At 37.3% G+C, this 114,748-nt stretch overlaps 2 protein-coding genes and 1 pseudogene across 3 annotated transcripts in view; 2 read left to right on the top strand and 1 right to left on the bottom strand.

The window, feature by feature from the left end:
• Window positions 1-4,132: 4,132 nt before the first annotated feature.
• On the bottom strand, window positions 4,133-78,478 carry ALS2 (amyotrophic lateral sclerosis 2 (juvenile)). Its single transcript, XM_008586286.1, has 34 exons — window positions 78,181-78,478; window positions 67,446-67,525; window positions 65,682-65,839; window positions 60,614-61,551; window positions 54,745-55,102; window positions 52,388-52,556; window positions 51,372-51,468; window positions 48,295-48,372; window positions 45,223-45,405; window positions 43,261-43,432; window positions 40,945-41,125; window positions 38,405-38,470; window positions 33,630-33,792; window positions 29,873-30,004; window positions 29,332-29,460; window positions 28,825-28,895; window positions 28,323-28,389; window positions 27,781-27,983; window positions 27,601-27,666; window positions 26,196-26,294; window positions 25,189-25,353; window positions 23,960-24,071; window positions 23,673-23,750; window positions 19,602-19,735; window positions 18,313-18,480; window positions 12,904-13,021; window positions 11,779-11,936; window positions 9,840-9,962; window positions 9,175-9,351; window positions 8,370-8,415; window positions 8,093-8,154; window positions 7,363-7,512; window positions 7,021-7,117; window positions 4,133-5,763 (listed from the first exon to the last, which is right to left on the bottom strand). The coding sequence occupies exons 2-34, from the start codon at window positions 67,463-67,465 to the stop codon at window positions 5,725-5,727; spliced, it is 4,977 nt and encodes a 1,658-aa protein (XP_008584508.1). The 5' UTR covers window positions 67,466-67,525; window positions 78,181-78,478; the 3' UTR covers window positions 4,133-5,724.
• Window positions 56,380-57,018, top strand: LOC103601880 (annotated as a pseudogene).
• A 22,859-nt stretch (window positions 78,479-101,337) lies between the features above and the next one.
• Window positions 101,338-114,748, top strand: part of CDK15 (cyclin-dependent kinase 15) — a 31,417-nt gene continuing 18,006 nt past the window's right edge. The window contains exons 1-4 of one of the 2 annotated variants that reach the window (XM_008586285.1): window positions 101,338-101,456; window positions 102,418-102,567; window positions 102,776-102,870; window positions 108,548-108,627. In XM_008586285.1, coding sequence (XP_008584507.1) covers window positions 102,448-102,567; window positions 102,776-102,870; window positions 108,548-108,627 — 295 coding nt within the window. In that variant the 5' untranslated portion in view covers window positions 101,338-101,456; window positions 102,418-102,447. Of the gene's footprint in view, window positions 101,457-101,572; window positions 101,696-102,417; window positions 102,568-102,775; window positions 102,871-108,547; window positions 108,628-114,748 lie in introns of those variants that run through there. The other variant, XM_008586284.1, reaches the window with a different exon arrangement.

The raw sequence follows: 114,748 nt of genomic DNA, 5'->3' as shown, positions 1-114,748 counted from the left end.
AAAAAAAAAAAAAAAAAAAAAAGCTAATAAATCTACAGCCAACTTGAGGGCTACCTGGATAACTAATTCATATATTCTAAAAGGCTCATTTTGACCAAGTTTCTCAGTCATAGAGGCATAATTTTCATCCCTACAACTTAGGCATACAAGGGCACTTCAAAAATTTGTGAAAAAATAGAATTAAAAGATAATACAAATCTGTGAACTTTTTGAAGTACCCTCATATTCTAAAAACTGTGCCTTCTTGGTCATCTTTGGATTTCTGTGACAAATTCATTATGGACTTAATTTTCGCTCCTCCCAAATGCATATATTGAAGCCCCCAATGTGAAGGTATTTGGAGGTAGGGCTTTTGGAGATAATTAGGTTTAGATGAGGTAATGAGGGTGCAGTCCTCATAATGGCTTAGCACACATATGAGACATCAGAGAGCTTGTGCTCTCTCTCTGCCATGTGAGGACACAGCGAGAAAGTGGCCATCTGCAAGCCAGGAAGAGAAACCTCACAAGAACCCAGCTATGCTAGCAAGAACTATGAGAAAATACATTTCTGTTGTTTAAGCCACCCAGTCTATGGAATTTTGTTATGGCAGCCCAAGCTAAGACAAAATTCATGGAAAGAAACTCCAGAAAATTTTTCCTTCCAGGTAGCTAAGAAAACAGTTGCAATTTATTCTCCTTATAGCACTTTCCATTCTTCCCAATTCTCTTACCCATTAACTCGCTCAGTGTCCATCTCCCATATGTGTAACGTCTGTAAAGGGTCTGGGGAGCAGAGATCTTGCTTGTCTTGTTCATGCTGTAGTCTCACCCACAACCATGCTTGGGCCATAGCAAGCATTCGGTATTTTCAGTTGTTGTTGGGAAGGGGTAGAAAAATGGGACACCAAGATATAGAAGTAAAAGGCTGATACTTCCTCCAAGGAGCTGGAGAGCAGCTGGGACCTCAATCCTGCGTTGGGAGGCAGCTGAACTTGAGGCTGGCGCTCTTCCTCTCCTCCCCGGCCTCTTACAGTGCCTTTAACCTCCCTCTCAAGGCAAACTTTAAAATCAGGGGCTGAAGGGGATCTTAGAGATAATCAAATGCAAAACCTTCATTTTACAGATAAGGAACCTCACAATTAAAGAGGTATTCAGGAAACAAGTAGTAAAATCAAATGTTTTCCTCGTTTCCTTAGTCCTGAAAGATGCTAGTGCCCGGCCAGACTGTGACATCTCTTGCTTGCCTTCCTTTTCATGACTTCTCTAGTAAGTTTGTCAGTTGAGACTTACCTATTTCTGCTGTCTTGAGAGTGAGAATTCTTGATTGAGACTGCAAGTAAATATTACAGGCAGTTCTGGAATGATTAAGTAACACAGGAAGCCAGTTCTTGTCATTGAGAAGCTGCATTAGTGTTACTGAGTCCTAAGGAATCTGTCCTAAACATTACTTTACAAATCAGTACTTCCATTAGCTTTTTACAGTGTACTGACTATTATTAAATGCCACAACCTCCTATCCCTATTATGCTTGTTTTTCAACATAATGCTTTTTACTAGACAAACCCTGAAAAAGCACTTGAAAACTTAATGAGGAGAAAAATGGCTGGCTTCCTCTCTGCCATGCTATTGATTAGGAATAGGACAAATGCTCAATTTTATTCAATCTCCATGAAAACTTAATATTCCATACTTAAGAAATGGCTACTCCAAGAAAAATCTGCTCTTTTGAAATCATAAAATTCTCCGTGTAATTTGAGTTACTATGAAACTAAGCCATTTGAATTAGATTACCCAGAATTATATCTTTAGTTATTAAAAACTGACAGAAGGGCTAGACAGTTATAGGTAACGAGGATTATCTGGCAGCGTCTCTTACCTGTAAGACTGTAAACATGCAATGTTGCTCCTATCCAGACAAAAGCTTTAGTAGAAAATACTAGTGGGCTATTAGCTGCCAAAGTCACCTCGCTGTTCTAGATAAAATCGCTGCACATCCTCTTTGATTTAATCCCCAGACGCCTAACCCAGCCTAACCACTAAATCACTCACAAGCCTCCTGTCACAAATCTTCCTAAGTATTCCTTGTGCTGAAAAGTCTAATTTGTATCATTTTCAACCTTCATTCTAGCATGTTTTCCCCCAAATTGCCAGCATAGTTAACACCAAAAAAAATAATATTTTTGTTGACTATTTTGGAGTAACAGATACCCCACAATAGAAAATAGCATTTTTATTTTAATGAAAGGAAAAACTGTGAAGGTACCTGGAGTAAACCAACCTATTAACCTTATCCTCTTTTGTTACGGTGAGAAAACGATGGAAGACTGTTCAACCAGTAATAATGAGACCCACCAAGAACAGTTCCTTCTGGTTGGTCCCCTACCACGCTACTGTTCTAAACTTAACAAATAGCCCATTCTCTGCCCTAGATTGGAACTATGAGGGTACTCCAAAATGTTCATGGAGGGCCGAACCCATGGCTCACTCAGGAGAGTGCGGTGCTGGGAGCGCAGCGGTGCTCCCGTCACGGGTTCAGATCCTATATAGGACTGGTCAGTGCGCTCACTGGCTGTGTTCGGTGTGGGCGACACCAAGCCAAGGGTTGCGATCCCCTTACCGGTCACAAAAACGACAAAAAAAAAAAAAAAAAAATGTTCATGGAAAGATTTGTATTATCCTTTATTTCTATTTTTCCATGAACCTTTTGAAGTAGTCTTGTACTTCTTTAATTAAAATTTTTTTATTGCTGGGAATGGTCAGTGTGAACAGCATTTGGAAGTAGATCTCACAGAAAGAATAGGAGAAAGGGTGCTGCTGACAGCAAGGAGAAAAGTAAAGACCAAATGGCAATTATTAAAGGTTTATCAGCTTTTATCCCAAATTAAACACATGGCCTTCCTTATCTCTCCACTGTAGATGAAAACACAAGCTGAGAATGTAATAAACTTGTGAGTGTTTTGAGCATAGCATATTTTAACAAAAGCACTTGATTTTATTTTATTTTATTTTATTTTTTTTGGTCTTTTGTCTTTTTTCCGTGTCCGGCAACGGATCGCAACCCTCAGTGTTGCCCCCATACCGGACCGGGGACCGGCAACGGGATCGCAAGCCTCGGTGTTGCTCCCGCGCCTCGCTCAACCAGTGAGCGGGAGCCGGTCTGTATGTGGGATCCGAACCCTCGGACGGGAGCGCCGCCGCGCTTCCCAAGCGGCGCACTATCCAGTGCGCCACCGGGCCGGCCCAAAAAGCACTTGATTTTAATAAAATTTTCATTTTTAACTTTTTTACTTTAAGGACTTTCAATGCATAATCCAGCTGTGAAAGGACATCCCTGGCAGTCGTAGCAGGAAAGAGCACTGGAATTAGAGTAGCAAAGTTCTAGGTTGGAGTCCCAACTCTGGTAGTGAGCAAATCACAGCCACTGCTGCAAAACAGGGAGAAATGGGGTTAACACCTGCCTCCCAGGGCTACTGTGAGCATTCATCATGAATGTAAAATCTCTTTATAAATTGCTGCATGACTGCTAGGTATTTCTACTTACAGATATTGGCCTGAAGATTTAGGGTTTTTCCCCAAGAGACTTAAAAATTTATAATTTTAATATGCTATCTGAAAAGTATAAATGCAGTATGAAGAATCTAAAGTAACTGGACAGTTTTATTCATGGCTCCAGTAAAAGGATGAAGTGTGGTATATTTTTCTTAGAACTGAGATGGCCTGCCATCATTTGTGAATTTCTCAGTGGATCCTTTTGTCTCAAAGGGACAAAGCTTTTGTTTGCCCATTTCCATATTATTATCCCTGTTTCTCTCTCTTAAGGAGTTATATATTCGATAAATTTGTTTTTACCAGCCAAATGTGGTATTTGTGTATGTGTTCAGAAAGTCAAAACAACCCCAATGGAAATGTGAACTTAAACTCATCTTTAAGTGTTGGTCCCTTTCCAGCAATGGCAGGCACACTCTGGTAGGAGGCAGCAGCAAGATGGAAAGGCCTCCTGAGAAAACATTACCACTGGGAGGTGATTAACCAATGCCTGATACTTTGAACCAAAATTTTAAATCCTTACTCTTCCCTTCCCTGAATCTGTTTGGGAGAGAGAGAAAAACAAAAAACAAACAAAAACAAAACAACAACAAAAAAAACCTAGAAACTATCAAAATATGCCTTTTATTAAAAAAAATAATAGATTTAAGAACTTTATCCTTGGGTTATTAGGATCAGAAAGTTAATTTCTTTACCAACATCAGTTTCTGTTTACTTTAAAGAGAGAGATCTCTAAAACCCCAGAGGGATCTCTGAGGCCAATACAAAGATGCATAGATTACAATGTGGTCAGAAGAAATACTGGGCCTACGTTTCCTTTAAATTTTAAGGCTACCCTATGAGATTTGTTCTGCAATCATCAAATAACCTCATAAAGATGAAATGTTTTTTATTATGAAAATTGCTGTTACATTACAGCCAACATTCCAAAACAGTATTTTAATAAACACTTGTCTTGATTATAAAGTAGAGCAGAAACCATGATCCTTTTTCAAAACTAATTAACATCTGCTGAATCACTTAAAATAAATCAGGACACTCTGTATGCTCACCACAGTGTGTAAGAGATGAGATGAGGAACAGCACCTATGTTATTCAAAATAGCTACTAGTGTTACTTGTACATTGTAAACCAACAACTTACAATAGGACATTTTTTAAAATGCAAAAATCAAAATACTAAAATGTTGAGGTGCCACAATACTTTTGAGATGGAAAAAGCCAAAGCTTGTTTCCTTTTTCTTCCCATCTGTGAATTCAGTGCAAGGTACAGGGAAGAACAAAAACACTAGGTTGGGGATGGATGCAGTTCTTTGCTTCCATGTTTCCCAGTCTTTAGTCCTGCTCCAAAACACAGCCTGCATGCAAAAGCTCTTCATGGCTCTCATTTGCAGGCCTCAGAATACAGCATATGCATGCACATGGACGAATGAGGTTCCATAGCAGCTCAGAGTCAGTGTTTGAATTCCAGTGTATCCACTCTTTGTAGCATAGTGAGGAAACCAAAAACAAAATTCCTATGTTCTTTTTCATCAGGAAACAGAAGACTCCTATTTGGATGTGTTTCCATTTGGGGATCAAGATGTGGTAGGTAGTCACTGCATAGAACTTCTCTCATTGTGAATACCCTGGGACAAAAGCTTAAAAAAATTTAAAACTGCAGTTTAAAATTTCCTCTTTCCTCTCCCTCAGCAAAGTATGATATGCACATGATTGGAAGGGATTTAGGAAGGCATAGTGTGGCTACTATAGTTTCAGGTACCATCTGGTCCTTGCGAAGGGATCTGGGGTAACTGCAGATGGATTCAGGCAAACCAGAAACTCAAAAATATTTACCAACTTCTTTAATATAAGAAGTTCTTCTGGGAACTTTTCTTACAACTTCATGTAGTTGACAGACATTTACTGTAGAAAGGGATATCCTCTTTTTCCAAACAGTAGGTATATGCTATTTTTGGAACTTAACATAGACTAACGACTGGTATAATCTGATTTGTACCTCCTTTTCAATCCTCCCTTTAAACTGCACATCTTTTTTTCCCGGGCTCAGGGCTCTAATTATTAGAAAGAAATAACAACCAAAATACACAAAGTCCTTTCCAATTTCAATACCATTCCTTTTTGCCACTGCAGGAAGTCTCCAGATGGTGCTATTACACTCGGTAGTAGATAACCCAGTTTTCAAGCTGTTACACAGCCTAGTTAAGCTTCTCACGCTGGATCTGGTAATAACAAGCCTGAAAAAAAATTCAAAACAATTTCAAATTTACTTTTAAAGAAGTTACATCACCTGAGCAATACACATGGAACTAAAGAAAGAAAATCCTTTATTAATACCGATGGCTCAACAAATAGTTGCTTTCCCCATTCCCTTCTAGTCCTATCCAATGGCTATCTTTTGTATATTTATAATTAGTATAGATAAAATTTAGTTTATTTTCCCTCTAATTCTAAAACAAGAAAAGTTTTTTACAGCTGTATGACAGTTCCCCCCCTTTTCAGTTTATTAAATAGAAATGTTAATGATATTTTAGTTGAAAAATTTTAAAAGTTAACCCAGACCAGAAACTTAACATTAAATTCTAGTTTTTTCTCATTTTAATTAACCTGTCTTTCCTTCTCCCTCCCTTTCTCTATATTTAAACCCTCAGCATCTGTAATTTGCTATTTCACCATCCCTTCAAAACTGCTAATACGCTATCCAATATTTTGTTTTACGATTTACTAAATAATTCCTCTCTTCCTCTCTTCAAACACATTTTTGTTTGATGTTTCCATTTATCACGCAAAATATTTTATTATAATAGTGTCTATATGGGAACTATCTCTTTCATTTAGTATTTATCTATTCCTGTGATGATAATGTATTATTTTTATCTTAATTGGTGTAATTTTATAATATTTTATTAACTGTCAGAGTGCGTCTATTCTCCCTCTTTTTTCAAAAGCATTTTTGCCATTTTCTATCTCTTGTTCTTCCAATAAACTTTAGAGTGACTCTATCAAATTCCAAGAAAAATCAAGGTGGGAAACTGAATGACTTCTAACAATCCATAGAGGGCACAACCTCATTTGTAACCTATTAGTTGCAGTAAATACAAGGAAAGAAAGAAGATGGAATTCAAATTCATTTACATACTACCTTCTGTGTTTTACCTTAGTTCCATTAAATAACTAATATTTTTTCGGGACACTAAATATCCTTTTTTTTTGAGTTACAATTATTCATATAAATGTAAGCATTTGTTACAATTTGAATGATCTATTTATAGGGAAGGCTGGATAGTGAATTATTTGCTTTAGTATAGTGAAGAATGACTTATCCTGTATCTCTTTAATGTATTATGTTTTAAAATATCAATGTGTGCTCTAAAGGCATTTAACATTTGCATTGAACTTTTATATAAAGAAGGTGGTTAATGATAGATTTATAATATGGTAAACGAAGGACAGATTTTAAGATTAAAAAATTATTAAATAATACCCACACTAACCTTCAAGGTGGTGAACATTATACCCTGCTCCCCATGCTGAAGATAGGGGTCCATTAGATCCTCAATTAGGTGTACTTCAGAGCCTAAATTCCTAATCCTGCCCCAAAGAGAAAAAGATGCTGAGTTATTTCCATTTGCATGTCCATCCTAGTTCTGAGTCTATTTGATAGGAAGAGAAAAAACAACTCTCAATAAAAAGGTAATACCATAGTGGAATGGGTTAATAGAAGTGGATTCTTTTCTAGTGGGAGAGCATATTCCTGTCATCGGTTCAGAAAACGCAAAGAGCAGACTTGTTAAAATAATGACTCACTGATAATAATGTCAGAAAAGATTGGTTACCTGGCCCGTAGCACCACATATAAGAAAACAGGAAACAAGTCATCCATGGACCACAAGAAGTCTTCCTGGAGTGATGCCAGGACACTCTGAGAGATCTCTTCAAAAGTCTGCTGGATGACCTTAAGTTTGTCTGATGGGGTAAATGTTGTGCTATTGTTTAAATAAAAAAATAAAAATAAAAAAAATAAATAAAAAAAAAGGATATCCTGTAATTTTCTTAATAGAACCATTTGATATCAATTTTTTATCAATATTCCTTCTTGGGCTCTCATGCCTTAAATTGGACACATCAAGTACAATGAGTCGCTGGAAGGGATGACATTTGTAATCCTATGGTGTTTAGAGAAAAGAAACCTCAACTGTCTATGGTTCACATGGAAGAATTCATAAATCACATATGTTTCCTTTCACCAATGTAGAATCTTATTCTCCTAATATATGCTTTTTTCTGAATGAGAAGTTTAGTTAATTTCCCTTTGGCTAAAAATGTGACAATATAGACAAATTTCTGGATAGACTCTCTACCACTTTTCTGACTTTATGCAAAGGCAACTTAGAGTAACAGATAACCCAAATGTCTCAAAAGAGACTTTCCGATCTCCAGTTTGAGTTTGACACTACTTGAGAGTGGAGGGGGTTGCTCAGAGCTTAGGTAAAGATAAGATCTTAATATCTTAATAGGCTAACCACTACTTTGATTTGTGTGATTTTTCAACAAATCAGAGATTACCTGATCTGCTGCAGACATTCTACTGCTGAAGCAAAACAAGCATCTTTTGTGGTTGGCAAAACCTGTAAAAAGAGAATTAGTAAAGGTCAAAGAGGAAAGCTATCTTTTGTAACAATAATAAAAATAAATTATATTGATGGCAAGGTACAGGTTTTTTGGTGAATAACTGATACTAACACAAGCTTAGGTATACTGTTCTTCCAAAGTAAAATGGAATTCTTTTGCTATCTCAAATTCTTTACACCAAAGAAAAGCATATTTGCTGAGGAAACGTTACCTTTTTACTCTCTCCAAGGATTGACAAGGCTGCTGGCCAAAATTTCCTACAATGGAATCCATAAATTGTTAATATAAGTTCTTATGGTAGATAAATCCCTATAAAAACAGCTGACAGCTATATTTGGCTTCCTTGTCCCCATTAAAAATAACTGTTTCACAGATAAAGTTTTAATAAACATTCCAGAAGTGATTTAAGCGTTTCTATCAGAAACTAAGAGATTTGTCATTCTATACTCCAATAACCTTACCCATTACAGATATTACCAAATATTGGCCAAAATTTTTCCATTTACTTTCTAATTAAAGATTATTCACTTTTTTTGATAGCATAAATACATAATTATTGGGGGTGGGGAGAGTCAGCTTTATCATTCATTGCACTAGAAAGAAAGCATAATCATTTAATATTCCCCTCAAACAACAATAAATAATGCTTTACAACAAAAAGACCACTTCTAAAATTTTAAATTAAAAATTGCAGATGGGGAGGGGAGGGAGATAAGAGAAAAAGGGAAGGAAAAAATGCCAGAAAGTGAATACAATTAATTTTTTCTGAGGAACGTGAGTATAAAATGTATGTTTTGCTTTAAGGAACTATAAAATATCAGGCAAGATAATTCATATTTAATTTATATATATATATATATAATATGTATATATGAAAACATAAGAATAAACAACATTCCAAAGAATAAGCAGATTTCATACTCCTCCAAATATTATCAGAAATACCAAATTCCTGATACTGCTGTTTCCATTTTAAATGAAAACCATTTTGTTCTGCTCATAACTGCTGTACTTACCTCTGCACCCCGAGAAAGCCCAGGAGTGCAATATCTGGCTGCTTGTTTAGTCGCAGGACACATTCCCAGTAAATGTCTTCCTCACGATCATTATCCAAAGCATAAAGCATAAACAGTGGTGGATAAAGTCGAGGTAGCAGCACAGGAAGCAGCAATCCAGAACTTGTTACTACGTAACTACAAAATATTGGAGTGGAGGGAGAGGAGCATTAGTATTAAAACTGAATGCAGAATCAGTTTCTAAAAGTCAAAAGTAGAGGTGGGAAATCTTAAAGAAGTTATAATGTTACTCTACCCTTTACACAAAGAGTTGACATAAGGAGCTTACCTATGGCCCCAGATTTTTTGTCTTGGACCAATTGTGAATTCTCTTTATTAACTTGAAATCTAACTGAAAACTTTGTTTCCACTGGGAGGCTGATTGCTCTGTGGTTTTTCTGGGTCAGCATGATGTTACTTTGCTCAGCAGCCTTTGTGCCCAGATCACTTGTGGTTGCTCTTTCCTGGGGTACAGCTAATAGAATCTGAGACCTAAAAGGAACCTCAGAGATCACCTAAGCCAACCACATAATTTTAAAAATGACGAAACTGATATCCCCGGACTCTGGATCTATAAGATCCTCTAGTCCCCACCACCTTTACTACCTCTACCTAAGTCCATTTACCCTGGCTCTGGTGATTCGGATCTGGAATCTGATTTCCCAGTGCAAAAGGATTTCCTTTCAGTCCGCAGAGGAGCAGAGAGAGGAATTGTGCTGCCCTCTTCAGGAAGCTCAGGAAATAAGAACCTAACGAATAATAAAAATATAATTATACAATTACACTTCTAGAGTGGCTGAAAACGGTAAAAACATACTTCATTAGTTGATCCATTTAACGGCCTATGAAATCAAACTTTATTATCAACTAAGTATTTCAGTTTCCTGAGATTCTTAACTGATGCTTCTTACAAGATAAAATTAAGAGTACAATTAATGAATAATACCACTAAAAAAATCTTCATGTGCTGTGATTTTTTTTCTGTCTAGTTACCAAGGAATGGAGAATTCTGATCTAGATGAGAAATGTGTTTCCTACTGGCAAATCTCATCTAAGGTCAATCTGTACTAACTGTGAGCAGAGACCATTATTCTCAGAATATAAGCAAATACCAATGGAAACGATTTAAATGTCCAACACTGAGGGAAAAACAGAAGACTCAATCAATGTAAAATTAAAAAAAATTTTTTTTAAGAAAGTCAAGTTGTTGAAAATTAATTTTTCAAACAATCAATGGCTAAATTGTTGAGGATTTTTTTCTAGGCTTAGAATTTTGCCGTAGATTTTATCTCTGATTTCCTGTATGCTGGTGGGCTCTACCATCTACCATAAATAAGTTTATTGTCCTCTTTATTTTTACAGATTTAAATCTTGACCCTTTAAAGGCAGTTTGTGGTCGTCTCAATTTTTATAGCTTTATACCTTGCCCCTCCCTCTGCCCTAGTTTTATAGTTGGGAAAATCAAAACAGGTCAGGAAACTTATCTTTATCATACACAACTAGCCAATGTCCAGAGCTGAAACACTCCCACCCCAGTGATCTTTTTAGTAGATCACACTTCTCCCTCAGAACCTGAAACACTTCCAAATGCATTCATCAATTCTGAGGTAATGCCAATAATATAAGGAAGTTCCTGGGACAAATTCATAAACTTTTATATAATTATATCCATATTGTATTTATTTGTTGGCTTAAACCCAATGAAAGATCTTGCACCTCACAAGTTTAAACTTGCTTGTTGCCTGGGACTCTCTTGTCAGAGATGCTTACTGGCTTGTATAATCACCTTCTTCAAAGTCTCTGCTCAAACACCACCTTCTTAGTCAGGTTTCCCTGACCTTCTATTTAAACTAGTAGCCTCTTACCTCTAGCCCCATCCTTATTCCCTTGATTTTTCTCTATAGCACTTATCACCATCTGACCCACTACATATTTTGTTTACTCTTTCCCACCACTAGAAAGTAAGCTCCATTACAGCATAGCTTTTTTTTTTTTTACTTTGTTTGCTGATAAATCCTGCCAGAACCGAGAATGGTGGCTAACACATAGAAGAACTCAATAAATATTTGTTGAATAAATGAATGTATATGACACTGTTGTCAAGGGACAGGACAAAAATACTCAGGGACAAAACTTTATATTGAACTTTATCTACTCTGTGGTTGGGTTTTAGAGACACGATTTTGCCTAGCAATTAAATCCAAATAGGAAGACTACTATATTTCATACCAAAATTAGAATAAAAACCAAAGTTTTATTTTAGCCTTCTGTTATACTGAATGAGTAAGAAAGACATAAAATGAAATAAGTAACAATGGCCAACGTCCATCCTTTTTTATGTTTGTAGTATAAACATAAATTTAAAACATGTTTTCATTACTTAATTACTATTTAAGGACTTGTGGCATAAAACCATTTTCTTGATGAACGATTTCTGTGATGATACAGGGGAACACTTATAATTCTTCACAAATTTGTAATCTGCAGATTCAGGACAAATACACCCAAGCATTAATATAAACTAGTATTCCACAGCTTGCAGGCTTCAATGAAAAGATCTCTTACCTCACCAGCTGGAAAATTCGCTTAAGATAGGACTTAATTTCCTTTACAGCTTCCTGCAATAGCCGGCGGTTGGCTCCAACACCCACGTATGTCATTCTATACACCGCAACCAATGTCTCCATGAGTCTGCCCAGGGGGTGCAGAGGAGTGTCACAGGCCTGAGCAGGAAGACAGTAAATTAAGTCACTTAATGTGCATTAATAGAAACAATTAATCGATAAATAATAAACAAGTTCATAAATGATAAACAGGAAAATTCAAATACTTTAACTTTTCTGAAAGTATTGAGTCTCCCCAAGTTGTATGAAGCTGAAGTTCCTAGTCTTACTAATCAAAGAATCCTTTTAAGGGCTGGCTGGTGGCTCACTTGGGAATGTGTTGCTGATAACACCAAGGCCATGGGTTTGGATCTCTACATAGGGATGGCCGGTTAGCTCATTTCGGAGAGAGTGGTGCTGACAACACCAAGTCAAGGGTTTAAGATCCCCTTACCGGTTATCTTTTTAAAAAAACAAACAAACAAAAAACCCCACAAAGAATCCTTTTAACATCTTCAGAAAATAGATTCAGAAGTACTGATATGGAATACTATTAAAAGAAAGATTCTAATCTACTTTAAACTTCACAAAAATTATATGAGATGTTACCTTGGAGAAAACTAAATATTGACTATTCATTATACTCTGAAACAGTCACTCTTTAGTTCCCCTTATTTCTCACAATACTCCTTCCTGCATCCCCCATCAGTGCATGTCATACTTTAAAACTGTAGCTGATCTCACAGGGTTGAGAAGGAAGCACAGAGAGCGTATCTGGGGGCAAGGGCAGCATTTATTATTTATACGATCTCTAGTTTGCTAATATTATTAACAAAAAGCCATTTTAAACTCTGATCTTAGTTCTCAAGAACCCCCTTGAATACCTTACAAAACTTAAAATGTTCTATCATAATAATGGGACAATCCTCATGTAGAAACGTGATATTAGTAGTGAGAGAATTAGTAAAAGAAATACATAGAAAGCAAAAATAGAATTAAGAGTAACATTAAGCTGTGAGTAGATCTGAATATAATGGTAGCAGCAACATTAATTCACAAGACTAATGTAATTTTGACTCTAGTTTACCTTTATTAAATATTTCTTGATGTCATCATATTTCTCCACAGAGAAGGCACCAACATGCTGTGGAATGAATTCCAAACTCTCTAGTGTCTGAGTCTGTGAACGACTTAATATTTCTGGACTATAAATAGGGAAGGAAAGCCTATTATGTATTTTACATCAAGAAAGCAAGATAATTGTCAATATGCACATGAAACATGAAACATAATCACCAAGATGAAGCAGAGCACTCAGCACAGTGTTGGGCTCAAATGAGCTCATAAATGGTAACTGACTTGCTACCCAGTTCACATAACATTCAAACAGCATTTAATGTTACTTTGTACCAACTACAATAAATTAATGAAGATTTTGCTCCAATCTAAACAATAGTGTTGGAAAATACTATACTAGCTTGAAGAGAAAACTGGTGATAGACTTAGTGAGAAGAGAAAAATGGAATAAAAGGGGGAAGGGAAGCTAAAGAAAAAGGAAAGTAAGTTAAAGGGCAAAGGAAGAAATAAAAATGGATGCAAGAAGCAGGGAGATAACAAGGACACTTCAACAGTTGGCAAGAGAAGCACACAATGGGTAAAGAGAAACTGGCTGAAGAGGCTGAAACAAAACGCATACTATAATAACCGGAAATTTGGGGTAATGGAACTATATCATTAGATTACAACCAATTACGGCAGAGACCACATGCCCTGTAGTGCCGGCCCGTGACCCAGCAGGTGGGCTTCACATCCACCACCCAACTCCACCCCTGGCCCAGCTGAGTGCGTGCAGAGCAGGGAAACGTCCAGCAGGGGAGGCAGAAGCTCCACAGAAACGACATGCCCTGTGGTGCTGGCCGGCGACCCAGCAGGTAGGCCTCACATCTGCCACCCAACTCCACCCCTGGCCCAGCCGAATGCATGTGGAACAGAGAGATGTCCAGCAGGGGAGGCGGAAGCTCCGCAGAGACCACAGGCCCTGCGGTGCCAGCGCGCAACCCAGCAGCTCGGCCGAGTGCATGCTGACCAGAGAGGCGGCTCCCCGGAGAGGTCCAAGACCCAAGGCAACCACACACACAAGGCACTAGTGGCCAACCGAGCAGACACTGAGGTAGCCATACCAAATTGGCAATCCCAGCAACATCCAAGCCAGACAATCGTGTCAAACGAGTAGACTGTGACACCCCCTGCCACAATGACTAAACATCAAAGGAAAGATACCAGAAATATGAAAAATCAAGAAAGTACACCACCAAAGGGTAATAACTCTCAAGCTCTAGATCCTATAGAACAAGAAGCCCTTGAAATGTCTGACAAGGAATTTCAAGTGAAAATTCCAAGGAAACTGAATGAGATACAAGAAAACTCAGCAAGACAAGATGACGGAACGAGGAAAGAAGACATAACAATAATAAATATATATGCACCCAATGTTGGAGCAGCCAGATTTATAAAGCAAACACTATTAGATCTAAAGAATGAGACAGATACTAACGCCATAATAGCGGGGGACCTGAACACCCCACTCTCAACATTGGACAGATAATCTAGGCAAAAAAATCAATAGAGAAACACAAGATCTAAACAACACTTTAGACCAATTGTACTTGGCAGATATCTACAGAACATTCCATCCAACAACCTCAAAATATTCATTCTTCTCATCAGCTCATGGAACATTCTCCAGGAAAGACCACATTTTAGGTCACAAATCAAGTCTCAACAAATTTAAAAAGAACTGGAATTATCCCATATATTTTTTCAGACCACTATGGATTAATATTAGAAATCAATAACAAACGAAATTCTGGAAAATATACAAACACATAGAAATTAAACAGCATTTACTTAATGACATATGGGTCCAAGAAGAAATCAAACAGGAAATCAAAAAATTTATTGAAACTAATGAAAGTAATGACACATCATACCAAAACCTGTGGGATACTGCAAAAGCAGTACTAAGGGGGAAATTTATCACATTAAATGCTTACTTCAGAAGAATGGAAAGATGGAAAGTGAACAACCTAATGCTTCCCCTTAAAGAACTAGAAAAACAAGAACAATCCAAACCCAAAGTTAGCAGATGGAAAGAAATCATTAAGATCAAAGCAGAACTTAATGAAATTGAAACCCAAAAAACAATATAAAAGATCAATGAATCAAAAAGTTGTTTTTTTGAAAAGATAAATAAAATTGACAAACCATTAGCATGGCTACCTAATAAAAGAAGAGAGAAGATCCAAATAACAAAAATTAGAAATGAAAAAGGTGATATTACAACTGATACATCTGAAATACAAAGAATCATTCGTGACTACTATAAACAACTATATGCCAACAAATTTGAAAATATGGAGGAAATGGATAAATTTCTGGACACACACAAGCTACCAAAACTGAGCTAAGAAGATGTAGAAAATCTGGACTGAACAAAACAATAAAGAAGATTGAAGCTGTTGTAAGAAAGCTCCCAACAAAGAAATGCCCAGGACCAGATGGATTCACAGCAGAATTATACCAAATATTCAAAGAGGAATTGACACCAATTCTTTACAAACTATTCCAAAAGATTGAAACAGATGCAAATCTCCCAAACTCATTCTATGAAGCAAACATCACCCTTATACCAAAACCAGGTAAAGATACAACTAAAAAAGAAAACTACAGGCTGATATCCTTGATGAATATAGATGCAAAAACCTCAATAAAATACTAGCTAACAGAATACAGCAACACATACGTAAAATTATATACCACAATCAAGTGGGATTCATCCCAGGGATGCAAGGTTGGTTCAACATATGCAAATCAATAAATGTGATACACCATATCAATAAAATCAAACACAAGGACCATATGATCATCTCTATAGATGCTGAAAAAGCATTTGATAAAATTCAACATTCATTCATGACAAAGACCCTCTATAAGTTAGGCATAGACAGAAAGTATCTCAACATAATTAAAGCCATATATGATAAACCTACTGCCAATATTATCCTGAAAGGGGAAAAGCTAAAAGCTTTTCCTTTAAGAACAGGAACTAGACAAGGATGCCCACTGCCACCACTCCTATTCAACATAGTGTTAGAAGTACTAGCCAGAGCAATCAGAGAAGAGAAGGAAATAAAGGGCATCCAGACTGGAAAACATGAAGTCAAATTTTCCCAGTTTGCAGATGACATGATCCTATATATCCAACAGCCTAAAGCCTCTACAAAAAACTCTTGGAGTTGAAAATTGATTTCAGCAAAGTAGCAGGATACAAAATCAACACACAAAAATCAGTACCATTTCTATTCTCCAATAGTGAACATGCAGAAAGAGAAATCAAGAAAGCTTGCCCATTTACAATAGCCACCAAAAAAAATAAAATACTTAGGAACTGAGTTAACCAAGGATGTGAAAAATCTCTATAATGAGAACTACAAACCACTGCTGAGAGAAATTAGAGAGGATACAAGAAGATGGAAGGATATCCCATGCTCTTGGATTGGGAGAATCAACATTGTGAAAATGTCCATACTACCCAAGGTGATATACTAATTCAATGCAATCCCTATCAAAATTCCAATGACATTTTTCTCAGGAATGGAAAAAACAATCCAGACATTTATATGGAATAACAAAAGACCATGCATAGCCAAAGCAATGCTGAACAAAAAAAGTAAAGCTGGAGGCATAACACTACCTGACTTTAAACTATACTACAAAGCTATAATAACCCAAACAGCATGGTACTGGCATAAAAGCAGACACAATGATCAATGGAATAGAATAGAGAATCCAGAAATCAACCCACACACCTACAGCCATCTGATCTTTGACAAAGGCACCAAGCCTATACACTAGGTGAGAGACTGCCTCTTCAGCAAATGATGCTGGGTAACTGGATATCGATATGCAGGAGAATGAAACTAGACCCATACCTCTCACCATATACTAAAATCAACTCAAAATGGATTAAAGAGGGCCGAGCCCATGGCGCACTCGGTAGAACGCAGCAGCGCTCCCGCCGCGGTTTCGGATCCTATATAGGGATGGCCAGTGCGCTCACTGGCTGAGCATGGTGCAGCCGGTCACAAAAAGGACAAAAAAAAAAGGATTAAAGAATTAAATATACATCCTGAAACAATAAAATTTCTAAAAGAAAACATAGGAGAAACACTTCAGGAAGTAGGACTGGGTACAGACTTCATGAATACGACCCCAAAAACATGGGCAACCAAAGGAAAAATAAACAAATGGGATTATATCAAACTAAAAAGATTCTGCACAGCAAAAGAAATAATTAACAGAGTTAAAAGACAACCAAGAGACTGGGAGAAAATATTTGCAAAATATACATCTGACAAAGGATTTATATCCAGAAATACAAGAAACTGAAACAACTTTACAGGAAGAAAACAAACAACCCAATTAAAAAATGGGCAAAAGAGCTAAATAGGCATTTCTCAAAGGAAGATATACGAATGGCCAACAGACATATGAAAAAATGCTCAACATCACTCAGCATTCGGGAAATGCAAATCGAAATCACACTGAGATACCATCTCACGCCAGTTAGGATTGCTAAAACCCAAAAGACTCCGAATGATAAATGCTAGCGAGGTTGCGGAGGAAAAGGAACTCTCATACATTTTCGGTGGGACTGCAAAATGGTGCAGCCTCTATGGAAAATGGTATGGAGGTTCCTCAAACAATTGCAGATAGATCTACCATATGACCCAGCTATCCCACTGCTGGGAATGTATCCAGAGGAATGGAAATCATCAAGTCAAAGGTATACCTGTTCCCCAATGTTCATCACAGCACTATTTACAATAGCCAAGAGTTGGAACCAGCCCAAATGTCCATCATCAGGTGAGTGGATACGGAAAATGTGGTATATTTACACAATGGAATTCTACTCTGCTATAAAAAAGAATGAAATACTGCCATTTCCATCGACATGGATGGACCTAGAGAGAATTATATTAAGTGAAACAAGTCAGGCGCAGAAAGAGAAATATCACATGTTCTCAATTATTTGTGGGAGCTAAAAATAAATAAATAAATACACAAAAAAACGGGGGTGGGTGAGAAGACATAACATTTACAATTCCTTGAAGTTGATATGACAAGCAAACAGAAAGGACATTGTTGGAGGGAGAAGGAAGAGGGAGGGAGGTTTTGGTAATTGGCCACAATAATCAATCACATTGTATATTGACAAAATAAAAAATAAAAAAATAAAAAATAAAAAAAGATTACAACCAATTAGAAATTAGCAACAGTACCCAATCATTACTATTATAAGTTCATTCATTCTCATTTCTAGGAAACACCCACCAGCAGTTAACCAAGGTTAACTGGAGAACTACGGTCTCAAGGTCTACGCTGACAGGCTGTATCCATGAAGACTGACCCTGTGCATGGGCAGGCATTTACTTACCTGTCTCTGTGTTGGCGCCGATTGGTGGTCAAGGCCACAGCAATGTTGTCCCATGCTTTCCAAACTTCCCCTTGGCCTGGGCTCTCACAGCCCAGCTGGCGCCAACATTCATCAAACACTGCTTTCCACTTCTCATCAGCCGGCACTGCTAGGTTTCCTAGCTTCCTGCTAATAAAGTCATGTCAACATTTTATTAATCACTTCTTCAGTGCAAAATCATTTTCCAAAGAATAAAAACTTTCTAACATACAACTGGGAATACTTCTGTGACCAAAACTGCCTAAACCGATGGTGATTCTATTTTTAAAGCACTGAATGAAAATTTTGGGCCGGCCCGTGGCTCACTCGGTAGAGTGCGGTGCTGATAACACCAAGGCCGTGGGTTCGGATCCTATATAGGGATGGCCGGTTTGCTCACTGGCTGAGCGTGGTGCTGACAACACCAAGCCAAGGGTTGAGATCCCCTTACCGGTCATCTTTAAAAATAAATAAATAAATAAAGCACTGAATGAAAATTTTAAAGGAATGTTTTTTAGCTAACTAATGTTATTGAATACTAAAATGTATGAATTGTTAAATACAGAGTACATCAGTATTGACTCCTTTTTCTCCTACATTTCCACAGAATTGATTTTGTAAAATTGATTCCTGTTAAAAAAAAAAGACTTTCTGTACTTTGTATATCTCATAATGAGAATTGTGAAATGCATTACATACTGGGTTCTAAAAATATTCTAAGAATAAACATGGTATAGAAAATACATCAAACTCTCAAGAAAATATATCAGGACAAAGAATCTGAGATGCTACCAAAATATAAAAACAAAGCTAAAGCTTCAGTGAATAAAGAAAAATAGACATATGCCAAAAATATGTAAAACATAATACACTTAGCTTTTGCCTTTTTTTCCCCTTCTTATATGCAGACTGTACTATTCCGCTTGTTATAAAGGTTTGATCTTAACTTTTCAAAATCAGTTTGTATATGGGTTCCATTGAAGAATGCTCTTTCAGTCAATTTAGACACCTACATCATTAACAGTAGGATTACTCTCACACATGGCACTTTCACTTTAAATATCTATGCTCTAAGGCTTGTAATCTAAACCAAGACTATAGGTTTAGCTATCTATAGCAGCGTTAGTTGACAATTCAAGGAAGTTATACCTTGTTATAAAAAGAGGACCTTAAAAACCTGATCTTGCTTTTAAAATATTAACCAGCTTTGATAAAAGGAAGACAATTCAAAACAATGAATAATTAATCCAGAATTAACACCAATTACTCACAAAATCTTCGGTCTGTCTTTATCGCTCTCATACAGACTAGGTTTAAAGTAGGTTCCAGTGATTTTTATCCCAGATCCCCATTCTCCACTAAAATAACCTTCAATGTAATCTCCATTTGGCATAGTCAGTGTTCCCTAAGTAAAGTAAGAGGAAAAAATGTGAAGTTAGAGAAAGTATTTTCAATTAAAAAAAAAAAAAAATCAAAAGAAAATCATGAAATGGTTAACATTTTCCTTTTTAACTTGTTCTTTACCAGTCCTCAACTCTTTAAAAAACAAAGTGTGTATATTCATGTCCAAAGAGTGTATAAAAATAATCCATGGGTAAAGGGGGAAAAAAAAAAAACCCACAGCAAAAATTGGAAAATATTTTGAGCTATAATAAACAAACATGGAATATATCAAAATTTATGACTTGATTCTTTTTTTTTTTTTGAGACCAGCCGCACCGTGCTCAGCCAGTGAGCGCTGTGAGCGCACCGGTCATCCCTATATGGGATCCAAACCCACGGCGGGAGCACTACTGCGCTCCCAGTGCTGCACTCTCCCGAGTGCGCCACGGGCTCGGCCCTATGACTTGATTCTAAAGCAGTGCTTAGAGAGAAATTTATAGCTGTTAACACCTGTCTGAAAAATAAAAAAGATCTCAAACCAATAACCTAAAATTATACCTTGAGAAACTAGAAAGAGGAACAAACCAAAGCAAAAAGGAGGAAGGAATTAATAAAGATTAGAAGAGAAATCAATGAGATAAACAAAAATATGGAAAAATAATCAATGAAACCAAAAATTGCTTCTTTGAAAATGTATACAAAATTGAGAAACATTTAAGTAGACCGATGAAGAAAAAAAAAAGAAAACAAATTTACAAAATCAAGAATAAAAACAGAGGATATTACTATCAACCTTATAGAAATTTAAAAAGGTTAGAAGGTGCTATGGTTTGAATGTGTGTCCCCTCTAAAATTCATGTTGAAACTTAATCCCCATTGAGGTGATATTAAGAAGAAAGGCCTCTTTGGGACATGATTAACTCATGAGGGCTCTGCCCTCATTAATATATTAGTGCCTTATGAAAGACACTAATACATTAGTGAGATGGAACTAGCTTAGGCCCTTTTGCCTTTCTACCATGTGAGGATGCAGCAAGAAGGCTCTCACCAGACACCAAATACTGGTGCCTTGATCTTGGACTTCCCAGCCTCCAGAATTGTGAGGAAATAGATTTCCCAGTCTGTGATATCGCGTTATAGCAGCACAGACTAAGACAGAAGGGAAGATTAAGAGAACAGCATTATGCCAACAAACTGGATAACTTAGATGAAATACAAAAATTCCAAGGAAGACACAGATTACCAAAACTGATTCAAGAAGAAATGGAAAATCTGAGTAGACTCATAACACATAAAGAAATTGAATTAGAAATTTAAAATCTTCAAACAAAGTAATGGTCAGGCTCAGATGACTTCACTGGTGAGTTCTCCCAAACATTAAAAGAAGAAATAACACCAAGGCTTCACAAACTTTTTCAGAAAACAGAGGAGGAGGGAACACTTCCCAACTAGTTCTATAAGGCCAGTATTATCCTGATCATGAGAAAAGAAAACTACTGACCATTATTTCTCATAAAAATAGATGCAAAAATCCTCAACAAAATATTAGCATTAGGGCCAGCCCGTGGCTCACTCGGGAGAGTGTGGCACTGGTAACGTGGAGGCCGCGGGTTTGGATCCTACATAGGGATGGCTGGTGCGCTCACTGGCTGAGCATGGTGCAGACAATACCAAGCCAGGGGTTACAATCCCCTTACCGGTCAAAAAAAAAATATATATATATATTAGCATTAAATCCATCAATGTTTAAAAAGGATTATAAACCATGACCAAGTGCAATTTACCCCAGGAAAGCAATATTTGTTTAAAAACAGAAAAGCAACCAATATTACACACCATATTGGTAGAATAAAGAACAAAAACCACATGAACATCTCAATAGACACAGAAAAAGCACTTTAACAAAAATGCTTTTCGTCTAAAATAGGGAACAATGTATAAAGATGTCCACTCTTACCACGTCTGTTCAGCATTCCACTGGAGATTCTAGCCAGTGCAATCAAAAAAAAAAAAAAAAAAAAAAAAAAAAAGGCTTCCATATAGCAAAGGAAGAAGCAAAACTGTTTTTATTTGCAGATGACATGATTCTCTATGAAAGAAATCCTAAGATTCCACAAAAAAGCTACTAGAACTAATAAATGAACTCAGCAAGGCTTTAGGATACAAGAACAAAATATAAAATTAGTAACAGCAATGAACAATTCAAAAATAAAATTAAAAAAATTCTCTTTACAGTAGCATCAATAAAATACTTAGGAATAAATTTAATCAAAGAAATTTAAGATGTGTGCACTGAAAACTACAAATGTTGCTGAGAAAAACTAAAGATCCAAATAAATTGTGAGACATTCTATGTTCATGGATTGTAAGATTTTATATTATTAAGATAGCAATTCTCCCCAAACTGATCTACAGATTCAATGTAATCTCTATCAAAATCTCAGCAAGCTTTATTTCAGAATTTGACAAGCAAGTCCAAAAAATTTACATGGAAAGGCAAAGGATCCAGAATAGCCAGAAAATTTTGAAAAAAAAAAAAAAAAACGTTAGAGAACATATACTTCCTGACTTCACAACTACAGCAATCATATGGTATAAAGCATAAGGAGACACGTTGATCAATGGAATATAATTGAGAAGTAAACATATTTGATGGTTAATGAATTTCAGCAAAGGTGCCAAGAAGATTCAATGGGAAAAGGTGCTGAGGCAATTGTATTCCCACAAGCAAAAAGATCAATTTAGACTCAACTCAAACCATAAACAAAAGTTACCTGAAAATGAACCATAGACCTAACTATAAGAGGTAAAACAGTAAAACCTTTGAAACAAAACACAAGCAAAGATTTCTTAGACATGACATCAAAAGCATGATTCATAAATTTTTTTTGATAACTTAGGTTTCATTAAAATTAAAACCTTTTGAGCTTCAAAAGACACCATTGAGAAAATAAGAGATAAGCTACAATTGTGAGGAGAATATTTGCAAATCACATGTCTGACAAAGGACTTGTATCCAGAATATATAAAGAACACTCACAATTCAACAATAAGACTACAAATGACCAAATTTTAGAAATGGGCAAAAGATTTGAATAGACATTTCATCAAAGAAGACATATGGATGACCCACTAATAAGATCGAGAAATTCACATCATTAGTCATTAGGAAAATACAAATTAAAACCAGGAGATACCATTTCAAACCCACTGAAATGGCTGTAAGAAAAAAGACCACAAATAAGAAATACTGGCAAAGATGTTAGGAAATTAGAATCCTCATACACTGCTGATGGGAAGGTAAAATGGTACAGCTGCTTTGGAAAACAGTTTGGCAGTTTCTTAATATGTTAAACGTCAATTTACCATACAATCAAGCAATTGCACTGCTAGCTATCTGCCTACCCAAAAGAAATGAAAACATATATCTGTACAAGCATTTGTATTCAAATGTTTATAGCAGCATTATTCACAATAGTCTAAAGTTGGAAAAAACTCAATGTCCATCAATTGGTGAAGGAATAAATAAAATGTGGTTTTGGAAGACTGTTCAGAAATAAAAAGGAATGAAATACTGTACATGCCACTATATTAAAAACCTCAAAAACATTATGCTAAATGTGAAGAAGCTACACAGAAGAGACCACATGTATTCCATTTATACTAAAGGTGCAGAAAAGGCAAAATCTACAGAGTGATAAAGTCCATTACTGGTTGCCTGGGACTGGAGCTGAAAATGCGAGTGATGTGAATAAACAGAAGGGATCTTTACAGGTGATGAAAACATTCTAAAATTGGATTGTGGTAATGGTTATACAACCCTCTATATTTACTATAAATCACTGAAACAAACACTTAAAGGGGGAAAATTTTATGGTATATAAATTAGCTTTTATAAAGTCAAGAAAAATTTGTAAAAGACTGTATTATAGAGAAATAGAAGAAAGTTAGTTTCCAACCTTTCCATTAAGAGTCCAGTCATCTGAAAATTCTCCATCATAGATAGTATCATCTTCAGAAAGTAAAACCCCATTTCCCTACGTGAAGAAACAAAACAAAATCACAACATATAAAATGCAGAGTAATTGGAGTACATGCAGCCATGTCCTCAAAGCCTTGCATAATCTTAAAAGACAAGGAAAACAGTAGGAAGAAGGTAGAAAATTAACAAAAAGATGATCTAAAAAGTTAACAACAGAGCAGTTTTAAAAAGTCAATAGTAACTATATGAAAATATTCCACTCACCATCATTTTATTAAGGTGAAAGTTGCCTTCATAGTATAATCCAAACTGGGTAACTACTACACCATTCCCTTGACATACATCATCTTGCCACATTCCCATATACTTCTCCCCCCTGCATAGAAATAAAAAGAAAAAACCAGTGATAGCAAGGATAGAGTGGGAAAAAAACAATTATCATCATATGGAAGATCTCAAACACCACCCCTAGGTTGGTACTGGTTCCATTCTTCTAGTTAAAGTGGTTACTTCTGTCTCCTCAAACACAGGACAATGTGATAACAAAAGACATCTCACTCAGAGTAATGTTCTCTCAGGAATCTAATATTGTAGTCTACCTGACATAGATCTGTATATACTCCATGCACTTCCTTGATAACTTTAAAATATATAATTAAAAAGAATGCCAAGAATTTAACTCTAAATAATTTCATTCAAAATGTAACAACAGAATCAAAGCTATGCACAATTTTTTTCATACCCCAAAGTTTGCTAACTTAAAGAAAAAAAGAAATGGGGTTTGTCATAAAAGGCCCATTTTTCACCTACTCAAACTTAGAGAAATCTTACTAATCTCCATTAATACAAAATAAAAACTGCATGTTAAATAATCATAGAGTTTAGTGATAATAGCAAATTTTTTAAATCCTACATTATGAAATATATGGTACTTAATAACACTAGAGAGGAAAGAGTATATATTAAATCTGCAGCAAACCAGGACAAACCAAATATGGAAGCAAAATAACTATATTCATCCCCAAGGTTTAGCTAACAGAATTTAACTAGGCTTGATTCCTGGGTTGCTGGCATGGTAACAAGCCTCTGATCTGAAAGTTGTTTAGATACCATTCTATAACCCCAAAGGAAATTTCCATTGGTGTCCCCCTACCTTTTATTCCTATTTTCTATTGACTGCAATAAAAGCTTTTCTTCATATAAAGATTTGGTAGCTTCTTTGAGACATTAAAAGCTTTGTATGTGTGAAGCTCTAAGGAAAATGGTACCAATGTTAACTTTGAATGATCCTGACCTCAGAAAAAGTAACCTACTGTCTGGTCCATAGAAAAACGATAAAATGATGCCTGACAACTCTATTTCCTTATTAAAAATGTTCTTAATACTGTCAAATTAAGATGGTCAGTGTTCATAAAATTAGCACAATTTTTAGAGGAGTATAAGAACCTTATCTTCTCACACTAAACTCTGAGATTAGAAGCAGAATACTGTACCTAGTGATATCATCGAACACACCATATCCTGCTTTCTTATCCATTACCCATTGGCCAATGAACATACTGGGAGAAGAGGAAGTCAATTTTCCACTTCGTAGGAGACCATGACCATGACGCATGTTATCGTGAAAACAGCCTTCAAACACTTCACCAGAAGCATAACTGTGGTTGGAAAGAAAGGATAAAGATCACATGTATATTGAATTCTGATGCTCACTTTTACAAAGTTTAGGAAATCTAAAACCATACTGTCTCACTGGTAGCTATAATTGTTTATTTGTTTATATGATTATTTTTCACTAATCAAAAAAATCTCATTTTTGAATGATTGAGACTAAGAAGTTAAAGATAGCATGGGTGGTATCTTATATTAACATGTGAAAAAATGTGTCTTTAGTCCCTTATGGTAAAATGAAGTAATGAGTTACCTATGAGAGGGAAGAATAAAAAGTTTTGTTCATATTAGAGTTGAATAATAAAAATAAGACAAATTTATAGACAAGACATGTAGGAGACTATGAGAAAGTTATTGTTTATAAGGTATATATAATTTAGATAAAAACTAAATTTAATAACCTAATATTTTCATCTTATGATCAATGAAGGGTTGATCTTTTTTTTTTTTTTCCTTTTTGTCTTTTTTCGTGACCGGCAACAGATCGCAACCCTCAGTGTTGCGCCCATACCGGACCGGGACCGGCAATGGGATCGCAACCCTCAGTGTTGCTCCCGCACCTTGCTCAGCCAGTGAGCGGCCGGTCTGTATGTGGGATCCGAACCCTCGGCGGGAGCGCCACCGCGCTCCCAAGCGGCGCACTGTAGCAGTGCGCCACCGGGTCGGCCCCCAAAGGGTTGATCTTTAAAAGAAAACGTTACACAGAGTTTCAGTTATTAGAAAAGTAAGTAATATTTACTTCTTGGAAATTCTGGCTACACAAACATTTAGGTTTACAAGGTTCTTTAAGAAAGAAACACCAGTTCAACAACTTTTCTGATGTTATTACCTATAGACTCCTTGACCACACATTTTTCCTTCTTTCCAGTGGCCTATGTAATGGTCTTCTTTGTTCAGTGCCTTGCTGGGGATTCTGTATTCTCCATAACTGCCAAGGAAAAAAAACATCAGATGTATTTATGACATAGTCACCTTTTGTATATATATACTGGTAAACATTTTAACAAGAATGACAAAGAAGATTTACCAATAGGAGGAAAGGGATAAGCGGTGTCTTGGTTTAAGCTGTATCTATTGACTAAGCTGTTTGGCAAGTCTTAGAGGATTAGGATATCAAACCCACTACACTGAGAGATTAGGTGTTTTATTCCAAGTCCAATGAAAAACAAAAGACCTGTGTCCTGGGCCTATCTCTGTCACAGATTAAAAGCACAACCTTGGGTAAGTGCAGGTATCCAGCCCCCCCATCTGTATAATAAGGGGCAGGGGGTAAATCAGATTAGCTAGTCTCTTCTCATTCTAAAAATCTATTAACAAAAGATTAAAAGACATCACAAAAATTTACATTATCGCACACAAAATCACCTATACAATTGTATATCTCTTTATACAGTAAAATAAATTTTACTTTAACATGATACAAAATATTTCACTACCAGAAATTTATCATGTAAAAATATTTACAGTGTTAGAAAACATGACAAGTTTATACAAAGGTAACGTGTCATTAGGATAATACAAAGAGTACTTCAAAAGGTTCGTGGCAAAATAGAATTAAAAGATAATACGAATCTTTACATGAGCGTTTTTTTTTTTGTCTTTTTTCGTGTCCGGCAACGGATCGCAACCCTCAGTGTTGCACCCGCACCTCGCTCAGCCAGTGAGCGGGAACCGGTCTGTATGTGGGATCCGAACCCTCGGCGGGAGTGCCGCCGCACTCCCAAGTGGCGCACTGTAGCAGTGCGCCACCGGGCCGGCCCCTACATGAGCTTTTTGAAGTACCCTTGTATATCATTTGGAAGATTTCTCCTTTAACATATCACAGAAATTAAAGATGATTTAAATAAAACTACTGAAAGGACTCTATGTCCTTTGTGTAAAGGGGGCACTGTTGTCTCAACAGTCTCACCATCAACATTACCCAAGGTTCTCAGTCTCTGCAACTGAGAAATAGAAGGTAGTCCCAACTAGTTCCATTTTAGCAGATGGAAGGTGTGTAACTTGAGGTCATTTGGCTACCAAGGTAAATGATTCACTCTAGGTAAATCAAAGGCTGCGCCCCAGATCCTAACTCTCTTCATAATTCACACACCTGCATAAGCCCTAAAACACTGTATGCATTTCTAAAAAACAAAACAAAAATCTGCTACTTGTTTGAAAAGCAACTCTGAACACAACATAACAATTTGTGACTGAATGTGAATTCACCCTCATGTCTTACACAATTTTCTTACCCATCTTCCAAGCCATTCCTGAACATGCCAGAATACATCTTTCCATCGGGCCACTTCAAAACCCCTCTGGAATGTATAAGCAAAGAATAATGCATGTCAACTAACGTTTCAGATCATCAATACTTTTTCTGTAATGTGACTATCATCCTCATTCCGGGCATAAATCTTAAACATTTTCACCTGCCATGAGGCTTCCCTGAAAGCCAGCGTCCATCATAGACTGCATCCTTTAGGCGAGGATCCTTGTAGAAAGTATATTTGGCACTGCGTGAAATGGGTGGTTCTTGCCTCTGAACGCTAATGCCACTTCCAAAAGGTGGAAGATCAGATGTCCCCCTCAGAGCCTGATCCACAGCTTGGCTTATAGCCCGTAGCCACTTAGTCTAGGAGCAAAAAGTAAATGTCAGTAAGCTTAAGGTAACCACTCATCAAGCATTACTTTAAATCCTGCTAGCTTTCCTTGGTGTGAATAATTTCTCTGTCTCCTAATTCTTTTCTTATTAATTGAGTGATATTGATTAGCTTTTGGAATTCACTGCTATATGTTTAAAATTAAGTCATATTAAAAAAACAAAAACCTATAGTTTTGGCTTAAAATAAAGATTTGTCAGACATAGCTGTGGATCATTAGTCAAGCAAGAATTACTATCTCTTCTTTACTACCACAAGAGGCAGAAACAGCCAGGCCAAAGATAGGAGAAAAATTACCATAATGGACTAACCTTTTCCTGGGGTGTTGATGAAATGAGAGTGAACTGCTCCTCAGGTGTAGTGATCTTTAAGCCATTCCTAAAATGTTCACAAGGATAAATACAAGGATAAATACCAGTAGATACGACAACTGGTCATTACAATATCAATCCTCAAATATGAACAGCAACTATTTATTTCAAGAGGAGAAGTTACTTAAATGTAAATACTCACACTCTTAATTTGGATCCCACAGTGAGGGAAAGAACACAGAGTTACTCTGCTCTGTGTTGACCAATGAGGACGGAGATGCCCTTCTACAACCTATCAGGATTTGTCATATCTTCACAACAGGCCATTTTATTTCACAATAGTCCATTTTACTATCTAATGTGTTACAAGGTGAGCCTCACTGTGCAAAATGGGAATATAGCCTCCTAAGACCTCCTGAGTTTTTCTTCACATTTAGGGAAACAACCTGGTAACAGAAGGAGAGAACTGGAGGGGTATGATGGGGACAGGGAGCACACTTACACACCACCAGCTTCTTCAGAAAGTGGCTCTGCCCACAGCGTGGCCAAAGGGAAAACATGGTGTGTGGAGAACTGAAACAGAGAACATGGAGGCATGTGTGTGAAATCTGATGTAGACCTCGGGGTCTCTGTCCACACCCTCTTCCGGTCATTAACCCATGTGAGCCCTGCAGTATCTGCTGCATAAACCCCTTGAAATGGTGAAGTCTATGTGGGTGCCACCATTTCTGCCACTTAGTCCTCATAACACAGTTAACCCCAATGGGCCTCACCATCTCTGCCACAGGGATCCCTTCACATGGCTGACAATCACTCGTAAGCAGGAAACTAAAAAAGATCTCTGAAATCCAGCCCATACCACAAATGCAAGCTGTAGCTAAACATTCTCTTTTACACAATAGTTTCAGTGAAATCACAACAGATTTAACACAAACTGATGGTATAATTAATTAATAAGTATAGTACTCCACCTTGTATGGCCTCTTTTAAAGTTAGGAATGTGGCTTACCTGGGCATGGACCAGGGCATCATTAAAGAGAATGAACCAATTCACAGAAAACCGCCCAGCATGCTGCAGAGATAGGGCTCGGTTACTGCTCTCACACAGCAGTCGACGCTCTGGCTTCCTCAAGGAATCCTAGAATTTAAAATAAACACTAAGTTGAACAATCTAAATTATTTTTACATGCAAAGAGAAAATGAAACAGACACAAATCACATTTAAGGGAATTCATTAGTCATAGCTTAACTTGGTGCTCAACCTAAATTTAGATGGGATCCAAACACTTCATAAAATTAGAGCTCAAAGGAGAGTAAAAAGAAGATGAACAAACTAAAGAAGATGAGGTTAAATCTTCAGAGGGGATTCCTAGAAATGAGGGAAGCTGGTGAAACTTAGAGCATCCATTGCTATGGTCCTTAGTTATTTTAGGAAACGAATCTTTAAAACATTATTATCATAAACAATAAAGAACAGAGAAACTGATGGCAATTGTTATGGAAATGTCGGCTGTTTGGTGGAGCAACAAATGACACTTGGCATGGTTTACCGTCATTTTTCCAGGAAAGGTCTTCCAGAAGCCCAGTGTGTATTCTGCTTCCTTCCTTTTCCTGCCGAGATGGAGAGCAAGAGACTCATAACAAGAACTGGAATCCTGCAGTTTCTGATATTCTGGAGATGTCTAGGGATGAATAATTAAGGGGGGAAAAAAGATGAAACAACGGTCTAGAATCTGTAGCCTCAGTGTGATTTAGTTATATTAAATTTAGTAGGGAGAAAATTCAGCACAAGAACAGAAGTGGTACACTTAAGAGAGCTGGAAAAATAAGAATGGTTTCAAAAGAATTCTACTACATACAAGAACATATAAAATAGGGAAATAAGGGGGAAACAAGCACTGGCATTATCAATGAGAAAAGCAGCAGACTCAGGATAGAGCAGGAGTTCTCAAATGTTTTGGTCTCAGGATCCCTTTATTTTGCATATGTGGGTTATATCTATTGATATTTACCATATGAAAAAAAAATTAAGAAATGTTTAAAAATCTTTATTAATTCATTTCAAAATAAAATAACATTTTAAACTAACGAGTAACTGTTTTCCAAAACAAAAAAAATTTAGTGAGAAAAGTGGCATGGTCTACATTTTCTAAATCTCTTTATTATCTGGTATAAGACAGCTGGATTTTTATATCTGCTTCTGCATTTATTGTTATAATACGTTGTTTGGTTGAAATACGTGAAGAAAATCTGGTCTCATAAAGATATTTATAGTTGGAAAAGGGGGAAGTATTTTAATAGCCACTTCAAATAATTGTGGATATTCTCCTTTGATACTATATTAAAACTTATTAAGTGGTAGTTTCTTAAAGGGTAGCTACAATGTGGAATCTGAAACCACAGCAATAAACTTTTTGTACAACAATAAACTTTTTGCACTCTTACATTAAAATCCATGGGTTTACTTTGCACTTTGAAGAGATCTTTTACCATACATGATTTTGTAACATTGTGGATTGAATATTTGGAAGGTACTGGTTGACTAAGTTATATAGATCTTCCAAAAGTTGATAGGTTTTTTTATACAAGATCATAAATCATATGCTAATATTACCACCTATCTCATCAGAAAAATCCCTAAGTATTGGGAAACTATCAGGCTGAATGGTAAATATATGCCTCTAACATTCTAGTTTTTGCTTAAAAGTTCAGATTTTATCATCGGCAATAAATACTATCAGCTTGTTCTCCTTGCAATAAAAGGTTCACTTATTCATTTTTATGAGAAAATATCTGCCAATACCCAAATGTGAATAACCATGGTTTATCTGTCAATTGTTCTTTCAAGATTAAAAAAACAAAAAATGCAGCTCTCCACTCAGTTACAATTGTGCTTTTTCTTGAGAAACCACTACACTTCAGTATACAGCATAACTGCTCTATACGTGCTTGTCATTTCATCACACAGAATATTAAAAAATGTATACTCAATAGTTGAGGTTAAATAAAATTAATAATTTTTTCTGCTTCATCAAGAACATTCTTCGGTGAAACTGGCGTTTTTTGTTTTGTTTTCAACTGCAAGTGCATGGTTGTGAAGAACACAATGACTGCTAGTACAGTTTGGCTAGTACACAGCCAGTGCTTTGATTCCTGCTAAGGAGCCAGCAATTTTTACCCACCTGCATTTTTGCACCGTCAATGCAAATGACAACATGGTGAAAAAGGCAAATGTCTCAGTATCTTCATGAAAATAGTTTTGACCTTGTGAACCCCCTGAAAGGGTCTTCGAAACCCCTTGGGGTCTGCAAACCAAACTTTGAGAACCAACTACTGGGATAAGGTATAATTGCTGTGCCATGAAGCAAGTGAGCAGAAGGTAAGATGAAAGGATTATCCTTCACACTCATGACTAATTACTTTATATTCCACAATTCCTAGAGTCACTCACACTCATTTTTTCCCATTCATTTAAGAAATATTTAATGAGGATTACTACATACAGAACATTCTACTAAGTATTATGAATAAAAAAACAAGTAAGACATAATCTTTGTCTGCTGGAAGCTTATAATTACACAGAGAAGATAGAAAAACATACACCACACCAGAATAATGTAGTGGTTTTGTTAATAGGTTATATATTAGAAGAAACAGTATAGTAAAGTGATTAAGAGAGCAGACTCTGGAACCAGAGTGCCTGAATATGCATCCTAGCTCTGCCGATTCTCAGCTGTGCCTCAGTTCTCTCATCTGTAAAATACCTATTTCACATGGATTAAATAAATACATATAACATGGCACATGGAATGCATTCAATAAATATTCTTTTTTTATGTGGAGAAGTTTAAAACTACATATATATACACTTACATATATGATGTCTAGGCTGTACCTTAGACTTACAAAATTACAATCTATGTGACAAAACATAATATGTGCATTTCGAAAACACTTCCACAGATAATTTTGGTCTCCTCTGATAAGGATAAGGACCGCTGATATGGTAAGTGAACACAGTGCTAGTAAAGCCCAAAGGAGGGAATAACTGATTCTTACGAGATGGGAAATGGAGGGAAAGGCAGTATTTTCATAAGAAAATTACTTTTGACTTGGGCCTTGAAGCTTTCCCATCATGGATGGGAGTAAGGATGTTTCAGAAAGGAAATATAAAGCACGTGTGAGCTATATCTAGGGAATATGAACTAACGTATAGGACATAGGCTAGAAACAAAAGAGGGTATCAGTTTATGAAGGGCCTTGAATGTCAAGCTAAAGAGTCTGGATTATTCCACAGAATCAAGGCCCTTCAGACTAGAAATAGTACAATTTCAGACTCTGAACAATTCTAAGCTGATGTAGTAGGGATGATTTTGATTGATTGAGGCCATATTGAGGTGAAATCTGTATCTAATTAAGTTATTTGGTAGCTCAAACCTTCACAGCTAAAACTACATCAGTTTGGGTTAAAACTGAAACCAGATTAAAGAAAATACCTATAAGATCACAGTAGGATCAAATGTAGAAAGCCCACATCAATTCCTGGGTCACTCTGGGGACTGAAATCTGTCTAGATCAGGAGATAGGTTCCAAGATTAAAAAGATTCTAAATCTATAAGGGACATAGGAGTCATTATGGTTTCTCTAGAGCCCTTCAGAGTGGAAACAAAATAAAATCACATAATTCAGTACAATTTCAAAGGACAATGTCACAGGACCAGCTTTAACATACACCCATATCTAAGAGTGGTACTAATTTCTTAGGACCCCCCCCCTAACTAATTTTTTACAGAAAGTGAACTAGTTAACATTTGAGAAAATCCTATAACAATGAGTTCTCATAGCATTTGCTAGGGTGTCCCAAATATCTAGCATGAGTCTATCATAAATCCAGACCTGGTGGTAACACCCTTGCCTTACAGGTGTGTGTCATTATACAGAAAGCCAAGGCTTTCAAGAGCTCTGTGAAACTCATACTCCGTATGCATTCAATAAACTTTGACAACTACTGAATGAGTAGCACTCATAATAGGATTTCAACTTTAGACACAGTTTCATAAAATGAATACAATTAATCTTGATAAGATCCTGAAAGGAAACTGAATCCACAGCAAAGAAAACTAGATTTAACTACAGTCATACTTTCTTTCCTGTTTCATTTCCCTTAAGAAAAAAAAATTTAATTAGACACATGTAAATATTAAATTAGCAGAGTTCCAGAGCTTGTGGTGGCACAATCCAAACAATCAAACTACTATTGATCCTTGGCTTCCCAAGTGTCCAGAGGAGATAAATGGGCGAACTTACCACTTCAAAACAAGTAGCAAGCTTTAGCAAAACTTTTGCATAATTATGAAGTCTTCTGATTGGCAAAAAAAACAAAGTATTCAGTATTTCCATGAGCTGAGTGCTTTCATCATTCACTTCCGATAAATCTTGCAACAGCTCTTGATTTTTATTTAGGAAATCACTGTTGATAGAAGAAAAAGATTCAGTTAATCATTTTACTATTGATAATATGCATGATATCGAATTCAAAACTTCACTAAATTGTACCTTTTTCAGAATGCACATTTTTAGGTGCTATAAAAGTGGTAGAAGATAAATACAATGAAATAAACCAGAGATAATTAAAAGAATTTCCATATCTATAAAATAGATTTTTATTTTTTAGTATAAAAAGTATTAATGATAACAATAGTAACTCTAATAGACATGGTTAATCATAGACTTGTGCCTTATATTCTAGGAAGTGAATCATGCATCCCATAGTTTCAGAGAATAATCAGAGACCAGTTGACACCATTACCTATTAATTTCAAAGCCAAAAGTCACAGCAATAAATGGCAAGACTAATTGCTGCAATCACTTGTGCTACACACAAATACTGGAGGAAAAGCAAAGCTCCTTGCTCCAACAGAATTAGCCTGGGTATTAAAATACTTCTAATTTCTTCTTTTTTCCTTCAACTATTGATCACCTAATAAGAGTTTATTACAGAAGAAGAATAAAAAGCTTCAAGAACCAGTACTACAATCAACAGAAAACACTAAAGCAAATTATATGTGAAGATTTCAATGCTGAGATCTTCCAAGAAATTTCAAACTGAAGCCAAAATTTAGTTTTTATATTCAGTTTTCTATAAAGTCATTAAAATTTTATTGCAAATTTTAATGCTGATTATTAACTCATTGAGACTATGTTCACCAGACCAAAATACTTAAAAGGTTTGTAACAAAGTAAGAGTTGGTGGGACAGAATAATTATCTGTCACTTAATGAGCAACAATTATGTGCCAAGAACTACCATGAGTGCTTTACAAACACTACACTACAATCCTTAGCTACAAGGCCTCAAATAAGACACAATGTCTGTAAGTCTATAAGACTGTAAGATAAGAATGAGTCATTATATAATCCCTTAGAGAACTATGAAATAAAGAGATATTTAACCCAGAAATTGTGAAGTATCATCTTGGAAAGATGGAATAAAAATATGTAATAATTTCCAGGAACACAAAAGTCCAATGGCACAAATCTGACTGTTTCATAATACAGTTAAGAGATCTTGGAGAGAGCACTGAGGAGCATGGCCCAAACTTTTTATTTCTATCTGGCTTGTGCTGATGTTCCTACTTCCTCCCCCATATTCTGCTGCACAGATAAGCTAAGAACACTCATTTAACCCTACAGAAGTTTTCTGCTTTGATCTGCTCTGAGAGATGGAAATAGGACATGGTAAGCACATACTCCCTCGAACCATATTCCTCTGGGTGTCCAATATCTAGTCCATACTCGACCAGAAATATTCCAAACTCACTGTGAACCCTATTACTTTCCAGGAATCACTCATGTTCTTGCCTACAGCCTTCCCCAAAAGGAGCCCTGGTATGCCCCCAGGAAATCCAAACCAGAGACTCTGCTCAGCTTATCTTCTCTGGGGAGTTTTCAATCTAATACTGACAACATTGCTCTTTCCTTACATGGCTGTTTGTACTTTTACCCACATTTTAAAAAATAAAAATAAATATATTAAAGGTAGAAACAATCCATGTGTTTCTCAGCATATGAACTGAAAAACAAAATGTGCTATATACATACAATGGAATATTATTCAGCCATAAAATGGGATGAAATTTTGTTATATGCTACAACATGAATGGACCTGGAAAAACATCATGTATAAGGAAATAAGCCAGACACAGAAGGACAAATGTATGATTCCACTTATACAAGGTACTAAGAATAGGGAAATTCATGGAGAAAGGAAGTAGAATAGAGGTTACCAGAGGCTGGGGGGACAGAGGATTGGGTAATTATTGTTTAATGGGTTTTTGCTGTAGTGATGAAAAAGTTTGGGGTTTAGATAGTGGTGATGGTTACACAACATTGTGAATGTATTTGATGCCATTGAATTGTACACTTAGGAATGATTAAAATTATAAATATTATGCTATGTATATTTTACTACAGTTAAGAGAAAAAAACCTGCATAATAACCAAACCACCAGGTTGGCCTGATGTAAGTAGCTAAGTGATTAATTGAGTGATGAGAGCTTGAATATCATTATCCAAGATCCACTAACTGCCATGTGAGCTCACTAGTTGTGCTCTAGAGTTTGCAAACTCTTCTCTTTTAAAATGAAATCTTTAAAATAATTTAAGTATTGACTTTGTAAGTAGAAACTGAAAACAGATGACATTACTGCCTTTTACTATGTAGAACTTTGGGATTTGTGAATCATCATTTGGGAAATGCTGCCCAAATCCAGACTTTACATCTCCTGCCAAAGCTCAGAGTCACCCAGTGTTCGTTAATGGCTGTCCACGTGCCCAGGCTCTGGGCTTGGTGCTACACAAGAGGCTTTCAACTTCTGTCATTTCATTTAACTGCTCTAGCAAGGACTCAGGTTAATTCTTAAATTCTGTGAACCTAACTCTGAAATACTAGAGGAAGGTCAACAATGAAGCAGAATAAGCACAGGGTCAGCAACTGCCATAGTCCTTCAAGAAGCCCAGAAGTCTCCTATTTAAAATGCCACAAGTCTCCACCTATTTTTACATCCTCCTGTAAATAAACTTGGTTTTCTTCAAGCATTCTACTTGAAAAAAAAAAACTTCAATTTTCTTTCTGATTCATTTAATTATTGGTTTGGCTACAACTATTTTCTCCTATTTTCTTTGTCCATGATTCAGCATTTCACCAACATTAAAGGTTAAATAAGCTATTTTAGTTATTATAACAAATGCATTATAAATCATTAATGTAAAATCAGGAATTACAACAAATGTAAACATGTCAAAGAAGCTCTCAGATTGAAAAAACAACAAAACAATAAGTCCATCTATTTGACGCTTATAAGAAATATACAAAAACATCACAATACAATACAGAAAGGCTGAAAGCAAAAGAATGGAAAATGGTATCATATTAATACTAAAAAAAAGACAAACAGCAAGATCAAGTATTTTGACTGTAAAAACATAATGTATCAAAACTTGTAAAACACAGCTACAGCTACAATTAGAGGGAAATTTAGAGCCTTAAATGACTACATTAGAAAAATTAAAATATTAAAAATTAACAAAGTGCTAAACTCATGAAGTTGGAAGAGATTAACAGGTGAACACAAAGGAGAAGGAAATAAAGAACAGATATTAAGGGCCGGCCCGGTGGCGCACTGGATAAGTGCGCCACTTGGGAAGCGCGGCGGCGCTCCCGCCCGAGGGTTCGGATCCCACATACGGACCGGTTCCCGCTCACTGGCTGAGCGAGGCGCGGGAGCAGCACTGAGGGTTACAATCCCGTTGCCGGTCCCCGGTCCGGTGCGGGGGCAGCACTGAGGGTTGCGATCCGTTGCCGGATACGGAAAAAGACAAAAGACAAAAAAAAAAAAAAAAGAACAGAAATTAAATAAAAAACAAAGGAAAGAAAGGAACAACTAATCTTTGAAAAGATAACAAAAAGGGTTAAACTGCTGACAAGACTGGCCAAGATAAAAAAAGGCCCAAACAAATAATAACTATGAAAAATAGGGAACACAATTACAGTTATTATAAAGGTAAAAATATTTTAAGACAGTGCTAGGAACATAACGTCAATAAATTTGAAAACAAAGATAAAATGAATGATTTTCTAGAAAAATATATATAACTCAAGCTATAGGAAGAAATAAAGACCTGAACAGACTTATTCATTAAAGAAACTAAATCAGTAGTTTAAAAACTCCCTACATGAAATGCCTCCATGAAGGCCATATATTTTTATAGATGAATTCTATCAAATCTTCAAAGTGTAAATAATCCCTATCTCATACAAACTATTCCAGAAAATAGAAAAGGGGAGAAAGCTCATCAACTCATTTTATAATTGCTAGTACAATCCTTTTACCAAAATTGGGCAAGTTGAGAAGAGAATGAAAATCTTATCTTCGCATAGATGGAAAAGAATTAAGTACTAGCAAATTGAATCTAGCAATGTATTAAAAAACTAATACATAATGACCACTGAGTTTATCTTGGGAACTCAGAGATATTTTACATTATTAAAAAGAAATAAATTCCTCTCCAACTTTTAGGAATAGGAGCTTTTTAACTCTATACATTATATCTACTAAAAACCTAAGGTCATCATCTTTATTTATTTATTTATTTATTTTAAATTAATTTTTTTGTGAAATAAGCAAAGCACAGAGGGATAAATACCATATGTACTCTCTCATAAGTGGGAGCTAAGAGAGAAAGAAGGAAGGAAAGAAAGACCACAGTGGTGTGTGGGACTTGCAGAGGGAGAGAACATACCTAGGGATACAAAGTGGAGTGGGGAAAGAGGGAAGGGGAGGGTGGTCGAGGATAATTGAGGGGATAATTGGATGGGGGACACGGGGTATAATCACAATTAATACCATAATGATAATCAGTGGCTAACAGTACCTGTCCTTTACATGAGTTAGTGAAAGTCTACATTTTGATTTGTTTGGCAAAATGATCAAGTCAAAGCTTTCCCTGGGCACTCAAAAACACAGAACACTATAAAACATGATCTTTATTAGAATGATAACTGGAAGGTATGTATTTGCTTACATGGCAGGCTTAGCAAGAAGCTGAAATCCTCCCATAACCAGGAAATTTGTAATAGATGTGCAATACCTTGAGCAAAAAAGAAAACACATGTACATTAGTGTTAAAATATAAATTAGCTCTTCAAAGTTTTCAAACAAGTGCCTGGAACAGATACTTCTTGGTATCTCACCAAGTTTCAGAACTTTAGTGATGTCAACATTCTGAACTGTAAAGGACTGAGGGGGAGCAGGTAGTATGATAATCACAATAACCAAGAGAGGAAAATGCAGTTTAATATATATTAATATGAAAAGAAACACCTAAAGCTATGAAGAAGATGCTAGAATTTACTTTGTAGATATTACCTGGTAACTTAATTAACAAACTTGAGAAAATATGATTTAAATTGTTGAATTTTTAAAGAAAATTTTCTCTAATTTTCACTTCTGGTTTCACAATTAAGTCTTCAGAAATGAATAATAATGAAGGTAAGAAAACATGTTAAAAGAGCTTGAGTGAGACAGTGTTAGAAAATATTGATTAAGTATTGGTATACTGCTAGAGCACAAGTCTAAATATACTGCTTTGAGTCGTGTACATCTCATACTCCTAGGCTGGCAAATGGAATCAAATGACTTTGAGAGAGAAGGGAAATTCCTACTAAAAATAGCCCAAGGTGCTATACACTTAAAAATGGTTACAATGGTAAATTTTATGTGATGCGTGTTTTACCACAACTCAAAATAATTTTAAAAATTCATATGTAAATCTAGATTTTTTTACTTGCCCCATCTATAGGAATAAAATATTAGGTTAAAAAAAAATAGCCCAAGGGGCCGGCCCGGTGGCGCACTGGATAAGTGCGCCGCTTGGGAAGTGCGGTGGCGCTCCCGCCCGAGGGTTCGGATCCCACATACGGACCAGTTCCCGCTCACTGGCTGAGCGAGGCGCGGGAGCAACACCGAAGGTTGCGATCCCGTTGCCGGTCCCCGGTCCGGTACGGGGGCAACACTGAGGGTTGCAATCCGTTGCCGGACACGGAGAAAGACAGAAGACAAAAAAAAAAAAAAAAAAAAAAAAAAATAGCCCAAGATATCAAAACAAAAGCACTTTCTAGCATAAGGCCTAAAGTATCAGAGAAGAAAAAGAAGTGAAATAGATGTATTATAAGATGAACACAAGTCAAAAAGGAAAAACACTAGTAAAAAGCTAAAACCTTCACACAAACAATAAAAATCTCATTTTAAAAAAGTAACTTAGGGGCCGGCCCGGTGGCGCACTGGAGAGTGCGCCGCTTGGGAGCGTGGCGGCGCTCCCGCCGAGGGTTCGGATCCCATGTGGAGACCGGTTCCCGCTCACTGGCTGAGCGCGGTGCGGGTGCAACACCGAGGGTTGCGATCCCGTTGCCGGTCAGTAAAAAAGACAAAAAGGAAAAAAAAAGTAACTTAGTATCAAGTTATGTTATTTTTATTTTTCAGATCTCAAAGATGATGAAAAAGACTCAGACCAAAGTATTTCCCCCTAGACAGCAGCTTTAAATATATTCAGTTTTGCTTAGAATTAAAATTGTCTACATCTATCTCACACATATACATAAGTCTGAAAGGAAATACACTAAGACTGACAGTGGTTATTTCTGGTGGTAGGATTATGGGCAACTTTAAATATCCTTTTGATTATCTTACTGTACAATTGTCAATAATAAGCATACATTACTTATGTTATAAATAACCGAAAATGAAACACTGGCAGAACATGAACTCCCTCAAGGCAGGTGATTTTCATTGGCTCCAGGCCGTGGCTGCTGTGGACATGGAGGTCCCTGCAGTGCCTCGTACTGAGTGGGCACTCAGTCAATATTTGTTGGATGACTGAGGTATAAATGAATAAAGAATAAAACCTATACATACTTCAGATCAACAGCATAACCTACTATACATTAAAATAACACTTAAATTATGCCACTCATCATTATATCAAAATACAAATTAAGAAAAAATGAGAAATATTTTAAGTTAAATTTTCAAATACACTTGGGATATTTTACTTGAAGAACATGAAAAGAACCCTGGATAACTATTCTAGGTTTTATTAAGAAAATATCTTCACATTAAAAGTACTTAGGTCTTTTAAACTCTCATTTATATGACAGTAAAAGCAGATACAGAACAGCTCCATATTTACAATCAGCAGTTGGTTTTAACATAATTTTTTTAGTTATTTATTTCCTCAAATTTTAGTACAATTTAAGTAAACAAAACTGTTCTCTAAAAAACCAGACTATAGTACATTTTACATAAATTAAGTATACTATCAATCATTCTGCTATCATATAGAAGGAAATATGAGAGTTCATAATTTTTAAAACCTTTTTTTTTCACTTAGAGAAAACTAAATTTTAGCAATGCAGAACTATAGTTGGTTTAAGATTAAAATACTGCTTTGCAATTTCTATTACCTTATATCACTCTCCCTAATCTAGTCTCTTCTGATTAAGGAGCTGTTCCCCTTGGCAGAATAACCCTGCAGAGATTGAACATGACACGGGACTCGATACTTGCTCTGTATAACTATCCAAGAAGAGACTTGCATGCTTCAGAATGACCAGACTCCTGGCTTCCTTTATCCCATGAAGGAAGCTGCTCAGGGAGGCTCCATGCTGACCAATTAGGTAACACAGCTTACTGAATCGGCTTGCCACCTCCTGCAACAGCTGGACTGTAGTCACAGTGCCCAAATTTTCTGTAACAAAATCATGATAATGATAACAATAACATAACCTAAAGACTGCATACTTTCTTATGATCATATCATCAAGATCATGAATGCTCCTTTTCTAAGAATACTTAACATGTTGAGATATACTCTCACCTGTGGAACCCAAATAATTACAGTGTTAAAGAAACTTCAGAGATCACAGAGTCCAGTCATTTGAGTAACTTGTTAAAAACAAATTCACAAAAACTTTACAGATTCTGAACAATAGGTCTGGTATTAAGATACGAAGATGAAAATTTTTTTAAAAGGCTTTCCGAGTTATTATGTAGATCAGCCAAATTTTGAGAACCACTAAACTAATCCAACTCTCCCTTCGTTCTGAAGATAAATAATCTGAATCCAAGACAAGGGAAGTAAATTATTTAATTTCACACAACTGATTAGTGACAGCAAGGAATTAAACTCACTGTTGTAGTTATATCTTGGTTAACACTTTCAACCTTTTTTGTACTGACTTGTGCTCTATCTGACCCTTGGACAAGTCCAACCCTTCGGTGCAGAGAGAACAATCCAAAAATCTGACTGCTTAGGTCACTCTGAATTTTACAGAGTGCATCAGGAGATTATTTGCTTTTTCCTAGTACAAATTTCCTCATTTCTAGGACTTCTTTCTAAGCAATGAGTTTGAAGAGCAGACCAGGTAAGACCAATATGGAAATCTGGAACTAGGACAGGGAAAAGGCAGATCTCACTTTTCTTTCAGAGCAATCCTGGAAGCTTCCTTTCCCTTGCCAAAGTGCTAAAGTGCTGGGCCCACCCAGAGGAGGGGAATTTACAAAACAAGGACTCTATAACACTTTATAAAGCAAAACATACTAACAACAAAAACAACAAAAGTGCCCTTATAAAGGAATTGTATTCACAAAGACTGTAAGTTAGTTGTTTGAAAAGTAGATGTTTTTCCACTAGAAACAATGAGCTGACCCATACAAGCCAATGTCACCTAAATGTGGCAAAATAAGGTACTAAAATATTAGCCTGAATTCTGGGTCCTCACTAGAGGCTAAGGAATGCAGGAGAGAAAAGGAGAAAGAAAACTTCCTCTTCGTGCCCCGAGTGCTGGGCCAAACCTAGAAAAACTTTGAAATAGGGAAAGTTTCAATAATCAACCTCATTGTATATTGACAAAATAAAATTAGAAGAAAGACAAAAAAAAAAAAAAAAAGAAAAAAAGGAAGCTACCAGTCAACTACTAGAAAAAAAAAAAGAAATAGGGAAAATTTATCTTTAACAGACCCCCAACCTCCGTTCTGCATTCCTTTCTAACCTCCTAAAAACTCCAGGTATCTAGTGTATCTGGACAGCGGCAAAAAAAAAAAAAAAAAAAAAAAAAAAAAAAAAAAAAAAAAAAAAAAAAAAAAGAAAAAAAGGAAGCTACCAGTCAACTACTAGAAAAAAAAAAAGAAATAGGGAAAATTTATCTTTAACAGACCCCCAACCTCCGTTCTGCATTCCTTTCTAACCTCCTAAAAACTCCAGGTATCTAGTGTATCTGGACAGCGGCATTCCATCTAGTACTACTGTAATCCATTTCCTCTAAATTACCTTCTCACTTCCAATATCTCTTTGTAGCTGAGTAAAGCTAAGAAAAAGAATCAGCTCATGCTAATGTGCAATAAGACTCTTAATACTCATAGTTATCCACAATTTTAAGAGACTACTTGTAAATTTAAATGAATCTCTACCTGATATAATTCTATGAACTGTAAGAAAGAAAATGAAAAACTCAGACAGTGTTAATGGAAAACATTTTAGGACTAGCAGAGCTAGAAGAGTTGTTCAGAAGTCTAGCTTCGAGGGTCAACTTTCCCAAAGCTGTTCCCGCTTCTCTGTCATGAATATTCTAAAAGTTCCATTTTCTACTTCTGCAAGTAGAAAAAGCTCTGAGAGTGGTAGGACAGGAAAGGTGCAGGTGGGCTATTGACAGACTGAAAACAGTTTATAAGTTTTTGACTGCCTGCGTACAAAAAAGAGAAAATGGAAAGAAAGGAGTAAACTATAACTCAAAAGGTTTTCTTTATTTGTGATACAGGGAGAACAGATAAAACAAGAGCCCTGATGATTTAGGGGTAGAAGCGTAGGGGGATATTTCAACTTACCTAAACTGAGAAGAGGCCTGAGAATCTGAGATTTGATATCACTTAGTTTTGAATAGAACCGTCTTTCTGTAGTGGCCAACTCGTGGAGACTGGCAATATACCCCATAATGTTTTTATCCACCAAGGCTAAATAGCTATCTTTTCCTGCTGTCACTGTGCTTATATAGCCAAGCTGAAACAGAGGAAATAAGAAGATTAAAGAAAAAATATAACTTATTAGTAGCAATTTGGTGTGCTGAAGCTGACCTGTATCTGCTGGCAAGAACCAACTGTTAAATATTCAGAAATTATGCAAATGAATTATTAAAATATTGGTAGCTTGAAATTGGCCACAGTGAAAAATGCTAACACTACAGACCTTGGCTTGCTTATTTATTTATTTATCTGCCTTTTTTTAAGAGCTGGCCAATATATCACTGTTATGTACCAGGCTACTTCAAAAAGTTCGTGGAAAATTTGAATTGAAAGATAATACAAATCTTTCCATGAACTTTGTGAAGTACCCTCATATATATATATGTGGATCTATATATAACTATATACATTTACTTCCATTTATCTCCAAGATACCTTTTATTTCACACTGCAAGTATTGGGAACCACAGACAACCTGGATATATAAAAATCCAAATGATAGGGATACATGTCTCCGGAACCCCTTTTGCATGAAATAAGATTAATGAGAGCAGAGAGGATATCTCTGCTGTGTATAAACATATCAGTGGTCTAAGAGTTAGCTTGCCTCCTAAAAGTAAAACATAAAGGGATTTTCTTTAGAAGGGACTTGCTGACATTTACCCATGATACCACTGAATAAAACATTCAACATCTTTACTCACAAATCTTTATTAAACTAGGCAGGCAAGCTCCAGACCCAGTTGACTATTAACATCTCATAGTAACTAAACACACACTAGAGTCTCGTCCCTTTCATCAGCCTATTTCATCCCTTATCTAGATCATGGAATCTTTCATGGAGAATGTGGCCAACAACTACACAAAGTCAATTAGCACACCTAAAATAACAGGCTATATATAGGTCAAGAGCCAAATCTTGGCCAATGTTGGCTTTAACAACACTGTATTGTCCCAATACATTCACAACTTACTCACCAGAAAAACAAACACAAAGACTAAAGAACAGTCCATAGGATATGTTATACAATAAGAATAAGAAATCCAGAATGTACTAGCTTTGAGGGCTAATTTCCCTGCAGCATGTCACTTTGAGGATGCAAGTTCCCGTAGTCAGGAAAAAAAACAGAAACAGGCTAACGGTTTAAGTTTATGAGAAAGAGAAAGAAAGTAGGAAAGCAGAGAAAAGTTCAGATCTACAAATGAAAAACAAGGGGATAAACAGTAGGCAATAAAATGAAACACTAAAAGAGGGGCAGCAGTGGGAAAGAGCACTGTTGGTGGTCCGTCATGTTTTTCATGGTCTGCCATGAGCCCCTCTCAGGCCCCTGCAATCTTCCTTCCTTCTTACAGTTAGAATTCATCCACTCTATTTCTATTCTGATTCACCTCTGAAAGCTCCATGAATACCATCAGGAAACTTCCCTGTGAAATGTACTTTCCAATATTCCTACATGAGGGTGTTAATTCAACAAAATTTATAAAGTACATAGTATGAGAATACAGCAATCAATAAAGGAGCCTAAAATCCCTTCTCTCATGAATCTTACATTATAATGTGGGACTGAAAATAGACAAAATAAGTAAATTATGTGGCGTATTGGATGGTGATATGCACTATGGAGAGAATGAGGCAAGAAATAAGATAATAAGACAAGAAAAAAGAATAAGAGATAAGGAGTGAAGGGGAGTGGGAAGAGGTTTGCAATTTTAAATAAGTTAGTCAAAGGTATTTAAAGTAGTCAGTCATGCATACAAATAAAAGTAAAAACAAAAGACTTGTTGTGTGTTATAGAATGTGGGCCTTAGGATCCAATTCCTGTTCACCTTACTACAGGAGAGAAGTACTGGAGTCTTAGTACCACTGTGATTCTCTGGAAGGTTGTTGCCTTCTGTAGGGTCTTGTCGGCCACTGTAATATAACCCAGGCTGGAAGTCTTCTGTATCCACCAAAAACAGGGAATAGTCCTGGCCTGCAGCTACACTCCAGACTCCATTTTCACTGCTTACCTGCAATGACAGAAAGATATACTGTCTGTCCAAGATGAAAGCAATCAGAGAGAACTTCAGATCCTCAGGAACTGAAATGTTACATAAACAGGCATGGTGCAAAGTCAGTCATATCTCAGAGGGCAAAATTCACCCAGCAATGTGCCTAATCAAATGCAGAACAGATGTAGGAGTAAGAAATCTCTTATTCAGCTTTTAAATTTAGAACTGGAAACTGGACTGTTTTTAAAAAATCTGAAAAATTGAGATTTAAAAAGGAAAAACCACAGATCTAATTTTTTGTTATTTTTGGAAGTCCCCACAAAACTTAGCTCATATTACAATTAAAAGGCCCAGAAACTTCTAGGGCTTTACTCTAGAAGTAACAACCAGGATATACATTTGTCCATCCACATTCAGTTGTTTGAGCTGAGCCTGTGGCGCACTCGGGAGAGTGCGGCGCTGGGAGCGCAGCAATGCTCCCGCCATGGGTTCGGATCCTATATAGGGATGACCAGTGTGCTCACAGCGCTCACTGGCTGAGCGCGGTGCGGCCGGTCTCAAAAAAAAAAAAAAAGGGTACATTCAGTCGTTTGCACAAAAATCAAAGTAAAAAGAAAACAATCTAATATGGCTAAATTCCATTCTGGCCAACTAAACCCTTGGGTGCTAAAACTCCATTTTCCCACTTGGGACTCACTGCCTCCCTAATGTGACTTCATTGTGCCAATTCCCAGGATGCTGAAACAGGCAGGACCCCTCAGAAGCCCATCTATATGGATCCCCTAGACCAGTGGTTCTCAAAGAGTGGTCTCTGCAGCAGAAGCAACAGCAGCAGTCACCTGGGAACATGTTAGAAATACAAACTCTCAGGCCCCAGAGCTACCAGCGGTGGGATCAAGAACTCTGGTTTAACAAGCCTTCCAGGTAATTCTGATGTATGCAAATGTTTGAGAGGCACTGCCTTAAATCAGTGATTTTCAAACCTTAGGATTCCACATAGTGATTCAGCAGCAACCATGGAAAGGAAAGTGCAGGGCTCTGCTCGCTATACCCCTATACCCCTACCATCCTTCAAATAAAGTACTTCCACATTAATCTCTTTTATGTATGGGATTCCTCACAAGACTTCATTTGAAGAAAGTGTGCTACTATGAATACTATCACCCCCAACCTCCAGGCCCAGCTTCAGCCTTGACACCTAATAAAGAAAAAACCCCTAATGTATTTGACCTTTTGTGTCTAGATAGGCTCCAAATCCTATGTGTGTGTGTGAGTGTGTGAGTGTGAGAGAGAGAGAGAGAGAGTGTGTGTGTGTGTGTATCTCCACTACTTTATAGCTATCTTCTTCTGGCATGATATTATCTTCTCAAATTCAGGCTATCCAAATAACTGACTTCCCATTTGTTACACAAAAAAATGAATTAAATTTTTCACAGGAAGAAAGAGTCTTTTTCTTAGTCTCTAATCAAACTAATTCAAATTTCACTCTGTCTCAACTTTTTCATTCTCACAGACTAATTAAGAATGAGTTCAAAATGTTTTTCTCATCTTTCCTCAAATAAAAAAACCATAATCCTGGTGCTGTAATTTTCATATGTACAGTTAAAGAGTTATGAAACTAAAACTCTATTCTCTCTTGTCTGACTTGAAAAGGTTAAAAAGAAGTTTGATTTCCAGGCTCTCCATGTTCCCTCCCTTAGTATAGTTAAGTGCATTTTCTACTTTATTCTAATAAACAAAAAACAAGGAACAATGATTTGCTATATCTTTGTTTGTGATAAAATATCAGAAAACTGAATAGTTTACAACTGAAATATTTTATACTGAAAATATTTAAGATTGGAGCTAGAAGTAATAACTGTTCCCTAATGTTTTGTTAAGTTTTTTCTTCCCAATAAAATTAAGTTCACTAGTAGGAAAGGCAGTATGTAAAAGTCTTAGTGATGGATACACAGTGCACATTGAATATATGAATTATTGGAATATTTATTAACTGTAGTTTATATTTGAATCATATTCCTGAAATTGAGGGAAATATCCTTTTTTGGTCTCTATTACTCTAGAGGGAGCATGTCTTGGGGTGGGGGAGATAGCAGAATCAAATTACAAAGGGGCTGGCCAGTTATCTCAGTTGATTAGAGTGTGGTGTTATAACAAGGATCCCCAAACTGGCCAGCCACCACCACCAACAAAAAACATAAATTACGTATGCACGAGCTTCATATTCCATTCTGTTATGCTCACTATGCACATTCTCCCCCAACCCCCAGCAAAAACCCCGAAACCCTTGTATAGGAAACTAATAATACTGATGAGAATTTGGCATTTCCTAAAGGTGTTGGGAAAGAAAGGAAAGCTGAGAAACACTGCTCTAGAATTGCACCAACTGGACTAGAGGCTACCAATCTCTCAATAGCGTTACATAAAATAAGACCAAGTCACATGATATTTTTAGCTTCACTACAGAAAATGAAAAGGCTTCCAAAAAGTTTTTACTGCTGTATATGTCATAGGGGGGAAAAAAAACCACACACAATAACATAATACCAGCAAATAACTTTATATAAAAGTCAAGCTGAAGTGGGAAGTCAAAGAGTAGACACTATTTGGCAAAGCTCAGAAAACATTTGCCTTTAAAAAAGCACTTTTTCATTTTTTACTTAAAAAAACACAAAATAACTACGAATATTCAATGAACAAGAGACTAAAGAAAAGAAATATTTTAAAAAGAACATTTAGCTTGAAAACTGGTGGCTGCATGTTTTTAAAAATTTTTTTAAAGAACATAAAAACAAGTCTAGGTTATAAACACAATTCCCCTAATTTTTTTAAAACAAGAAATAGAGAGATATATAGTGTTATAGCTTAGAATTCTGGAATAAGTTGTTATAAAGTTCACAAAAGTACCTTTACAAGACGAGGAACTGTTGTGGGAAAATCAGAATGCCCAAGTTGACCAAAAGTATTGCTACCCCATGAGTAAACCTATTAGAAAACCACAGGAAAGTAGGTAAGAGCTGTGAAACTGATCTTCATGTTAATTCTGAACCTTTATAATAACATACACATATAATATATATATACCAATAATTACACATAAATTACTTACGTTAGTCTTTCACTCTTTAAAATAACAGATATTAAGAAAATTCATTTTAAACAAGACCAGAGATAATAGGCCGATAGAGCACATTAGAAGACAAGAGTCCAAGGGTTAACAATAAAAGTAGCTAACATTTTTCAGGGGCTTACTAACTGCCAGGCACTGTTCTCAATACTTTCCATGTATTAATCAATATTTAATTCTCATAACAATCCTTTTTAAAAAAAAAAAACAGATAAGGAAACTGGCACAGGCATGTTAATTAATTTCCCCAAGGTCACAAATTTATAAGTAGCAGAGCCAGGATTTAATCCCAGGAATTATCTTAGACTGCCTCTTACAAAGAAAGTGATGAAAAAATAAAAGTAAGTGCTATAAAGAAAAAGTAATCATGATTCCTTACTCCGTAGATAGGAGTACTATGGCATGACTAGAAAGCCTTTCATACATGAAGAGTCATTGTAGGAGAAATACAAGTACCTATGTTCTACTATAGACAAAAGAAGACTAGATTACAATGACTGTTTAATGAAAATGTTTTTGTTTATTCTGATTATAAAAGTAATTCATGACCATTGTACAAGACTGTGACTGAACAAAAAAAAAGAAAGAAAGAAAGTGAAAACCATTGATAAATCAACCACTTAAGAGACAACTATTTCTTTTGGGGAACATATATCCTTCCAAAAATATTAATGTATATTAGATATCACATATATAGAAAAAGTGCAAAATGGGACCATACTATAAATGCCATTTTGTGACCTAATTTTTTTTTTACTTAATGCTATGAATTGACATTTTTGTCATCAATAAGTATAGATTTACAACATCATTTTTAATAACTATATAGAACTCTACTGTGGGTATATTGCAGACAATAACCCACTAAATTATTAAATTATTTTCAATTCTTTAATATTAGAAAAAATATATTAAAAATCCTTTAATATACATATTTGTGTATCTATCTATTTCCTTAGGACAAATTACTAGGCAGAGAACTGAGTCAATGAATATACACATTCTGATTTTTGATACGCATCCACAGACTGTCTTCTAGCAATGTTCAATTTACATTCTCACCAGCATTACATGTACCTTTTTCCCACACCCTAACCAAGACTCAGTATTAAATTCAATCCTCGCTAATCTGATAGGTGAGAAAAATATTTTACTGTTGATTTAACTTAAATTTGTTTACTAAATGATCATCTTTTCACTTGTTGCTGGTAATTTCTACTTCTTTTTGGAATACAAATACCCTTTGACAGTTTTCCTTATATACATGAGTGGCAACACAATCACATATGTTGCAAATATTTTTTTTCCCAGTATGTATCTATTGTTTGTGAGGTTTTCTTTTTTCTTTTTGTTTTTCTGTTCAAGACTACTAAATTATTATGTAGACAAATATATCTTTACTTTCCAATTTTCAGTTTTGCTGCTATGTCTTTTTCTACTCCTAAGGTTATTGGAAAAATCACCTAAATTTGTTCTTATACATGTAAGGTTCTATTTTTTAACTACATCTTTAATGCATACAGAATTCGAAAAAATAAAGTCATCTTAGTTTTCTTCACAAATAAGAAACCAGTGGTTCTGACAGCATCAGCTGAATACCAGACTTATTTCCCCAACTGATTTGAAATACTCATTTTTATCATATCCTAAATTCTCACATATACTAAGGTCTAACTCTAGTCTATAGGCATACTTCTGTTCCACTGATCTGTTTGTAGTTTTATAATTCATTTTATAAGAGGAAATGTCACCCTTCCTTTCTGTTATTTTTCAAAATCTACGTGGCTCACCTATGTTTATTCTTTTAGAATTTTAGGATCATTTTTCAAATTGTAAATATTATATTGTAATATTTTGAGGATTAAACTGAATTTACATTGTACTGATTTAATGATTTAGAGAGAAATGACATTTTTGCAACATTGACAGTTCTCATCCAAAAATAAAAATCTCCCTTTATTCTTGTTTTCTTTTATGATATTTTAGAACAGTTCTAGAGTCTGTGTCATATGGGTTCTATGCACTTCCTATAAAGATTATTTCTATATCCTTAATACTTTTGCTATAGTTGTAAACAGCCTTTTCCCCAAGTATGTTTTCTATTTTGCTGTATGTATACAATAAAGCCAGTAATTTTTGTTTATTCTGTAACTGACAACCTTCATAATTTCTCATTTTTAAGTCTTTTGGATGGTTCATCATTTTAATAACAATAAATTCTCCTTTTCTTTCCTAATATTAATACTTATATAGGTTATCTTAGTTTTTTTGATTAGGTTAGGATGTGAAATTTAAAATAAAATATTTAAAGGGTTTAGAATCCTTTACTGGCTTCTTAAAAAGATAAAGGGTTTGGTGAAGAATCATTATCTGAATATATTTAACAATAAATTAAAATAATTTCTTTTCTTAGGAGGGTTTATGTATATATAGGCATGGTTTTAAGTAATGCTAGAGGTCACTTTCAGGTCCCATAATTTAAAAAAAAAGTCTTGTTTTCTTTTCTTGGTGTCTTACTATGGATTTCTTCATTAAAGAACAGATAAATAATCACAAATAACCTGGCAAATCAGGGGTTCTAATTTTAGATTAGTTTCTTTAGAAAGCTTCTTAATCAGGCCGACCAATGTTTAAATCCAAGCTCCACTATCACATGTGACTTTAGACAAGTCACATAATTTCTCTTAACCTACTTTCCTCATCTGTAAAATGGAAAGAACACCACATAAAACACTGCAAAGACCAAATAAGGTATTGTTGCCTGACACATAGCAGATACTCAATAAACAAAAGTCCAATCTTCTCATTTTGGCCTTCCAATGAAAATAAGATCAGCATTTAATAGTTTGACTCCTACCTGGGATTTCGCAGTAAGTGCAAGAGAATGGTAACCACCTGCCTCCAGATGGATTACTTCTTTACCATCCAGACATTTTACACACAATGGTTGAAGTCTTAAAAGAAAAACATACAAGCACAAACACAAGGTCAAAGTATTCTCAGCAAGAATCATGGCCTTTCTCAAATTATACAGTAAGTGCTTTCAAGTAAAAATAAATATTTTAAAAAAGCACATTAAAATTAAAATAATGGATATGTGTTCAAGTTACTCCTAAATATTATAAATAAGTTTTGGAATGTTTTCTTTTAATCTTTGTCTATCAACACAAATTATCAACACAAATTAACAACACAAATTCTGTTAAAAGAATCGTAAAACTATAAATGATTCATTATAGCAAAGAATATACTCAGGACGCAATGAAATATGACCGTAGAGGGAAGTAAGGTAATTTTTTTTTTAAATTCCATAGTTGCCATCACTCTGCTAAGAATAGAGACATTTATATTAACTCACTGCTTTAGATAATCATTCCATTTACACACATACAAACTTCACAAATATCTAATTTGTTAAGGTCATAGGAGTTCCTATTAAACAAAATGACAGTTTTTCTCTGATGTACATGAACAGACATAGTTTAATGTTTCGATTATAGTTATTTTGGTAGTGGCAGAGAAACATCCTTTGGATAAAAAAACCAGTTGGCTCTTTTTATAAGTTAAAAATTTGAACCATTCCAATGTTCCAACGAAATACCATCTTATCCCCAACATCCTTTTCTGTATTCCAAGATGAATATGCATCAAAGAAGATAGGGAAATGTGCACCATAGATACTTAAGTCCTTCATTGTTAAGAACAAACTTAAGACTAAGGTGACAGCTTTTATATCAGAGTTAATGGTGCTTAATAATCTGGAGCTAGAAAGGTCCAGATTTCTTCTATGAGGAAATTGAGATTTAGAGACCTTCCCAGGAGAGAAGCTATAGTTTAAGCCAATTCCTGGCAGTAAATGCTGGGAGCACTCACCTGGGCAGAACATCGCCATGCCCCAGCTGCCCTTCCTTCCCTTTGCCCCAGCTCCACACCTCTGTTCTCAGAGAAGGCAGCAGCGCATCTGCTTCTCCACTGTATGTGGGGGTCAGAACCACTGTCCTCGTTTTCACCCGTGCAGCTTTTCTTAAGAGTCTGGGGGAAACTGAAAACAAACCACAGATGGGATGAAGGAGTGGGAAGCCACGGGGTAAGAGAAGATATCATTTTAATAAACTGAAGATTCTCAAAGAAATACACTATCACAAAATTTTTGAAGCTTATTCTATAGCTTCTCTGCAGAAAAGTGGAATTAATAGTCGAATGAGATAGGTAAATGCTCCCTACTACATTCTATCTTCCTACTATCTCTGCTGCAGAGTTTAACAGACATATTAGCTGCAGAAGGCATTGCCAAGTCCTCTAATTAAAAGCCCTGTTTAAATTTGTTTAACCCAGCCCTGCTTCCAAACATTTGGCCACAGAATCCTTTTCTGTATAACATTTAGTGACATCCTATAAAACTTGTATTTTAAAAAATAGGCCAAACAAAATACTATACTAATGCTGACAAATATTTTTCACATTTTAAAGCAAAGTTAAAAGTTAAGGCTTTCCAAGCCAAATCCAAGGTCCAAATATATTATGAATAATTATAATAAAGGATTCATTGTAGATAGAAAATTTAAATTGGGTAGGAAAAAGATCATAAAAGGGAAGTATTAAAAAGCTTTTGTATTTTGCCTGAGTTTTTCAAAGTTTTTATAGACAAGTTAAATAACCTTTTAAAAGAACACTGCCATCTTTTATAGTGTTCAAAATTATAACAAATACATAAACACTATATAAACAATGTTTGGTGCTAGTATAAGTTTTGAAGAAAATCATCAAGTGTTACTAAGTGTAGGCTTAGTCACTCAGTCATTACCTTGTTGGCCAAGAAAAATGATCATCATTGTCTAAAATCAACCTCTCTTCTGGTGCATGTGCCATTTGTATGCATACAAAGACTCAAACCTACTTGAAGTTTCCCTCAAGGATGCATTGCAGATAATTTTTTAAAAAAGAGAGAAAAAGAGTACACGTAGAATTTTTTTAAAAGATACTTCAGGTTACTAAGTAAAACTTAATCTCAGGATGTAACATTAAGTGGGACTGCATATTTCATATGGTCCAATGACATGACAAACATCAATATTCCACATTTGTGGTTCCAAGAGATCTCAAATATACCTATACTTAAAATGCTAAAGGACATTTAAGAATAAGAAAATTTTGGCACAAGATTCTCTTTCAAACTTAGAATTCATGGGCTTTCTTACATAGATAAATGATATTCAAACTAATCAGGACTAAGGGTTTTATTTGTATAGATGAAAATCTAGTGGCAATGAGAATTGGGAGGCAGAATAAGTGCTCAGTAGCATAAGACAGTGCAGTAAGCAGAACAAGCATAGGGAATGTGGCAGAGTAGAAAAGGTACATTTTAGTACAGCCTAGAATTCCTAACTGTGGAGATTTGCACAAAATGGTAGAAACCAGGGGTTGGTAAATTATAGCCCATGGGTCGAACAGGGCCCACCATTTTTGTAAATAAAGTTTTATTGGGCTATAGCCTTGTTCATTCATGAGTGTGTTGTTTATGGCTGCTTTTACATAACAGCAGCATAGTTGAGTAGTTGTCACAGAGACTGTATAGCCCACAAACCATAAAATATTTCTCTCTGGTTCTTTCCAGAAAAAGTTTGCCAAGTCTTGGTCTAATCCAATGCTTCTCAAACTTTAATGTGCACACCAATCACCTGGGGGATGTTGTCGTAATGCATATTTTGATTCAATAAAGCTGGAGTGGAGCCTGAGATTCTGCATTTCTAACAAGATCCCAGATGATACTGAGGCTGCTTGGTCAGCAGGCCACTTTTGAGGAGCAAAAGTCTATATTGCTGAGATTGCTGAATTAATAAAGAAATGTAGAAAAATCAACTGTGTAGTATTCTTAACCCTCCAACAACTTTATTGCAAATGGTTTCAGAAAATGAAGTTTTCTCTTACTGAAGCTTAAAAATTATCTCCTCCTTCGGGTCAAATAGAGTAATTCCTCACTTATCCAGTGGTCACATCTGCAACCTCATCTATCAGGAGCATAGGTCCCAACAATTAGAAAATAAGGTTACTTCTACATTCCAGAACAATAGACTCATAGTAAGGTTTATAAGCAGAAACAGAGACCAAGTGACATTTGAATATGTCAGCTTCAGTAATTAGGAAAGATAATTTTTATAATATAGCCTGTGATGTCAGAAGCATCTTGGATCCACCAAAAGTCAATTAAAAAAACCTGGCTACTTCCTTACCTTGTGACAACAATCCAGGGAGGGAGAGTCTTCGACTACCTCCCTCTGATTCTTCTTCTCTGATATCCACAAGACTTGAACTTTTCTTTCCTTGCATTGATTCCTGTTTAACCTGTTCTTCTCTGCTATCTTTCAGACTTTCTGGGCCTATGGAACTACTGCCCACCTGAGCTCCAGTTTCACAAGGGGCTGTGCTATAAAAGTTCATAACTTTCTTAAGAGACAAGGCACCAGCTTCATATGTAGCAGCCACTCTCACACCAACAGCAGATGCACAAGAGACCACCAGGCTGTTTAGGGCTGAGGTGCTTGTGGTTGGTGGGCTCTGAAGGTTAGAAACTGCTTCTTCTACAAGAGGCTAAAATGTACACACATAAAAAAAAGCATATAAAAATATAATCCTTTATACAACAAGCAATCAGTAAAAAGAAAGTTTAACATCCATCACTATTTGCATATAAGAATCTGAAAGGAAAGGAGAAGGCCTCTTCATCTCCAACTTAACGGTATCCCCTCCTGATCATGGAATTAACATAACATATGGAAATAAGTACTCAAAATACAGTTCCTTACTAAAAGTACTACCTTTTGTCTGGGTGTTGTGTTTTTCTATGGTATTTAAAAATAAGCTCCAGCTGCTTTTATAAAATTAAGCAAAGTAAGGGGGTAGGAGGAAGGAAAGGTATGGAAAACATTGCCTCTAATACAAGGTGCACTGTGTCTGGATAAAAGGTTGAAAAAATGCAAGTTTTATTATCACTTTCAGGAAAATTTACAGATTGCTACTAAACAATGCAGAAAAAATCAGATTTTAAGAAAAGGCTTTTCCTAAAATGTTTTATAAATGGAAATGTAGATATAGCACATACAGGCAGAAAAAAATTCTGACCTATCATCCTCCAAATTATGTTCTGGGCCGGCCCGGTGGCGCACTGGAGAGTGCGCTGCTTGGGAGCGCGGTGGCGCTCCCGCCGAGGGTTCGGATCCCATGTGGTGACCGGTTCCCGCTCACTGGCTGAGCGTGGCGCGGGCGCAACACTGAGGGTTGCGATCCTGTTGCCGGTCCCTGGTACGGGCGCGACACCGAGGGTTGTGATCCCGTTACCGGCCAGTAAAAAAGACAAAAAGGAGGAAAAAAAAAAATTATGTTCTGAAGTTCAAGTCCTTCTACTCTCTGGTGAATGCGTTATTTTCCATGATCCAGGGTCTAGACGAGCTACAGAATTACCTTTGCTCTTGCTACCATAGGGATTAATGTCATAGGTTAATAATTAAACATTTGGAACCGATGTTCTTAGTGTGATTCATAGGTGTATTAGAAAATCGAACCAAAGTTTTCTAATACCTTATTAAAAAATCTGTTGAAACTTACTCTAAGCTGTCAAACACCATTGTTTACTAAAAAGGAAAGTAATTAAATGTACCTACCAAACAAACAAAAAAAGCTTTTGGCTTATCACCATAGGTTACATAGAAAAATTTGCTTCTGATTCTACACAAAGATCCCAAAGGGTATACACACATTCCTTAATTTGTAGAATTAACTGAATTAAAAACCAAACTAGTAATTTTTTTTTTTTTAACATTGGCTTCTGGGCTGCGGAGTGCTGGTTGAGTTTGGCTGTTGGGAGCAACATGAGTGAACGAGTAATCCTGAATGGCTATCTGATCTTTGTTGATAAGGAAAACGGAGAACCAGGCACCCACGTGGCTCCTAAGGATGGGCTAAAGCTGGGGTCTAGGCCTTCAGTCAAAGCCTTACATGGGAAATCTCAGGTTTCAACACCACGTGTTGGCAAAATGTTCGATGCTCCACCAGCCTCACCTAAAACTGCTAGAAAGGCTTTGGGAACTGTCAACAGAGCTACAGAAAAGTCGGTAAAGACTAATTGACCCCTCAAACAAACACTGCCAACCATCTCTGCCAAAAACATGACTCAGAAGACTGTTAAAGCAAAAAGCTCTGTTCCTGCCTCAGATAACACCTATCCAGAAATAGAAAAATTCTTTCCCTTCAATCCTCTAAATTTTGAAAGTTTTGATCTGCCCAGAAGAGCACCAGATTGCACACCTCCCCTTGAATGGAGTGACTCTCAAGATCCTCGATTAGGACAGAGAACTCACAAAGCTGTTCCAGCTGGGGCCCCCTTCACCTGTGAAGATGGCCCCTTGGCCATGGGAGTCTAATCTGTTGCAGTCTCCTTCAAGCATTCCGTCGAGCCTGGATGTTAAATTGCCACCTGTTTGCTATGACATAGATACTTAAATTCCTTAGTGCTTTATAGTGTGTGTGTGCTTGTATTAATAAAGCATTTCTTTGTCAGAAAAAAAAAAAAAAAAAGACATTGGCTTCTGATTTTCTTAAAGGATTCTGGTTCCAGGCACCTAGTACAGTGCCTGACATGTAATAGGTATGCAATACATTTTACTGAATTAAATACTGAGTTCAGAAGAGCTGCTTCTGTGCAGATGAGTAGTCTGTAATTAAAATAGTCAACAAAATATACAAATATACGATGTTAAAAAGAGATAAATACAAAGCCTATTACTTCTTTGGTGATGTGGTTCCCACAATGGCTTGTTCAGAATAACTAGTGTCACTATTTCCATCTTTATTTACAAAGGCTCATAACAGAAGGAGTGATGGTACTTAGGGGTGACTACTATAGGGAGTTTTTATCATTAGGTAGAAGAAAGTCACAAAACTCTACCTTATATACCTAAAACTGTTGTTCCAACTAGCCCCCTCTACTTAATTATATTTAAGAACATAATAAGTAAATAAATAAACCAAAAAAGAATAATAATAATACATGACCAGTAATTTTGATTATTTTAGGAGTCCCAGCCAACCAAAAATATTTTGGTTTATTTCATGAACGTGAGGGACTCTCAGTTATATCTGACAAGAAGAGAAAAAAGTTGTCCTAAATCACATAAATTCCTCAAGAATTAGTTGTATGATTGAGACATTATTTACAATGAATTAAATTTAATAAAAACACATGCTGCCAAAACTAGCATAAGTAATGAAAACTTTAAACGTTTAACAAAATAAGTCCAAAGGAAAATGAATTTCAATGATGGTAATATAATAATCAAATAAACTATATACAATAAACTTTTAATTTTAAATTTTAAAAATTAGAGGAATGACATTTGGTAAAAGTCAAGCTTTTTTATAAGCATGTACGGTCTAAGAATTTTCTACATACATTCTTGTTAAATTATTACGTTTGTTTTGTTTAGATTTTTATAATACCTTTCTCCAAACAGCTTATTCTTAATTTTTTTTAAAAAAAGTAAATATCCACAAGGTTTAGTGAACAGATTGTAAAATGAAGACTATTTCTAAAAATACCTCCATATTCTCATTCTGACAGAGTAAACAAGAGGATTAAAGAATCAAGTGGGTATGTGGCTTCAAAAACCTGAAAAAACCCACCATAAGGCAGTTCTTTTATTATTAGATGTTTTTGTTTTATTTCCTTACCTTAAGAGTTTTGGTAAAAGCAAAATTAAAAGGCTACACTAAGAGTAAAAAACAGAAATTATCTTTTTAGAACTATTTGTTTTAAGCAGGGAGATTCAAATTTTACTATATGCTATTGGTAAATAGCTTTTGTCTATTTTACCACATAGGACTTCTGGTCAAGATGGAGGAATAGACCATCCCCAGCGTCACCCTCTCCCACAATCAACCAATTTACAACTATTAAAAAGCAACAACTGCCAAGCTAGGGCTGCTAGAGCTCAAGGTAAGAGAAGGAGAGTCCTATAGAGTTCATGAAGGCAGAAGCCACGACGAGAGAAAGAAAGGATTACTCCAACCACTCCGAGCCCCAGCCACTTCAAGGCTGGCCCTGGTGAGCACAAGTAGCAAGAGCTGGCAAAAGCCACTGCTGAGCCCTCCGTATGAAGTTGCTCAGAGGCTTCAGGGGAGAAGAGGGCCTTGGCGGCCCCCAGGCCAGCTAGACCACTAATAGGGTTCCTGTGGACACACATAAGAGGGGCCACAGAAAACTGAAAAAAGGAGCCATTCAGAGACAGGTGAGTCATCACAAGGGACTGGCACAGGGCCCGTCTTATGAGAAGTGTTTAGAGTGCGGGGCAGGGGGTGGGTGGAGATGGGTCCACCAGGGGAACACTGGGGCAAAGCATGGATAGCTGATCTGCTCTTCAATCAGCACAGGACCACTCAGGGGAGACTGATCCGGTATACAGAACTGTAGGGGTGCAGTTTGCTGAAAAGACTCAGGCCCAGACCACTTTCCACATAATGCAGGTGTACCAGGCCTCACAAGACCTGGAAGTGCTTACATGGTCAACAATTAAAACCCAGGCTGCACAAAAAGCCTTCCCTGGAAAATCAGCAGCAAAGCAGCAATTTAGCTCAACCACAGGGCTCAAGTGCTGGTTCCCTTAGGAAGTTCCCCCATTTTAGAAGTAATCAAAGGACAACAAATTAGTTCAAGTGCAGAGTTTAAGTGGTGGGAACAGTGAATAATCCAAAACAGAACTGAAAGAGAAAAAAAACAAAAAACAAAAACACAGAAATCAGGGACAAACTTCTTTTTTTTTTTTTTCCTTTTTTTGTCATGTCCGGCAACGGATCACAACCCTCAGTGTTGCGCCCGTACCGGACCGGGACCAGCAACGGGATCGCAACCCTCAGTGCTGCACCCGCACCTCGCTCAGCCAGTGAGCGGGAACCAGTCTGTATGTGGGATCCGAACCCTCGGCGGGAGCGCCACCACGCTCCCAAGCGGCGCACTGTAGCAGTGCGCCACTGGGCCGGCCCAGGGACAAACTTCTGATATTAATCAGTAAAGGTCTAACACCACCAAAGAACACCTATAAAACCTAGGACTGGAAGCTCCCTGAGTTCCCAAGCCAGGTTGGGGGGAGGGCCAAGGGCCCCAGCTACGCCCTGCCACAACATCCACACCCAGCACAGCGACAACCACCCAGCGGCCACTTGGAGCACCTCAGACTCCTGAGCCAGGTTGGTGGGGGGCCGAGGGCCTCAGTCACACGCCCCCCACAATGTCCGCATCCAGCCCAGTGATGACCAAACCACCACTGAAAGACCCCTGGGCTTTCCAGTTGGAATGAGGGTGGTGCCACAGGCCTCAATCACAACCCCCCTTCCGCCTCTTCCCACCCTATTCTTCTCCCCCTTCCCCCACCCCCTCCCTGCCAAATGCTCTGCAACATCTCAGAATGTAAAAAATAATAATAAAGTTAAAAATAAATAAGTATTTTGCCACACATTTTCAAATGAGAATAGTTTAAATAAGGTGTAGAAAACATTAACCTTCCCTCCCCAAATAAAGCCCAGTGAGGACTACAGCTATAACTGGGCGAAACAAAAACAAAAAACTACATAATGCCTGTAAGTTTTAAGTCTGCCTACAATTCAAGGATAACACAGCAACCTTCCCTGTTAAAGACGAAAAGGACTTTTCTCTACAGAACTCTGAAAAGTGGTACAAACACAGTTCAGAAGAATCTTGGCGAATATATAGTCATATTAGATTAAACTATTCAAGGGCCCACCAAAAGTCAGTATCTTAGCCATGGGGCAAAAGGACTAGCAAGAAAAAAAAAAAAAGGTATTTTCCAACTTACAAAACAAGCCCAGCATGACACCTTTCAACATCATAAAGGGCCAGACCCTGAATATAAAGAGTGATTTTAAATTAATCTAGGTTCTTTCCTTTTCTAGGCTTACCTGATAAAACAGAATTATAGCCAAACTCAAAAAAATAAAAGATGCTACCAAGCCTTAAGCATTTTAAAGTTTCTAAAGAAAAGCTCATATATTTCAACTCCAGAAATACCTTTACATTATAAAATTTACCAGTACCTGAGATGGCATCGTCTTTTCACCGTTCTCTGAGTCCTCTCTTATTGAATGATCTGACAGTTTCTGCAAGTATTCATTTACTGCCTGGGTGTCAGGGTATGATGGTGTGTTTCTGGCAAAAGAAATTTCAGTTCTTCCCATGATGTTTTGTTGGGAAGAAATGGCATCACCACTTGTGGTCTGAACACTTCCCACATTCAGTTCAGTAGCAATGGGCAGATCATTCTCTACAAGAGAGTTCTCAAATACTTCTCCCTGACTGTCAAGGGTTTCAATGGAGGGGCTGATGGCAGTGCTGGCAGGGTTTTCTGCCTGGGATTCTGACAGTGTCACACCTAATGGGCAACAATGACTGTCAGATATAATCACATGGTCTTCTTTGTCGGTCATAGTAATTAAGAGCTGGCTGCACTGGTTGCATCTTTCGGGGACTGGCCTCAGATCCTGAGAAGGGAGGCATTGTACAAGCGCTAAGCTGTGGAAGGCACCACAGGCAACTTGTAGCACCACTCGCCCAGCAAGATGTTCTACCTTTTGCGGCTTTGTCACTGGGAAGGTAGTGGTAATGAGACCCAACTGACAACCGGTACCCCATGCCCAAATCTCTCTGCTTATCGACAATGCCAGGGTGTGTTCCTCTCCACATGCCAACTGCAAAATTCTGACTGCTAACAAAGGACTGGTCTCAGAATCAGAAATGCTGACAGGATTCGGTTCTGGCACATACTGCTGGTTAGCTACTGCACACTGGCCAGCAGAATTCTCCCCCCACATGTACACAACACCACTTTCTGTCACTGCTCCATTGTGGAAACTTCCTGTGGCCACAGTAACAACATATTGTCCAACCAGGGCATTTTCTAGAATGGGGCTGTTTGGACAAATTTCTGCTGGTTCTCTTTTCCAGGGAAGGGTCCCAAAGCTGTAGACTTCACCATCTGAAGATTAAACAAAAAAAAGAGAAGCTTGGTGAATTAACCAGATATTTTACCAGCTAACTTTTAGTCCCCTCTAGATTTAACAAAATAGAATTTTTTTCAAATTTTCAAAAGCACAGTTATAGAGATTTGGTTCAATATGCTGTGTTTCACATGTATTCATCTTTTAACAAATAACATCTTTTGACATTCTGCACTGCAGTGAGGATTTCTACAAATTGCAGGAGTCTGCTTTCAAATGAAGGCAGCTTGATCTTACAAACTCCTACCACTGATCCCCTGCTAACAGCTATCATTATAGACTATTACAGAAGCAGATTCCAAGTGTTCAAAGACAAAATAATAACCATGTTAAGACAAAATAAGCAGAAGATAAAACAGACACATTTACTCATATCTAGAATACTTACTACTAAATAAGTCAGAGCAGCGGAAAATTATGTAATGGTATAAAAACATTAGAGATTGATTTTGGCCAAAACTAAGAAATTAGCTTTATGCCTCTAGGTTATACAGAAAGCACCAGTGTTAGTTAACAAGACCTGGCTGCCTTCATGTTGTATATCATGTTATGTATAATTTTTAAATGTTTTATATAATATTGTATAAATATATATAATATTGTGTGAACTAGATACTAGATAGTCTTTCCGAGGTAAAGTTTGTTTAAAAAGCAAACCATCACAACAAAACAAAGCAAAAACAAATAAACCTGTCAGAATGACTGGTTAGTTTTAGAATTAAAATGAAAGGCACTAGTGAGCTGGGTGCATGAATGATGATCTTATTTGTATACAGGTATGCTACCAAGTCTTAATTTTACTGGAGTATTATGGGAGTTTGTGAGCATGTACGTAGGATCTGTGCTGGCTAAAAATTCAAACAGAACAAAGACTTGGCCAAGAGTGTTAAAAAACATTGAACAAAAGCCCACTATCCCTTCTTTTCCATATGACCAGAGACTTAATGCATTTCTTAAATTAATAAAGAAGAAAGTACTATTGTTTCCCTGCAAGGCAGCAATTGAGTTGATGATGGAAAAACCTCAAACTTTATCTCTGACCTGTTATACATGGCAGATATATGTATACATCAAATTAACTCATCACAACATCTGTGTAAGGAAGAACACAATGGTGGCTTGAGGGAAGATATGTGCTTTTATTAGGGAATTTACAGTTTAGGTAAAGAGTACTGAGAAAATAAGCTCACTGGTTAAGTAAGATCTTTTAAAATTTTTCCCAAGTGATAGAACAACACATTTGCAACAGCTCACCAACTCTTTCAATTGATATGATTCCACCAGAGAGAGCAATATTGTAAAGAAATGAACATTTAGCCACCCCCACCATTTTGAAAACCTAGAGCACATCAAAAATAGTAAATCAATGAAGTATCCTCATTGAATTATGAGCTAATGCTGAAATTTAAGAGAGACAAAGAAGCTTGAAAATTTCTAGCATTCAATCAAATACCATTTCTTCACCTGAAAAAAAGGTAGCACTGGAATCTTTCTGCCACTTCAGACTTGTGTAAGATGGGATTTTTTGTAACTTTGACACTTAATACCAGCATACTGCTTAAGCATGAGCAATGACAGGCTATTTATATTTTTTTTAAAAACTTTTCCCTCAGTTGTCCCAGCCTTATAGATTCTAGATGTTAATGATACCGTGTTCATGAAGGGTTTCCAAAAATCTCACTAAAGGTTTCCAAATATTTTAATGAAGATACTCTAAATATCTTACTGAATACAACAATAATAACAGAATTCCACTTATATATATATATGCTTGAGAACTGTGTGTGTATATATATTTTATATATGTACACACACACACACACACACACACACACACAATTTTCAATGCTGGCTGGCTGGTATAGGGATCTGAACCCTTGACCTTGGTTTTACAACACTGCACTCTAACCAACTGAGCTAACCAGCCAGCCCCAAGAACTATATATTTTGAAGCCCATAGGGCTGGTATTTATTATAGTTCACATTTTAAAAATAAGGCTTTTTCTAAAGTGTTAAATAATATATGTGAGATATACATATATGTTTTTGTCCACAGTTCCTAGCTCATAACTCCCATAGCCCTCGTTCCTCTGTTGTAATGTTGGAATGCATGAGGTCTCAGAAAACAGAGTCTATCTCTCTCTGTCCTTTTCCTGCCCTCCTTTCACCTACTCCTTTTCCTCCCCCAGGCAGGAAATTCTCTGATCTATCTTATTTGACTGTAGGTTATAAGACTCCCATTCTAGGACAGGTCCTGGAGGAAGGAATGCTGCACAGAGGCCTTGCTGGATTTCCCCACCCCGTTTGTCAATGTTAGATCATACCCTTTTTGTCCAATCACATTTCTGCATGATTGTCCAGGCTTCAATCGTGCTTCTGTAATGAAACTCCCATTAAAATCCAAGAGCACAGGCTTTGGAAACTTCTGGACAGTTGAATTCATCCACGTGCCAGGAGCATGGTGCATCCCAGCTCCTGTGCCCGTGACCCTTCCAGACCTTACCCAATGTATCTCTTCATCTGGCTGTTTTATTTGTATCCTTTAAAATATTTATTTGTATCCTTTAAAATATCCTTTCTAATAAATCAGTAATTGTAAGTAAATCTTTTCCTGAGTTCTGTGAGCTGCTCTAGCAAATTAACTGAACCTAAAGAGGAAGGAGGGGATTGTGGGAACTCCAATTGATAGCTGATTGATCAGAAGTTCCAGGGGCCTGAACTTGCAACTAGTATCTGAAGTGGGGGCAGTCTTGGGGGCTGAGCCCCTAACCTGTGGGATCTGATGCTATCTTCAGGTAGACAGTGTCAGAATAGATTTGAATTGGAGGACAGCCAGCTGGTGTCCACTGTAGAACCAATTGCTTGCTTAGTGTGTGGGGAGAAACCCCTATGCATCTGGTGTCAGAAGCATGTTGTGAGAGTATAGTGGGAGAAAATGAGCGTGCTTTTTCCACTCGACATAATAATTTATATTATTATAATAAAAGTGATATAATAATAAAGAGATTAGAAAGAAATCCATGTTTACCCCTTAAAACCACCATGGCCAGATTTAAGCTTTGTTTCCTAAAATCTACCTTCCCTTAGCTACTAGAAGGAAAAATACCAAAGCATTATTTAATACTTAGTAAGTGCTTACAGAGCAGAAATTTATAAAGTAGTGAAGTCAATGGCAGTCCTGGCCCAAACTAAATTTGCCATGACTGAGCTGATAAACTGCCATCAAGATTAAAGGCAACTATCCATATAAATTATAGGATATGTTTCTATCTTTTATAGATTCATAGATTTTATAATAGGCTCTTGTAAGTTGCTATTTATGCCTAAGAAAAATTATACTGAACAATAATTCCTTGAACTTGTTAAGATAATTGAACAGATATGATGTTGATGAGGGGGAGCAGGAGGGAGAAGGAGGGGGTGAAAAGGAAGAATTGGTAAAGGGACACAAAATAAAAATTTTTAAAAAATTGTAAAATTATACTGACACAGTATAGCCAAGTGGCTTAAAAAGCAGGTTTGAGAAATCACACTGAGTTCCAATCCTGACACTTTAATAGCTGTGTGTGGTTGGGAAAAGTACAAGGGTACTTCAAAACATTGGTGGAAAATAGAATTAAAAGATAATATGAATCTTTCCATGAACTTTTTGAAGTACCCTCATATTTAACCTCCCTGACCTTCAGTTTCCATATCTGTGAATAATAATAGTAGCTGCCTCGTGGGCTGGTGGTGAAGATTCAGTGGAAAGTGCTTAGTGTAGTGCCTGGCCCACACTGTTTAATAAACATTAGCTACTACAGGCATTATTATTCAGATACATTTAATGAACAAAAGTTATAGCAAAAGAGTCACTGAATAGGTAACCTTCTTAAAAAGTTAATTTTTCACATATTTGTTTTCTTCTAGTTAATGATATATCTTAAATCTAAAAACTAAGCTGATTTCTGATAAAGGAAGCAAGAACATATTTTGAAAACAAAAAGTATAAGCTCCAGCAAAGTCCATTAAGAACCCCTAGTATCCAATAACTCTCTTACTTGATCTTACACACTCAGGCATTTCTTAGCATTTCAGTTAGTATTTGTTAAGCCATTCTTTTCAATACCTTCAGTCAGAAGAATTCCGTGTTTCACTCCAAGGGCTGCTTGAAGAACAGTCTTTCCTCCCCAGCCTGACAATCTTTCTGGTGTTACCGAAAAGGATCCTCCTGCCTGCCAGACATGGACCAGGCCTCTTTCTTTGGATCCTTCTGCTTCTGTTGAGCTACAAACATTAAAAAAAATCACTTAATTGTTCCTACAATTCAGAATTGTATCTTTTGTTCATAATACTTTTCATGAGTCTGTCCCTTTTACCTACACATGGATGACTGGGTCAGATAGTTTAACCAGATAGTTTAACTAGCACCTATTTTATATTTTGGTTATGACATAAGAGCCAAGATAAAACAACTATTTACATAAACGGCTGCAGGGTAATCTAAACCCATAAATTACTTATCTCTTATTCAAGAAGCAAACAAAACCTGGTCTACTTCTGGAAGTTTTATGACTCGGTAGCATGAAATTACAAGATTCTAATTTCTCAATACATTAAATCCTTGTTTAGATATTAAAGTTATAACCTGCCACTGTCTGATTTTAAAATTTAGTTTATAATTGCTAAAAAGTATTTGATAACAAAGATATGAGGAACAGAAATCCATATTTCACTTTATGACGAGTTTAAAGCTATGACTGCCATTTTACATTTTTAGGAATCAAATCTATAACAGATACCAGTAAATCCTTCATATTTTACTCATGTTCTAGCCTAAGGATTCTACTCATGTGATAACTTTGGCTCAAAGAATACAAAACACAAAACTGCATATTAACAACTATATCCTATCTCCCTTTTAAGAAAAGGGCACATTAAGACACTATGTTTCCTTTACATAAAATTTTCCTATGTGCCACTACTTAAGGTATATTTTTTCATTTTATTTTTTCTAGAATACTAATGCCAAAATTTTAATGAGGTACAAAACTTTTTTGAATACCTAGAAATTTATCTACTTTTGCTAAATAATATTCCCTTAAATTGTAATAGGGCATAACCATGGGAAAACACAAATTTAACCTTCCTTTTAAATGTCTTCAATGACTAGTTTTTTAAGGATCAAAGGTGATTATAATTAGTAAGCCTATGCCAAGCTATTTACCTGCCTGTAATCCTGCCTACTGGGCCAATTGTTGGGCTAGGGCTGGGTCTGGAACTCACAGATCCCCCAAGCCCATTCACAGACTGGGTCTCAAACCCTTCACACCCCAGGCTGGGTCCCCAGACCCCTCACACGCCAGGCTGGGTCACCAGACCCCTCATACACAGGTCTATGAGCTAGAAACTGGCAAACAGGTCCTTGGAAACTGTAGGCTGGAGAGCATGGCCCTGTGGAGCAGACCAGCCAAATCATGGCGCTGCACATGCGCACTAACTCCACTCCACACACACAATTTGCTTACAAAGACTGTGCCACACCACCCCCAACTGGACAGGCAGGCAAGGGGGTCTGATTAAATTATCCTATTTTCCCAACAGTCTACTTCTGAAAATTTGAAGTTATTTGTAAGAAAAAAATGGCTACAAGAGCTTTAAAATGATGAAATGAAGACTTTTTTTGCCTCTTTATAAGCATGAGAAACCATCAATAAAGCTTATCATTAATCAGCTTTATTCTAATATCTTTCTCTCTTTACCAATCAAATACCAATGTCACTATTCCTGCTTAACAACCGTTGGTAAGAAAATTAAACTGAAGAGAAACTACACATATGTGGAATTGTTTGTTGTGTCTTTCTAGAAAGAGAGGAGGAAGAAAAGGTTTTACCTTCTCTTCTTTGAGTCCATCGGTTAGTGGGAGCACTCCATCACAAAATCATTCCCTCTTTGCAAAAGGTATATCAAGACCTACATGGTAAAACACAGGTAAGTACAACGAGCATTAAAAGAATACTTTGCTATTTTATCCCTCAGATTAAAAAAAAGACAGCCCTCTAACAAGTGCACATTCACTAGGCAATAAATATGCAGTGAAACTATTTAAACTATTTCATATCCCGCCTGCCAAAGTCAAATATCTAGACTGAGCCTGCCCACTGAACTTATAAAAATGTCTTTTAACTGTCACATGTAATGTTAAAAGAAAAGATCACCTACAATTAAGCTGCACTTTTTAAGGCAACAGATTTTTTTGTTTTTTATTTAAAGGGAGAAGTTCAATTAGAAAAATCAATGTGTTAAATACAAAAATTACATATACATTAAGGTTATTTTTCAAATGCTTCTGAAACAAATGAAGACTTAAATACCAATTAACTGAGAAAGATTTCCTAAAATCTCTTCAGTAACATATCAGATTCAAGTAGTTTTAATTTACATTTTTCTGTAATAGAAAAATTACATCATGAAAATAGAAAGTTTTCCATTTATTGGAACTAGTAGTATTTTCCCCAAATCAATTCAAGATCACATGCCTCATAATCAAAAGGGCTAGAGGAAAGAAGTTTGAAATTTAAATTAGCTGTTTTGAAATTCAGCACTCAATAGAAAAGAGCTGTATGAAAGTTACTAGTATGGCACAAATATCAAGACCCTTCAGTTTAGAAACTCAATGTTTAATACAATAAGAGACTGAAAAATAAACAAACAAATGCTGAATGCATTTCAAGACAGAAATTCATATTTTTAAGGGTACCAAAACTCATGAAAATAAAAGCAATGAGGTCTTATTTGTGTAAACCATAAAAATACTGAGGCCAAATTTGTGATTTTTCTGCAAAAGGATAGTGCATGGTTAGTCACTGTGCTCCGGAAACAGCCCATACCAGCAGGAGTGATCTAGGATCCATCTGTTTTCTCCAGGTTGCCTGTGAATTCTTACCATTTCCCATCTGTATATCTGGAGGAAATTACTTTCTACCTAATGCTTATTTTAGAAAAATTTTAAATCATTTCAAGTTGGATGACAGATATTATGTAACCAAACAATATACTGAATAAATTTAATAAAAGGTATTTAATAAATACAACTATTAAGTGCTACTATGTTTTGTATGTGATAGTAACTAACTTTTAGTACAATGTACAGTTCATGGGTACAGAGAAATTCAGGAGCCAGATCTAATCTGTGCTTATCTATCAGAGATCACTGCGCTCTTGATTAAATTTCAACAATACCCAGCAGAAGCCAGAGAACTCTGAGAAGACGTGGAAATGCACAAGCACTCCTCACTTCACACAATTGACTCAATGTATGTAAAATGAATTTTGTCCTACTGCCTGACAATCCAAAATACTGACAATATTTTGGTAAAGGGAATAAAGCAGTCAACCTTTATTCTCTCTCTCTCTCTCTTTTTTTTTTTTTCTGACCAGTATGGGGATTGTAACCCTCGGCATGGTGTGGCCTGCACCACGCTCAGCCAGTGAGTGCATCGGCCATCCCTATATAGGATCCGAACCCATGGCCTCAGTGCTACCAGCGCCGCACGCTCCCATTGAGCCACGGGGCCAGCCCAACCTTTATTCTCTCTTAGTATCATATTTTTTAATACAGAGTGTTCTTAAAGGTGACTATTTCTCACTTTGTATTTTTTATCACCACTACTCATTATTTGAAACCCAAATGGAATTAAAACTCTACAAACTTTTTTGCAACTTTCTTTTTTTACTTACTATATATGGTGGGCAGAATAATAGTCCCCAAACATGTCCAGGTCCTAATGTCCAGAATCTGCGAATATATTAAGTTACATGGTACTAATCACCTGACTTTAAGATAGGGAGATTATCCTGGTTATCCAAGTGGACCCAATGTAATCATAAGAGTCCTTAGAAGTGGAAGAGGGAATAAAAAATAAATTACAAAAAAAAAAAAAAAAGGGAAATCACACACACCAAAAAAAGTAAAGAGGGAGGCAGGAGAGTCAAAGAAAGACATCCTGACAATGGAAGCAGGGTTAGAGAGATGCTACATTGCTGACTTTGAAAATCAGAGAAGGTAACCATAAGCCAAGGAATGTGGGTGGTACCCAGAAACCAGAAAAGGCAAGGCAAAGGATCCTCTCCTAGTGCCTCCAGAAAAAAGCAGCCATGCAGACACCTTGATTTTAGCCTTGACCTATTGTCAAGCTTTTAACCTAGAGAACTCCAAGATAATGTATTTGTGTTATTTTTAAGCCATTAAGCTTTTAGCCATTTATTACAGCATCAATATTTACAAATCTATCTCATTTTGTTCTAATGGTGTTTAATATGTTTTTTGGGGGGCTGGAGGTTTTTAGGGTGGCTGGCTGGTACGGGGGATCTGAATCCTTGACCTTGATGTTATCAACACCATGCTCTAACCAACTGAACCTACCCACCAGCGTTTAATATGTTTTACTTCTTCAAATAAGACATGTCTGCCTGAAATTCAAATAGGGCAGTAAGAAAAAGAGAAATGACTGCTCAGGAAACATAAATAAAAAGGAATACCGCGGCTAAATGTGTGAAGCATATATTATAAAATTTTGCCCTCACATACTTAAATAATGGTAGTAATTTACCAACATCATTTAATCTAGCATTCTTTCTCAATTATGTATATTCATGCAGAAAAAGAAAATAAACCCCAAATTTTTGTTTTTCTAATATTTTTATGATTGCCTCTCCAGGAAATCTGTAAGGTTTGCCTCAACCATTCAAACAGCATTTAAACTTCCTTCTGTTCTTTCATTGCTTTATACTTTTAATAGTTATAAAACTGCCTAATCGTGTGACTTACTCTACATTCCTTTGGGGAGGCAGGATCCCTGTAGTCTGCTGCATTTTTTCTATTCTGGTAACTTTCCTCCATACACCAGTACTATGTTAACTAGCTCTGATAAAGAAGCTGTGTGATGTTGTATAAACAGCGCCTACTTGGAATCAGAAAATGTGGGGTACTCTCTTGCCTTGCATGGCCTCTCCACAGATCAAATGGTATCTCTGTAAAATGAGCAAACTAGACTCTAGCATTCCCTCCAGCTATTAAGTTCTATGAGCCTCAGAACAAAGCTGGATTCCCTTTAAAGTACCATAAGAAACAACAATCACAATAATACAGTGAACTTTCAGAAGGAGAGAGCAGAACTGTGGTTACTAGAGGTGGGAAAGAGGGAGGGGGAAGAGATTAGCAAGAAATTGGTTAATGGATACAAAGAATGATTACATTTTGTAATGGTGAATATGCCAATTATACTGATTCGATCATCACATATTGTAAACAAGTATTGATAGTCAACTCTTTACTACACAAATATGTATAATCAATTGTTTCAATTAACATATATTATATATATAACTATATATAAATATATAACATTATATATATATATATATATATAAGGGCTGGCCTATTAGCTCACTTGGTAGAGCACGGTGCTGATAACACCAAGGTCAAGGGATCCCCATACTGTCCAGCTGCCAAAAACAAACAAACAAACAAAATACCATATACCACCTATACTATACTCTATATACTTCAAATAATTATCTACTTCACAGTAAAATGTAAAGTAATTAAACTCTCAGATGGCCCTTTAAAATGAAAAGCAAACCTTCGTTCTTAATAAATTGATACCACTTTTAGATTCCACTGGATACACACCCTCCTGCTTACATTTAACAGGAAATAAGCTGTGGATATTGTTTTAACACCATGATCTGGGTGTACCCTAAAACAAACCTGGTCTAGCTGTCCTAATTATTGCTAGAAAGAAGAGCTGCAAACCATATACAAGTCCCCAATACCTTACCTAGAAATCCAAATATCCAAAAAGCTTTGAAAACTAAGTTTTTTCATAACTCTTTTGGTGACAAAATCTAATCTGACCTGAATTCATCTGACAGCAAAATCTGACCTGAACTAATGTGAAGTTATTTATTATTTTACCCCTTAAGTGTGACCATATATTATGATGCAGAAATATTATTATGATTATGGAGTGGTACCAAAGATCCCATAGGAAGTGTTACATAATATATGGTTTATGCACCTTATTCTAAAGAGCAAAAAAAAAAAATCTGAGCTCCAAAACACATCTGCCCCATGGGTCTCAAATAAGAGACTAGGAACCCATCTTCTAAAACAAGTGACTTGTGACCGGACACAAAATTACTACCAATTTCATGCAGGCATTAACATTTTTTTTTAAAGTTTGAGTTGGTTACATTTTATTACAATATAGTGAGCCAGGTTCAGATCCAAGAAACAGAAAATAATAATTTAAGAGAGTATGGTATCTTACACATGATAAATGCTTAATAAATATTTGCTTTTAGAAGTTTGGTCAATATATTTACATTTGTGTTAAGGCAACCTTTGACTCAAACACCTGACTTTCAAATAATCTAAACACCAACAACTGCTACTTCCTGGATATCCTGCCACTGAAGCCCTCACCAACCACTACAGAAGGCTGAGAAAAACTGACCTTGCACCAGTCTTGACAAACCAATCACCATAAAAGGTCAAAAAGCCACTTCAAATCCCAGCCCTCTCAGCTTAATTGCTGCCCAAGAAACTGCCTGATACCACCATGGGAGCTGACCAGCCTTTAAATCTCGACTCATAGTAAGGGAATTCAGTAAATTGATGCACTGAATAAACTCAGTAGGCTGGCCTAGAAAGCTACTTATTATTTATAATGTTGTTATTAATAGGATAATACACTTACTAAGTCATTGCTTCAAATAATACTATAAACTCCTCAAGGTCAGAAACTATGACTTACTTACTCATTGGTATACTCTTGTACCCACAGTAACCACTCAGTACAAGCTGGCTATATTTAAGTGACTATGAGTGGAAGTCATAGCCCTTAATCTTAAATTCCAATCTACAGACTTCCAAATGCTATAGATTTCTAGTGCCAGCAATAAAAGTCAATCTCAGATACAAAAGTAATACGTCTTCTCAAAATAGAAACTCTCGTATATAACTTGCTAATAGTATTTCCTAACAATGAAGACACTTTTATCTCATTTCACTTAACAAATGTTAGACAACTCAGGGAAGAGAGAAAAGAGTCCGTTTCCCCTTAGTACATGGAGACAGCTTTTGCTATCATCAGGGACACAAAGGCTTCATAGTCTCTTTTTTTAGGTGGCTTGCTAATTTCATGCTGAAACCTACTAAAACCTCACTCTTATGATTGTGTGAATCCTCTAAAAGGGGTATTACCTATGGTGGGACAAGAAGAGTGTATGTAACATGGTACAATAAATGCCCAGCAATGCCCACTTAGCTCCTTTTTGTACCCACTGCATATATTTAAAATGCATTTTTCAGGATTACTAAAATTCCCATGAAACATTCTGACGACTATTATAATTCAATGATTTGTTATTACATGGTACAGTGTAATTCCTCATACGAATTATTTATTCCTTTAATATTTTGCTACTATTCGTTTATTAAAATGGCCACAATTTTTTTAAAAAAGGCAATATTAGAAATACACTTCAAAGTATGAAGAAAAAAGAAGAAAAACTTTTCTCCTTTTTGAGCTAAAGGAGCTCCACTCAGTATGATTTTACTAACTGATAACACTTAGTGCTTGAGATAATCAAGAGGCCACAAAACTAAACAGGAAGTATATATATCAAAAAATATTATTCTGAAGACATAAGTTTTACTTATTTTGAAAGTGCTAGTAACATGTATTCTTTTTTTTTTTTTTCCTTTTTTTGTCTTTTTTCGTGACTGGTAACGGGATCGCAACCCTCGGTGTCGCGCCCGTACCGCGACCAGCAACGGGATTGCAACCCTTGGTGTCGCGCCTGCACCGTACTCAACCAGTAAGCGGACCGGTCTCTATATGGGATCTGAACCCTCGGCGGGAGCGCCGCCACACTCCCAAGCGCCGCACTCTACAGAGTGCGCCACCGGGCCGGCCCAGTAACATGTATTCTTGATTAGGAATGAAAATATTGTTTAACTCACAAGTTTAAATGCTGAGGTCGTATGAGGAACTGGCTATTAACTTTATTATTCATTATTCAACCATTTAACATATTGTCATCATGTTTACTTATTAATAATATACGTAGAGAGAATTATTTTCTTTAAGCAATAACTAGAACACCTGCATCAACAATATAAACTCAGATTTACTACATTATAATAAAATGTAACCAACTCAAATTTTAAAAAGTGTTAATGACTGCATGAAATGTGTGGCAATTTGTATCTGCATCACTCTATGTTCAAATTCCTTTCAGGGCACGATTATACAACTTGCTCCCCTATACTCTGAGAGTTCGTGATCGGTACATGTCTGCATCTCCTCAAGTCTCTAGAACTTTCATTTCACTACAGCATTTCATATCCTACAGAAAGCATTCTCCCATGAGCACAGAGTCGAACAGCAAAGCAAAATTGACTAAATAATTGGTCTGTCTCTTCTTCTTAGAAAAGCTTTACACAGTGTAGAGTGGAGCTGCACTGGCACATTCCTTTCTTATTGCTGGGAGAGAAGACTTATTTTTCCAGAGTCTACTACTTTAAGGCCACAAAGTTAAATAAAGAAAGCATATCAGGAAACAGCCCTGATTATAAACAAAATTTTTCAAGTGCTAGTTTTACAAACTATCTTAATCATATGAGGGTACCTCAAAAAGTTCATAGAAAAGTAGAATTAAAATACAAACCTTTCCATAAAATTTTTAAAGTACCCTCATACATAAAACTGTAAAAATTAATAAATAACAAATCCATGTACCTATTACCCAGTTTTAACAGATATTAACATTTTCAAGCTGGCCTGTTAGTTCAGTTGGTTAGAGCATAGAGCTGTTAACACCAAGGTCCAAGGCAAGCAAAAAAAAAAAACCCCACAAAATAAGGCATACTTATTATATTTGCTTCAGCTCATTCTTTAAAATAGAAGAAAAAAGAAAAAGTTATTATACATTGAGCTAAAGGAGCTCCACTCAGAGTTAGCCACTACTCCTAAAATTAGTATATCTCATTTCATGTATGTTCTTATTTTTATGTACTTTCATTAGATACATATGTATCCATAAACAATGTCTGTTATTATATTGTTTTTAAACTGTATATATCCTTTGGCAACTCGCTTTTTTCACTCAACATTATATATTTGAGATGTATCCATGTTGATAAGTACAGATCTACTTCATTTTTAGTAGGAGATAGTTTTCAATTGCATGAATAAACCAGTTTATCCATTTTCATACTAATATACAGTTGGAGTGTTCTACTTTACTGCTGTTTTAAAGAGCTGCTATGGTCATCCTTGCTTGGCAATTACCCCAAGTTTAGTTAAGAATTTCGTTCAAGAAAAATTTAGGTTGTGGAAGCAAAGAACCCTGGAATGACTATCAGCTCTCCTAAATGTCATTATTATGTCTAAACCACCATCTCCCTAAGGAAGGTCATGACAACTCAAGTACATTGTGGTGACTCAAAAGAAAAAATATTTTAATAACATGTGATAACTAAAGGAAACATAAGTTGACCAATTTGTGGAATTAATGAGACTAACTCTAGACATAATTCACTGGCAGCCAACTGAACCCCTACCAAAAGGCCGCAGTCTTCTCACAGGAATTGAGAAAACTGTACATTTTCTTCAAACTTAGAAGAACTATACAATAGCCCAAAAAAGTCCTCACCTACCTGATTTAAACATTTCTGCTCTACCCACTTGGATCAATTAGTTCGGTTACATGCAGGCAAATTTTAAGTCATAAGCTTAAGACAGCACCATCACATATACAGAGGAACAGGACATAGGGGAAGAAAAATAAATTGACTGCTAGAAAGAACCAAGTCATAGTTTGTTGCTATTTTATTTGTGGTTACCCAGGCATTTTCTTAAGGACTGATACCCTACAAAATCTACTATTTTCTTATTACTGATGTCTGAATTATTTGGTCATCAACAGAGAAGGGTTAGAAGGAAAAAAAATCTGTGAAAAAGAAGAAAACTACCAGGAAAATCTATATCTTTAATACAGTTGTAATATATGGTAGATTTAATTCCACAAAGTTCTGAAAAGAGTTAAATGGTTTAGAAGTCACTAAAATCCTCACAGCATTCCTCTGAGTAACTGAGAAAGGGATTCAACCTCACACTATATCAAAGCAAGACTTCTTTTACACAGTCTCAAAAATCACCACTCTACCTTCCTTTCTAAGTTTTCAACTCATACCTTACCTAGTCTCACAATAATACAGAATTAGAGAAGGTTTTTACAAGCCAGTCGTTCTTTAGAAATACATTAGAATGGACCCAGCAGTTACTGCTTTAAACCCATGTTTTTCATGAAAAGGTAAATTAATAGTACTCTTTCCACCTAATCACACAGAAACTAAAATCGGGTCTCAGTGAAGTTCTTAGAATACTCTTTGCTTTTTTACAGCCAAAAAGCCCAAAGTAAATGTTTCAAATGTCAAACTAAATTCTGAAAAATGAAGAAAACCCTTGGAGAGAAGGGAATCCAGTTCACACTGTGTAAATCATATGAAAAAATAAGCGACTTGCATAATGCCACTCAAGTTTTTTTCCCCAAAACTGCCTGTTTGGTACTTCATTTTCTAAATAATTATCTTTTCAAATTTTAACACTGTGAAACAGCTTTGAACTTTTCTTGCTATAACTATGAACCTTGAGTCTGCCAATACTAGTCATAGTTTAGGAACTAATAAATTTAAACTAGGTATGAATTTTATCAGCATCTTTTCCACATTAAAATGCTCTTAGGAAACACCAAAGTTACTACAGACCAATCCGAAATCATATTTTCTCTAAATATAGGTCTGTGTATCATAAAATTACCTGGAAACTTTCCCTTGATTTAAATAAGCAACTTAGCAGCTGGCCGGTTAGCTTAGTTGGTTAAATCGTGGTGTTATAACACCAAGGTCAAGCGTTCTGATCCCCTTACCGTTCAGCAACGGGGAGGAAAAAAAGCGATCTATAGTTTTTTCTCAAAATATTCAGTTCTCACACATCTCAGCATTGGACAGATCATTTAGGCAACAAATCAACAGAGTAACCATTACTCTTTCAGAAGGGTTAAGAAATCTAGGGTTATCAGAGTGGTGGGGGGAGAAAAGGAGGGGGAGAGATTGGACAAGAGGCATAAAGAATAAGTACGATTTGTAACAATATATATGCTAGTAATATTGATTTGATCAACATATGTCAACGTTGAACCCCCAAAATACGTATAATCAATTATGATTCAATAAAATTTTTAAAAGTATATTAAGTTCTCTTTCCCACTGACTTTAGAGGGAAAAAGTCAGTTTGGGTCATGATGTAGTGGGCAAAGACACTAATAATTATAAAAATAGCTAATATGTATTGAATATTTACCATAAACTAGGCACTGTAATAGATATGATACATGAACCATTACATGTAAAGATATTATCAGGAAGCCATTTTTATCCCCAATTTAGAAATAATGGAACTGAGGCAGAGAAATTAAGTAACTTGCCCAAAGTCAAAGACGTAAAGGGATGTGACTCCAGATATGTCCAGATCCAAAGTCTAAGACCTTAACCACTATACTCACATTATTAAGATTAAAATATTGCAATTTACTGCAAAAGCAAATTTTTCATTGCTTTAAATTCTTTTAGTATTTATTAACTCAAAGGTCAAGTGATCACTCCAAATCATATACATAGACGATAAATGGGAAAAAAAGCGTAACCAATAGGTTTGAGGAATTTTTGTACTCGCTCAGAATAAACACACAGCACACTTTTATTCCTTATAGCCACTGTAATAATATTTACAGCCACCAACAAATAAAACGGCAACAGAGTAAGGATCTTCATTTGGGTGCAGCAGTTTTTTCCTTCTCTGTACTAAACCAGACAAAAATAAATAAATAAATAAATAAATAAATAAATAAATAAATAAATAAATAAATAAATAAATAAATAAATAAATAAATAAATAAATAAATAAATAAATAAATAAATAAATAAATAAATAAATAAATAAATAAATAAATAAATAAATAAATAAATAAATAAATAAATAAATAAATAAATAAATAAATAAATAAATAAATAAATAAATAAATAAATAAATAAATAAATAAATAAATAAATAAATAAATAAATAAATAAATAAATAAATAAATAAATAAATAAATAAATAAATAAATAAATAAATAAATAAATAAATACTGTATGGGCCATGCCACTTCAACCAGTATGTTTTTCCTCTTCCCTCATCATCAAAGCCCGAAGCAGTCGAACGCTTCTACCCGCCCTAGTGTACGCCTCCAAGGTAGCCTTACTATCCAACAACAGCGTCAGGACCATTTCCTCAGGATCGCCCCTATGTTATTTTCCCGTCTTCGCTTCTCCAGAAAAACTTACTTCTCCTCTGATGGACCACTTGCACACTAAAGGACTTGGCTAAACTACTAATTCTTAATATCAAAGTCATCTTCTTTTTCTTTTTCCGCAATCGCCTTTCCAAGCCACCAAAACCCTGGTCCACTCTTCACAGCGGTTTGCAACCTGAGGCAGACCCCCCTGGGACACTCACCAAGGTTCGTAGCCAGGGACCCGGTTTATCTGTACAGCGTCTAGTGTGGGCTTTCAATAAATCTTCATCGATGAGTGGGTGGGAAGCGGCGGGGGCGGGAACAGAGGGCATGAAGGAATTTCACGCGGCTGAGACCACTGCAGTAGCGCCTCGTCCGGGGAGGGAGGAACGGATGGGAGAACCTGGGGCCGAGGCCAGAGGGCCGCGTCCGGCGCTCCTACAGGCAGGCGCCGTCGGTCGGACGCAAGGCTGGGAAGACGCGGGCGCCGTCTCCGCAGGCCCCCGCAGCGCGTTCCCGGGCCTGAGACTGAGCCTATGCCTCGCTCCCGGAGCCCTGCCTCCCGCACACAGGTGGTCCCGGATGATCCAGCCCTCCGAAGCCAAGGGTCGACCCGGGACCCGCGCTCCCTCACCTGATGCTCCACCCGCAGCACTGCGTCCTGCATACGGCGTGAGCCCGTCCGCCCCGCGGGTCCGCTAGATCAGCTGACTCACAGGGGGCGGGGCCTCCGGGCAGATGCAGGGCAGCAGGGCGCTGAGTAAAGGCGGGCTGGGATTGCTCCCGGAGTACGTGGAATTAGACTGCTGCCGACGGCGACTGGTAGGGATCAAAATTACTGAGGAGGCTTTAGGCACTGCAGGCAACATTCTCAGGAGCACTGCCCCTCCCTTAGTCTAGGGCGGAGCTACGAGTCCCAGGCCGCGCTTGGGCGATGACGTAAGGAGTCGTCGGGCCCCAGCTACCTGATCGCTTCCATGGTAACAGGCGGCTGTGAGGGTGGTTGGGACCTGCAGTCATTTTACTACCGCCTCGAACTGCAAGAGTCGGAAGTATAAAAGTGAAAAGGCTAAAATATCTTCGAACCGCCTCTACGGACCGTACCCTAATGGTGGTCGCTTCGCGCCCCCGCGAATGACGTCATCGCCACGCGGCGCTGGTTTGCCCTGTGTTTTTACTGTTTTCCACACCGTGTTTTTACTACTTAGTTGTAACCTGAGGGTGGAGTGGGCTAGGAGGAAGCGACTTGGCCTCCCCTATGTATCCTGCAGGGATCCCCGATTTGCAATCTGAGTACAATCGGTTTGCTTGCTCGGCAAAGTTTCACCACAGTCTGCTTGTCGCAGCCACAGCCTCACCCCAACCCAGCCTACACTCCCAAGTCCTCCCATGAAGATTTTCTGGAGCCGCCACTCTTGGCACACAGTGAGTGCGAACCCTGCTGCTAGGCATTGTGCCATTGCTGGACCTACAAACCTATATTTAGACCATCAATGACAAATGTGCAGTTTGGGTCTGGAGTTCCTGTGTATAAATGGTCTATCACGTTCACCAGCACCCTCAACTCAATTGCTTCCTTGATCCTCTGCCCACCTGCAAAACTGTTATTCTGCTACAATTGAACCAACATTATGCACTTCTTCACCAGTGCGGAAAATTATACAACCCTGAGAGTTGGCACCACTGCAAACCAAAGGTGTCCAACCTCAGCCGGGACTTCCATGTGCCCAGGCAATATTGCTGAGCCCAAGACAGTCACATTTACACATTACTACTCAGAATATTTCCTATTCTCCTTCCCTGCTACTCCCAACCCTCACACTCTCCTAACCTTTTACTAACCCTATCCACCCACCCCCTTTGGTAAGGAAAACCTTCGTCTCCTATGTTTCTGAGGAAAATTAGACCACTAGAGGTGAATTTCCTTAACTCCCTCCAGCCACTATTACAAAACCTACCTGCAACTTCAGCCTTCTTTTCCTTCTTCCTTTTTCTCCTTAGAAGAGATGTTCTGTTGTCTTAAGGTTTATCTCTCCACCTGAACTCAGGATTCCTTCCAATCCTCTTAGAGACTTTGTTCTATCATTTATCCCTTCTTTTTCATGTATTTTCAACTTCTGCCTCTCTGCTTACTCTTACTCATCAGTATATAAGCTTGTCTATCTCGTCTTTAATTTTTTTTCCTCTGCCCTCCTTTTTTTTTTTTTTTTTACCTTTTTGTCTTTTTTACTGACCGGTAACGGGATCGCAACCCTTGGTGTTGCGCCCGCACCACGCTCAGCACGTGAGCAGGAACTGGTCTTCACATGGGATCCAACCCCTCGGCGGGAGCGCCGCCGCACTCCCAAGCGGCGCACCCTCCAGTGCGCCACCAGGCCGGCCCCCCCCCTTTTTTTTTTTTTTTACCTTTTTGTCTTTTTTACTGACAGGTAACGAGATCGCAACCCTTGGTGTTGCGCCCGCACCACGCTCAGCACGTGAGCAGGAACTGGTCTTCACATGGGATCCAACCCCTCGGCGGGAGCGCCGCCGCACTCCCAAGCGGCGCACCCTCCAGTGCGCCACCAGGCCGGCCCCCCCCCTTTTTTTTTTTTTTTACCTTTTTGTCTTTTTTACTGACAGGTAACGAGATCGCAACCCTTGGTGTTGCGCCCGCACCACGCTCAGCCAGTGAGCAGGAACTGGTCTTCACATGGGATCCAAACCCTCGGCGGGAGCGCCGCCGCACTCCCAAGCGGCGCACCCTCCAGTGCGCCACCAGGCCGGTCCCCTCCTTTTTTTTTTGAGACCTGACCTAAATTTCTACCTCTACTTTCTGGATTCCCAGTCTTCCTTCCTCACCCTAATGTGTAATGTCTGTTTTTTCAGGTCTACTGAAATCAGTAGTTACTTCCTAATTTTGGATTGCTTTTTAAACTTATTTTTAAAACTTTGAACATGAAAAAAAGGATGTAGTTCTCAGTCATCTTCCTTTTACCTTTTCCCCCTTGACTTCTGGGACACACTCCTTCCAGGTTTTCCTCCTACTCCTTCAGATCTTTCCTTTGCCTTTGCAGATTCTTTTTTCACCTGCCTCTTAAATTCATGGATGAAATAAATCGTTTTTGCATACTTATTATGTGCCAGGCACTGTTCTAGGTACTGGAGAGACATGATAATGAACAAGATAGACAAGAGTCCCTGTTCTCATGGAACTTGCAGTCTAGTGGTGTGGAAGATAGTTTTTAGAGATGGCAGCCATCAGTTCCTCCCTCTGTGTATACAAATGCCACTCCTGACATCAATAGATGGAGTCTATTTTCTTTCCGCCCAAATATGGGCTATTCTTGTGATTTTTTTTTTTTTTAACTAATAGAATGTGGCAGAAATGAAGTTCTGGGACTTCTGAATCAAAACCTTAAAGAGAACTGGCAGCTTCCACATTCCTCTCTGAGAAGCCAGCTGTCATACTATAGTACAGATTGATAAGAGACAATGTGAAGAAAGAAGTCACATGGAGGAGCATCGAAGTTCCAGATGTGTGAGTGAAGCCTTCTGGGACCTTCCAAGCCAGCCCAGTCACCAGATGAATGCAGCTGAGTGAGTGTCACCAGCCAATGACTAGGCAGAAGAACAGCCTAGTCAAGTCCTACCTGAATTTGTGACCAAAATTTCTAAGAAATAATAAGTTGTTGCTTTAAGCCACTAAGTTCTTGGATGATTGATAATGCAGCAATAACTGAAACATGTGGGAAGGGTGGGAGATAATAAGCAAATATAAAATACGGTAGTGACTAGGGCTATAAAGAGGCGAAATAGTGTAGTTGCTAAAAGCACATGCTGGAACCAGGCAACCTGCATTCAAATTTCAGCTCCGGCACGTACTAGCTTCATGACTTTGGCACAAGTTATTTAACCTCTATGTGCCTCAGTTTCCTCATCCATAAAACAGGGATAGTAGCATTGCCTACTTTAAAGGGTGATGTGAGGATTAAATGACCTAATGTATGTAAAGTGCTTCAAATGGTACTTGGCACATAGTAAATGCTTTATGTGTTATTATTAACAATAAAGAAAGGTAAGGGAATAGGAGGGGAAGCGTGCAATTTTGTGTAAAGTGGGCAGGGAAAACCTCTCTTTTAAGGAGACATCTGAACAGGGACCTATAAGGAAGTGGGGACATGAACCATGTGGACATCTGGCACTCCAAAGAAAGGGAACAAGTAACTACAAAGGCAAGGAGGGCAGTGCTGCTAGAACTGAATGAGAAAAGGTTGAAAGCAGCTGGATGAGGCTGGAGCTGAAAGAAAAGGGTAGAAAGGTAGGAAATAAGATCAGGTAGATAATGATGTGGTAGTGGGGCCAGATCTTTTAGGTCATGGAAATGACTGGGTTTATCTGAGTGATATGGGCAACCTTCGGAGGGCTTTGAGCAGAGGGTGTTACAATCTGTCTTCCCTTTTCAAGGCATAATGGAATGACTCTTCTGCTATGTGGAGAATGGAGAACAGAGTGTAGGAGTATAAGAGTTGAAGCGAAAAAATCAGTATGAGGCTATTGCAGTAGTTTAGGCAAACAGTCATGATGGGTTAGCCCTGAGTAGCAATGGAGGAGAAAGTGAAAAGGAGTTAGATTCTGGATGTATTTGAAGGTAGAGCCTACGGTTTTTGCTCAGGGATTAGACATGAGCTTTGAGAGAAAGAGAGGAATACCTAAGGTATTGGTAAAAATAAGCTGTAAAAATTTGCTGAGATGGGAAAGACTGGAAACAGTATGTTTAAGCATATGGGGAGGAGGTGTCAAATTTTCATATTTGGGTATGTTATATATTTTATATGGCTATTAGGTATTTGAATAGAGGTGTCAGGTAGGCAGTTGCATATGGGAGTCTTGTACTGAGAAGAAAGATCATAGCTGGAGATAGAACTTTGGAAGTTGTTGATAGAAAAGAGAAGCAGACTGAGGCCCAATCCCTGGGACACTCCTCTATTCAGAGATTGAGAAGATAGGGGTGATCTAGCCCAGGGTTCTGCTGGGTTCTCTAAGGGGAAAAATAACTTGTGTTTAAGAAGCAGAAAGAAGACAAAAACAGCTAGCAGAGAGTGGGTGGGAGCAAAGCATGGTAAAAAATGAGGTTGTAATGATCATGTAGGGGTTGGTAGCAGGATATGAGTTTGTATTTTATTCTAAATGCATCAGAAAGTTTTAAGTCAGGGAGTGACCTGATTTATATTTTTAAAATTCATTCTGGCTTGTGCTTTAGGTATACTTCCTAATTCATTACACAGAATATTAAAAAGATGTTTACTCAAGGGTTAAGATTAATTAAAATTAGTATTTTTGTTTAAGTTCATTTAGACTGTATAGGAGAATTAGAATGGAAGCAGGGAGACTAAGTAGAAGGTATTGCATTAGACCAAGTGAGAGATGCCTTGGACATCAGGTGGTGCCTTGGACTAGGGAGATAACAGTATGAATAGAGATTTAGGTTGATTTGAGTTACTCTCCGGAGGTGGAATTGACATGATTTACTGATGAGTTAGGCATGAGATTTGATATGTATGCTGCCTGGGTTTATTTTCTTGAGCAACTGCTTGATGGAAATTCCATTTTCTGAACTGGAGAAAATTAAGGAGAAGCATCTTGGCATGGTTCAAGAGGTCTGTTTTTGACATATTAACTTTGGGATACCTTTTAGGCAGTCAAGTAGAAATGTCAAATAGGCAGTTGGTGTTCTAGGGAGAAGTTGGGGCCGGAGATAGAGATTTGAGAGTTATTTGCATATAGGTGCTATTCAAAGCCAAGGGACTAGAAAAATTACCTAGGAGGAAAGTGTAGATAAGAAAGTGTGGATAAGGCCTAGACTGAGCACTGGGATCACCTGAATTTGGAAGGTGAGCAGTGGAGGAGGAGCCAGCAAAGATGATTGCAGAGGAGTCCCCCAGAAAAGTGCCTACTTTGCAAAAATCAATGAGGCTTTCAGGTAGGGTGTTGTGATAAATGATGTTGAATGTCACCAAAGAGTAAAGTAAGATAAAATCTGAGAAGTAGCCTTTGGATTTTGATAACAAGGAATGTCTGGTGATTTGGCAAGAGCAGGTTCAGTAGAACAGTAACACAAATGCTTTACTGGGGTTAAAGAGAGAATAGGAAGTGAGAAAATGAAGACATCTCCTTCAAGAAGGTTTGCTGTGAAGTGGAATTTAAAACTGGGGCAGTAGCTGAAGAGGGTGTGCGGTCAAAGTACAGAACAGATGCCCAAAATTCAACCATTTATAGGAAACAAACGTAAGGTATGACAGCAAACCTAGATTTCTTACTGGAAAGAATCTGACCTTGAAAGGAATAAAGAAAAGATATCCAGATATGTTTATATATTGTCATAGATTCAATACTATCAGTGCACAATTTGGGTTGAATCTACTTGTAAATATAAATTCTTTTATCATGGCATGTATAACACTCATTTACAAACCTATCTGTCTCTCTTATTAGAGTCTAAGCTGCCAGACAGTGGTTTTTGTTTGTTTGTTTGTTTTAACATATCCAATTTGTCTGAACCAGACAGTGTTTTACTGATTTCTTTTTTTTATTATTAATATTAATATTTTCCTTCATCCTGTGATGTTGTTGCAGAGCATTTGGGAGGGAGGGGGAGAGGGGAAAGGGGAAGGAAAAGGGATGGGAAAAGGAGGAAAGAGGAGGGGTGGGATTGAGGCCTGTGGCACCCCCCTCATTCCCACAGGGGAGACCAGGGGGCTTCCAGTGGTGGTTTGGTCACTGCTGGGCTAGGTGCAGAGTCAGAGGGGTGTGGCAAAAGCCCTTGCCCCCCACCACCCCAACTTTGGAACCTGGGGCCCTTCTTACTGTGGCTCAGTAGTCATCACTGGGCTGGTTGTGTGTGTCAGCGGGGCATGGCTGAGACCTGAGGTCCCCCACACCCGGCTCAGAAGAGCCCTGGGCGCTTCCTGCAGTGGCTCGATGGTCGTCACCTGGCAGGTTACAGGTGTGTGGGGGTGTGTGGCTAAGGCCCCCAGCCCTCCTCCCTTTCTGGCTTGGTAACCCCAGGGACTTCCAGTCCTTCTAGGTGTTATAGGTGTTCTTTGGTGAAATGAGACCTTTACTACCTAATATCAAACTTTGTCTCCGGTTGTGGGTACTTTGTTTTTTCTTTCAGTTCTGTGTTGGATTATTTGCTGTTCCCACCACTTAAGCTCTGCGCTGGAACTAATTTGTTGTCCTTTGCTTACTTCTAAAATGGGGGAACTTCCTGTGGGGACCAGTACCTGAGCTCTGTGGTTGAGCTAAATTGCTGCTTTGCTGCTTATTCCCTGGGGAAGGCTTTTTGTTCAGCTCAGGTTTTAACTGTTGACTTTATAGGTACTTCCAGGTCTAGTGAGATCTGATGCACCTGGGTTATGTACAAACTCTGGTCTGGGCCTGAGTCTTTTTTTTTTTTTTTTTTTTGTCTTTTGTCTTTTTCCATGTCCGGCAACAGATCGCAACCCTCAGTGTTGCCCCCGTACCGGGCCGGGGACCGGCAACGGGATTGCAACCCTCGGTGCTGCTCCCGCGCCTCGCTCAGCCAGTGAGCGGGAACCGGTCTGTATGTGGGATCCGAACCCTCGGGCGGGATTGCCGCCGTGCTTCTCAAGCGGCGCACTTATCCAGTGCGCCACCGGGCCGGCCCTGGGCCTGAGTCTTTTCAACAAACTGCACTCCGTGTGCATTAGTCTGTTTTTGTTGCTTATAACAAAATACCTGCAACTGGGTGATTTATAAAGAAAATGAAATTTATTGCGTACAGTGTCCGAAGCTGTGAAGTACAAAGTCCAGCTGGTGGCAACAGTGACCCAGGGGTCTCATATTACAAGATGGTGGAAGCAGAGAGAGAGAGACCGACAGACTCTCATCTTGTTTTAAAGCCATCAGAACCACGCCCCGACCACCATTTTTAATCCATTCATTACTGCACAGCCCTACAATCCAATCACCTCTTCAAGGCCCCACCTTACAATTACCATAATAGGAGTTCCCACCCTGTTAACAGTCACAGTGAGGGCTAAGTTTCTAATATATAAAACTTGGGGGATGCAATTTGAGCTTCATTGAATTTTGGGGGGACATAATTCAATCCACTACACCATGCAATTCTGTATTCCTGACCAGTCTCCTCTCGGTGGTCTTATTCTGATTGGGGGGCAGATCAGCTCTTCTTGCTGTGCCCCAGGGTTCACCCGGTGGGCCTGTCTCCTGCACCACCCGTGCTCCAAACACTTCCCATGGGACGGACCATGCTCTGGTCCCTTTTGATGACTCACTTGCCTCTGAGAGGCTCCTTTTTTTCAGTTGTTGTGGCTCCTCACTCCTGTGTGGATCACAGGAACCCTGTTAGTGGTCTTGCTGGCCTGGGGCCCACCAAGACCCTCTTCTCCCCTGCCACCTCCAAGCAACTTCATCTGAAGGGCACAGCTGCAGCTTTTGCCACATCTTGCTCCGTGTGCTCACCAGCTCCAGCCTGGAAGCAGCTGTGGCACAAAACAGTTGGAGTGGTTTTTTCTTTCTCTCATCGTGGCTTCTCCCACCTTTGTGCACTCTTTAGGTCTCTCTTCCTTCTCCGCTGAGCTCTAGCAGCTCCAGCTTAGCTGTCATTGCTTTTTTGTAGTTGAAAATTGTGGGCTGAGCCCGTGGCGCACTTGGGAGAGTACGGCGCTGGGAGCGCAGCAGCGCTTCCGCCACGGGTGCACTCACTGGCTGGGTGCGGCCGGCCTCAAAAAGGACAAAAAAAAAAGAAAATTGGTTGATTTGCGGAGGAGAGTGACACTGGGGACCATCTATTCTGCCATCTTGACTGGATGTTTCTGTTTTACTCATTTCTTAATTCTCTAGAGGCTAGCACAGTGCCCTGCACTTTACTGAGTGTTCAATAAATTTGTTTACTGAGACTTAGCAATTCAACTATTTGTCAAAATGCAATCCATTCAAATAGATATAAGTACTTGCCTGTTCTGCTAGCTACTCTGACAGCCCTTGGTTCTAGTTTGTATCCTCTAATTGACTGCTCTCTGGGAGAAATTGAGAAGGGTTTCTCCTACTTTCTTATCCTTAAAAGTCGTATATGACAAGGAACTTTCTGGTCTCAAAGCACAAAAAGACCAAAGGCAATGACTTATCTGCCCAGAGCAATCCATGTGTGAGTGAGTGTGTGTGTGTGCGGGGGGGGGGGGGGGGGGGGGGGCGGTTGACGCAGCCTCTGAGAGGGAATGGCGTTTGAGCTAATTTTCAAAATACTGTAGTATAATATATTTTATAATGTACTATTTATAAAATGCCTCATATATGTACTTTTTCCTCAAAATAACCCCATGGTAGGTAGGCATAATTATTCCTAAAATACAGATGAAGAAACTGAGGCCCAGTGACTTGTCCAAGTTAACCTAACTATTTTAACTATTCTAACTATCCTAACGTAATCTATTTGACAGAGGGACTCAAATCCAGCTCTCCAAACTCTAAATCCTCTGTTTTCTCTCTATTTCAACTCCAACTGGATCAATGTGTTGAACAGAGTTCAGGACAGATAAAAAGTAGGGTTCTGAAGAAAGAAATGTAGAGGATGACAGAAAAGAAATAACAGAGTAAATGAAGGCCAGTATTAAAAACTGAGAATAAGACTCATGGGAGGGCAGTGTACAGGGATATGCCTGAGAGTGGGGTCAGAATGCGTAATAAATAAGCATTGGTTCTAGGCTCCCATCCTCTGTGTGTATGTATACCTCTGTGGGGGAAGGGTGGGGTGCATTCACACTCATATGTAAATACTATTATTTAATTTGACAGTCATTTATTAAGACTCTAAAAGAAGTATAAGATACAGTTGTAACCTGAAAGAGCATACTTACCAACTTGTTAGGAAACCAATTAAAAAAACATGGATTAGAATGCACAGATCAAACAATCCATGACCCAGGAGCTCAGGTTTGGGGGAGATCAGTGGCAGGGAGGGGAGGGCAAAGAAGCAAGAAAAGGTTCAGGGCAGAGATGGATCCTCAGCCAGGACTTGAAGGAGAGATAGGCACAGAGGAGGGAGAAACATGTCAGATGGGAGATGTGAAGATTCAGTCAGAAGAGCGTGGAAGGTTGTGAGACAGTGAGCCTACTGATTTGGCTCCAGTGAAGAATGGTGGATGATGGTGGAATTGTAGTAGGTGGGGCAGGATAGAGTCAGGTTGCTAGAAGCCTGCTGAGGAATTTACACTCAATTGCATGGGTAAGTAAGGGGTCTTTGAGGACGTTTAATTAGAAATGATCAAAGAAGAAATTAAAGAATTTAAAAATTTAAAAATTTCTGGGCTTTCAAAATAGAGTTGTAGTCTGTGTATCTTATTCTACTTAACCATTAAAATAGAGGCTTTCTGTGTGTGCGTGTATTTGTGTGTGTGTGTACCCGCTACGCTTTTTATTATTACTGAATTAGATTACATTTTCTCAAGTTAAAAAGGATAATTACAAACAACTTAGACCTTTGTTTTAAAAAATGGATGCTGAAATTCTGAGTGACTAAGATTTTAGAAAAGGGGCACTCAACTCTCAATGACATCTGGGAGCACTTTATTATATGGTTAAACTTCATGCAAGAAGATAATGACCAAAATGAGAAGCAGAGACCTGCTGATATGTGGTAATTTGAAGGAATGACTTAAATAGAAATGCTTCTACTCATCTCATACCAAAAAATAATTAATGGATTGAATGACTAATCACCAGATGTAGGTAAGCAGATGCGAACTTACTATTTTTAGAATGGAAGCACATGCTGTATAAGAATACTTAAGACATATTCATAAATCTTATATTATGACAAAAACAATTAGACATTAGAGCAAGCATATTACAATAAAATTTAAATATTTATATTTAAATAGGATTTTCTTCTATATTTGCATCCTTTTTGTGTACTATGTGCCTAATAATGTTATAGTTCTCATATTCTTTCTTCTCTAAGTATTGTAGACAAAACCTATTGTATTGACATATCCTAGCATTTTGATATCAAGCTGGGCATTATAGGTCACTTTTTTTTTTTGCTAAAAATTAAGAGCAGTAGTTTGGATCTAAAGGGCCCCTTTTTAAATGTATTACGATCAATAATGTAAATTTTCATAAACTTTTTTTTTTTAAGGGTTAGGCCCTCAATCTACGAACAAACACACCAAAAAAGAAAATCCTGTCTTGAATATTTATTTGCAAGTGAGTTGTTTGAAACTTAGAATATGTTTTCCCATAGAAAAGGTGAGGTAAATAATGTTTTAGTGCCTGGGCTAACTTACAAATATTATTTGATTTATGATGTCCTCACTTGGAAGCAATACTTCTGCAGTATGTTGTAATTAAAAAAAACGAGAAGAAAAAACCGCCTTGGTATTAAGTCATTTTTCACGAATGCTGTCCTTAAAAAAAAGCAGGTTTTAAAGGACACGGGTGAAGAGTTCCACGGAAGTTGTGGAGTGGCAGGGCGCGGCGAGGAAGGGGTGGCGGGTGGAAGGCAGCGCCCAGTCCAGCCGCGTTGCAGCCCTTACAAGGGTGGGGGAAAGTGTGCCCTTACACGTATGAACGTCAAAATATCTTACTGTATTTTGAATCAAGTGGAAAAAGTTAATAAAAGCCCTACAATTTGGAAAAATATCTACTCCGCCTTGCCAATCTGTTCTGGCAGCGCTGCCAACCCTCACCACCGCCCTGCGGCGGCGGCAGCCACGTGGCCGGGGAGCCCCGGGCTGATTGGAAAGGACCGTCCCCTCTGCCCCGCAACGCGGGGTCGTAAAACCAACACACCATTGTCTTTATTTAAAATTCTGATATTGTATTTTGTTCATCATGAATTTTTATGCATTAACTTCGATCTCAATTTTTAAATTTTTGATTTTTAGAAATATTGCTTAGCAGAGTAATCTGTTCGTTTTATTCATCTTAATTTCTGAGTGTTTGGGTGCCCCCTTATGCCTCGTCTCGATCCCCGCACCGGTGGGAAGTAGGGAGGAAGGGAGCTGCACGAGGGGCCCCCAAGCTAAAAGATTCCTTCTGTCTTTTTCTTTTTCTTCCCTCTCACCTTCCCTCCCTCCCTCCCTTCACTCCTTTTGGCGGCTCGCAGGTGCCGGGATCAAACCCTGGACCTTGGTGTTATAAGCAGTCTTTCTCTCTTCTTTCTCTCCTTCTTCCTCTCTCTCTTTCTTCCTCTTTCTTTCTTTCTCTCTTTTTCTTCCTTTCTCTTTCTCTCTTTCTTCCTTTCTCTGTCTCTCTTTTCTTCCTCTTTCTTTCTTTTTCTCTTTTTCTTCCTTTCTCTTTCTCTCTTTTCTTCCTCTTTCTCTCTTTTCTTCCTCTTTCTTTCTTTTTCTTCGTTTCTCTTTCTCTCTTCCTTTCTCTTTCTCTCATTTCTTGCTCTTTCTTCCCCGCTTTCTTTCTTCTTTCTTTCCTCTCCTTTCTTTCTTCCTCTCTTTTCCCTCTTTATCTTTCTTCCCATCTCTTTCTCTCTTTCTTTCTCTGTCCCTTTCTTCTCCCCTCCCTCCCTCCCTCCCTCTTTTCTTTTCCTTCCTTTCTTTCTTTTTATTTTCTTTCCTTTTTTTTTTTTTTTTTTACAATTTTGGGTCTCCACCTGCATTCCTGGCTGTTACAAGAAGACTCTGCTATGGGCAGGAGTCAACTGGCTACTGGGGGGCAGGAGCTGGGAGGGGGACAGTATTTTTGAGGGGAAAGTGGCTTAATTTTCACAAGGTTTTAAAATACTTAATTTTTTAAAAAGTGGTTAACACCTCTACATTTTAGAGCCTTGGAACCAAGTCTTGCTTTGCCAGCCCTAGTAACTGCAAGGCTTATGTGTGTGATATAGGCAGTTGGAGGAGTAAGAAAAACATGAAGCAACTGGGTAGGGAGAAGAAAAAAAGGTTTTTTTAAAAAGGGTGTGTGAAAATTTGAAAAAGATTACCTGAGGTGAATCAACTTGGCTGTGAGTAGCAAAGCCCAAGGAAAATTGGGGTGGGTGGAGAGGTTTGGGGTTTTGGAAGGGCGTTGTCTTGAGAAAGAAGTTGGGAAGTAAGGAAAGTTGATTTGGCCAGTTCTCCATGCTGGCCACCAAGTGGTGCTGTTGGTGCAAGGCTGTATTTCAGGAATGAGGGCCAGAAAGGGTTCAGGCACCCTGGGATTGAGATGGGGAGAGAGTTTCAGAGGGTCTACCACACAATTTGTGGGTATCAGTCTTTTATACTTGCAATTATTTGTATTTACGTACTTACAATATATGCATGTTTTATTTATTTATTTTTGAAATGGATTGATTATACATATTTGTTAGATACATAGTTGAATTTTAATACATGTATAAAATGTGTGATGATCAAATCAGGGCAATTAGCATATTCATCATTATAAAGTTTAATCATTTTCTTTGTGATGAGGACATTCAATCTCCTTTTGTAAAGTAATGATAACTTGCAGGAGACATTTTCACAGAGTTTTAAAACACTACTGCTTTTAATACTGTGGAGCATGCTAAACTTCATCGTGAAAAAGGACAGCTTTCCAGTGTAGACCACTTTAACAGAGGGAGAAACTTTAGGGCAATGTTAAAGAAGGTAATGGGAGCATTTTAATGCATTTCACAGAAATTAACAACAAGTTGTACAAAGGTATCATTATCCTTTAGTCAACAGGCTGAACACTTCTATAGTGGACTAATTGTCTGGTTATACAATGACTCTGAGGGACTGCTAAAAGAGATGTATGCAATTAAGGACAGAAGGCAGAGGAAGCTCACTTCAGCCTCTATTTCAGGAATGCATGTTTCCTGTCAGAGAGGATCTCCTTTCACATGGGTCAGGAATACCATTCTGAGTACCAAGAAGCAAAATACCCTTCCATGCACAAGGGAACAGTGTGCTGGGTTGATTGGCCCACTGTGTCAGGGGACAGTGTGCTTGCTTACAGCACCTGGGAGCTCACTGTGTAGAGACATGGTTAAGAGCATAGACTCTAGAGTTGATACCAGTGAATTGAAATTTCAATACTGATATTTATGTTCTAAAAAACTTTGGACATTGCCCAGTTTTCTTATCTAAAATTGGGTGAATAAATATCTGCATCACAGAATTAAATGAGCTAAAGTGTGTGGAGGGCTTGTTTACAACACATCAAAAAAAATGTAGCTGTATTTGGCAATAATGCCTAATAAAAGAAGGAAGGACCAAGCACAGCCATGAAAATTCTTTGGTATGAGCGATTATCTCCTCATTCTTAAAGTATCAAGAAGGAAAGTGGTCAAGTAGGTTAAAAGTATAAACTTTGGAGTTGTTCCACCTTGGTTCAAATCCTGGTTTTACCACTTCTTGCTTGTTTGGCCTTGGGCAAATTTTTTAATACTTTTGGCCACAGAATTGTTGTGAGTAAATACAAGTAAATCATGTATTTGCCTTGTTATTTTCACTTTTTTCCCTACCTATAGCCAGAAGTCTTAGACTAAATACGTGACAAGTTGCCTTACTGTGGGACCTAATTATGCTATATTTACAAATCTGTCCTTTATAAAAAGAACATTGAATCATTGTTTTAAAAAATCATGCCATTTTATTGAAAGTGGAAAATTAAATATGAAATTGGTGTCCCCCATTTCAGTGGTGACCAGATCATCAGTTCAAGTCATTTCTGGAATTTTCCCTTAGTTCATTTGAACTCATAAAATTAAAACAAGCAATCATACAAATGTGAAGAACAAGAGAAAATATCTCTTCTGTAGAATCATAATTTTCTTTCTTTCTTTAGACTCTTAATAGGAAATCTTCCACTTTGCTGCATGTATAGATATCCCAGGACTCCTATAGTTTTAGACAATGGGTTCTTTTTTAGGTATAGTGTTCAGTATAATTGCATTGTTCCACAAGCTAAGTTATTCTGTCACAGGAATATCTTGCAATTAGATTTCCTTACCTGCCTCTGGAATGTCTTTTTTAACCTGTCATTGCTTTTTTAGTAGATTTGGAATGTGGTCCTACGCATATGGAATTGCTCAGCATTCTTGAGTGTTCCTTTTGTAGTTAAGAGAGTTTTGATCGACAAATGGTAAACTACTCTTACAGAAGTGAAGGCCAGGATATGGGGAAAGCCAGAATGAGAGGCAGGAAACCAGTATCAGGGCAAGGAGCACAGAACTTAAGGCTAAAAACTTAAGTATGGTAACTGGGACATCTGGTATTTCTGGGCAAAAATTTCCAGGACTCCAGAAATTACCTTCTTAAATCAGTAAGAACTTGTGAAATTTGGAAATACAGCCATCTTGCTCCACATTCTTTCTCAGTAACTCACCAGTTTTGAATCATACTCTTTTTTAAAGACACTGGAAATAGAAGATAACATTGGAATTTACAACATCAACTTCACTGTGAAAATTAAGTACAAGTAAACAAATAACTCACTAATATATGATAATGTGACCATGTCTTTCTTTACATCACATTATTTTATATGTATATATTTTTTTCATGTTCATAAACACTTTATTCAGGTCATTTTAGCGGGCAAGTTCCCAGCTAACTGCACAGATACAAGTGAGGCATTCCTGGGTTAATGCAGAGGCCAGTGGGTTACAAGGGACTGAGCACTGAGGCCAGGGAGAGAGCACCAAGGTTGCAGAGTCAGACCTGGCCGGAGACCCTGTGCTGAGGGTGGGCTAATGTCCCGACACTGACAGCTGCTTTCTTCTAACAGCTGGCTATACTGCAAGACATGTTTTCAACATTAAATCATTTCTGTAATGTTAGGGGAACAGATATTAAAGAAATGGAAACTGTGTCCTGGTACACCTCAGCTGTGTTGCTTTGTAAGTCACACTAGCATGTAAACAAGAGTTTTAGAACATTCTAGTAACAATGGGCCACAGAGCAGTCAAGCCTGTTTCTCCCTCAGTGCCTCCTTGCCCGGTTGCATTCATACCTGAACTTCTGTCATTAAGCCACACACCCTAATGATGGAAGTCTCATGTACACAACAAAATTCTCTCAGGTGGCAACAGCTATTTCCAAAGCAGCATCCTGAACAGTTTATGACATTGTTACTGGCAGTTCTGCCTATTGTCAACAGACAGCACTCTCAGCACATAAAAGTTGCAAGTTAAGATCCTCCAGGAAGAAGGAAGAAGTGTGATTTAAGAAATGTACTCTGTAGCTTTTTGTTTTTTACCAAAAAATGTACCATCTTTTACCAAAGATGATGTCACATGCCTCCTGATTAATGGACTAGAGTCATTTACCTATTACTGGCTCATTCTAAATAAAACTCATTTAAACCTAGGCCTCATAATAAATGAGGAATGTGACCGAAGAGATTTCACATTCTTTGTACAAATACAATTATTAGTGTTCCTCATTAAATAAAATTTGGGAAATTTGGTACGTAGTCTTTGGGGAGCTTTATAAATATTTTCTACTATTTGTTAGTTTTGCTAACCTTGGGAAAGTTACTTTCTAAGACTCAGTTCTGTCAATGGTTAAATAGGGATGATAATGGTATGTAACTCACTGTCATGGCATTGTGAAGATCAGTCTCTTTGCCAGCATGGAGCCTGGCACAGAGCAAGCACTGACATGGTAGCTGTTAATGATGATGATGATGATGATAATGATTGCTGTACTTTTATTGAAAGCCTCCCACACCCTTGTTGGAAGTAGGCAAGAATATAAAGAAAATAGTAATCAAAATGTATGAATTTTGTGCTCGCTTCGGCAACACATATACTAAAATTGGAACGATACAGAGAAGATTAGCATGGCCCATGTGCAAGGATGACACGCAAATTCGTGAAGCGTTCCATATTTTTATTTCTCTAGGGAAGATATACAAATGGCCAACAAACATGAAAAAATGCTCAACATCACTCAGCATCCGGGAAATGCAAATCAAAACTACACTGAGATACCATCTCACCCCAGTTAGGATGGCTAAAATCCAAAAGACTCTGAACGATAAATGTTGGCGAGGTTGCAGAGAAAAAGGAACTCTCATACATTGTTGGTGGGACTGCAAAATAATGCAGCCTCTATGGAAAATGGTATGGAGGTTCCTCAAACAGTTGCAGATAGATCTACCATATGACCCAGCTATCCCACTGCTGGGAATATACCCAAAGGAATGGAAATCATCAAGTCGAAGGTATACCTGTTCCCCAATGTTCATTGCAGCACTCTTTACAATAGCCAAGAGTTGGAACCAGCCCAAATGTCCATCATCGGATGAGTGGATATGGAAAATGTGGTATATCTACACAATGGAATACTACTCAGCTATAAAAATGAATGAAATACTGCCATTTGCAACAACATGGATGGACCTTGAGAGAATAATATTAAGTGAAACAAGTCAGGCAGAGAAAAAGAAATACCACATGTTCTCACTTATTGGTGGGAGCTAAAAATAAATAAATAAATTCACTCACACACACACACACAAAAACCAGGGGGCGGGGGGGAAGAAGATATAACAACTACAATTTTTTTGAAGTTGTTACAACAAGCAAACGGAAAGGACATTCCTGGGTGGGAGGAGAGCGAGGGAGGAGGGAGGGAGGTTTCGGTGATGGGCCATAATAATCAACCACATTGTATATTGACAAAATAAAAATTTAAAGGAAAAAAAATAAAATACAGATTTTTACTAAAAAAAAAAAAGTATGAATTTTGTATGAATGTGTTTCATAAACCATTGTTCTTTCTCTGTTTTTATATTCAGAAAATTCTTAAACACACAAAAATGAACTTCCATATAGCCATCACCCAGCTTAAACAATTGTCAACATTTTTACCAATTTTGTGTTTTCTATCCCCAGCATTATTTTTCTGAAATATTTTAAAGCAAGCCTGTGCTGGTCAGTTAAGTCAGTTGGTTAAAGCATGATGCTGATAACACCACAGTCCAGGGTTCACTCCCTATACTATCAGCCACCAAAAAATGAAAAAAGTAAAGGAAGCTCAGAAGTTATGTCATTCCACCTGTTAAATACTTTAGTTATGCATATCTAACTGCAGGATTGTTTTAGAAAAAGTAATCACCATACAAAATTAAAAATAAGTTCCTAAAATCATGTATTCTGTTGCATCATAAGAATTTACTAAATGATATTTAATACCATAAAAATTTATTAAATGATATTTAATACCATCTAATACCATTATTATCTAATATCTAATACCATATTTAAATTTTCATGCTTGTCTCAGAAATGTCATTTTATAGTTGATTTGTTGAAATCAGGATCCAAACAGTGTAAACATATTGTATTTGTTGTGTCTTTTATGACTTTTAAATTCTTTTCTTCCTTTTAAATGCCATTGCTTTGTTAGAGAAATTTGTTATAGTTATTTGTCCTTCCTGATTCGGCTATTTGATTCATTCTGGTGTTATTTAACTTCTCTGACCTCTATATTTCTTGTAATTTGGTTTTAGATCTAGAAGCTTGGTTAGATTGAGGTTTAATTTTTTTCTTTAGTCAAAAATACATCACAGGTGGTGCTGTGTATTTTCCATTGCATCATAACAGGAGGCATATGATGTCTGATGTCTCAAATTTAGCAAAGCTAAGATTGATTAGTGGGCTCAGATGGCATTAGCCTGACCCCTTTATTGCAAAGTTCCGCATCAGTCTCTCATCTAATGATTTTAGCATCCATTGATGATTACTTGCTTAGATCTATCATTGCATTAGAGATTGCATAATAGCGATTTTCTATTTCTATCCCATAAGGAAGAATTATCTTCTCATTAACTATTTGGTAACCCTAGAAAAAAAAATTTGTATAGAAAAGGAAAAAACTATTTGCTTTTTCTCCTTTATTTATCAATATTCAGAGTATTGAGTTTGTACACTAGAAACCTCCAAGTGACAATTTTTGTTTAGAATAACTATAAAGTTATAGATTTTACATTTCTCATGTGTTTCAATCCCTTGCAGCCATTATTCTTTTTGATACTCAGATTGCCCCATTTAGACCAATGGGAATCCCTTTCAGGTTGGCTCCCATGTCCTTCTGACATGACTCCCCTTGGCTTAAGATGAGCCTGGGACATCTTTCTTGATGACATCTTTGCTTTCTGTCAAGAAAGATATCCCAGGCTCTTATAAAGTTCACACCCAGACATGGAATCCATCATTTGCCCATGAATGTTTAGTTCTTCTTAGTGGAAAATGATATTTAGAGATGACAAATACCATTTAAATTAGGAATTAAGACTTCTCGTTGCTATCAAGTTATCATTGTTTTTTGGTCGTTTTGGGTGACAAAGCTTTTTTTAAGGGAAAACAATCATAAGTTTATATTTCCAAATCAAATTTAAGATCGCTTAATTTTTACTTGATTTCTTTGATTTGATATTTATGTCTATTTTCTCTTATGCTGAAAAGTTTTCTTTTTTTTTTTTTCCTTTTTGTCTTTTTTCGTGACCGGCAACGGATCGCAACCCTCAGTGTCACGCCCGTACCGGACCGGGACCGGCTACGGGATCGCAACCCTCAGTGTTGCACCCGCACCTCGCTCAGCCAGTGAGCGGCCGGTCTGTATGTGGGATCCGAACCCTCAGCGGGAGCACCGCCACGCTCCCAAGCGGCGCACTGTAGCAGTGCGCCACCAGGCCAGCCCGAAAAGTTTTATTTCTAATGACATTAGAATAATTACTTATTGATTTTAGCCTAGGATATGCCTATAATAGTGATGGGGTTCAGGATGTGCTACCCCAAAACATGGCACCTTGGCATTTGAGAAAACAGCAGAAGCAGAAAGGTCTCTCTCACCTTCCTCTTGCCCCTTCTCCCCTGAAGTAAGCCATAAAGCCTAGCCAACCTAGGTCATAAGACCTTAATTCTAGAAGTAACCTCCCTATACTCAGGGAAAAGGAACATCGTCATCCTCCAAGACACGGAGACACCAAGAAGAATCTGAACAAATAGGCCTTGCTAAATTCTCCCCAGATTATTACCATTAGATTATACCATCTTTTCCTTCAGTCATATTTTTTCAGGGCTATCCACTTCACTAAGCCTAGCACAAAAATATACAGATTTCCCTGTTTCTTTGGGTCTTCATTTCTGAAGGCTCCTGTGTCACATAAACTTATATTAAATAAATATGTATGCTTTTCTCTTGTTAATCTGTTATTATAGAAATCTCAGCCATGAACCTAGTGATGGGTGAGAAAAGTAAATCTTTTCTCCCCATAATAGATCCAAAATAATAATGGTAATACTATTAAGTACAATCTATTTTCCCTCATTTCTTTATCACAAAAGGTAACACATTATAAATATTGTTCTGCATTTGGCTTTTTTTCAGTTAACAATATATTTGGGTGATCACTCCATGTCATTACATAGAGAGATCACATTCCTTTTTACAGTTGTGTATTATTCCCTTGTGTGAATTTATATGAACTATTTTTAATGTTTCTGACACAAATTTCACATTATTTCTTGTATTATTATCCGTTGATTGCTGGAGATGATCTACTATTATTCCTAATAATTTGGCTGAACTTAATAAAGACAGAATGCAAAGATTAGAAAAAAGTGCAAACTCACAACTAAACATAGTGGTTTGAATTCATACCACTTGAGAAAAGAAAAAGGACCCCAAAAATGTTGTGGGTGGAGAAGCTAGACTGAAATGATTAGTAACCCATAATTTTACTGCTAATTAAAAAATGGCTACCATTTGTCTTAACACAGATTCCCTGGAAACAGAACCTGAAGCAAAAGCAGAGGGGCCTGCAGTATATGCAATTCCAGGGGAATGGAAGTGAGGGAAACAAGGAGTGTAAATAAGTGGAGCATGTTTCTGAGCTGGTCTCAGCTTCACAACAAACATCGCTGGTTTCATAATGGTGGAAGCATGCTCCGTGGGACTTCCTGCACTTCTGGATTGTGTCACCTGATCCTTGCAAGAAGTCACTGGAGAAACCAAAGCCTCTGTTAGTCCATTTAAACTGGTGGGCAGGCACAAGGGTCTCTTCTTGTCAGTGAGCTTCGGGTGTGAGGGCTCCTTCTGTGATGGCGGGAGGCAGCAGCAGTGGGCATGCTTCAAGATGGCAGGAATGGCTTCTCCCACTGTGAAGCTGAACAGGCTGCTGAAGTCGGTCCAACCAAGTTGATCTGAAGTGGTGTATAAATTGGGTCTGATGCACAGTTGAAAATGAAATCATCTAAGTCTTTTGTCCTTAGTCAGAAATCTTTGGTAACAGAAATTATTTTTTCAGACATAGAGTTAGAAAACATCTTAAGAAGTTATCTAATACTTTTCCTTGCTTTAAACAAGACCATAAATTATTTAACTTTTGAAAATTCTGAAGGATATTTTATAATATCCCCTTGGTAGCCCATTCTAATATCTAAACATAGCAATTTAAACCTTTAAAAAAATCAGGCTATTCTATCTTAGCATACCATGATATACATGCATAGTTGCTTAAGCTAATAAAAATACTGGCCATTTAGAAATTCTAAAACTTCTGATAATTAGAGAGTGGTAAAGAAAAATTACCCTAAACTTGGTCTGGGACATGTCTTTTATATGATGAAATTCATAATCTCCATTTAGGAAGAAATGAACATTTCTGATAAAATGTATTATAATCAGTATCATGAGAAATTCTAATGAAATTAAATATTCTGAGAAACTAACTTCTCATTCTCTCGGTTGGTTGTCAGTCAAAAGTTGGATAGTTTTTAAGCCAATTTTTTTTTTTATTACTGTAACTAGTTTCCCTCCCCTTTCTTTTTTTACTAAATGTTCTTAATTTGAGTGAATCTTTGAATTGGCTTGTTTTAGGTCTCTTCTCTTGTGGCAATTTTGAAATAAAACTTAAATATATGCTTATAATTAAATTATCTAAAAGTTTTTTTAACCCAATATGAGGTTCAGATATTAAATATTTGTAAATATTGTTGTGATAGTAGACATGACTCATTTTTTTCCCTTAATGATAATAATTCTGTGTGTGTGTGTGTGTGTGTACCCTACATTCTGTCTCATTCTATGATTCGTACATTATAGTGGCAATAATCTTAGGAGTCTGTCTTAGTGCATTTTATAATGCTATAAAAGAACACTACAGACTGGGTAATTTATAATTAACACAAATTTATTTGGCTCATTGTTCTGGAAGCTGAGAAGTCCAAGAGCATGGCACTGGCTTTTAGTGAGGGCTTTCATGCTGCATCATCTCATGGCAGAAGGTGGGAAGGGCAAGAGAGGGTGACAGCAAGAGCAAGAAGGGGCTAAATTCATTTTTATAACAAAACCACTCTCGTGATAACTAACCCACTCCCCCAATGAGGACTTAATCACCTCTTAAAGGTCCCGTCCCTCAGTACTGTTGCATTGGGAATTAAGTTTCCAATATATAAACTCTGAGGTCCATCAGAGAAAAAAGTTCTGTTCAAAGGCCACAGAACGCAAACCAGTATGAGCCAGATTCCTTGACATGTCATGCTATTAATATGCAGTAGTCCTCCCTTATCCTTGGGGGATACATTCCAAGACCCCCAGTAGATACCTGAAACTGTGGATAGTAACCAATCCTGTTTTTTTTAATTTGGTAACTGAGACAGCTGCTAAGTGACTAACAGGTAGTGTCCACAGCGTGGATATGCTGAACGAAGGGATGATTCATGTCCAGGGTGAGAAAGAGCAAGATTTCATCACACTAATCAGAGTGGTGTGCAATTGAAAACTTATGCATTGTTTATTTCTAGAATTTTCCATTTATTATTTTTGGACCATAATTGACCTTGGGTAACTGAAACTGTGGAAAGCGAAACCAAGGATAAGGGGAGACTGTAGTACTTCACATATATTAATTACATTTATGTAGAAGAAAGGAAGGAGAGAAGGAAGAAGATATTGCATGCAATCTCCCCTCTGCCTCCCACTGGCTAAATCATTATCTGTATAGTAAGAATGTAGGTGCTCACTTACATAGTTTTTAAATAAATGAATGAATGACTACCCTTCTAGGACTATTAGATACGCTATTGCTTGAAGGCAAAGAGAGTAGATATCTCCAGATTTCTTCCTGTTCTATAATTCTGTGGTTTCTTTGACTACTAAAAGCTGACTAGGTTGCAAATTTGTTTTAAAGTCTGAAAACCAAAATGTTTTCAGATGAAAGGCAGGGAGCAAACACTCCTCAATGTGTCCACTTTAGCACCAGGGAAGCCTAACAAATATCAATATCATTATCAATAACATCATGTAAACATCATTACATGGATAAACAATGTATATTCATAAAAACTGTGTATACCAACAGCACTAACTTGTAGCTGGAACAAAAACCTTAACTGAGCCAAAGTATACTCTATCCCATATTAGCCGCCTTGTTTTCAGTTATGCACATACGAACGCCAGCAACTGCCTTTCTGATGCAGAGTTTCTTGTACCGATAAGGAAAACTGCTGAAGTCATGAGGCTGCTCCAGGCAGAGCCCTCATGTGAGTCATATGAAAGCTTTATAATGCTGACCTCTGGCAAAAAGGAGTGAGCGAAGACAGGAGATGCAGAGGGGGAGAGGTTCAAGTGCGGGTTTCCTCCTTGAACCTAGAAGATTATGGGTCAAGAGCTGTGTGCAAAGACTCTACAGCCTGGATGCAGCTGCTACCGCTGTTCGGAAGGAGGCGAGGCACATGGCTGTCGGAGGAGTCAGCCTGTGACAACGGAGCCTCCGTTTGAGGTATTTGTATCCCAGAAGGAGCATCTTTCTATATTCACAAACCAAGGAGTGCGGACACTCCCTTTCTGTAGCGGGGTCTGATTCTTCTGCAGTGGGTCTAAACTGATAAAATAAAAATTCTATTAAAGTCACAGAGAACTTATGGCTGTAGTTATCAAATTTGGGGATTTTCTTGTAAACCAAAAGGGAAAAATATTTCTTGGCTTTAGGCTGCATGAAACTCACTAGAGTTGAGGTTGAGAAAGTAGCTCTTAGAATCTCTGAGGTACTAAGTTACAGAGCTGAACCTCAAAAGACAAGCTGCAGTATTGGTTGGTATGCTGTGGATTCAAAATTTTGATAATTAGCCCATTATTATTAGCAATGCCATACTAGGAGATTATTCCCCTGAAGCAGTAAATTAAGTGGACATGAAAAAAGCCTGAACTGAACAGAGAAAAATTGGAAAACATTCATCAAAGAGATTTAGGTTAATCTAAGTGTTAAAGACATATTTTTAGGTGAAGAAGGATTGTAATATTTCAGTAGTTGATACGGGTATGGTCTTTTTCTTTTTGGGGGGGTGGGGATCTGACTTTCAAGAAAGGTGCCTTTTGAGAGTATAGGGAGCTTAGAAAACATTGGAAGAGTGAAAATCAGGCAAATAAAGAAAAAATGGCTTTGCCAGCCACCGAATCTTGACCTTGCATAAATTTTGTTCTTGCTCTTTCTTTTTTCTCTAGCTAACAGACCTAAAAGAAGCATCATGTTCTATGACTTCATTTCACCCCAGGGGACTTCAGGCTGTCCATGCCCGGAAGTTCAAGAGTAAAAGGCCACGGAGTAACAGTGATTCTTTTCAGGAAGAGGATCTGAGACCAGATTTTCAGTGGGTGAGTGAGCAGCTGATGTTGATCAGGAAGAATTTAATGTGTGCTTGTCTAGGGAGGCTGGCCCTTACTTTCAAGACAATTACTGAGCAGGCCTTCCCAAATACACTCAGGCAATGCTGTCTGATTTCCCCAGGGGAAAAAAAGTCAAGGCTAAAAAAAGTGCTTTCTTTCTTCCCTACCTCCACCCCTCCCCATTCCCCTTAAGCAGAGGAAGAGCCTCCCTTTTGGAGCAGCCTCGTCTTACTTGAACTTGGAGAAGCTGGGTGAAGGCTCCTATGCTACAGTTTACAAGGGCATTAGCAGGTGAGTGACTCATAGCTGGGATAGACTTTAAAGATAAGGATCCCACCCCTTCATTTTACATTATGAAGCCAGGAGAGACATCACAGAAGTTCACAGCATTTGGAACCTGTGCAAAACACTATGGCCAATAGGGAGAGAGAGGTGATGATTTAAATAACCTTGAAAGAAAAACAATCCTGCCCTGCCCCATTTAAAATCAGCCACTAAAATGTTTCTCAGCCTTTCCTCTCTTTTACTCAAATCAAAGAAAGTAGGTTTTCCCTACTATTGACTACTGCTCTTCAGCCTGGTGGGAAGCACAGGTAGTGAGGTATCTCTGAAGGGCTTCTCACATCCCTCCCTAAATCACAGTGATGGAGGTTTGCAGTGGCAGCCTCTTGAGTTCATTGTTTCATTCTTCTACCTTGCCTTCATAGAAGAAACCAAAGCTGGTTTCTGCAAAGTATGGTATATGCGAAAAATGATAAATCCTGAGTTTTCTACTCTTGCAAAATATACAAAATGGCTGGAGAATAAAAATACTGCTTATCCAAAAGCCAAGTACCCATTTTAGTAAACGACAACTTTATTAAATATATATGAAATATCCATGAATTGCACTGCCTTTTAGTTAAGTTGGGAAAGGTAGTAGATCTTATTTCTTTAATTTATGCTATTCCAAGGGAGAAAACTAATGGCTTGATAGTGGTTAAATGTTAATTTTTTAAATGTAATATTAATACTACAAGACTCAATAGTTATTTATCTTAGTATTTGTTATTTTTATTTGTTAAAACAGTGTTGTAGGGGAAATACAATTTTAAATACAGTATATTGTACAGAAGCAGGATTTAGTTTATTTCCATAGACAATCATAGGAACTGAGAATATAAAAGATTTCCTTCAAGGAACTCAGCCTAGTAATAGGATGAAAAGTGCATTAGAATTACTTGTCTAAGTGCACAGAGATATAAGTAGAAGTATATTCCTTGCAGCAAGATATAACAGGAAAAAAAAGAAAAGCTGGTCACAAATATCCATTAATGGAGGATTGGGCAAATAATCACCATACCAGGAAATAGTACACAGCCATCTAAAGTATGAAGTAGATATACTATTATGAAAAGACGTCCAGTATTTTAAGAAAAAAAAAGCAAGTCACAGAACAATATTTACCTATGATCCTATTTAGAAAAAAGCACTCAGATGTACTGTACACCTATAAATTTGTATGTATGTAAAGAGCCTGGGGAAACACACAAGAGATTAGTTTCTTCTAATGGTTGAAACTGGGGTGGGGAAGGGAGAATCACTTAAACTTTTCACTTTATTACCTTCCACAAAGTCATTACATTCATAGTGTAAAAACAAGTTTTAAAATACCATAAAGATAGATGCCAAAAAGGCATTTGATAAATTCAACATCGATTGCTAGTTTTTAAAACTCTAAGAAAAATAGGAATGGAATGATAATTCCTCATTATAATGTATAATATTTTGAATCAACAGCACACAAACTTTTTTGTTAAATACTAAAGACATACAGTTAAGTTAGAAATAGGACAAGAATGTCCATTATCATTATCATTATTGTGAAAAATTATAGAAGTTCTAGCCAATGCAATGAGAAAAACAAAAACCTGAATATCATTTTTGTGGATTGTAGGATTGTCTACCTAAAAGCCCAAGAGAATCATCTAATAAACTATTAGAAGTAGTAAGATAGAAAAATAAGGTGATCAGTTACAAAATCAATACATACTTATCACAAGTTGTATTATGTATTAGCAATAATTATTTAGAAAATATAGTAGGGGAAATTACTCTCACAATAGCAACAAAAATATAACCGTTAGCATTAAAGAAGAGTAAGGATTTATATAAAGTTTTACTAAGGGGCGAGAATACATCAGAAAACAAAAGAGACAAATATTCCTGCTCTTATAGAGTATACATCCTAGTGGGAGTGAGATAGGCAATAAACAAATTAGTAAATACTGAGTTTGTTAAAGGGCAAAAAGTGCTATAGAAAAGAATAAAACAGGGATGAGGGATACGGAGAGCTGGGGGGGGGGGTGGATTACAATTTTAAATAGGGCGATGAGGGGAGGCCTCACTGAGAAGATCACACTTGAAGAGAGAATCTGATGGAGGTAAGGAGTGAGCTGTGTGCACGTGCGGCAGAAGGCAGCTCCAGACAAAGGAAACAGCATGAACAGCATGAATCCCTGAGGCAGGAGCCGCCTGGCATTGGAAGGGGAAAGTGGAAGGAGATGAGTGCAGGGAACAGCTGTGTGTGTGCGCGCATGGGAGGAACTGTGTAGGGTCCTGTAAATGACCATCCCAAGGAATCTGTAAGTATAGGATATTTGAATTAGCAAAAATGTCAGTGATTCTCTAATTTAGAGTTTTGATGTATTATAAATATATTTGAAAGCTACAATAATTAAAACCATGTAGTACAAATATAAGAAAAGACATATCAAAGAAATGAGATTTTAGGAAGTCCAGAACAGTCACAAATCCAAGTGTTAATAAGATCTAATGAATAATCATGGTGGCATTTCAAATTGGCAGGGAAAAGGAGATGGTCCAATAAATGGAGTGGGACAATTGTTAGCCATTTGGAGAAAGTGAACATACAATATGAATTCCCAATGGATTAAATAGATTAATGAAAAAGAAAACATATAAGAACTAGAAGAAAAGATAAGGAGATTATTTTTGGGGGGAGAGGGGCAGCTGGCTGGTGAAGGGATCTGAACCCTTGACTTTGGTGTTATAACTCCACCATCTACTGAGCTAACCAGCCAGCCAAGATAAGTGAATTCTGTTTAACCTTTTGGCTGGAAAGATCTGTCTATGCATAACACTCAAGTCAGAACCTGTTAGGGAAGGCAGGAATTCTCCATGGTGCCCCATCTATCCAAATATGTTCCAGGGAGCCCCAGTTCTGAGACACCTTAACAGATGTTTCATTGAAATAGTTACCGTGATCAAATTGATATGGAGAACCCTAGAACAAAATCAAATGTGATTCCTTATTATGATGTTCTTAGCATTTCTTAAATGTCAGTGTTCACTAGACTGTCTAAAGGAGATTAAGAAGATTAAGAAAGTATAAAGCATTTTCTAAACATATTTGACTAAAACCTTTTTTTGTGTATGGAGGATGGGGTAGAATTTCACGGAGTCATGCTCTGAGTAAAATACTTTGGAAAATACTGAACATCATATAGAATTTTAAATTCAAAATTTCAAAGACATGATAAGGCAAACAAAAGTAATTATAAAAATATTTTTATATATTATTTATATTATTTTTAAATATTATGCAAAATATTTCAATAAAAATGTGGGCAAATAGGCAAATCACAAGAAAAATCATGAAAAAGACCAATAAATTTATGAAATTCAGTTCTACAAGTAAAGAAATAGAAATTAAAATTTTACCTATCTAATTTTACCTATAAATTTTTTACCTATCAAATAGGCCAAAAAATAAAGATAAAAGCAAAAACAAAGCCACATTGATAGGGGTATGTCAAAGAGACATGGGAGTCAACTGAAAGAGCTTCTAAGGAACAAACACAAAAAGTTGAGAAACAAAATAAAGGGGTATTGAATTATAACCCAGAGAATAAAATAAATACCTGTGAGTCCACACTGATATGAATAAATGGCTCAAGAAATTAATAAACAGGAGAGAAGCAAATCTGCCATGCAGAAGAATTCAAAATAATTTATGCAGATAATCTACCCTCAAGGAAGTGTACCACAGCTTCCTACTTCTTAAGTGTGGGCTATTCATAGTGACATTTGTCCAAAAGTACAGTATGGAAAGGAAAGGGGAAAGTAACTTTACAGTGGAGAAACCTGACAAATGCTACCTCAGACAGGGGATTAAGGACAACATCAAAAGTTGTATTTAAGATGGCATATACTTGGGCCGGCCCGGTGGCGCACTGCTACAGTGCGCCGCTTGGGAGCGCGGCGGCCCTCCCGCCGAGGGTTCGGATCCCACATACAGACCGGTTCCCGCTCGCTGGCTGAGCGAGGTGCGGACGCAACACCGAGGGTTGCGATCCCGTTGCCGGTCCTGGTCCGGTACGGGCGCGACACTGAGGGTTGCAATCCGTTGCCGGACACGAAAAAAGACAAAAAGGAAAAAAAAAAAGATGGCATATACTTTTAATATGATGTGATGAAGATAGCACTTTACCTCCTCAAATCCATAACCCCAGGCTAACCATAAGAAAAATATCAGAAAAATTCCAAGAGAGGAGCATCTTACAAAATACTTGACCGGTACTCCTCAAAACTGTCAGGGTCACCAAAAACAAGGAAAGTCTAGGAACCTGTCACAGCTAAGGGGAGCATAAGGAGACATGACAACCAAATGTAATCCTGGATGAGATCCTGGACAATAGAAAGGACATCAGGTAATTAATAATAACATATCAATATTGGTTCTTTAATTATAACAAATGTGCCTTACAATGTAAGATGTTAACAACAGAAGAAACTGGATGTGAGGTATATGGGAACTTTCTGTATTATCGTCTCAATTTTTCTGTAAATCTAAAACTGTTCTAAAAAATGAAGTCTAAAAAAACAAAAACAAAAACAAAACCCTGCTGCACTGTTGGTGAAGTGGTAGAATGGCCACCCTCACGACCATTAGTGGTACAATCACTCTGTGGGACAATTTGGGAACATGAGTTCAAATCAATAAAAATGTGTGCACTGCATATTGTTTGATTTAGCTATTCTACCTTTATCCTAAGGAAATAATTGGGGCTGTGTGAAAAGATTTAGCTACAACTATAATCATCACAGTATTTTTATAACAGCCAAAAGCTAGAAACAATTTAAAAGAACTTGGAATTGGCTGAACACATTGTAGTATATTTAAATGATGAAATACTATGTCATTATTAAATATCACATTGTACAAGAATGAATGATAAGAGAAAATGTTAGATAGAGGAAAAACAGGTTACTAACAATATGATATGAATTACTGTATTTAAAGGCAGTATATTGACACCTGCATTAAAATCTTCCGTTCTTCGCACTTAGCTTATATCATGAACAAAAGGATGAATAGAGAGTCGGAGGAGATGTGAAGAGAAAGAGGATGGTGTGGCCTGGGCTGATCAGATAGCACTTAAGAGGCCATTGTAAAATTTTACTTTTACTCTGAGTTAACTGTGGAGATATATAGTAAGTTTTGAACAGAGAAGTAACTTATCTTGACTTTCATTTAAAAAGGATGCTCTCGGCTACTCTGTTGAGAGCAGACAGTAGGAGCACAAGTGTACAAGCAGGGAGACTGTTCAGAGACCACTACAATAAATCAGGTGAAAAAATGAGAGTGGCCCAAATAAGTGCACGGAGGGAAATAAAAGGAAGAATACTCATCAAACTATTATCGGGATGAATCGGTAGGGTGTTTTCTTTGTGCTTTTCTGTGTTCTCCAAATTTTCTGTGGTGAACATGTTTCACTTTAATAAAGAAAAAATGTTTTGGATATATATATTTTATATATATTAAACTTTTTTGAGAGAATTATAGATTTATATGCTGGAATATATGTTGAAGGAAAACTACTTTTGTTGAGCCATCCTTAGTATAAATTGCTGTTTTGAACCATCTCAATAAGTGTGTGCCCTTCTCGTCTCCCCACTCTTTTAGGATAAATGGACAATTAGTGGCTTTAAAAGTCATCAGCATGAATGCAGAGGAAGGAGTCCCATTTACAGCTATCCGGGAAGGTAAGAACAGTAAAAATTAACCCAAGAGATCTGTTTTGAGTCCTTGATTTGGTAAAAAATGTGTTGTGTTTGTTCATTCAGCTCTAGTTTTTGATATTTCTAGAAGTAATATTATAATTGCAGTTTTATTCCTCATAGTAGTTTTTCAAGAGTATTACACTATTATTTTATTATTTATTCTTGATGAAATTAAGATTCAAAACTGTTATATCACTTGACCAAAAATATGAACTCACTAAGCATCTACTAATACTTTCCATGTGTTTGGTTTCATGCAGAGTGCTAAGGCTATACCCAGAAAATTCCTGTAAAAGAGAAAAAAAAATTAATCATGCAAGTTCTTAGTGGCAATTTGCCTGAACATAATATATTGTTTAGATAGCACTTAAAAGCACTTCTGGAAAGCATGTATTTTCAGTGTTGTGCCTGTATTTACTTTGTACCCTGAGCAGTATAGCTAGTGGTGAGGAACCTGATATCAGATGGGCTTGGGTTTGCATTGGAGGTCTAACAACTACTAGTGATATAATGTTGGGTAGATTTCCTATCTAAGACTCCATTTATTGCAGAGGGAGGATAATAATAGTACTTATTTCATGAAGTTGTCATGAGGATTAAATGAGGAATATACACACAAAACACTTATCAGAGTCCATTTTCAGAGTTCAACAAATGTTGGCTATTATTATTCTATTCCCTTGCTTCTGTCTTGTCCATCATCAAGATAACTAATAATTTATAATATAAAAATCAAGAAGCCAACATAGTGAAAATAAATCATGAAAAATGCAATTTAGCAACCTTTTTTACATGAGTCATTTGAAATAAAATGATGGTAGGATTGCTATCCATTTTAGCAACAAACAAACAAAACAGAAAAATGGCAGTTCCCTGGCCTCACTTTCTTCTTCTTCTAATCACTGATCTTCCATTCTTTACTGAGCACATACTATACGCAAGCATATTGATGGGTGTTTTGAAGGATAAGAACAGAAAGCCCCATACTCTGTTCTCTGTTATTTTCAGTTTTAACAGAGCAGATGGTTCAAGTTACAAGTGTATAAAAGACATTGTAAACTAAGATGAGAACGAGTTAGTCTCAGTGTGGCTAATGGAGTTAGATTTTGAACTGAGCTCGGAAGGATGAGTTATGCAAACAGGCATGGAAGAAGCAATTCAGAAAATGAGTCTATAACTGAATTTGATGCCATTTTGAAAAGTCTTTTAGTGCCCCTGGGAAAGACATAATTTTAAATTGAAGTAGAAGGGCCAAATGGCCATCAGTTTAACTGAGGCCTTGTCCTGGTATGATCAGGTGCATTCTGGGAGAAAGCATGGTTTTAAGTGTTTAATATAATGGAAGCTGCATTTACTAATGTATTTACTAGAGGTCCCCATGAAAGGATGATCACATTTGGAAAGAGATCTATAGATAGGCTGAAAAATATTTTTGAACATAACAGAAATCCCCAGGTCACCCATAGAAGGGGAGGGTCTCTAGGCCCAGGTTCACCTCGTTTTCCTGGTGTTGTCTTTGTGAGCTTGAGTTTGCCTATTGCTTAAGGCTGGCTTTGCTCAGATTTTGCCCACAGCCAAGTTTTTCAGGTTGACGTTTGACTGTAACAGTGAAAGCTTTTGCCAGTTTTGCTAACAGATGGTTCTCAGCATGGTTCAGGAAAGTTGGATCTGTGTTGTTATGTATGCTAAATGTTTCTTTCATTGCATATTTGCTGAGGAATTGCCTCTTCATCACAGTTGTTTTCAGTTACATTTCATATTCAACTGTGGACTTCCTTGGTTTGTTTTGTGGACTTACCTTACTGAATGCTTTGCTTGTATAATATTAAAAAACACAAAAGGATTTTTGACACATTGGAGGTTGTTATGCATCCAGTTTCCAACAATGAATGTTTCTTTTTGCACTGGTGTAAAAGCTTGGCGCCCTTGTTAAAGGAGTCCTCTCCTCTCAAGAAGATTTGAAGCCTAATTTGAAAACTTTGGCACTGTCCCATTTTTCCTGTAAGAACTTTAAGGATGTGAGACCAGGGAGACAGGAGGTTAAATGAGAAGGGATGGAAGGCAAAATAAGAACAGCTGGAGTTCATTAGTTAAAATCCAGGGTCACTAGCTAAAAAGGCAACCAAAAGCCATGTGCAGAAAAACCGAACAAGTAATGCAGCCTTCTTTAAAAAGCCTTGAAGCAGGAGTCACCTTTTCTGAACAGTTTGGCTGCTCTGATGGTATAACAGCCAAAGATTTATTGAGTTGGATTTCACTGTATGTACGGTCTCTCTCTATGTAGGTAGAATACATGTGGCAGTTTATTAATCTGGTCATTTGGAATACTATTTGTTTTCACTTCGTGTTAACATATAATATTATGAAATTAGCAGAAGTGTGAATAGCACTAAGGAAAACATATCTTAATACATGTCTCAGGGACTTTTCATACCTATTTCAATCATCTTAACAATCTTTAGAGGTAAATATTATTATTCAAATATATAGCGGTGATTCAAACCAAATTGCTCTTATTCAAAAATCCATTCACTGTCTGTGCATTTGTTCTACAAATATTTTTTGAGTACCTACCATGGCCAGGCACTGTGCTGACTGCTAGATACAGAGCAGTGCACTAAAGAGACTTGTTCCTACTGCCCTCACTCCATTGCTAATTAAAAAGACCAGAGGCCTTCATTGCAACTTAGAAAATTTTCCATAATCGGCTCTAGAATTATATTTTGAATTTTTATTATTACAACTAGGAGAAATACGTTGATTTAAATTGGCTAATATTTTATGTTTTTCTATAAGAACATTTTTCAGTTTTATTAAACTACACATCAATGTCTTAGTAATATGCATTGTTTAAATATCTTTCTATAAATAGTCAATTTTTGGTTTAAACCTAGGACTTCTGGCCTGTTAGCAGCATTTTTTTAGGAAGCAGTCATATAACTAACTTTTTTGAGGACCAGGCATATGATATAATCTTCCCCCCTCCTACATAATCTTTTTTTTTTAAACCCTTACACCAACTCTAGGAAGTAAAATATGTTATTTTTATTGTAGAGATGAAGGAATCTGAGCCTCAGAGAGGTTAGGAGACTGGGCTGAGGTCACAGAGCTAGTAATCAGAGTTGTTAGGTATTAGAATCCATATCTATTCTACCTTAAATCCTTTCTACCTTATTATGATAAATTGGAAATGCTTAACTCCAGCATATCTTCTTTAGCAACTGATGGAGTTTGGACGTGTTGTCCCCTCCAAAACTCATGTGGAAATTTGATGTCCAATGTGGCAGTGTTGGAAACTGATTGAGTCATGGGGGGCGGATCCCTCATGAATGGATTAATGCTCTCCCTGGGTTAGGAGGGGTAGTGAGTGAGTTCTCGCTCTATTAGTTCCTGTGAGAGCTCGTTGCTTAAAAAGACCCTGGCACCTTCTCTCTCTCTCTTGCTTCCTCTCTCTCTTGCTTCCTCTCGCCATGTGATCTGCTTGTCCCTGCCGGCTGCCCTGCCGGCTGCCTGCCACTTTCCGCCATGAGTAAAAGTAGCCTGAGGCCCATGCCAGGTGTAGCTGTCCCAAAATCGTAAGCCAAATAAACCTCTCTTCTTTATAAATTACCCAGTTTCAAGTATTCTGTTATAGCAACACAAATGGACTAAAACAGCAACAGTAAAAATAAAAATTGAAGTCTGTTTGTATGCTACATTTTGTATAAACATTAAGCAAAATGTAGAAGAAACATTTGTAGAAAATAGTATATAACGTTATATATTCATCAATTCTGATTCTGTCATTGATTCTATAGCACTGGTAATTGCAGCATTTAAATTAGAAACAGTTTCAGCTGAGAGTCTTTTAAGGTCATTTTCTAGAAAACATTGCAAAGTAATTATCTCCAATCCATATATGAGAAAATCGAGCCAAAAATAGGCTAAGGAACCTCCCCGAGGTCATACAATGTGGCAGAGGAGGAGTCTGCTTAGAACCTCTGAGTCATTGACTTCCACAAATAGATTAGGACAGGCCTGGTTGACAAGAAGTCTGCTATTGAACGCAGTCAGATCACATTGTAAACACAGCATACTCACACTTGCATAGCTACATCTTTATAAAACAAAATATGCCAGGATGATGGTATGTGGTCAGGATTACAATTCCAAAGAAATCAGATGATAACTACTTATGTGACATTTGTCTTAATATTTATCTAAATTTTTCTAGATTATTTCTTTCCTTGGGACGTATAACTTGACTCATTAACTTGACTTGTGACTCCCAGGTCAAAGAAAATGTAATGTCAGGGACTACAGCTCTTTTTTATTCAATATCCAGTGGGAATTGGGAGTGGGCTCCACTACCGACTCTGACATACACTCATTACAAGTGGCCTGGTCTTCCTTAATTACCACATGCCAGGCCTGTACTAGTGCTGGAGATGTGAAGACAAGGATAGGTTCAACCCATGCCCTCAAGGAGCTTACAGCTTAGAGAGTGATTTGACAACGAGACACTCGCCACATCCCTGAGACTTTGAGAGTCAGCCTTGCTCTTCCTTGTCATCATCATATTTTATATTTTCTTCTAAATAAAGCAGAACAGTGTAGAGCAACATCAAAACATTATGACCCATTGCACTTGCAAAGCATCATTTTCCTAAAACTTTAATAAATCACAAACCCCAATGAAGTTAACAAAACCCAGAAATTAAATATTCTTATAGTATTGTGAGATAAAAATATTTTTTTCTAAGTTATTAAATAGCTTACATATATGAAAATTGAATTAAATTCCATTTAATTTTCTGTCAGTTGGCCATACTAAGTACTCTTTGGACATTTAAAATAAAGGAGGAAATACTTTACATTTTTTAAACAAGTTGTACAAAGATCAGTCATGGGTCATTTTCCCTGATCTTTGAAATTATGTTGTTTTCTTCAAGTTATCTCTTTGACACCTTGGGTGTTCTCATGATCATACCAAGTTAATGTATGTAAAATTCTTACAATACCTGGCATGTCTTAAATACGCAATGAGTGTTAGCTATTATCATTGTCATCATTATAAAATTATTTTAGAAGCAGTCAAAGAAATTTCATTGTGACTTATCTGCAGCTTTAAAGACCCCCCAATTTATTTTTCTTGTCTTTTCTTTCAAGAAAAACAGAAATAAGTATACTGATGGAGTTTGGATGTGTTGTCCCCTCCAAAACTCATGTGGAAATTTGATGTCCAATGTGGCAGTGTTGGAAACTGATTGAGTCATGGGGGTGGATCCCTCATGAATGGATTGATGCTCTCCCTGGGGGAAGGAATTAATGAGTGAGTTCTTGCTCTATTAGTTCCCGTGAGAGCTCATTGCTTAAAAAGACCCTGGCACCTTCTCTCTCTCTCTTGCTTGCTCTCTCTTGCTTTCTGTCGCCATGTCATCTGCTTGTGCCTGCCAGCTGCCTGCCACTTTTCCACCATGAGTAGAAGCAGCCTGAGGCCCATGCCAGATGCAACCATCCCTGAATCGTAAGCCAAATAAACCTCTCTTCTTTATAAATTACAGTCTCAGGTATTCTGTTATAGCAACACAAAACGGACTAAACATATACTTAGTATATGTGAATTATAAAAGCAGTAATTCCACCAGAAACAGAATGCCGATTTTTGTATCTTTCACCTTCTCAGTTGACTTTTGTGTCCCTCAGCTGTTTAGTCTGCAGAACAGATATCACATCCTGCTGTGAGGTTTATGAGATGTCCTTGAAATTAGAAGAAAGAAAGATCTTTTCTTTCTGGTTTAAGATCCACATAACTGAGGTCATAGGCATTTAGATCCATCTGGTGAATGGACCAACTGATATACCAACAATACCATGAGATAAATGTTTTAAACATCATCACCTCTTTCATGTAAATTTCCTAATTATTACTCAGCAAAATTCACAGTTCCCATATAACTATTTCAGTAGTGCATACTGGGGGCATTAGAAAATCATCTCTACTGGGCCGGCCCGGTGGCGCACTGGAGAGTGCGCCGCTTGGGAGAGCGGCGGCACTCCCACCGAGGGTTTGGATCCCATGTGGAGACCGGTTCCCACTCACTGGCTGAGCGCGGTGCGGGCG

This window comes from Galeopterus variegatus, unplaced genomic scaffold (genome assembly GCF_000696425.1).
Source record: "Galeopterus variegatus unplaced genomic scaffold, G_variegatus-3.0.2 Scaffold3924, whole genome shotgun sequence".
In the NCBI taxonomy this organism is placed as follows: Eukaryota; Metazoa; Chordata; class Mammalia; order Dermoptera; family Cynocephalidae; genus Galeopterus; species Galeopterus variegatus.
The sequence above is the reverse complement of the archived record's forward strand: the minus strand, read 5'-3'. Positions and strand labels throughout refer to the sequence as shown.

Bases quoted from the DNA above. Each gene is read 5' to 3' on its own strand.
- ALS2 (XM_008586286.1), bottom strand. From the start codon at position 67,465: ATGGACTCAAAGAAGAGAAG. The intron at 38,471-40,944 runs GCAAGTATCGAG...TTTTTGCTCAAG, and splicing joins TTCTTGGATAGTTATACAGA to GTATTGCACATCTATTACAA. The intron at 27,667-27,780 runs GTGAAAATGTTT...TATACATTCCAG, and splicing joins TCAGGGAAGCCTCATGGCAG to AGGGGTTTTGAAGTGGCCCG.